At 39.1% G+C, this 144,179-nt stretch overlaps 1 protein-coding gene across 4 annotated transcripts; it reads left to right on the plus strand.

Moving 5' to 3' along the window:
- The first annotated feature begins 12,149 nt into the window (after positions 1 to 12,149).
- GABRG1 (gamma-aminobutyric acid type A receptor subunit gamma1) lies at positions 12,150 to 88,071 on the plus strand. 4 transcript variants are annotated; one of them, XM_068942998.1, is made up of 9 exons: positions 12,273 to 12,469; positions 40,596 to 40,744; positions 48,772 to 48,839; positions 64,218 to 64,438; positions 67,444 to 67,526; positions 69,899 to 70,036; positions 70,151 to 70,303; positions 73,347 to 73,558; positions 87,935 to 88,071. In XM_068942998.1, the coding sequence occupies exons 1-9, from the start codon at positions 12,375 to 12,377 to the stop codon at positions 87,983 to 87,985; spliced, it is 1,170 nt and encodes a 389-aa protein (XP_068799099.1). In that variant the 5' UTR covers positions 12,273 to 12,374; the 3' UTR covers positions 87,986 to 88,071. The 4 variants fall into 4 exon arrangements, with proteins under 4 accessions (XP_068799101.1, XP_068799099.1, XP_068799098.1 ...); XM_068942997.1 differs by lacking the exon at positions 87,935 to 88,071 and adding an exon at positions 79,013 to 79,393; XM_068942999.1 differs by lacking the exons at positions 12,273 to 12,469; positions 87,935 to 88,071 and adding exons at positions 57,276 to 57,391; positions 79,013 to 79,393 and having other exon boundaries at positions 40,729 to 40,744.
- Positions 88,072 to 144,179: the final 56,108 nt, after the last annotated feature.

The following is a 144,179-nucleotide window of genomic DNA, read 5'->3' on the forward strand; positions in this document are numbered from 1 at the left end:
CATTGTTATTACAAACAAGATTTAATTCTGTTTGCAAACTTAACATTTCTGTTTACAATCTACTTTGATTTTGCATAAACAATGATATCAGCTTAAACAAGTTTGTAACACAGAGCAAGGGCAGCCCAATATGCCTACTGCCATGTCTTTTCCCATCAAAGGGCAAACATTTTTACAATTACATATTCCATATGGTATACCTTACTGGAAACTGTAGACTGGCATCTTTAGGAAAAAGAGCAGGATTATAAAATAAAACTTTCCCGTTATCAGGAAAAATTCTGTGAGCAAGTAAAACTTGTTGCAGATAGGAGAACTGGGATGTAAACTCCTAAGAGTTTAATTAGTGGGAGCTCTTCAGAGGACAAGAGTTTGAACTGAGTTTAGAAAAGAATCTTTGAGTAAGTTGGGTAAGGAGCTGAGGAGGATTTAGTAAAGGACTTAATGGCATTAAAAGACATTAAAATTTACAGCATCTGATGGACAACTGTTTGAAGACCCTGTGGCTGAACATCCCACTAGTGTTTTGAGAATTCCACTCAAAAAAGCTGTCTCTTCTTTAAACCTTTACCACCAAACAACAGTTCTCTTAGTCCAGCAGCCAAAAATTCAGGGAGCTACTTAAACCTAAAATTCTGACTCAGAACATTAGTTTGGGGATCCGTTCACAATCTACCTTGTGTTCTACCTCCTATAGGTCTTTCTCTGTTCATCAGGTGCTAGCTGATCTTTGATTTCAACTTGAATAATATAATTAGCAACTGTATTTAACCTCTGCTTTGTTGGAATTTTTCAAACTTTATCAGATTGGGAGGAAGGAATGTACACGTGAAAGCTTGTCTGCTCTTTCCAACTATTTCAGCTGGTCTAATATGCTATACCACCTTTTGTTCCCCTAAGTAAAGACAGAAATCATCACAACAAAATGTATTTCTGGTATATTGGGAGCAATATGGAGGTGAGGATGGAGGCAGTGTAAGATTCTAAGCCCACAAGCCTGAGTAACATTTTGGGATCCTGTAAGCTGTCACAAATGCTGAGATAAGATCTGAAATATATAAGGCGACTGAGAGGTATTGGAAAGTCACTATTATTGGGAGAGATGAGGGCTACAAAAGCATGTGTAGCCAAGGACTAAAACTGTAAAAGGCAAGGGGAAGCTACATACTTAGCTAGCGAGTTCCTATCCCTGCTGTAGGAAACAAAGGTTGTGATTTACTGTCCATCTAGAGAGACTAGAGGGACAGTTTCTGACAAAGAAGGTCATCCTGCAATGAGTAATGAAATGTTCAGTCCAATGAAAGCAAAGAACTATCTAGGCACCTAATGACTGGGAGATAAGACCATCTGCACACCCAGTCTGGAAACCCCTTCCAGTCATATAGACCTAAGGATATCACACAAGAGAATAGAAGCTTCCTAGCTGAATATTTTGTTTTTGTTTATCTAAGAAGATAGCCATGGAGAGGTAACATGGTCTATGTTATTATGGTTGTTATCGTGTGAGTGATTTTATACATTGCTCCTGGAGGAGAAAAGTAGCCACAATCATGCATATGATGAAAGTGGGAAAAGCCTACCCACCTTCAGAGACACGACAGAATTGGGCACTTTCATCTGTGGCCACAAGATTTTCAGAGAGAAGTAATTCAAAAAGGTGTGGGCTTTCTTTTGGTCACCACTAATTGGAAAAGTTCTCAGTGATTGGTATAGGTAGCATTAGCTCCATGAAATCTGCCAGACCTTGTCAAGTAGTATTTCTTGCTTTTACCACCTCAAACTTCCAAATAGCTGCACTGTGGAGGGAACAGTGCAAGAGGCTGTGTGGTGGGCCATGAGGCAGAGGGGAAAGTCTGATCGTTACATTTCCAGAAATTAAATGGACTGCACTAATTTGTCAGAAATGGTAATTACGGTAGTGCCATCTGAAGGAATGGGAAGGAAAGACTAGTCACACAGATAGACCGTGTAGGCTCTCTATGCAGCTGAGAAAGTGTAACTGAATGCTCCAAAAGATAATTACCTACCTCTCATGGACTAGAGGGAGCCTTGGAAATAAGTCTGAGCACTTAACATTCCCTGCAACATCAGAAGTTAATTGCTTGTCATATATATCTAGTCACTTGCTAAACTGGCATCTAGCTGTTCACTTCCCAAGTTTTTAACTGTTACAGTATCTATGACACTTTACATATCCCTGTTTTCATGAACCCAAATACAGAAAAAGTTTTGAAATATTTCTATATTTGGAGGATCAATGCAGAATGGCATATCTGAGATTCAATGTACTTATATGCTGTACAGCTTTCTAGCTGTAATCACTTGTCCAGTTGCAGCCAGAATAAGAGTAACAGGAAGTCATTGCCATTGGTGTGAGATGGCCCAAGGATTTTATGAAGAATGACTCATAGCTAATGCTAGCTGATTTATTCATCAGAAGCAAAGAGCGTAAACGTCTAAGCCAGAAGAATGAAGCTAGGTTTTTACCTTCTCACACCCTAGAGGAAGGAAAATAGTGTGCAAGCATTGTGTATGCTGTATATACAAGATATATACAAGAATTAAGTCCACACGGCTGCTAATTCAGGATCTACCATGATCTCTATCTCTACATCAAAATCAAAGATACTGCAGCTATGTCTACAGCAGAAATCTAGTGCACACCCATTTTTTCTTGTCTTTTTTTTTCTAGTTTCTTTCTTAATTAAAATATCTGCAAAGGTAAATAAAAAAACAGTAGATTAACTGGTTAATCTTTGCACAATTGCATGAGGCTCAGCAGTGAGATTTTCCCTCACTCTGACAGGAAAATCACTATTAAAATCCACCATAACATTTTAAAATGTGGGAGGGGTGCTTATGTGTGTAAGAGCTACTTTTCTTTTTCTGACCTGTTCATCCCAGAGGCATTATAAAATTGCAGTCATAATGCCATACTTATGGTTGAGAGGACAGGACAACTGCAATACAGTACTCTTAAGGCATATGTGTTAATATAGAAATGTGGTAGCTTAAATAATTTTGCCCAGTAAATAGTTTAGTTTTAGCTTACTGCTTGGCTACGGACGTAATTTTGTCTATTCTCAGTAGCGTCTTTCCTCTTGTAGACGCTGGTATCAATGAGGTCAAGTTGTGCCTTTCTGAAGACAGGCGATAACTTAGACTTAATCACCTTATGTTCCAGATACATATTCCAGGAAAACAGGGGTGACTATTAAAAACTTTCAATTTTTTTCCTGTGGATAGATAAAAGAGGGAAGATATTTCAGTATAGAGAAATAAATTTTTTAAATCTAGATTACTTCTCCAAGGAAAATTTGACAATAGTTCAGGGAGCAGTCTTACGGGACAGAAGCATATCCTGCTATCTTGAAATGCCTCTAAATAAGAACAGAATGCAATCACAACAACATACATTAGGTAAGTTTACGTTACGTCCAGCTAGGCAGATTCCTCACTGCTCTGTATTGTCAAAACTCCTTTTTGCAATTTAGTCTATGGACTTATTTTCGACATTATTCATAATCATCAAGGATTCAGATAGCGCTCAAATCATCTGTCCTCAATAGATGTGGTGTGTTGGGTCACACGTTTGTCACAAGTCTTGAAGAATTTATGCTTGTGGGTAGGCAACTTAATCCAAGCCCATACAGTCACATAAGGCTTCAGCAAGGATGCTTTGTCTATCATCCCGAGAAAGCAAGTGGCTTTACATTTTAAAGACTGTGTTTAGTGTTTAGTCACCATGAAAAACACGTTTGGTGATATCTATTTGGCATGGAACCACACCACTGCTATTCAAAAGTTATTTTGCAATTGTAGTGTACTCCTGCAGTCCCTGCATAATTTGTGCAGTTATTACTCATTTTATCTGGGGCTTATACAGGGACTACTGCTCAGCGCAATGTAGCAGCATGACTCATGGCCAAGAGATAGTATGAATGTGTCTTTTCTGCTGGTGTTACAGTCACTCCAAGGGGCAGATCTCAGTCTACTATGGATCCAGTCTGTGGAGCTAGCTGGTGAAGTGACTAAAAGCAAATGATGGTGATGTTTTCAGACTAAGCAAAGAATCTGTTTTACATAGCTAATATAGCTTTGGTAACTGAGGTGAAGCTTCGCAAAAACACACAACACTTATAACAGCTATTAGGGAAATCAAAGACTATAACATCCAAAGTATCATTTGCAACAGAGCTGAAGCTGAAGATAATATGAATATCACCAGTCTATTGGGAATGGAATTATTTTAGGAGATACTTTCAAGAGAGTGCTTAAAATACCCCCAGGAAGGATCATCCTCAAGAATAATAGTCATCAATGATACAGACTGAAACAGCTGTTCTGTTCGTCTCCAATGAGAAGGGTGAATAGATATTGATAATCATAATTGATAATGACCTGCCTGAGAGCGTATGATAAACTGTAAGATAATACTTCCACATTTAAAAATAGTTATTTTCTACGTCATTCACTAGAATTATCTCTACGCAGCAAGAAATTTTTGTCATGCTAGAATGATGAATTTTCATCATATGCAGATGCTCAAATATGCAAGTTAGTGATTAAAGAGAACTGCACAAGCAAGACTTTGTCTAGTAGCAAAACCAAGGCACTTTTGTACTAATGATGCAAAGAAGTAGTTTTGAAAACTTACCACGAGGTATATATTTTCAAAGATTAGCAAACTTCTGCATTTTGCCACAATGAAATGATTAAAATAGCAGGATCATAATGTGCATCTGTATAGAAACATTGGTTAATGTTGACGTGTTTGAGATTATCAGCAAATGATTACTGATAATTGACAGTATTTATTTTATACAATCCAGTGAGGATCTGTCATGACACACTATTTTGGAAGGTATATATTTTTTTCTTTCAATAATTAAGGTTTGAAGTAATGCTGGTTTTATGTTATGGATTTTGATCTATTCCTGCCATTACAAATAAATCTATCCACCTGACAGTTGAGTTTACAGCAAGCTAAATTGTAGGACAGTTCTATTGGGTTATATAGTGAATAGTTAATTAAAATAATTGGAAGCTCAGTCAGATCTCTGCTTATTTCCCTGGTAAGCACAGGAGATACTGATGATCATAATATATTCAAAATGGAAATTAAACACAATTTAAAAGAAGCGTCCTATAGTGACAACATAGGACAACAATAATGGGAAGATGGAAAAAGAGTCTTAAGAAGAAAAACAGCAGTATAAAAGAAACGGGAAAACTTATTGCAACTGCCGGGAATGTATTCCCTCTGTAATAGGCAGGGAAATGCAATCCAATACACTAAAAAGCACCTTCCTAAATATCTCAAGCTTTTGTTAAAATGGAGAGGTCTAGAGGTCAGTTAATAACAATTATTGGAAAAGTTCAGCAAGTGACTTAATATATTGCAGAGAGTGCTAATGTTCTGGATAGCAATTATATTACCCTTTATTTAGATTTGCTATGGGGTTCTGTTACTAAGAGTTTAAATCAGCATTCCAGAGAGAATGTTTTTTCAATTGACGGACAGACCAATCCTATCAAGAGGATTCACCTTTTAATGTCTTCTGCTATGCAGAAGTTGAAAAACTTGTATTCTAAGGAAGACTGGTCAGGATAAGGTATACTGAAAAGCCACTTTAACTTTCAACAAAGGCTGAACCAAGTATTAACTGATTCTTTTTAAAACTTGAAAAAGTAAAGACCATAGCCTTTTACTTGCCCCATTATTTTTCATTTTCACATGTCTTTGTCCTTCCTGATCTGGCTGGAACAGTAAGTGCTCATAGTAGTCAGATAGAACAGCTGCCCTGTTAGCCTCTAACAAAATAAGACCAGACAGATAATCAAATATTATTCTCCTGAGAGCATCCTATAAGCCATGAAACGATTCTTATTCTTACCATTTTCAGGGAATTTTCATCCTGTCTGGAGACAAGAGAAATTAGCAAAAATAAGCTCTTTGCTACCTGATTTGATTCATGCCAGTGTCCTAGTCTTCTAATAGTTCACTGTGGCTTTGCCTACATTGGCAAATAGGGTGGTGCAATACAAGCAGATCCTCACAGAGAAACAGTTGGTAATGAGGACCCAACATCCAAAGCACATGTGTTGTGGGGGAGTTTTTTCTTTAGACTAGCACTAATCTGGTCCTATAGACTGAGCATCCACTAGTGCTTGGAGCACAGTAGATGTGCTCCTGGCATGTATCTTCTGGTTTAGTTACCTCCAAAAAGATGCTGAAAGCATCTTCATGTCCTCCAAAGCCTCTCTGTGATGACAATGAAGGTGCAGTAGGTGGGGAAGATTGGGATGTTCACTTTGAAAGTTCAGTCCCCACCTGAACTGAAGTGCTAGCGTAGATGTGCTGTGTGTATATTCGTACAACGGTGGTTCACTGGGATGAATTATGTCATTTCCTTGCCGGGGGAAATAGAACATAGAATGGAGAAGAGTCTGAACCAGTGTTCACCTCCTGTATATGATACTGAGGTACTCCAAGCTGGGCTTGCCTTTCTTTCAGATGTACTGTGCTACAGGCATGTGGGTGCCCCAGTCCACTGTAAGGCTCATTGCCTTGCCTCGACACTCACGTGCCTCACACTTGCAAGTGCCACACAGCCCTCTTCTTGTTGGTCACCATATTCCCTAGCAAAGAATGCCGTCTTGGAAGGTGGGTGTGCATCCCATCATGGAAGATGAGAAATATGGGGTCCTGAGAAATCCAGGACACTGGCTTCCGTTTTCTGTGATATGGCCTGAAAAGAGAGGGAGAGGTGGAGGACAATTTGTGCTCTTAGGGAGAAGAAGAGGGAGAGACTGTGGATTTACGTCTTGAAAAAGAGAATGGGGTAACAAAGTGTTTGCTTTCCATTTTCTGACTCACATTGAAAATAGTCTGAGATACAGTGAAAGGCAATGACAATAACCATAGGCCAAGGAAATTCTTGTGATTTGAAGTTATCTTTCGGTTCCTAAGCACTTTAGCCTACTTACCCTATATCTGCCTACACTTCAATTTGTTTTCATTTCGTCATAGTGTAAAAGGAGAAGGGTAATGTAGCTTTACAGATATAGAGAAATACTGTTTTACGTACTCTAACCTTTTCCCTCTCCCCTGGATGTGAAGATGGGTTTAGTTTTCTCCTTCCCGCATCCATCATTCCCTACTTGAGATTACTTCTCTCATTTAGTTTTTAAGTGCTGCTAAAGTCATACTGTTAGTAATCATTTTAATGAATAACATAAGTGAGTGAGCAGTTAAATCAATGTATCGGAGATGAAATCTTAATTAAAATGGTATTTAGCTATGGGAAGTGAGAGTTTTATAATTTATTTTCTATTAAGATGTTGACTGTTTCGCTGAACGTAATTATTTTGCAGTTTTAATCACAATATGAAAGCTGCACTGAAGTGATGTTTCTGCATCTTTCCGTTCCCCTTTCACGGAGATCCACCATCCTCATCTTTAAAGGTACATTTTTAAAGTCCCATCCCAAAATAGTTGTACTTATTTTCTTTCTTCTTTAGATATTCTGTATAGCTATTGCAAGAGTAGGCTACCGTGCTGTTTATAATATCTACCTTGAACTTTATTAAAGAGTAAACATTCAGGTAGGATAAAGCAGGAAATTTTTGTTGCATGTTTAAACCCACTTCCTTCTGAATTTGCTTAAGAACCTAACTCTTCATTTGTTCTATTTTTATCTATGGGCTGCAGTTTCAAAATACAATGCATGTGACAGTGCACTTGCATTTGTGCTTACCGATGTTTGAGAAACTGTACTTAGCTTGTACAAATCATATGTGTATACTCTTTGCTATCTAAGGGTACACATGGGAAATTGCTTTGTGCATTCACAATTAGGATTTGCATATGTCACTTCACCAGAAATGTGTTAAGTAAATTTAAATCTACCCTTCTGACATGGCTGCAACAGTCTTTGAGCTTTTACTATTGTGTATATATATATTTTGTGTGCGTGTGCGTGTGCGTGTGCGTGTGTGTGTGTGTGTAAGATGTAACACAGTATTCTTTTCTCTTCCTTCTCTTGGCACTGAAAGACTTTGGATAATTACTCCTTACATATACTGCAGGAATGAGGACCACTAACTTCCCTCAAGCACAGTGAATGAAGATGCCAGCCTATTAGGGCTAGATTTTCAAAGCTCTTTATCACTGAAAGTGGTACATAGTCACTCAAACCTGCCATCAAGTCTTGCATATTCCCATCAGGAAAGTCCCAGAGAAATACCACAGATGTGTGATGTCAGCTATGGAAGATTACATATGGGTGTTTTCAGGTTCCTCTGTGATCTTCAACAGTTAAATTTCAAAGGACCAAAATATTTTTCAGTTCAAGGGGTGAAGGCTCCCAGGTGCGAAATACAGTGGTGTTAATTATATATATTTTTAATTTTCCTCCTTCCTCCTTCTATTGAGCTACTTGAACTTTAAGCATGAAAAATCTTTCTCATATCATTTTAAAAGCACTACAGATTGTAGGTACCTAAAAGTTGAATAGCTGGCATCCAGACTGGAAACTGCAACTGCAAAATGTCTCTTCCCCTTTTACAATGCCAGAGGGTTAGGTGTCTTTGCATGGAATCCAAATCAATTCTCATTATTTTAAGAAGTTAGGAAAGGGGCCACTTACCCTTACTGTGGTTTTAAAGGACTTTTACATTGCATTGTGAGGAGCCTTATCCTACTGTATTGTACTCTTCAAAGACTGAGGATGGAGAAAGATCAGATGAGCTTAAGCAGGATCTATCTGCTGAGCTGCTCAGATGCATGGGCTCTACTGGATGCCCATAAAGGTGCTGCTCCACAGTCCTAGAGAATTTGAAGAGTTAAAAATACATGCTTCCTCTGGACCTTCTGGTATTAAGTAGCAGCAGAGCTGAGAGCTGGGTTGCAATTTTGTATTTAGGTACTTAAAATCTTTACCAAATTCAGCCCTACAGCTAGCTTTCTTTTTCTGGAAAAACAATAGACCACATGGTATTTGCCAAAATGCCATCATTTCCCATTTTACAGTTCATTTTCTTAACTCTGAGGAATTTATCAATATCTTTTATTTTTCATGTAATCTCAACCCAACTAAAACTTTCATCTGCAAATTTTGCTCTTTCTTGTCTCTAAAACCATTGCTTCAATGAGGAATCAATTAAATAAAATCATCCCAAGAGCAGATTTGTGACAACCCCCATTCACCTTTGTAACATGGAGCTGACAATTCTGACAGTAGTCTTAAGCAGTTTCTAAAAGATGGCATTACTGTCCTACTTGCCCTATAACTATACAGCTCCTTTAACAATTAACTGATAGACTTAAAAAGTTCTTGAAAGATCGTAAATTAGGCAGCCCTGTTCTAGTCACAGATTCGTTAAATATGACTGAAGGAATTAGATTAGAGAGACACTGGTTTTCCTTTGCAGAATCCGTTCTGGATGGTGTCTCTTTAATAATAATGTTCTGAATCCTACAATTTTACTTGTACATTAACATTATTCGGTCAACGTTTTGCTGTTTCTGAAGTACCTATTAGGCCTGAAATCCCACTGTTGACCCCTTTCTCCAACTCTGTTCTTTCTGTAAAGGTGCACTCTCAGCTGGAGATGGCGATTTTACTGAAAATTTAAATATTGTTTTTAGGTCAGCTGCTCCAATATCAAGTGGCTGATGAATACCAGTCAGCTTTGGTAACTCATTGTTCTTTAGTTTATTATTCTGCTTCAGCATCTTTCTCTTTTGACGCTTTTTTTGGGTTAAGGTAACTTCCCCAGCTTTCCTTCAGTATTCTCTCTCCCATTTTGCAATTTTCCTTTACTGCTTCTTTTGTTCCCTAGGTTTCAGAAAATCTGAGAAGAATTTTTTTTCTCAGGTTTCTTTTCCTGATAAAGTTTAAGAATTTTGGCATTATTATTTTTGCTTGCTCTTCAAAAGTTATTATGCCTAATTTTCATAAAATATTTTACTTATTCATAGAATATTCTCTTCTTCCAAGATGAATTTCTGCTGGTTAAATTAAAGTATGAGGAAAAAAATCAGAATTTGGAACCAGGTTGTCCTAGTGGCAGATAAAGAAGATATCATCTTTGGTTTTGTGTCATTGGTGTTAATTTTATGTTCAATTATTTTTTATGTCACCTTTATGCACCTTAGCATTGCAAGGTCAGAAATGGGATGAAAATGAAGCCTCTTACAAACCTATGTTCATTTCATGTTCTCATCGCTCATGCTATGTGCTATTTTAAGTGTAATCCTCCACCTTCTTCAGTGCTAGCAAGCTGCTGGACCTACGTAAGGGTGAAATTACTAGTGTTTTAAATTAATGTCCAGATTGCTGAGGTAGAAAGAAGTTGTCTTGCAATCCTGTAAGTAGCCTTGAACTTCTTATGTCAAACTTTCTCAACAGTCACATTAAGTATATGATATATTTTAATGACAGGGTAAAATTCCATGCAATAGCAAGAGTCTTAATGGTTCCATAAACATCAGAATGCGAAGGCATAAGATGACTTCCTTGCATATTTTGCAAATTGCAGTCAATTTGATAGAATGATCCGCAGTGATCCTAAGGAGCATGAGTATGTCCAGGGCAAAAGGACTTCCCAGAGAGAAAGGGACTTGGAGATGGGCTATTTGCTTCTTGCTGAGGAGAAGACCTGCCTGTTGGAGTCAGTGCTACCAGCTGCAGCAGCAGAGCTGCTTCAGTACTTATTCTATAATAAATGCATATTCTCTCCTCTGAGCTCATGCCTCTGTCATCACGCTAGAATGCTGCCTGCTGTGTTAATCCACCAATAAAGAGACCTCAGGTCATACAATAATATGTGCCTTTACCTTCTGCTAGTACCCCTAGGACTGGCTATTAATTTTCAAGTCATTGCATTTTCACTTCATGTACTGCAGCTCTCCGAAGCATGGTGAATCCTTTTAACCATTAAAGCTGCGGTAAGGTGTATACATTAAATAATAATCAAATGATGACCTGTAAAGAAGCAGGAGAACCCAAAACAATCTTTCATCAAAATAACCACAAAATGGGAGGGTGTTTACATTGCAATACAGTTCGGTCTGCCTCAAAGGATGATGATGGTGATAATAATAATAAAATGGTTTGCTCCTCACACTGAGAATCTAGCAGAGCAGGTTACTCCAGAAGTGCCCATAGAGAGCGGCCAGCTGGGCCATCCCCAGCGCCAGGGACCTGTTTTGGGATAGGTTCAGGTGTGTCCCACGGCCCGCTAACGGCAGCCTGGGGCCGCCGACCCTGAAGCCGTGCGAGGACATAACCTTTGCTTAAGCGTTAGCCCCGCCGGGACCGGGGCGCCGCGGCGGGCGCGGCCGCAGACGCGCAGACCGGCCACCGCAGTGGCTTTCTCCTGCCTCGGGTTTTGCTTTGGCTGCTTTTCCCCGCAGCTCTCCCGAGGGGGGAGGAAGCAGCAGGGGAAAAAAACGGGGTGGAGGGGGGGGGGCAACATTTTGTGGCAAGCCCCAGCGTACGGCCGCTCCTCGCTTGCGCGGTCGCGGAGCGCGCCGGCAGGGGGGCGGCAGCGGACGATGCAGGGCAGCGCCGCGCACCGCCCGCTCCTTCCCCGCGTAGAGTTGCCCGCGGCCGCCAGGCTTGCGCGGCTCTCGTCTCACGGGTGCGCGGAGTCCCCGCGGCGGCGCTTGCGCGCAAAGCAAGTAGCCTCCCTCCAGCACAGCTTTGGGGACTGCGGGGTGCAGGGTCTCCTCCCCGGGGCGGGGGGGGGGGGGGGGAGGGCGAGGGGCTAGTGCCGCCCTCCCCAAACCGGCTGCCTGCGCGGTGCTGCTGGGCGCAGGGCCGCGCAGCCCCCGCCGGTTTGCAAGCACGGCCCCCAGCGTTTCTCCTCCCCGCTAAGGGTCTCCGCAGGTAGGGCCGAGGTGCTCTTCTCAGACTGCAAGCTGCCTTCTGAGTCGCTTTAAAATAGATATATATTACACATATGAGTAGCTTTAAACATATATATTTTAACATATATTTTAATATATATAAGATCTATTTTATTCTCCTTTTTGGAGGAAAAAACCGCGACCAAATACCCCCTTTTCTCTTGAAGCGTGTTTCCCTTCTAGTAAGGGAGGCTCCTCCTCCGCTAGGGGTTGATTCGCCCGGCAGTTTTTAGGATAATTTATGGAGCAACCCGATGAGCCTATTGGCCGAGTTGCTCGGTCCTTGTAGAGTGGGTTCCTACCTGTTTGGGTGTCTTATTTATTTATTTTATTTTTTCCCCTTCCCCTCCCCTCCCTCTGCTTCTCGTGTGCCGGGGGGACGGTGGGATTGGCAGGGTCGCTGTTCCCCAGCCTCACCGGAGAAAACTCGGGGAAAAGAGAGGGCGACTTCCCGCCCATGGACGCGTGGGGGGGCCCCGCGCCCCTGTGGAGCCGCCGCCGCCGCGGGGCCCGGCTGCTGCTGCTGCTGCTGACCGTGCGCCTGGGCAGCGGGTGAGTACGGCGGGGCGGCCCCGCGACCCGCGCAGGCCGAGCTCGGGGGTCCCGGCCGGGGGAGGGGCAGGGGGCGTGCTGCGCGCTGGAAAACTTAAAAAACAAACAAACAAAAAAAAAACCGTCGCCGCTTTGGCGCTCCGCAGGCGCTGCCGGCCCCGGCGAAGTCCAACTTCGTGCCGCTGGCTTGCTCGCCGCAAGTCCCGCGGCGGTGGGGTGCTCGGGAACGCGCTCCCTTCCGCGCGCAACTTGCGCGGGGGCGGCTGGCTGGCGCGGCGCGGCGCGGCGGGGCTCGGCGGCCCCGTGTCGGGCTGCCGGCTGCGTGCGAGGCGCAACAAGCTCCTCTGCGTTTGCTGGCTGGGTTCCCTTTACGATATAAGCACATCTCCGCTTTCGGGCAAGCACCAGCCTGCTCTCCTGTTGCTGGAAGAAAAGACTCGGGTTTAAAAACAGCTGGTTTGGCAGCCGGTTTACAAGCTGACCGTTTGTTCGAGAGAAGTCTTCGGCTCCAAGAGTTGGTCTAAGCAGGTTGGCGCTGCTTGTTGTGTTTTTACTTTTTTCACCACGCTGGCTTGCCCTCCGTGTGCTGCTGGGGAGCCTGATCCTGCGCAGCTGGAGTCGGTGGCTCTGCTGCCCTCTGGAGCAGGATTGGGCCCACGTGAGAGAGAGAGCCAAAGAGCTGCTGAAGTCCATAAAAATGAAAATGTGCATTTTAAGGGAGTTACGAAATTGATCCTAAGGGCTCTGAATAAACAGTTTGGTACTGTCATGTAAGCATGTTTTTAGTATCCATAAACATTTAACAAAAAGCAATGTGATCGCTCATCTCCTTTAATAACTCGGAGGTAATATGCGTCATTCCACAGGTTATACTTTCGTAAAATTCACAAGACAGTGCTGAAAGGGTAACTGACTGTTGCCTAGTGTATCTTTCTTTCTAACAATAGACTAAATGATTATTCCAAAAGGATACAGCAGATGTGTGGTATGCAAAGTGGTAAAAAATCCATTAAGCATAAAAAGAAATCCATTTGAATGTAGGACCCCCCCAACACACACTGAATGATCATTTATCAGTCTATGTGAAGTGTGTTGATCTCAGCTCATCTCTCATCTTCAGAGGGCTGCTGTGTTATCCCAGTTAGAAACACTACTGATTATACTCGTCTTAATCTGTGTCTTTTAAAACCTTGGCATATTATGGTAATATTTTTCAAAAGCATTGATGGAAATTATACCAGTGCAGCTGTGCATCTTCAGAATGTTTCTTAATGAACATATTGTACCTCAGGTATGAAAGAAATTATCAAGTGTTTTCAGAGGAAAGAATATGCCTGCTGATTTATCAGTCAAAGACTTAGTTACAAGGGAGGAGAAGTAACTAAAAAGTTACAAATGAAATATTTTTTAATTTGTCAAAGTATGGTCATGATTGCAGGCGTAGGTATAGGTTTCTTTATTATGTATAGATGTTATTAATGGTAGCATTTATAAAAACGTTAATAAGAATTCTTCAGTGGGAGAAAGAGGTAACTTTTATTGCATTTTTTAATCTTATGCTTCAGAACATCTCAGATAAACTGTAGTGTAAATATCCATGTGTTTGAATCAACTATTTTCAGACTTGCTGAGACTATGTGGGAAAATGGTGGTTGTTGAGATATTTTTCTTTTTTTTTTCTTTCTTTTTTTTTTTTTGAGTGACCACAAATGGGCATGTTTTTAGATCCTGATTCTCCGGTGTGTAATTCATTACAACTTGGTGATGTTTGCAGAGAGCCCTGGAACTCTGGCGCTCTAGAGCCCTTTAGCAGCCTGCCGCCAAGTAGGAGAGAAACATTATTTTTCTGCCTCTTAGGATTCTTTTCTGTACTTTCAGCCAAAGTACTGGAAGATGAACTTTCCTTTGAAGTTTGTATTAAAACACATGGAAGTAATGCTTTTTTCAAGAACAGACCAGACTGCATGAATTCTAGTTGGCTTTCCAAGAATGTCCTTCAGGAGCCAACTCGCTTTACGACACGCACTTTTAAAAGGTTGCAAATCACACAGCTTCTAGTATGCGTTTACACAGAAACGGTTTTGTCCTGAGTATGAGTAAAAGGTACTTTGGCTATAAACAGTGGAACTGAAGCCCAATTAAGGAAATTAAAAGTTCATTCCAACCTAGAGCTCATTCCTTTTAGTGTGCTGCCCCAAAAGCTGTAGTGTAGCATTAGCCCCAAACTTCCTGCAGCAAAGGGAATTTGCTGCAGTTGAAAACTGCATAAAAGTCCCATAAAACACTTATTTTTCTCCCAGTTCTGCACACACACCACAAACAGACCAGAATTCTCTGTGTTCGTGATGGAACTTCACGAGTCTGTGTTTTGAAGGAGGATTTGTTTAATTGCTCACATTTCTTCTGTGACTGAATTAAGACTCTGAGCGTTTCCATAGGGTACGTGCTGACTCTGTAGGAAAAAAATAGTTACCCAGCAGTCACTGGAGCCCTAAATGTTCAGCAAACACATTATTCTTGTTAAGCTCAAATAAATAGATAATTCATAGGGAGACCATAGCAGTTGACAATGTAATGAATATTATTTTATCAGTAACCTAAAGGTTACAGGTGTAACACAACTGTAGTATATCTTTTATTTTATTCTACTTTTAAATGATACATGTTGGTCAGCCTCCAAAACAACATTGTAAGCTTAACTTAATTTTGCAGTATATTCTTGTTAGTTTTTAGCCTAATGTTTTAAAAAGCAGTTATAAATGTTCTATCAAAAAGTAACTGTCAGTGCATACAAATGTCAACTCACATTTTCTTTTCCATTTCAAAGTATCTCTTAGGAAAATAGTTATATAATATGGCCTACTTTTTCTCCTCTCACAAATTCCTGGACCAAAGTTAAGCCTGTCATAACAACATGGATTTCTTAATGCTTGATAATAGTGATTTAGTGTTTCTTGTAAACATCTGTGATGTTTTTTCATTCTTATCTTCACTCTCATGTCCTTTGTTCATGATGTGGCAGTGAAGAATCTTTGCTATCTTAACAGCCCTGATTGTTTTAAAACAAGTTTATTTTATTAACAGTTTATTAATATTTTGTATTGTTAGTATACAGTTTAGCTAGACACAGTTTAAATATTGAGAGATACTGCTATTGTTTTTCATGAGTCTCTTTTCTTAAAATGGATTTAAAGGAAATTTTCAAACTAGAGCAAACTTAAAGAAAAGGGGCTTATAGCAAATTATGCCACATTTTAAATTACTTCTAACTTCCTGCTTGTTAAATGTATCTCTTGTTAAATAAGCGTGCCCTTGCTACCAGTTCCAGTCTCTCTGAGCTAGACAGAAAAGGGTACAGGTAAGCACCCTCTGACTTTGGCCAAACTTTTCCATGGATGCACAAGTCTGGCCACAGTGTGAATTACCAGGGGGTGAGGGGGCCAGTGGTTTCTGTTTGATGCTAAAGAGGATGTGTAATATTCTGAATACAATACAGCACCCAGTTTCTATGTTCAGGACGTGAGACTTCTTAAATGGAGAGAATTGGGCACCTTGGCACCTGCATTGTTGCCTGGAAGGTGAGTTGCCCTAATTTGTGCTATTATATATATAGAAAAAGTGACGCGTGTTGAATTCATTGAAAAGCAAAGAAACAGCTCTCCCAAGATGAGCAAAGAGCCATTTCTGTGGCAAGACCTATGAAAGGAGTATGCGGGTTTTTTTTAGTTACCTGCATAGTCTTCTCTTGCACCGCATACTAAATTGAGCGGTACTTAGGTAAAATAATAATATCTTAAACTACTTAGTAAGGAGTGACAGAAAGAAGTGAAATTATAAATGGCAGTTTGTAGCACTGACAGGAACCTTTCAAAGAGTGGTGGATGACAGCAGCTCTGTTTTGTTTCTTAACAGTTTCAGTTAATGGTAATAATTTGTAAGGAGGAGTAATTCAAATGCAATTGAACTAATCTGGAGATGACACTGAAGTCTGGATTCTGCAGTTTTACACACAAATACTTTTAATAAGTCTGAAAATAGTGTCGTGAGTCCAGTGGCCTACTGGCCTTTGCAGGATCCTGATTCTATATGATCTAAGCCTCATCTAAATGAGCAAATCGTGTGACAACACTGAAGTAGTAGAGGACTGGAGAGCCTAGAAATGTCATCAGGAGATGACCAGAAGAGATCTTGCTTTAAAAAAGAGGGTAATATCAGTGATATGGCAAAGATGAAAAGAAATAGTTTCTAAAATGTGCCTTCACTTGTAGATCTTCCAGTCTGTAATATCTATTGTGATAATCCAGTCTGACATCAGAATAAATCAAAGCTACAGAACTTTGGGTTCATTCAGTGTAGCTGCTGTAAGTCCCTCCATAAAGACTTGATGAGGGGGACTCCAAAGCGGTTTCTACAGTTAACTATTTTATCCTATTTCTAGCCTGAATTTTTAGCTTCTAGTCATCAGAAGTGTTCTTTTGCTAGCTGAAGAAGCCAAAATTGTTCCCAGTACCACCTCTCTGGGTAGACATCAGCCTGCTGTAGCTCTTCCTTGTCCTGTATGCTTCTGCTGAGTTTTGTCTGGAATAAAACTCAGAGCACCTCAAATTAATCCTGAAAATTCTTAAAAGAAATCATCACTTCAGTCAGAAAGTGTCCTACTGTCTTTCTCTTTCCAATCTAGTCTTTTTATGATACGCTGTAGGTTAGCTCCTTACTCAGAGAAACCTCCTCACCTCCCAAAAAAGAGAAGCTGCCTTCAGTTATATGCCTAGGAGAATGGATGTTCTAGTGCAAAATGAAAGTTGTATACAAGTGTGTCACAATCCGAGATACTCTGTGCAGACTAGACTTTTCCATTGAGTTGCATTTTACTGTCATACCATCTACTGTTAGAAATATTTCCTTGGTACATGTAGTTTAAGAGGCAACTTGATCACTGCTTACATTTTCTCTTGGGAAAGTAAACTGAGCTACTTAAATTTCTTCAGCACATATTGAAATATTTGTTTAGCCATTTTGTAAACCCTTTCGAATTTTTCAATATTCTCTTTGAAGTCAGACCTCGAAAATGGACAGATTATACAAATATTAGCCTCACTAATGGCATATACACTCAGAGTATTACTTCCCTACTCTTGCTTAATACTGCTCAGATAATATATTCCAGGATTAGCTCCAGTACTGCTCCAGTGTACCGCATGTTCTTTTTGTATTCTGCTTTGATCCCAACTCCTTTTCAGTGTCACTGCATTCCTGATCTCTAGTAAGGTATGAATGGCTTTCTTTGTTCATAAATTTATATGCATTATTTTTTTCTTTTTTTCAGGGAGATAGATAAATATGCTGGTAAATAGATAACATGAGACACATCCACATTGAATTACATTATTTGAGGTCTAAAAAGCAGCTGATTGTTATTCCTTCGATATAATGTAGTTGTGCTCTTATTTAAGGTGCCATATCATGAAGGATTAAGTTGTCGTCTTATTAATTTAATATTGTGCTCCAACTTATCTTTCAGAATAAAATTCAGCTGAATGGAATTTATATTAGGAAAAAGTTTTAGTATTAACTATTAATTTAGATTGCTAACTCTGTGGTTATAAGTCATGAAAATTCTTTTTCTTAATTGTCCAGTGCCGTATTTACGTGGCAGAATAAATTATGTAGATATTTTTAAAAATAAATTACCCACAATGTTTTCCTTGGGGGAGAAGGATCCTTGATCTCACCAGCATACGACCATTGAATATGTAGAGGATTGTTTCCAGGGCTTCTTCAAGTAAGCTATGCAAGTAAGCTATATCTCAGGATCTTGCTTTTTCAATCGAAGCCATCCAACCAATGGCCTGCAGTTTACATCCAACAGGAGATAACTCTGTCTGCTGAAAATTTTTTTTAGCCTCTGACAAGAGATGGAAAAAGATACTTCTGTTATAGATGATCTATAAAAAGATACTTCCATTGTTAAAGATGCATATTTGCTGCACAGCAAATTATGGTGAAGGAGAGAGAATTTTGCTTGCAGAGAGAGAGGAGAGAGATTTTTATTACATGGTTTAGGTATTGGCATTAGCCCTTACAGAATACGTTTGCCTCTTGTAAAATTATGCATTAATGTCATTGGCTTTTGAATTGGTCCATAATTGTCGTATTGCAATTATGTTACAATTTTAGTAGAACCTATTCACCATGTTTCTCTTGGGACAGATTGTCATTGTCTAGTTATTGCAGTTGTATGGGTTTTTTTGTATGCGTTTGAGCTGGATTCACCTATATGCCACAACTGTGGTGCGCAGTGCAGTGGAAGTCTTAGATTCCATTGCTACATTTTGGTCTATATATATTTCTTTGCCTCCTGTGGGAGAACAATCTTAACCTGCTCAGGTGAGTACCTGAATTTGGAAGTATTTTAGAAAAAAGTGTTTTTGTTAAGGGCTGTAGTAGATTCCTAGTTATCTGGGGATTTTGCAGGAAATATGCAATGAGTGATGTTAGTAAAAAAGTTCACACAAGTATGTTGGAATACTAGCAGCTTGGCCCTTGTGGCCAAGAAGGCCAATGGTCTCCTGGGGTGCGTTAGGGGAGAGTGTTGCCAGCAGGTGGAGGGAGGTGATGCTGCCCCTCTCCTCAGCCCTGGGGAGGCCTCACCTGGAGTACTGTGTCCAGTTCTGGGCTCCCCAGTACAAGAGAGACATGGCACTCCTGGAGAGAGTCCAGCGGAGGGCTACGAAGATGATGAAGGGACTGGAGCATCTCTCCTATGAAGAAAGACTGCGAGAGCTGGGCCTGTTCAGCCTGGAGAAGAGAAGACTGAGAGGGGATCTCATCAACGTGTACAAGTATCTGAAGGGAGGGTGTCAAGAGGGTGGGGCCAGCCTCTTCTCCCTAGTGCCCAGCAACAGGACGAGAGGCAACAGGCACAAACTGAACCACAGGCAGTTCCATCTGAACAGGAGGAGAAACTTCTTTCCTGTGAGGGTGACAGAGCACTGGAAGAGGTTACCCAGAGAGGTAGTGGAGTCTTCTTCGCTGGAGCTACTCAAAACCTGCCTGAATGCGATCCTGTGCAATGTGCTCGAGAGGACCCTGCTTGATCAGGGTGGTTGTGCTAGATGATCTCCAGAGGTCCCTTCCAACCTAAATCATTCTGTGAATCTGTAAATAACTGAAAGCACCCCATAAAGGAGAGTTCATTTCATGTATTTCTTGAGGTCCTGGTGACATTTTAAAGTTGAAATCTAACAAAGTCAGTGTTACAATTTGATGAGTATTATAGTGACTCTGAGATGCATTTAGTTAGGGTAACTTTTTTATTGAGGTTATGAATCTCTTTGTATTTTTTTATGTTAGGTTTGTTTTAGGTCTAGTTCTACTCAGGAACGTGTTTCTTGATTCAAGGCACTTAACTCATCAACAGTGTATCAGTTCACTCTGAACTCAGAGACAATTAACCTTTCATCAGTCAAGCGTAGATACAAATCTGCAGTCTCTTGAACTAGGCACTGACATATATCACATGGATTTGTGTGTGTACCTCTTTGTGTGATGATCTTAGTCTGAAACTTCCAGGGTATCTGAAAGTGTTGTAGGTAGTACATGTTTCAGATACCCAAAGCGGTGATGGCTCTTCATCATCCTGTCATTAGTAGTTTGGGGATATTTTGTCCCTTATTTAATACCATTTGTCCCTCTTCAGTTATAGCTACTTAGACTCTCTAATTAGAATGGTGACCCTTTTTTCTTCCATTCTCTGAATCACAGAGATGAGCGGTAGAATGTGTCTGTCAACATTTTAATTACTTGATTGCAAGGCCTAGCCAAAGCCGAAAACCACGATAGGATTTCAGAAAGTGGTGTTATTTCTGTGTGGCTGATGAGAGCTTCAGAAGGAAGTTAAACTGTTAGACTTGCTAATCTGCATTGCTAGGTTTCACTCAAATCCATCTGAAATAAGTATCCCTAGGAATCTGAGCAGGCATACACTTCAGTTTCAGTCAAGGCAGTGCAGGTTACTTTAGTGTCTGCTTTATGTTCCTCATAAATTTTATTTTCTGTTGCATGTAATAGCTGGAAAGCCTTTCTTAGAAGACACTTTGTGAAGGAAAATCACTGTATGTTTTTCTGAAGAATTTCACAATTGCAAAATTCTCGGTCTTTAAGATTAAAATATAGTTGACACAAGGACCACTGCTGATTTTTCAACTAGCATTAGAAATGTTTGTACTAGAAGAAAGGAAGGTCCTACTTGCTGAAGGTAATGGGTACTTTCAAATATCTTTCTAGGCCAAGAACTGCTTTAAGATGCTGTAGTAATGATTTTCTCAGAACAAAGGAAGAGGTCTACTTGCATTGCAAACGTGGGTGTTATGATCAATAAGCTACACGGTTTTTGTTAGCCAAAACAAAATACACACAACGTTCTGCAAATCTGTAATCAGAACATGGAATAATTGTGAATGTGAATGAAGAGTAAAGTGAGAAATGTGTCCTATTTCCTTTGTTGCCTGATACAGAACAAGAGATGCATGTAGTCTCAAGAATAACGATAATAGCATGGCCTTTGCTGAAGACATTTTTCTTCCTTGCTTGAAGGTCTGTTTTTACCAAGCTGATAGGCTTGAGGGCAGGGCTGCCATTCAGAGGGACCTAGACAAACTGGGGAATGGACGGAGAGGAACATTATGAAATTCAGCAGTGTAAAGTCCTGCACCTGGGAAGGAAGAACCCCTGCAACTGTACAGGGTGGGAATGGGCTGGCTGGTGAGCAGCTCTGCTGAAAAGGGCCTGGAGTTTGGGGTGGGCAGCAAGCTGAGTGTGGGCCAAATGTGTTCCCTGGTGGCAAAGAGGGCCAACAGCCTCCTAGGCTGCATCAACAGGAGCACAGCCAGTACAAGGGAAGTGGTTTCTCTCCCTCTGCTCAGCACTCATTAGACGATATCTAGGCTGTTGCATCGAGTTTTGAGTCTACTGGAGTGAGCTTAGTGGAGGGTCACCAAGGTGATTGGGACTGGAGCGCTTGCTCCGAAGTCTGGCTGAGGGAGCTGGGCTTCTCCAGGCAGGAGAAGAGATGAATTTGGAGGGGGACCCAATTGCAGCTACCCAGTACCTATGGGGAGGTGATTGGGAAGACAGGGCCAGGCTCTTTACTGAGGTACAAGCTGGAAGAGTGAGAGAATGGTCATGAATGGAAACAAAGGAAGTCCCAGCTGGGTTTAAGGAAAAACGTTTCATTGTATTGGTAATTAAGCTTTGGAGCCGTGGAGTCCAGTGTGCTTGTGGGTTCTCTGTCCTTGCAGGTTACTAAGGCCCAACTGGACTAAGCTCTAAGCACCCCGGTCTGGTTTCAATATTGGCTCTGCTTTGAGTAGAAGTTGACCTTCCAAGATCCCTTGTACATGGTTCTGTGATTCTGTGAAAAAGGTGGGAGTTAACTCTATTTTTCAGTATGATTTGCTCTCTTATTCGTGCAGGATTCTTGCTCCCGATTGGACAGTGTAGAAGAGCTGGGTGCAGAATCAGGTAACTGTCCCTAGCAGATCAACAAAACTGGGAATAAACCACATGTGGTAGTAAAGAGCTATTTTTGTTAAGGCGGCCAAGGTGAGATCGCTCTATTAAGGAAGCTGAATATGTTTGAGAATTGAGCAGTTCTGAATAGACACAGAGAATTACCTGTACATGGATAGACAGATGTGAGGAAAATTTTCAATTGATTTCTGGACTTCTGGATTAAATTGCTAGGAGTAGAGGCAGCTATTAAACTGGTTTGAGCATATCCATAGTTGGATGAACTTTCAATGAGAGAAATGAACTATGTATTAAATGAGAGGATGGGTGGAAGTTGTTAAGCAATAGCTGCAATGCTTTGGGTCCAAATGATAATATTCTTGAGATCTTTCAAGCCATTTGAATTAATAAGAACAAACCTGACCTGGTGTCATTTCAAATAATGAATAGCATCATCTGAAAGGTGGCATGGGAGGAGAGCAATTTGTGTTGATCTCAGAATTCTTCTGTGACATATCTTAGCTTTCATAATACCTGTTGTTCTGAAGTTCAAAAATTCACATTTCTGTAACTATTCTTTACAGTCAGTTTGTGCTTTTGTTAAGTGTTCAGAGTTAAGTCTGGTTTTATTGTTCAGTAATTTCTGTTCAGATTCGTATTTGTTATATTAGTGTCACAGAGATATTGAAGATCAGTTTATAAGCAATGTGATAATGCTTTCAAGCGAAGGTCTTGCTGTGACTAAAATTAATTGTACTGAACTTATTGTGTGTGGGAGAAAATGTTTCATATCTTTTAGAGCTGTACTTCAAAGCTGTAATGACTCAAAAGAGCTTGTTCACCTGATGCTTGTGATATGCATTAAGATACCACAAGTCTGATAATCTAAACACTAAAATATGTAGGCAACACTTTCATTACAGGGAATGAATAGTTGAAATACCTGCCTTTGTTCTACTAGGGCTATGTGTTCATTTTTTAAACAAAGCTTTTACTTATTTAATACTAAATGAACTTATTTATGTAGCTTGTCCTAAAAACCTCATGTTTCTTTCTAAACAATAAGGATATCTCTGAATTTTTTCACATTTTTCCCTGAAAATTTTGCTGCTGACTTAAGGTCCCTATTCATCCCTTCAGTAGAAACTGAGAAAGGAGAGGGGAAAGGGGAAATAGGGCAGGCAATTATAAACAGCCAGAGAATTAAGAGATTAAATTAAGAGAATGAGAAGAGGACAAGACAATATGTATATCCGGAAAAAGAATCAGCCTAATGGTATGTGGTGGGTATATTGAAAAAAAAAGGGTGTAGAGGGTAAAAACAAACAGAAAGGTAGTGGGACAGAAAGATGTATTTTGGCACACAGAAGAACATGCCAAAGAGTCTGGCAAGGCAGAAGGAGTGAAAAATGGACTGGTGTAGAGACACAATAGTCAGTAAAACATCGCTCAAGTCAGGATGCCTCCAGCAGGTGCATTCAGCCAGGGGAGACAGCATGGGACATGGCTATGGAGGATCCTCTTGCACCTCTCCTGAGAAGTTTACATGCTTGACTGGCTCTCTGAAATGCCTGCACACCAATGCACGCAGCATGGGGAATAAGCAGGAAGAATTAGAGATCTGTGTGCGATCGCAGGGCCATGATCTCGTTGCAGTTACAGAGACATGACGGGATAGCTCACATGACTGGAATGCTGTCGTGGACGGCTACGTGCTTTTTGGGAAAGACAGGCCAGGAAGGCGAGGTGGTGGAGTTGCCCTTTATGTGAGGGAGCAACTAGAATGATGGAGCTGTGCCTAGGGGTGGATGAAGAGCAAGTTGAGAGCCTATGGGTAAGGATTAAAGGGTAGGGTAACATGGGTGACACTGTTGTGGGGGTTTACCACAGGCCACCTGATCAGGAAGAGGAAATTGATGAGGTCTTCTACCGACAGCTGGAAGTAGCCTCACGATCACAGGCCCTGGTTGTCATGGGGGACTTCAACCACCCTGACGTCTGCTGGGAAGAGAGCACAGCTAGGCACAAACAGTCAAAGAGGTTCCTGCAGAGCATTGAGGATAGCTTCTTGACCCAGGTGGTGAAGACCCCAACAAAGAGAGGTGCAATGCTAGACCTTGTACTACCAAACAAAGAAGGTCTAGTTGGAGATGTGAAGGTTGGGGGCAGCCTTGGCTGCAGTGACCATGAGATGGTGGAATTCAGGATCCTACGAGGAGGGAGCAGGGCAATGAGTAGGATCGCAACCCTGGACTTCAGGAGAGCAAACTTTGGCCTTTTCAGGGACCTACTTAGGGGAATCTCATGAGATTGGGCCCTAGAAGGAAGAGGGGTCCAAGGGAGCTGGTTAATATTCAAGCATCACCTCCTCCAGGCTCAAGATCAGTGCATCCCTCTGAGGAAGAAGTCCAGCAAAGCGGGCAGGAGACCTGCATGGATGAACAAGGAACTCCTGGCCAAACTCCAACAGAAGAAGGAAGTGTACAGAATGTGGAAAAGGGGACAGGCCGCTTGGGAGGAATACAGGGACGTTGTCAGAGTGTGCAGGGATGCGACAAGGAAGGCTAAGGCCCAGTTGGAATTAAATCTGGCAAGAGATGTCAAGGACAACAAGAAGGGGTTCTTCAAATACATCAGTAACAAAAGGAAGACTAGGAAAAATGTGGGCCCGCTACTGAACAGGGCAGGGGCCCTGGTGACAGAGGACACGGAGAAGGCAGGGTTACTGAATGCAGTCTTTGCTTCAGTCTTTACTGCTAAGGTCAGCCCTCAGGAATCCCAGACCCTGAAGACCAGGGAGAAAGTCTGGAGAAAGGAAGACTTTCCCTTAGTCAAGGAGGATTGGCTAAGAGATCATTTAGGCAGACTTGACACCCACAAATCCATGGGCCCTGATGGGATGCACCCATGAGTGCTGAGGGAGCTGGCGGATGTTGTCGCTAGGCCACTCTCCATCCTCTTGGAAAGGTCCTGGAGAACAGGAGAGGTGCCTGAGGACTGGAAGAAAGCCAGTGTCACCCCAGTCTTCAAAAAGGGGCGAGAAGGAGGAGCCAGGGAACTGCAGGCCTGTCAGCCTCACCTCCGTCCCTGGAAAGGTGATGGAACAATTCATCCTGGAGGCCGTTTCTAAGCATGTGGAGGATCAGGAGTAGTCAGCATGGATTCACCAAGGGGAAATCATGTTTAACCAACCCGGTAGCCTTCTATAATGGGACAACTGGCTGGGTAGATGAGGGCAGAGCAGTGGATGTTGTCTCCCTTGACTTCAGCAAGCAGCTTTAGATGCTGTAACATCCTCGTAGGCAAGCTCAGGAAGTGTGGGTTGGATGAGTGGAGAGTGAGGTGGATTGAGAACTAGCTGGATGGCAGAGCTCAGGTTTGTGATCAGTGGCGCAGAGTCTAGTTGGAGACCTGTAGCTAGCAGCATCACCCAGGGCTCAGTCCTGGGTCCAGTCTTGTTCAATGTATTCATCAATGACCTGGAGGAAGGGACAGAGTGCCTCCTCAGCAAGTTTGTTGATGGTACGAAACTGGGGGGAGTGGCTGACACGTCAGAAGACTGTGCTGCCATTCAGAGGGACCTGGACAGGCTGGAGAGGTGGGCGGAGAGGAACCTCCTGAAGTTCAACAAAGGCAAGTGCAGGGTCCTGCACCTAGGGAGGAATAACCCCATGCAGCAATACAGGCTGGGGGCTGACCTGCTGGAAAGCGGCTCTGCCGAGAAGGACTTGGGAGTGCTGGTGGACAACAAGCTGACCATAAGCCAGCAGCGTGCCCTTGTGGCCAAGAAGGCCAATGGTCTCCTGGGGTGCGTTAGGGGAGAGTGTTGCCAGCAGGTGGAGGGAGGTGATGCTGCCCCTCTCCTCAGCCCTGGGGAGGCCTCACCTGGAGTACTGTGTCCAGTTCTGGGCTCCCCAGTGCAAGAGAGACATGGCACTCCTGGAGAGAGTCCAGCGGAGGGCTACAAAGATGATGAGGGGACTGGAGCATCTCTCCTGTGAAGAAAGACTGCGAGAGCTGGGCCTGTTCAGCCTGGAGAAGAGAAGACTGAGAGGGGATCTCATCAACGTGTACAAGTATCTGAAGGGAGGGTGTCAAGAGGGTGGGGCCAGACTCTTCTCCCTAGTGCCCAGCAACAGGACGAGAGGCAACAGGCACAAACTGAAGCACAGGCAGTTCCATCTGAACAGGAGGAGAAACTTCTTTCCTGTGAGGGTGACAGAGCACTGGAAGAGGTTACCCAGAGAGGTAGTGGAGTCTTCTTCGCTGGAGCTACTCAAAACCTGCCTGAATGCGATCCTGTGCAATGTGCTCGAGAGGACCCTGCTTGATCAGGGTGGTTGTGCTAGATGATCTCCAGAGGTCCCTTCCAACCTAAATCATTCTGTGAATCTGTAAATAACTGAAAGCACCCCATAAAGGAGAGTTCATTTCATGTATTTCTTGAGGTCCTGGTGACATTTTAAAGTTGAAATCTAACAAAGTCAGTGTTGCAATTTGATGAGTATTATAGTGACTCTGAGATGCATTTAGTTAGGGTAACTTTTTTATTGAGGTTATGAATCTCTTTGTATTTTTTTATGTTAGGTTTGTTTTAGGTCTAGTTCTACTCAGGAACGTGTTTCTTGATTCAAGGCACTTAACTCATCAACAGTATATCAGTTCACTCTGAACTCAAAGACAATTAACCTTTCATCAGTCAAGCGTAGATACAAATCTGCAGTCTCTTGAACTAGGCACTGACATATATCACATGGATTTGTGTGTGTACCTCTTTGTGTGATGATCTTAGTCTGAAACTTCCAGGGTATCTGAAAGTGTTGTAGGTAGTACATGTTTCAGATACCCAAAGCGGTGATGGCTCTTCATCATCCTGTCATTAGTAGTTTGGGGATATTTTGTCCCTTATTTAATACCATTTGTCCCTCTTCAGTTATAGCTACTTAGACTCTCTAATTAGAATGGTGACCCTTTTTTCTTCCATTCTCTGAATCACAGAGATGAGCGGTAGAATGTTTCTGTCAACATTTTAATTACTTGATTGCAAGGCCTAGCCAAAGCCGAAAACCACGATAGGATTTCAGAAAGTGGTGTTATTTCTGTGTGGCTGATGAGAGCTTCAGAAGGAAGTTAAACTGTTAGACTTGCTAATCTGCATTGCTAGGTTTCACTCAAATCCATCTGAAATAAGTATCCCTAGGAATCTGAGCAGGCATACACTTCAGTTTCAGTCAAGGCAGTGCAGGTTACTTTAGTGTCTGCTTTATGTTCCTCATAAATTTTATTTTCTGTTGCATGTAATAGCTGGAAAGCCTTTCTTAGAAGACACTTTGTGAAGGAAAATCACTGTATGTTTTTCTGAAGAATTTCACAATTGCAAAATTCTCGGTCTTTAAGATTAAAATATAGTTGACACAAGGACCACTGCTGATTTTTCAACTAGCATTAGAAATGTTTGTACTAGAAGAAAGGAAGGTCCTACTTGCTGAAGATAATGGGTACTTTCAAATATCTTTCTAGGCCAAGAACTGCTTTAAGATGCTGTAGTAATGATTTTCTCAGAACAAAGGAAGAGGTCTACTTGCATTGCAAACGTGGGTGTTATGATCAATAAGCTACACGGTTTTTGTTAGCCAAAACAAAACACACTCAACGTTCCGCAAATCTGTAATCAGAACATGGAATAATTGTGAATGTGAATGAAGAGTAAAGTGAGAAATGTGTCCTATTTCCTTTGTTGCCTGATACAGAACAAGAGATGCATGTAGTCTCAAGAATAACGATAATAGCATGGCCTTTGCTGAAGACATTTTTCTTCCTTGCTTGAAGGTCTGTTTTTACCAAGCTGATAGGCTTGAGGGCAGGGCTGCCATTCAGAGGGACCTAGACAAACTGGGGAATGGGCGGAGAGGAACATTATGAAATTCAGCAGTGTAAAGTCCTGCACCTGGGAAGGAAGAACCCCTGCAACTGTACAGGGTGGGAATGGGCTGGCTGGTGAGCAGCTCTGCTGAAAAGGGCCTGGAGTTTGGGGTGGGCAGCAAGCTGAGTGTGGGCCAAATGTGTTCCCTGGTGGCAAAGAGGGCCAACAGCCTCCTAGGCTGCATCAACAGGAGCACAGCCAGTACAAGGGAAGTGGTTTCTCTCCCTCTGCTCAGCACTCATTAGACGATATCTAGGCTGTTGCATCGAGTTTTGAGTCTACTGGAGTGAGCTTAGTGGAGGGTCACCAAGGTGATTGGGACTGGAGCGCTTGCTCCGAAGTCTGGCTGAGGGAGCTGGGCTTCTCCAGGCAGGAGAAGAGATGAATTTGGAGGGGGACCCAATTGCAGCTACCCAGTACCTATGGGGAGGTGATTGGGAAGACAGGGCCAGGCTCTTTACTGAGGTACAAGCTGGAAGAGTGAGAGAATGATCATGAATGGAAACAAAGGAAGTCCCAGCTGGGTTTAAGGAAAAACGTTTCATTGTATTGGTAATTAAGCTTTGGAGCCGTGGAGTCCAGTGTGCTTGTGGGTTCTCTGTCCTTGCAGGTTACTAAGGCCCAACTGGACTAAGCTCTAAGCACCCCGGTCTGATTTCAATATTGGCTCTGCTTTGAGTAGAAGTTGACCTTCCAAGATCCCTTGTACATGGTTCTGTGATTCTGTGAAAAAGGTGGGAGTTAACTCTATTTTTCAGTATGATTTGCTCTCTTATTCGTGCAGGATTCTTGCTCCCGATTGGACAGTGTAGAAGAGCTGGGTGCAGAATCAGGTAACTGTCCCTAGCAGATCAACAAAACTGGGAATAAACCACATGTGGTAGTAAAGAGCTATTTTTGTTAAGGCGGCCAAGGTGAGATCGCTCTATTAAGGAAGCTGAATATGTTTGAGAATTGAGCAGTTCTGAATAGACACAGAGAATTACCTGTACATGGATAGACAGATGTGAGGAAAATTTTCAATTGATTTCTGGACTTCTGGATTAAATTGCTAGGAGTAGAGGCAGCTATTAAACTGGTTTGAGCATATCCATAGTTGGATGAACTTTCAATGAGAGAAATGAACTATGTATTAAATGAGAGGATGGGTGGAAGTTGTTAAGCAATAGCTGCAATGCTTTGGGTCCAAATGATAATATTCTTGAGATCTTTCAAGCCATTTGAATTAATAAGAACAAACCTGACCTGGTGTCATTTCAAATAATGAATAGCATCATCTGAAAGGTGGCATGGGAGGAGAGCAATTTGTGTTGATCTCAGAATTCTTCTGTGACATATCTTAGCTTTCATAATACCTGTTGTTCTGAAGTTCAAAAATTCACATTTCTGTAACTATTCTTTACAGTCAGTTTGTGCTTTTGTTAAGTGTTCAGAGTTAAGTCTGGTTTTATTGTTCAGTAATTTCTGTTCAGATTCGTATTTGTTATATTAGTGTCACAGAGATATTGAAGATCAGTTTATAAGCAATGTGATAATGCTTTCAAGCGAAGGTCTTGCTGTGACTAAAATTAATTGTACTGAACTTATTGTGTGTGGGAGAAAATGTTTCATATCTTTTAGAGCTGTACTTCAAAGCTGTAATGACTCAAAAGAGCTTGTTCACCTGATGCTTGTGATATGCATTAAGATACCACAAGTCTGATAATCTAAACACTAAAATATGTAGGCAACACTTTCATTACAGGGAATGAATAGTTGAAATACCTGCCTTTGTTCTACTAGGGCTATGTGTTCATTTTTTAAACAAAGCTTTTACTTATTTAATACTAAATGAACTTATTTATGTAGCTTGTCCTAAAAACCTCATGTTTCTTTCTAAACAATAAGGATATCTCTGAATTTTTTCACATTTTTCCCTGAAAATTTTGCTGCTGACTTAAGGTCCCTATTCATCCCTTCAGTAGAAACTGAGAAAGGAGAGGGGAAAGGGGAAATAGGGCAGGCAATTATAAACAGCCAGAGAATTAAGAGATTAAATTAAGAGAATGAGAAGAGGACAAGACAATATGTATATCCGGAAAAAGAATCAGCCTAATGGTATGTGGTGGGTATATTGAAAAAAAAAGGGTGTAGAGGGTAAAAACAAACAGAAAGGTAGTGGGACAGAAAGATGTATTTTGGCACACAGAAGAACATGCCAAAGAGTCTGGCAAGGCAGAAGGAGTGAAAAATGGACTGGTGTAGAGACACAATAGTCAGTAAAACATCGCTCAAGTCAGGATGCCTCCAGCAGGTGCATTCAGCCAGGGGAGACAGCATGGGACATGGCTATGGAGGATCCTCTTGCACCTCTCCTGAGAAGTTTACATGCTTGACTGGCTCTCTGAAATGCCTGCACACCAATGCACGCAGCATGGGGAATAAGCAGGAAGAATTAGAGATCTGTGTGCGATCGCAGGGCCATGATCTCGTTGCAGTTACAGAGACATGACGGGATAGCTCACATGACTGGAATGCTGTCGTGGACGGCTACGTGCTTTTTGGGAAAGACAGGCCAGGAAGGCGAGGTGGTGGAGTTGCCCTTTATGTGAGGGAGCAACTAGAATGATGGAGCTGTGCCTAGGGGTGGATGAAGAGCAAGTTGAGAGCCTATGGGTAAGGATTAAAGGGTAGGGTAACATGGGTGACACTGTTGTGGGGGTTTACCACAGGCCACCTGATCAGGAAGAGGAAATTGATGAGGTCTTCTACCGACAGCTGGAAGTAGCCTCACGATCACAGGCCCTGGTTGTCATGGGGGACTTCAACCACCCTGACGTCTGCTGGGAAGAGAGCACAGCTAGGCACAAACAGTCAAAGAGGTTCCTGCAGAGCATTGAGGATAGCTTCTTGACCCAGGTGGTGAAGACCCCAACAAAGAGAGGTGCAATGCTAGACCTTGTACTACCAAACAAAGAAGGTCTAGTTGGAGATGTGAAGGTTGGGGGCAGCCTTGGCTGCAGTGACCATGAGATGGTGGAATTCAGGATCCTACGAGGAGGGAGCAGGGCAATGAGTAGGATTGCAACGCTGGACTTCAGGAGAGCAAACTTTGGCCTTTTCAGGGACCTACTTAGGGGAATCTCATGAGATTGGGCCCTAGAAGGAAGAGGGGTCCAAGGGAGCTGGTTAATATTCAAGCATCACCTCCTCCAGGCTCAAGATCAGTGCATCCCTCTGAGGAAGAAGTCCAGCAAAGCGGGCAGGAGACCTGCATGGATGAACAAGGAACTCCTGGCCAAACTCCAACAGAAGAAGGAAGTGTACAGAATGTGGAAAAGGGGACAGGCCGCTTGGGAGGAATACAGGGACGTTGTCAGAGTGTGCAGGGATGCGACAAGGAAGGCTAAGGCCCAGTTGGAATTAAATCTGGCAAGAGATGTCAAGGACAACAAGAAGGGGTTCTTCAAATACATCAGTAACAAAAGGAAGACTAGGAAAAATGTGGGCCCGCTACTGAACAGGGCAGGGGCCCTGGTGACAGAGGACACGGAGAAGGCAGGGTTACTGAATGCAGTCTTTGCTTCAGTCTTTACTGCTAAGGTCAGCCCTCAGGAATCCCAGACCCTGAAGACCAGGGAGAAAGTCTGGAGAAAGGAAGACTTTCCCTTAGTCAAGGAGGATTGGCTAAGAGATCATTTAGGCAGACTTGACACCCACAAATCCATGGGCCCTGATGGGATGCACCCATGAGTGCTGAGGGAGCTGGCGGATGTTGTCGCTAGGCCACTCTCCATCCTCTTGGAAAGGTCCTGGAGAACAGGAGAGGTGCCTGAGGACTGGAAGAAAGCCAGTGTCACCCCAGTCTTCAAAAAGGGGCGAGAAGGAGGAGCCAGGGAACTGCAGGCCTGTCAGCCTCACCTCCGTCCCTGGAAAGGTGATGGAACAATTCATCCTGGAGGCCGTTTCTAAGCATGTGGAGGATCAGGAGTAGTCAGCATGGATTCACCAAGGGGAAATCATGTTTAACCAACCCGGTAGCCTTCTATAATGGGACAACTGGCTGGGTAGATGAGGGCAGAGCAGTGGATGTTGTCTCCCTTGACTTCAGCAAGCAGCTTTAGATGCTGTAACATCCTCGTAGGCAAGCTCAGGAAGTGTGGGTTGGATGAGTGGAGAGTGAGGTGGATTGAGAACTAGCTGGATGGCAGAGCTCAGGTTTGTGATCAGTGGCGCAGAGTCTAGTTGGAGACCTGTAGCTAGCAGCATCACCCAGGGCTCAGTCCTGGGTCCAGTCTTGTTCAATGTATTCATCAATGACCTGGAGGAAGGGACAGAGTGCCTCCTCAGCAAGTTTGTTGATGGTACGAAACTGGGGGGAGTGGCTGACACGTCAGAAGACTGTGCTGCCATTCAGAGGGACCTGGACAGGCTGGAGAGGTGGGCGGAGAGGAACCTCCTGAAGTTCAACAAAGGCAAGTGCAGGGTCCTGCACCTAGGGAGGAATAACCCCATGCAGCAATACAGGCTGGGGGCTGACCTGCTGGAAAGCGGCTCTGCCGAGAAGGACTTGGGAGTGCTGGTGGACAACAAGCTGACCATAAGCCAGCAGCGTGCCCTTGTGGCCAAGAAGGCCAATGGTCTCCTGGGGTGCGTTAGGGGAGAGTGTTGCCAGCAGGTGGAGGGAGGTGATGCTGCCCCTCTCCTCAGCCCTGGGGAGGCCTCACCTGGAGTACTGTGTCCAGTTCTGGGCTCCCCAGTGCAAGAGAGACATGGCACTCCTGGAGAGAGTCCAGCGGAGGGCTACAAAGATGATGAGGGGACTGGAGCATCTCTCCTGTGAAGAAAGACTGCGAGAGCTGGGCCTGTTCAGCCTGGAGAAGAGAAGACTGAGAGGGGATCTCATCAACGTGTACAAGTATCTGAAGGGAGGGTGTCAAGAGGGTGGGGCCAGCCTCTTCTCCCTAGTGCCCAGCAACAGGACGAGAGGCAACAGGCACAAACTGAAGCACAGGCAGTTCCATCTGAACAGGAGGAGAAACTTCTTTCCTGTGAGGGTGACAGAGCACTGGAAGAGGTTACCCAGAGAGGTAGTGGAGTCTTCTTCGCTGGAGCTACTCAAAACCTGCCTGAATGCGATCCTGTGCAATGTGCTCGAGAGGACCCTGCTTGATCAGGGTGGTTGTGCTAGATGATCTCCAGAGGTCCCTTCCAACCTAAATCATTTTGTGAATCTGGGAAAAGCACCAGAGGTGAAAAGGGAGTGGGAACTTTTTTTTTTTTTTTGGTTTTTGGATTTTTTGGTTTTGTCATGAGTGTCTAACCAGTTTGGGAAGGATGAAGATGAAGGACTACAATGTCAACAACTGTATATCTCACGTGATTAGAGAGGGCAAGTGACACCTCCTAGAGATGTATTTTCAGTAGCTGCATTTGAAGGTGAATTTTAAACTGAAGACAATTTTATACAGATTGGGGGCCAACAGATACCTGAGAAAATATTGACGGCAAAAGGTGGACACAACCAACTTTTTTTTAGCGTGGGTTTTTCTCATGAAATCTGATTCTGAACTAAGCAGAATGGAGACACTTGACTTGTGTCTTCTCAGCACTGTAAATGGAGATTATGGAGTAACAGAGTAGTGAGAGATTGTAATGAAAGCAACACAGAATATTACTAGAATCATTGGGATAACAGAATTCCTTTTAATTGGACACTCACTGTGTACTTTTTAAGCATCTCTTTTTAACCATTTTTTTCAAGTATTGGCCCTTTCTTTGCTTGCAGTTACAGTACTTTTCCAGAAATTTTCTGTGATGAATAAAGCTTACCAGTAAAGAAGCTGATGATGAAATGCAGAAGAGTTCACATCTTCAGAAATCCCGTAGAACTGATGTTAAAGGAAATAAGCATGAAGTCAGTAGTCAGTTTTGGAAGACAGTCTTGGAGAGATGTCTAAACAGTCCAGTATTGACAGTTAGCAGTGGCCTTCAAGAAAACCTTTGAAGAAAAATTTCATTCTGTGTCCTGTTCTAGCAGTCACGACTATGTGGACCTGCTGCTATTGCTATTTCTGAAAAGTAGTAGTGCTTGTGTATGTTCAGGACTTCGAATCCTTTTTCAAATCCTGAGGGATACTGCAAGTCTGTCTAGGGTCCTTGTTTTACCTCAGGGTGGTCCAATAAAATATTTAAATATGTATTTTAAATAGGTCGCATAAGAACAATTGCTCAATCCTATCATGCTGAAGTCACATTTTGCTCTTCCTGTAATGATCTCTTTTGTCTTGTGCGCTGCTTAAGCTTGTCATCCTTCTAGAGTTCAGAGTTTTATCTATACCTAGTTGTTTACGTGACATGTGCCTAAGAACTTCCTTTTTAGCTTCAGGATTAGAATTATCACCACCTTCTGTAAAAAAAAAAAAAAAAAAAAAAAAAAAAAAAATCTGATGCTGGATGTTGGGGCATTAGTGCCCGTATTTTGATTTTTCAGCAGTGCTTTTGGTCTTTTTTTTAATGTGTGGAGTTTGGCTAGGTCATCTGACATCTGAACTCTGACTTGCAGGCCACACACTTTTTTGATTGTGTACAATCATATCACATTCAATGTTCCAGAATAAGATAATGTCTAATTAGGTGCCTAAGTAGTTGGAAGCAGTTGCTTCCCTGAAAATGTTGTCTGGACTAAGTTATGAAGCGTTGTTGCATTAAATGCAGCAGTTGAGAAAACTTTTCAAGATGTATCATTACTAACAAAATATTCTTCCACGTTTACAATTTGAAAAATGTTCTCACTTTGTCCAAAATTTGAAAAGCTAATGCTTAAAAAAAAGTACCGGGAAAGAGATGTTAAATTGTGTTATACTACCTAAATATAGTATGCTGGGAAGCCCAGGCAATGAATAACCACTGTCCTAAGGCATGCTTCATGTTTCATTAGCTTCTTCTGTATCATGTGGCAAAAGCATATGGGCTGCTTGGATCTTAGGTATAAGAAGCAGGAGAGCGCAGTTATTGATTGTGGAGTCTTTTTTTTTAACCTTCTTCCGTGAACCTTGTTCTTGTAAAGATCGTGTCATGACCACTTTGAGGTTTGTGTAGTGCTCTGTTACTATGCAGTTGTCTGAAAGCCTGGAAGGCAGTCTTCTGGGAGCAGATGTGTCGGTTACACTTTCTCTCTCAGGTGCCATTCAGTATATCTAATGCCTGCCCTTGGTTGTTACATATGAAGAACTGATACCTTCCCCTTGTCCTCTCTTTTTCTTTTGACAGAGTCTGCATGTATTTTATCTGACAAACCAGTTCACTCGCAGAACAACAGAGCTGAGATTGGCCTTTTGGAAAGGGGGATATTCTCCTACCTACCCCTTAAGCAGTCATCTTTTGTCTTCCGCTTTGACCTCTGTTTGTCTCCTAACCCCTCTCAGAATGGTGCAATGAGAGAGATGCTCTATGTAAGGCTGTTGTTTCTGTAACTTGTCAACAGACAAAAAGGAGATTTAGCAGTATTTCTAGAGTAAAATAGGATTGTGCTGATTTTATTCAGATGTATCTGACCCATGGAATTCTTGGGAGCTGAGAGAATATGCCAGAGAAGTGTCACTATGCCCTTCCCATAGGCGAACGCCACTTGAAGGTCCTGGGCACACTAGGACATATTGGCTGGGAATAGGAGCCTGAGAGCGGGCAACTAAAGTGAGTCTTAGCTGTGTATAAATACACCTATTTACACTGAACGTGAAATTTGACATATAATATTTAATGATACGCATGCTGCTAATGGCACTAGGAGCACTCCCACTATATCCATTTTTTTCACTTCATTACATAACCTGGCAGATGTTAATTGCAACTTAAAGCTCATGTGATTTTTGTTTCCCTCATAATTAAAGTAGAACAAAGACCTATGATATTAATGTCTGAAGATGAACGTGTTGCCTGACGTTGAAGAAACTTTTTCAGACATTACTCACTTGGGCTCAGGGATTTATTAGTCATGGTAATGTCTCCAATTAGTTGAAGGACAGAGAGCATAGCTAGGGCACTTTGTGTCTAACTGCTGTTAACTGTATACTTGGAGTTATTATTGACGGAGGTTAGATGAAGCCTTATAACAACAACTGTGTTAAGAAGTGAGGTCTCTCTTTCTTGCTTGTAAAATCACTGAAATTAGGATTAACATCTACAACAGTAGCACTGTGCCCTGGAACATATTTTTTTAATATTTGATGTCATATTTTTGCTCTGAATCATTCTCTCTCCAAATATTGTGAAAAAGATCAACAGAGTGAATTGTGCTGAATTATCTGTTATATCTCGCAGAAAATGGAGAGAGAATCGAATATTATGTCCTGTGTATAGTGAAATAACTTTTAGATAAAGTTGGAAAGAGAAAGAATCCCCCCTTAAGTAAGTTTGCCTTTCTTCTTGGGCTGTGAGAGGGGCAAGTACTAATGTTAAAGAAAGTGAGGTTGGAGTTAATTGGAATTAATCTTCATAGGTTTGCAAGATTTGTACTTCTTTGCAGTTGAAATAAAGGAGTTCAGCCTGAGTTACTGCCTCTGCTGAACATTTGAAATGTAGACCTGAACTTAAAAAAATTCCATTCTGAGACAAAACATAAAATGTTGTCTTCTCTCTTTCCTTCTGTCCTGTTCCAAAGCCCTGGGGAAAAAGCTGGACTTTGCAACGTGACTTGAGGGGAACAGAGACTCAGGATAAAGGTGAACAATTCTGGACCATCTTGTTTTCCAAACTGAATGTTTCTTTAAATAATATAGGCTGGGAACCTCAGTTAGATCCTGGTAGCACCATATCAACTGATCCTGCTGATAGACTGTGTAATTCTAATGGAATTTCTGCCTTTGAAACAGTGTGGTTCAAACCTGTTCATGACAAAATGACAAAAATCAGCTCTGGATTTCTAGAAATGAATATGTATCCACTGTCTGTCCTGTTGCATTCATGTTTAGGTGCTCTGTGTTTGGTGAGTAACTTGCCCTACCTGATACAGTTGTGTCATGATTTCCTGTCACTATTAACCCTCCCAAAACTTCTGGATTAAGAATTCAAGTTGATGAGTGTTACGTGCACTGCTTCGTTGCAGGGCATATAGAAAGCGTTCTATATAATCTGCTCACTTCCTTTTTCCAGCCAGCATAATTTCTGTCTTATCTTGATTGTGTGTCTGAATGTGATTTGCCATGACTTACGAATAAAAAATGCAGAACTGGGTGCTGTCAGCATTGCAAAGACGTAATAATTTTTATTCCTTGTTCAGTGGTCTTGCGCACGTTTTAAGCAAGAGTTAAGATGATGGTACTCTAGGGTAGCAGGATGGGTTAATCACAGTCAGTCATTGCTGAAAAAGCCAGTAAGATAGGAACAGAAAGAAGTGAGAGTAGCCCCTTCCACAGTGAGAGTGCGATATTCCAGTTCCTTCAAATTTGGTTATATTGATTTCCAATTTGTATTGGTTCCTCTGCTAGTTTAACTGAAGGATGAGTGAGTCACAAGATCTTGTTAACCAAGTGTACTTGTATGGATTTAGATACTTCCTCTAAATTAGTGTAATTTCTCTGTATTTCTTTTTTTTAACAGCTGTCACTGCTTTTGGCATATAATATTTTCTAAATAAAATTGAGTAGTTCCTTCTTAGTAGTAGGAAAAATGTTTTCAACCCAGTCTCTTGTCAGATGCTTAAAAAAATGTGGTTTCCAAACAAAACAAAACAGAACAAAGTCCCATCACTGAATTTATTTAGAAGTGACTGGAAAAGCTGTAGGATGGAATTTTTCTCTGTACCCTTTCCCTGCCGCAGCCCCCCGTTACTGCATTATTAATAGATGAAGACATTAATAGCTTACAGAAAGCTGTGTACCTACCTGTAATTCAGAGTTTTGAAGCTAGATGAGTAGAGGTTTCCCATTAGGCAGGACAGGAAGTGAAAATCTGGAACTTTTTTTGGTTTAAATTTCAAGCATATTTAAATATTCTAATTAGTGGAAGAGAGAGAAGCATTATGGAGCAAAAAAAGTTTGGCATCAAAATATGGTGAATATTTGGAAAAAGGTGATCAGTAAAGATGTTGTTACCATGAGGACAGTGAAGCAGTGAAGTACGTTACGGAAAGAGGTTTTGCAGGCTCCATCCTTGGAGGTTTTCAGGACCCAGGTGGATAAAGAGCAGCTGGGTCTGATCTCACAGCTGCCCCTGCTTGAGCAGGAGGTTGGACAAGAGACCTCCTGAGGTCCCTTCCAACCAACCTGAATTATCCTGTGAATCTACTACAAATAAATTGATGAAGAACTGTTTAAGCTGGCAGGATATGCTAGTGACTGTGTGTGATGGTACTGTGGTTGTACCTCCTTTGGAGTTGGGGTGGATGTGGACCTTTGACGTGACCTCTTATCATTTTCATTGCTGGCTAGATCTAGACAGCTCTTAATAATGATATGAAAAGAGCACTGAAAGGGGACGTAATTGTGCGCTCCTCACTTTAAATTCTCTGCAAATAATTGTGCTGCTCCTGAGATTCAGGTGCCCTGGATCTGTGCAGCACTTTGGTGGTTTCAGCATACTTTCTGCTGTTTATAGCATGGAGGCCTAAAAGGAGAAGAAGAAGAGGTCAGTTTTGTTGCGGTCATGTCTCTTTTCTTAGAGGTTTGTTTATAAATTCAGTTTTACTCTTCATTATCTTAACCCCCCAGGGAAGGGTTGGGAGAGCCTCTGCATTCTTAATAAGCTAACTTCTATAATAATAAGGCGATATAATTACAAGCAGGCCAAAAAAAAAAGGCAGCGTAGTAACAGAACATGAAAGGGAGAGCAGTAGGTAGCTTTGAGGGAAAGAATGTGCATTTACAAAACTTCACTTCTTGCTTCTTTTAGTGCTTCCATTAGTTGAATCCTGCTAAATGGGAAATATTAAATACTTAGTGCCTGACATTTCTATAATGTCTGTGTAAGTGCTGTAGAGATACTAAGTCTTATACAGTGCATTTCCATTTAAAAGAATGAAAGCACTTTTCCAACTGTTACAGGGGAAGCTGTCAGTGAACCTTGTATTTAGACTGCATATTACTTTCAGCTATAATAGACTCCTGTGACTTGTTTGCAGCAAGCGAAGTATGAAAGTCCTGGTTTCCAAACAGTGCTCTTTGGAAACCTCTTGAACTGTGGGAAGTTCCCTATTAGGCTCCCAAATTAAGCTGGTGTATGAAAACCCCTGAACAGTCTCCGCAGCCATGATAGCCCTGAGTTTCAGTGAGACTTACTAGTGTTATTTGAAAAGTGATGCAAGGTTTTATGCCTACAGGCTGTTTGCACAAAGGACCAAAATAAAAATTAGGCATGCCTATTCCTTCTCTGTCATTTCTTGACATTTTTTGTCCTTTTCCCATGAAGGCATAACGTTGTCTGTGCGTGGAACTCCCTTGTGGTGTTTGTTCTTATAAGAAATTTGCTGAAAAATTCCCCTCTTAGTCTTGAGGACTGTGTAAGTCTGTGTAATTTAGAAGCTCTTCAAAATCTCTAACAATATAACAATAACATTTTTTGGTTTGGTATGCAATGTAAGTTGGAATAAGGATAGTAATTTTAGTTCCTTTCTTTTCCTGGAATGTCTACACTTATGCTAACATTGAAACTGATTTCCGTGAATTCCGTGTGCTCTATAGTAATTGCTGGGTAGTCTCCATTTGTGAAGATACGTCGTATGACTGTCAGAGTTACTGCTATCAGTTTGATGCACTTTGCTTGACTTGAAGCCCATAGCAGTTCCCTGAAATACGCTGGATGAGTAATATAGATTGCAAACTTTAGCACTGGAGGAATGTTTAAGTCCACACTCATTTGATTCAAATGGAGAGAAAACTATTGCTAGACATTCTTTGACCTTTAGGTGATCATGTGAGCGAATCCACAGACACAACCCACCTATTACCATTTTTCTAATGACTTAGTGTAAAAAAATAAAAAGTAGTAAATGAACTGTGTATTGCTGCTTATCGAATTAAAAGGCAATAAAGGAATGTAATTGCTTTCATTGTGCATTTATTCCATCTTGATAAAATAGGTAGGAAACAAATAATCATAACGGAAATGAGTGGTACAGCACTTTAATATACTGTATGCATGCAGATACATTATTGAAACACAACTTCATCTCCCAACTATGAATGCTTAATCTGAAAGTAATATTTGTTTTCTTAAAATTTCAATGGAATTAAGTGAGTAGGGGTGAGATATCTTTTATATAATAGTTTAAACAGAGGCTACAATCAGAGAAATTCTGTTGATGTTCTTGAAGCCAGGAGATGTCCATTACCATAATTAAACATCTCTTAGAAATACTCGTACCATGTTTTGAAAATGGATGAAAGGCCTGGGAATTGGTGTTTCAGAAAAAGGAAAAGGCTGACAGTACAAAGATCTGTGCTGTTGCTTTTAGTTTGACTCATGACTTGAGTTTTTCTGTACTTATAATGGGTTAATGCTTCTCCTTATGTATTTGTTAGCTTGCACTCTCTGCAGACATAAAAACAAAAGGTTGGTGTTTTAAATAAGGGGCTGCCTCTTTTGGTTGGCCCCAGGATACGTTTGGATATTTATGAAATGACTTAAATAGTGTTCAATATTTTATCAGTTACATCTTCACACATCTATTTCCCTATTTAATTCTAACCTTAATTTCTTTTATTTAACCACAATTAGAGCTGATAAAGCAGATGATGAAGATGATGAAGATCTAACTGTGAATAAAACATGGGTCCTTGCGCCAAAGATTCATGGTGGGGATGTGACTCATATACTGGACTCCTTACTTCAAGGATATGACAATAAACTTCGGCCAGATATTGGGGGTAAGTCCTTAAAATAATTCAGTAAATAGAAGACGTGAACCAGAGGTAACCTGAGTTTCGTCAAAAGTGGGGAAAATCTGTTTAGTAGCATTTTAAAAATGAGTGTATCAAGCTAGATTTAACAGAAATAAAATGCAACAGTTTTCTAGAACTAGTGAAAAATAATATTCTGTGCATGAATGTTCCTTATCTTGTACTTGCAATCTCCTAATGTTATGTAAAGTGTTGAATTTTTTGGAGTAGTGAGCAATATGTAGTAAGTCATTGAAAGCAATTATATTTTGCTTTGTTACTTTAAGATCTGACAGAAATAATTCTAGATATAAACCAATCAAGGTCAGTCAAAAATTTGATCCTGGATCTGTTGAAATTCATTAAAATATTACCACTAGACATTTTTGTTCTTGCTGTAGAAAATAAATTGTAAGTGCGTGTTATGATCCGATTTAGCTTCATCCAGCAATCTCCTTCCCTTACCTCAGATTTTGAAAAACTATGCAAGCAAACATTTAAAAAGATAACTGAGGACTGTATCTTTTCTAGAGGAATATAGCAAGGGTGTTACTGTAGATCAAAGTTTTCAGCCAGTTGGAAAGCAGTTTTGTCTTTCAATAGTGAAAGCATCAGTCTGAGTATAACTATTAAATGTATATATTATTTGTAAGAGTCTTGCTTTGAAAGCATGGAGTTCATGAAAACTTGGCCAACTGTTGAGTACCATATGCATTGTGGATCAAACTAGGAAAATAATTTATTCTCTCTATTTTCTGAACTGTGAAGGGAGAGGTGGAGGACATAATTGTTTCTTAAATACTTGACATTCTCTAGCAAAGAAAGGCAATGTAAGGCCATAAGCTGCTTATACGATAAACAATACTACAATCTACACTTGTCTTTCATCTATGTAGGAGAACAGAGAGATACAATCTCATACTAAGTATTTTTTTTACAAAGCTTCTGACAAATTGTTTTCTCCCCCAAATTTCTTAGTTCTGTTTTGCTGTTGACTGTTGCCTTGAAGATGTTGAATGGCAATTTTGCTCTCCCTGTCGTAACAGAGTCTCATGCAACTCCCATGAAGTTTGTCATGAGTCTTTGCCTTTAGATTCTGAATTATTGTGATCATATAGACAGCAAAAAGGGTCTTCCAGCATCTTTTCCCTTAAATTCTCCATACGTGACAGATGTATACCATTCCTCTTTTTCAGGCTACCTGATACAACAGACAGCTAAGGGATTATGAGGGAATAAACTGGCTCCACTAATGATTAGCTGCTAGGTGGGGATGAGAGAGAAGACAATTTTGTTTCTTCTCTCTCACTGTAAAGCTTAGAAATAAAGAAAGGGAAAACAGGGAAGAAGAGTTCCTTCTGACGTATAAAGTGGATTTAGAGGGGCACCGAACAATTTTACTTTAATTTTCTGGTTTTGTTGGAAATTCCTTCTGTGTTTTATGCACTGAGTCTTGATCATGCAAGAACTTTGCCTTTTTGTGAGTAACTCAGTCTACAGCTTTCTAGATTCTGCGGTTCAAGGATCAGTTTCTGAAAGTAGATGCTTTCCCCCCATCTCCCCTTCACTCCTCAATGCCTTACTTTTTTACTCATCTGGCCTTTGCTATCTGGTTCTGCCTCCATCCAACGTATTAGAACATAAGGTGTGTGCATATCATCCAGAACGATGAGAACAGGAGACGTTAGGGGATATTCACTTTGTGACCAGGAGAATAATTATTAAGACTGAGTCTCTGCTGGGTGGACAGGAAGTTGCAGACACGGGTTCCACAGGGCAGAAATTTCAGACCACATAAGAGTAACTCTCCAGCTTCAAATTCAGGTGTCACATTCAGTCCAGCTGCTCAGGAAATGCAGCAGGTACTTTATGAATGGAGAAACAATATCAGGCTGTAGTGCATTCATCTTGATCTGCTTGGATTATGTGGATAAAATCTGGTGTCATTTTCCATGTCCTCTCAGTATATGTCAGTACTTGTACAACAAGGTTATTAAACTAGGATTATAATTAGCTTTCAAAGTAATAGTATCCCATAGAATGTGTTTTTGCTGGTGAATTACAAAGCTCAGTTATAATAGCAACATTTTTGTTTTTGAACCTGGACTTCATGGATTTGAATACCAGAGCATAATTTGTTCTCTTCCCGATGTTGACACAGAGTTTCAGCATCTCAAAGTAAGAACACATGTGTCATTGTTAAACCTGCTGTTATTTGATGGAGATGATAAAGAAGTCTTCTTTCCTCTTTTTCTGGTAACTGGCCAAATGAAAGTTGAGAGGTCAGTGGCAATACTGAAATCTAATAGGAGAAAACCACATTGTGTCATTTTGTGTGTCTCGTTCAAATATTCATGAGTTTCACTGATTCCTTAATTGGTACCCCTTGCTATGTTCATTAAACTTATTAGTCTTTAACTCATTATATGTAATGTACTCTGAGATGCTTGGAGCATAAAGGCAGTATTATTAAAGTACATTCTGCTCCGTACAAAATATTACTAGTTACCATCTGGAGTCTCTTATCTGTAGTATAATCCTTTTAAATACAGATATAACCTTGTGGAGTGTTGATATATTGTTAAAATGGTATTATGGTCACTGTGAGGTTACCTTTTTGTTTCCTGAGTTTGTAAGGGCCACACTGTTTTAATTTCAGTCTTGAATCAAACAAATTGCCATTTCTAAATTTTACCTTTTAAAAGAAAGAATTCTGACTGTTTGTTATTCCATCCCTCACAACTTAGGATAGCTAATATAATTAATACCAGTCTATCTATTTACAGCACATGCTTTGTTCAGACATGGCTCATGTCCAATTTTATGTATTATATAGGTGAAAACACAACTGATTAATTAAAAAGTTTAATTAGAAATAGGGAATCATCATCACATATCCACACTTCTAATAGAGTATACAAGCAATTTCACAGTTTTTTTCAATCGACAATTTGAGGAAAGTCATCACTGATAGAATTTTTAAGAATTTGGAGGAGAGGATATTAAAGAATGAAGATGATACTCATGAACATAGAGAAATTTCTGCCTAGAGAAGTTTGGATAGTTGTAATTGCCATCTAAGCAGAGTATGGGTAGATAATTGCATCTCAGTGCACTAATGTGAAAAGTGATGTGCCCAGGGACATACAGGTGGTATTAATAAAGAGTGGACTTTAAAGAGATTGATAGAAGCTCTAACACTGAAAAGGAAGGATGTTAGATGATATTCTGTTGAACAGGTGCTCTTTGCATTGACAAAGGGCTGATTTGATTCCTAGGCAAACAGGAGAATATCAGGTAGATAGGTATATGTATTACTAAAGAATATTTCACATGAAATGAAGGAAATTAAAATACAAGAGCAACATATGTAAGAGCTTGTGTAGTGGATGTTAAAGGTAATGGGGTGTGTGCACTACACAGGAAAAGATAGAAATAGTAAGTAGTGGGGTTTGGAGTATTTGCTAAAGATTAATTTCCCTTAAATAAAAGAGTAGGAGAAGAAGAGTGGAGAGCACGGCATTTGTTTTCAGCAAAATGCTGAAAAAATTCTGTGGGGATGGAGCTGGAAGCTTGTAGACAGTTGAGGCTGAATTTTGATATTACTTTGATACCCGTATGTAGGTAATACTGTTAGATAACTGGTTGTGGGGATTGTATTCTTAGCTACTATTGCAAAGGTCTCTGTTATTTCTGCATGGGGTAGTTGCCTAATTTACTTGCTGAATACCTACTTTATCACTCAGGAGAAATACTCCTTTATGCTTCTTTTGGCAATTAATGAGGCAAGTAATGAGGATTTATAGAATATTTGCTCAAAGAAAATAAGCTTGGATTAAATTATCAGAAGTGGTTTCAGTTTAAATTAAACAGCATGATAAATAAAAAGAGATGTTATGTCTTAAACCTTCTATTCCAAAATGGACAATTTTGGTAAAGTAAGGGAACTAGTTAGTGGATTTAGATGGATTAACAAACTACTGGATAATTTGAGGATTGGAGTAGTGAAAATGGAACAATATTCATCCATAAAAAGTACAATGTTCTGCACTTTTGAACGAATAATAATAGTTTCTGTCAAGAGGTGGGTTCTTATAAATTGAAAACAAATAGATGAGGAGAGCTCTTCAACCTATCAGGCAGGGATATTTCAAAGATCAAAAGCTGAAAATTAGGCTCGGATAAATACAGGCTAAAAGGAGACACTTTGGGTAGCGACAGCAATTGCTAAAATAATTTGTCAGTGACAGCTGAATTTTTATCACTATGATTTTTCTAATCTAGAGTTAACTTTTTTCAAAATAAAGGTTTTGAACACGAAATAGGGATTCAAAATATGTCCAAAGTATGGGCAACTGGGGGTTACCCGGCATCGTTGCTACCCATCCACTCCTCATCCCTTGCTAGATGGATACCTGTCTATGCCTACCAGGAGAGACTTCTTTCTGCATCTTGGTCGTTGGTGGGAAGTTCAGCCTCGCTCTTGAATTCCAGGCACAAGGACTGCTAATTTGCAAGGCCTGTTTCTTGGGACTAGCTCCTCCTTATCTATGTGCTTGTGTTAGGTCATGCATTATACCAGCTGATTTTTTTAAAGATGAGCAGTTTAGTCTTAGCAAGAGACTAAAAGGAGGCAAAGCAGGAAACCAGAAAGTGCAAATGCTTTTATTTCTAGATTGCACTTAGCAATCTCTCACCTTCCCGATTTACTCTAGCCTTGCACATATTGTGTCTCAGTGTAAATATTAAGTGTCTATCTCTTTCTCTCCTTCTCTTTTAGAAGCTTCTGTAAGTTTATGGTACTGCTTTGTGCTTTACTCAGCTCATGTGTTAAATAGCCTTTCTCCTACTTAAAATGTTTTCATGGCTGTTACTACACTTTAAATATGAAATGAGAAGCATTAATTGTGGAAGCATCTTCTCAGACTGTCTTTCACTATTAGCTCTTTGTGGACAGTAAATGAGGAATAGTAATTATATGGATGACATATTAGTATCGAGAATATATTTCCTCCACCTTTTGTCATTTCCATGGACTCGAATCATTTCTAGTTGAAGAACACTAGTAGAATCAGTTCGTTCTTCTAATTCACACAAGTATTAGGGTCTGCACTATACAGAAGAACTAAGGTAAGACAGCAGCCCCTTCCAATCTTAAGATTTGTTTCTCATTTGGGTTAATTAAAATAACAATTTCAACAGAGCCATATTTTTCACACTCTTCACTGACTCTTAATAGCCCTAATAGTCTTACTCTTAACAGTATAAAAAAGGCAAATTGAAATCTGTGGCACATTAGAGGAGAGCCCTTGTGGCAGATCAAGTACTGTTCATTGCAAGCTGGAACTGTATAAAGCTGACACAGTCCACATTAGAAGTTGGCTCACTGACAGATCTCAAAATGTAGTTGTTAATAATGAAATGTCAGTGGTAGGGTGTCTTTAGTGGGATCTCACAGGAAATAGTCTTGATCAAGAATAATAGCATATTTAATGATTGCAGCAGTGATTTTCTGTAGTAAAATTGGCAGATGACTCAAAAGACTCTTGGAAAGGGAGAGGTCATCTTACCAGAGTAATATGTACCTTTGGTAAAGCTGGAGACACTTAAAAACAAGAGCTAATTGACAAAAAAAAAAAAAAAAGTGGGAAGAAAGCCTGTGGGTTGTATTTCAAGGTGGGAGATTCTGCACAGAAAAGCAGTGGTTTAGAGGAAGAGTTAGGTATTTTGTGTAGTACGAGTTCTTAGGCATTTTTCCCCCAGAGCATTATCCTAAGATAGATTCTGTACATTTGAAAAGGGACACGGCAAGTAGAAATCTGGAAGTATTCATGCAGCACCGATAAAACTGTTTCTAAAATGTCCAGTTCTGGTGTGCACATGTCAAGATGGATCTGGAAACAACAGAGTGAATTCAGAAGTTAATGCTGAACAGACTGTCTGTGGGTTCTGCTTGTAGTATGAGGTTTAAACTGAAGGCAAGTCTTAAAAGTGACCTTAAACCCTGTCCAAACCTCTTCATGCCCAAGGAAGAGGTTTGATAGGGGGCTAGGCAGTGCTGCAATTTGGTATTAAATAATTGACCTCAGAAAAAAACAGGATTCTTAGAACTAAGGAGGATTAAATGTTTGCTATTAACATAGGAGAAACACTGGATTCAGCATTGCTTGAGCAGAGGCAAGATAGCTTTAACCCACGCCCTTGTGTTCCAGTCTGGCACTGGTTAAGTTGTGGGGCTTTGCTGTTGCGTAGACACATAGGGTTGCAAAATCAAAGAAAGAAGGTATGTATGTGACACATCTAGCTATATGATATACAGATATATATCAAATATATAGATGTGTGTGAATATATATTTTTATATATTTATACACACACACGCACACATATTATATATTCTTTTTGTCTGGTATTTCAGTTTGTGGATCTTGTAGTCTTTCCTTTCCTTTCCCAGCCCTGCAGATGTTCAGAGCATTTGCAACTCAGGAAGTATTTATTTTTCCCCCCAGGAAATATATTAGTTTCCAGAGTCTTTTTAAACTGTGTGTGAAGCATGCTGAGGACAGAATGGTGAAAAAGCGCCTTGGTGCTCTAAGGTCGCACAGAAAGTCCTTTGCGCAGCCAGACTGGTGCATCTTGCTCTCAGGCTCAGGGTCAGCAGGGATTTGGAATTGGGAAGAATTTCCTCTCAAGAGAGAATGATGGAGAAAAGATTTCATAGGATATGCAAGAAATGTATCTTACCTGTTAATGTAGCTGGGAGGGATATTAATTATATGCCCCCACACTTTTTTTCCTGTATGTCTGTTTGTGGCACAGAGTTTAAGATTTCTGAGATTTGAAAAAGCCTGTGTTGCTTAAGACTTTAGGTTTGTTAAAGAGCACTTGGGTAATCTCCAGTTGTTTGTAGTATAAAGGCATCAGATCTGATGACCTGAGGTCCCTCTCCTATGAAATCCAAGTAGTGCCTTTTTGCTTGTATTTCCTCCCTTTTCCATCCACAGATGGACAGAGATGCTTCATTCTAGCATGTGAAGTCATGGGAGAAAGACTGGCAGATCTTTATACCACTGAGGACTAGATCATGATACATCTTCGTGTCCACACTTATTCCTATTTGTGCTCCTTTACAAGCTAAAAAAAAATTGCTTGGTAAATTGATGATTTTTAAATGCAGACCTTTCCTGCACCAAATGCTGACTTTTTTTTTTTTTCCCCTCACCTTTTTTCCCTAGAAACCAGTTAGGAGGAAGGAACTGAGTTATCCATGACACATGTATGTTGGATGTGACATTCATGAGAAGTCACTAATAATTAGTTTGTTTCTCTAAATGTACTGCATTATATGAAGTCTTTCAAATGGCTGACATAAATTAATTGTTTAGAGTGGTTTAATTTTTTTTTTTAAATGGAAATATTTAACTTTTAAATGATTTTAATTTGAACTTTTTGGTGTGTGAAGCAGTGTATTGATCAAGCTGATAAAAGGACATTAATAATCCTTAGGTGTGGTATAATTGCATGAATTGAAGAAATCTGTGACTGAAAGTTATTTTATTTTTGTTACACATCTTCAAATAGGAATCGACAGAAAGCACTGCATATTGATCCTTTGCAGTTGATAAATACTTTTGCTCCCAGGCCTCATAGTTTCTTATATAACCAACTTTTTTCCAAATACTTTATTTGTTCTACTTATAAATCATTTTTTATGTTGGAAGATACTTTTTTTTTTTGCATTTTTATGGCTTTGTGTTCACAAAACATAGATGGGAGTTTCATTAAGAAGTAAAAGATTTATCTTTATAATTGTAATTTAGTTTATATGGAATAAGAGAGCCAAGTTATATATGATTCTTTGCCAAATGAACAGACAACAGACCACAGACTTAATTTTTCTGAATATAATTAAAAAAAATTGGATTTATTTTTGTTTTTAATAGATAGGTTAAATAACCCTAACACTGTAAAGAGTTGATTAAAAATGTAATTATTATGGTTACTGTTTTGTTTAGTGAGAACTACGGTAATTGAAACAGATGTCTATGTTAACAGCATTGGCCCGGTTGACCCAATCAATATGGTAAGTTCTGATTATTGACTGAAAACATTGTCTAAAAGATGCTGTGGGTTAATGTTATGAGGAAATTCTACTCTTGCTCAAATAAGCTTCTTTAATAATTTGTTACTGCGTATACCTGTATGGTTGAATATAAGCATTACGGAAACATTTTAGACTCTGCTTGAAATTGTAATTTTTTTTCTTTGTATTTCTTCAGAAAAATTGCAGCACTGTGAGCGCACTGTATCAGGTCCTTATTTTGGTTCATGTTGAACATTGTCACTATGCTTGTTTACACTTGCTTTATCTCTGGCCCAGTATATAGTTTTTCCTAGACCTGCTCTTCAGAGATTAAGAAAAATAGCAATTGACCTCATGTTTGTGAAAAGAGCTATTTTCAGTGTAGTCATTCTTTTATTAGTTTGTAGGAAACAAAATTTGAAATTATCACTTTTGATCTCTTTTTTCCATCTCATATTTAGTCTTAGGGGGTCCACTTCTGAGAGTACGTGCATTCCTCAGCTGGTTTCTTCAGCAGTGAAGTAGTGCCCCTTCTGATCTCAAAGCAAGCATGTTAATATGCAGGAGTTTGGAATCGGACCCATCTATTTGGCACAAATATTGAAGTAACAGCACTTAAAATGAAGCTGAGTCTCCGACGTTTTCTTGAATTACTTAAATTATTTTCTGTAAAAAAAAGTGCAGTGTCTGAAACAGTGGTGTTGAAGGCTTTACAAAGTCTTTGTTGCATGACTTCTCCTGATGAGTGGTGCCTGGCATTGGCTGCAGCTCCTGCTGAGAGATCACGAGCTGAAGGACTGAGCCTGTGCCTGTGCCTGGGCCTTGAGCTCAGCTCCCTCCTGCCTTTTTCCTTTTCCACCTCCTTCCAGGGGTGCTCGCTTTTGCATGTGTGGCAACTGGGGATTTCTGTCAAATCAGATGCTGAAGTATGACAGAGTAGGTAGCTTCTAAGCATTTAGCAAAGCCACATTAATTCTAAGTGATTATTAAGGATCTTGTGATTTGCACATAATGTGTCATCAAGCTCATTGTGAATATAAACTTTCTGATGTGGAACCAAACAGAAAAGGCCTGTGGCACTTAGATACTAGGGATTATGGCACTGAAAGTAGATGATACTGATATGTGGCAAGGGATATTCAGTGTAACAGTCTAACGAGCCTGGGGTTATCATTAGCAGCGGCTGTGGCAGGGGAGCCCACAGGTCTGGCCAGCACACTATGTAAAGAACTGAAAGAAGGAGCAGAAGAGCAAAGCATTGGGGGAAACTTTTCCCTTGTCCCTATCCAGTATAAATGTTTTCTGCGGTTCCATCTGTCTTCCTGTTGCAGTCTTGCTCTTTCTGTCCATCCTCTCCTCTTCTGAAGGGATTTGTTGTGGGAACAAATTGCACAGACAGGCAGCGACTTATAAGGCATAGAAGGCTTCCTCTGCTGATGACCCATGTCAGTGGGTCAACCTAGCACCTGCTAGGTCCTGCATGCCCTGGGACTGAAAACGGGAAGTGCTTAGAGCTCTAGTTAGAGCTCCTGATTTCTGTGAAAATACATAGTAACAATGAAGCATGTCACCACAGGATAATAAGGTAAATCCCATTGACACATGGAACTTTAAGAAGTATTCTATGTTTTTTAAAAGTTGGTAGAGAACTACTTAGCAATCTAACTTATAGTCTCAGGGCACTGTGGCCTCTAAAAAGGAGCAATTGCTTTCACTGGGCTTGGACACCAGGAACGTGGATCGTATGAACATCTAATATCACCACAGAAATGATAATTCTGTGAAAATAAATAAAGCCATATATATGCAAATAATTTTATTAAAGCTTCCAACAGAGATGTTTTTAATCTAGGAAACAACATTCTCAGCAAAAAATAATTACAGATTTGACTCTGTAAGCTCTGCTTGTGTGAGCTGTCTCATTGTGCATACGTTTTCCCTGGAGTCAGTACTGTTTGAGGTTGCTAACCAAAATTCCAAAAATTACTTTCATCTTAAGGGCTGTCCTTAGCCTTTCACTTTGTCACTTTACTTGACAACACATATATGATTCCCCATTGGATTATTCATTTGGCACATATTTTAATTCATTCTGGCACAGGATGTCCTTTTATTGTTTAGTTTGTGCCAGTGGCATGATGTAGATTTTTTTTTTTTTTTTCTGGATACAATTTGCTGTTGAAGCTCAGGGAGGCTTTAGAAGACACTCATTATGAGAGAAAACTGATTTATTTTATAATTTCAGTCTATTTTCCTCCTGCTATCTGATGGAGTCTTTTATACTTTCATAAAAGGGAGGCTTGAAGTGTACGTGTGACATTCATTAGAATTTGCCTTTGAAGGCTGCTGGGTTTTGGCTTTCAGTATTTAATTTAACAAAGATCTACCTAATATTCTAAACGATATAGACATCTCATGCATAAAAGATGCTTTCCTACAGCATGTGATCTCTCTGTGTACCCACAATTACCAGGTGTCTGAGTAAACATTTTTAACAAGCGTCCGGATCAGCAAAGTATTTAGACTCCGAATACTCATTAAGCCTACAGATTTTTCAATCTGTCCTTTAGAGCTAGCCGTGTTAGGCATCATGCAGCAGCCATATAAACTATGGCTAAGTGTGTTTTTTATGGCCAAAGCCTTGATCCCCAAGAGCTCCGGAGTGGTGTGGGGTTCTCTTTGTGGAATTCAGACCTGCGATAAATATTAGAGCCGCATATTCATCTCTGTGAGACTTAATGTAGATGCGCAAGGCTACCATTCTCTTTCCTTCCAGCCTAGGATGGAGGTAAAAAAGGCACTCTATGTTTGATGGTATGAGTAGCACAGTCCGATGTCTCTCCCCGTGTAGAAACGTTGTATGTTGATCCATGTTGTCTGTGGGCCTAATTAGCTTTCTCTGCCTTGTATTTGTTTCTTCAAAGAATACTGTTTTGTGTTATCCGTGCCCCAAGGTGTCCAAGGGATGTAGATTTCCCCTGCTACTGCCACAGTAGAATTGTGTCAGTACCTCAGGTTTGTGGTTTGACGAGACCATGCAAATGTGTAATTCAGTGGGTTGAGAGAGGCATGACAGCCCGCCAAAACATTTATACTTTCCTTTAACTAAGACAATACCTGATCTTGTAAAACTGATAGAATACTAGATCTTGTAATCTCTATTTGCTCAAAAGTCTAATTACAATGAAAGACTGCTGTCCCAAATGGGAGAAATCTGTGCGGAAAGAATACTGGATCAGTTCCTTAAGTAAGAAATAGTAGTACATTATTTTGTCAAAAATGAAGAAGAGCAAAGAGAAAAGTTTATACTTTTCCTACCCTTAAAGTCTATTTAATCGAGTTTCATATAGTAAACAATGCAGAAATACTCAAATAACAGGGAATGAAGAAAGAGTTAAAGAGGCAGATCATTTCAATAAAGATATGTGGGCATCATGATTGGTAGATAGATAAATAGCCAAATGACAGTGCTCTATCTGTCTATCTATTTCTTTTTCTGTTTATATCTGTCTATCTATGTGTGTATGGGGGTGTGTGTGTGTATGTGTGTATATATATATATATATATATATATATATTTACAGAGAGAGGGAGAGGGGAAAAAAAGGTCTGTTTTAAAATTCCTTTGCTGATTTATGTATTTTTAAGTAATAATTTAACATTTTGGAACATTATGGTATCATTGCCATTTTAGTGTGTCTGGGGAGGGATACATGTGTTTTTATTCTCTGGATATGTATGTCAGTGATGCTTTTTACTTGGCTTTTGTATTTGTTAATGGAACTCCAGACTGAAATTTCTAGGAAAAATTCCTATGACTGCACTACACTGCAGCGGTTTGGTTCCCCTGTTATTTCCAACGTTTCTGTTTCTTCTGCAGATGCTGTAGCTTCTGCCATGTGATCTTTGCTAGTTCTCCATTGAAGGCTACTGTGACAGCAAGCTGAAGGCTATACTTTGAAGCCTAGCACTATTATTTTTAATAAGGTAGCCAAACCACTAAGTCAGACGTTCACAGAACGCACGACATGCTGCTTCAGTACGCATACTGCGTGACCTGGACACTGTTGGGGTACTATTTTTCCTGTTGTACTCTACCATTTATGACTTTGATGAATGGAATGTGCCATTCATAATGATCCCCAGAGTTGTATTATCTGAAGGTACTCTGAAATCCAGTGCTGAATGACGCAAGCTCTAGCGTTTTGTAAATCAACGTACGTATCGCTCTGTTTTTGAATGATATTGTGTCCTATTAATGAATAAATAGTAAGTGGGAGATGAGGCTTAGAAAGACACAGAAATAGATACTGGAATTAGCAAGGCGGCCATGATCCCGCACACGCTGAGGCGCGTACTTCAGTTTACGTGTGCGTTGTGTTCCACTGGTGTAAGGATTTAACAAACAAAAATCCAGAACAAGAAGTGCATAAAAGGAAAAACGAATATGCACAAAGGAAACTTTTCTGTTTTAGAGAGCTGTGTTTCTAAGGGAACACAGAATCTAGCTCTGTGTAAGACCCACAAACGTAAACCCGCACTGCTACCCAAGTGCTGCAGTATACAGTAGTATTTTGGGACTGGGAGCGCGCTGCTCGACAGGGATTGTCCTGGTTTGTGAACTGCATTTGAAGCTTTTCGTGGAGGCCGGAATTCCTTTCCTTTCTGAGGAGGAAAGTACTGTTGTCTGTATGAGCTTAATGATGACATAGGTGAGAGGAAGATCATGATGCCCTTCTGCTTGTGCTCGAGAATTTATGAGGTTTCCTAAGGTTATATGGGTCTCGCATGCAAGCACTGCACGTTTTTGGAGAGTCCAGTGTGTGTATTTTACGCAGACTGGTTCCAATCTTCTTCACACAGCGGGAATACTTGCTGGTAAATGAGGAAAGAAGAACCAACCAGTTCTTGTATATTACCTGTTTCTTAGTGTACAAAGTCTTTTTTGGATTGAGCTAGACTAAAATGTTCTTTTTTTCGAATTACTCTCTTATTTTTATTAGGAGAGATAGATACCAATTATTTTGGTGCCTGTCAGTACTGAGAGTAATCAGGGTAATTGATTAGTATCAGATGAGTATTTGAGATTGGTGGTCACAGTGTTCATTTACAGCAGCTGAGTAAATATTACTTTGGTAAGCTTGAGCATTGTTTTTTCTTAGTTATGAAATACATTTAAGTGTCAAAACCCGCATCTGTTAGCATTCTGCCAGCTCTATGAACTTGAATCATACTGCACAAATACAATTTCACAGGTGTTCTGTGTTTTTCCTGAAAAAAATAGCTTAAATAGACTAATCTACCTCTTGCAAGGCAGCTAGATTGCTTAATGCTGTTGCAAAGTAGCTCTGAACTCATCGTATGCAGTTACAGGGGAACCAGCCAAGTACGAGGAATGCTCTGCTCATATTGGCTCAGCACAGCAGTTGCTATGTCACTCCTAATTTCTGTTATGATTTTGAAGGGAATGGTGAGGGCTGAGGGAAAAGGCAGCCTTTGGACAGTAGGAGAATATTGCAGTAGCTTTCTGAAACCAAACCAAATCTTTTCAGCCCACTTTTTAAGCAGCACTCAGTATTTGTTGCATTTCAGCTGCAGTTTACCAGTTGTCTCTTAATAGAAATGAAGTCAGAACAGATAGTTAGGGTTCCACCTCTCCGGCAGCGGAACATCTATGCTCTTTGTTACAAAATATGCCCTAATTTGTGTGCACTATTTAGGAATGCTATGAGCTAAGGCAGCAGTCTTTTCTGATGGTTTGCATCTAGGCATATTTATGCTATGGTGTATTCTTAAATCTTGTACCATGTATACAGAATACTGTTTTTGTATAGTCCCATTGTGTCACCGAAAGCATAGTTGGCATGGTTTCAATATAAATAAATAAAGTATATGAAATTTACTTTGACTTACCTCCCCTGACTTCAGTACAGTGTGCCAGTATATACTCTTTGAAAATCCAGTTTGTATCGGCTCAGATTTTTTAGAGATTTTTAGATTTTCCACAGCAACAGCCAAACTATCTTTAAAGGGCTTAAGGCATCCAAGTGTTCTGTATTTACGTAAGATAATTTGTTAGAGGAAAAGGCAGAAGTACTGAGTTAGGGACATAGCTGGGGCTAGGAGACGTTGCTGAAAAGCTTCCTATTTTTTATTTATGGCGAGTCTGTCAGTGTGTTGGGAGCAAGTGCACTGATTCCTGTGTTTCCAATACTTTTATCTGTTTCAGTGTTGGTGTGAATGTACTACTTAAAGCTCTTTCTGTGGCAATTCTATGCCACAGAATGTGTTCTGTGGTCACTTTCTTTTTCCTGCTCTCACTTATTTCTTGGTAGTCTAATCTGCAAATTCAACTACCATTGCATGCCAGTGGCCCTCTGTGCATCTCCTTTTCTCCAGTCTAAAATATTGACTTGCCTCGCTGGTTATCTGCTCACAGGTGTTTAGTTACGTCAATGCGCCTAAGTCAGAGGTTTAAATCTTCGACTTTGGGCACCTTCCGCTCTCTCAGATGCTTTGGATAATCATTATTCTGTCTGTCATTCAGGCTTGAAACCTAAACGTTTTCTGATGTGCTGGATTATAGGACCAGGAGCAAGGTCTCGGGTTGGAGTCTTGCAGTTTCTTATTGCAAAGCAACTTTGAGATTTTTTTTAAAATTATTTTTATTTTTTTAATCTATCCGTCAAGCCAAATGTCTTGTCTAGACAAAACCATTGTTACAATAATATATTTTTTTGTAGCCTTTCCAACTGTAGTCTTGCTCCACTCAACATCATGTAGAGAATTCCTACAAAGAGAATTTTCAGCTGTTTCTACCAAATGTTTTGCTGCCCATGCGCCTCCTCTGGCTCCTCTTTAAAGGTGGACCTCATGCATGAACTGCTTCCTTTCACTTTCAAGGCACTTCAAAGCCTACCTCCAGCCATTTTTTTCGCAGTTGCTACCAAGAAGCTAGTTTCTGCTTCAGATCTCACTAGCTTCTGTTTCCTTTCTGTCAGCTTTTCAAACTAAGTATTTTCTCCCAAGCTTCCTCCTCGCCCTTAGAGACTAAGAAACTTTCTCTAAATGCCTACAAAGCTGCTTCATTGTTTCTCATCATGTTTCCATTCAAACTTTCTTTTTCTATGGAGGTTACTGCAAATGGCTAGGCTTTTGCAGTGCTAAAATCACGACCTGAAATTCTGACTGGTATTGGATTCTGTTTCCTATTACTTACCCCCCTCACTGTCTATTCAGAGCTTGTCTTTTATCTTAAATTTAAACTGCAGGTGCTTTGCAGAGGGCTTGTTTTCTATATGTGTATCACTGACTGCCTGCACAATTTGGTTGTGATCTGGGATTATCTAAACCAAGAATAATGCTCATATGAATACCAAGTCGATATACCACATAGCACTTCACTGTTGAGGGTAAAGATACTGACCAGTGCTGAAGCTAAACCAAATGATGCTTTGCTAGTACTTTTCTCCCAAACAAAACATACTTCTTGAGCACCTGGTAGTACAGGTTATTGTTACCTACGATGCCTTTATGTCTGCTCCAAATGCTTTCTCTGTGCTTCTGCTGAGGTTGTCTCTCTTGTGTCTGCAGCTGAAACAAGCTACTTTTAATTCTTTGTCTTGTAGCTCTTACCTGCCTGTGTGTCAAATAGTTGATAAATATTTTGGAGAACATTACATTCCTTGTTATTAATTCGTAGCCTGTCATCTGTAAACTTTGTGCTACTGTATTCCAGTTGTGGGAATAATTCTGCTGCTCTAGATTTGCCCTGCATTTACAGGAAGAAAGACAAGGGATATGCTCTGGGTGCTACAGTTGCATGAGCTCATCTAGGAATTGTGCTTGGCAATAGCCAGTGCAAGTCTCCCCTGGCTCCTGCACTGCTGCGCTCCAGGGGAGAGCTGCTGCCGTTCACTGACCCCTCAATGGCTGGTGCCAGGATCTGTGCTGCAAATCTCATCTTCTGACAAAGGCTGGGCAGCTAGAGAAACTGGCGTTTTTCCTCACAGTATATGCTATGGGAAGTTAGCTTAATGAAACAGGGCTAGGGTCTAGATTTCCTTTCCTACAGCTGCATCTCCATGTTGTTTGCTCAGGAAGCAGATCCAATTTTGGGAAGAGCGTTTGCCCTAATCCCCTGTTACTCGGAGTGAATGTGCTGACAAAATAGCTATCAAGAAATGCTATGTGCTTTTTCTAGTGAGTGATTGTAACTTCCTTGCCCATTGATTTTTGGCTTTCATTACTTTTATTCTGTTGTAGTGTGTTCTTAAATTTCATTAAATCTCATATATTCTTGCTGATTATTTCACCTGCAGTTGAAAATGCGTGCTGAGGCATTTTTTGACTAGTCTGGGGCTTGTCATTCACTGATATACAGTAATTGCTGCATGAGGTTTTAGTTTTTTGAAAAACAGTGTTTTTTCCCCACAGCATTTGGTGTGTAAAGCAGAAATTAACTATCAGTGGTCAATACTATGATGAACTCAACTGTCCGCAGCTTCTCCATTCAGAAAGCCGTGTATTCGTGCCTTCATTCATGTATTCAGGTACTTATACTGATATGCTGCAAAGTGTGATATTATGTCATCTTCTCTGTTCCTTCCTAGGGGCCGATAAATAAATAGAAGCTCTTTTAGGCAGTTCTTAAAAGCTGTCCCTGCTCTTATACCTTCAGTGTTGCACACTGACATGCACAGTTGTATGACTGCCTCAGCAATCAGAAAGCTAGACTGAGAAGAGAGCTATATTCCTCCTAGGAGTGCATATCTCACAGCAGTTGCAGAGTAGAAACCAAATCCAGATAAATCTCCTGGCCGTCAGTGTTAGGATTTTGCAGCATGGCAGGAAAATCATGGAAATAAAAGACCAAACAGTAACTGTGCATGTAATCTTACATTAAAAGCAGTTAAAAGCAATTGTGCCCTACTGAAAGGTGAAACATTGTATATGAGACCTCATAACTTATTTGTAAAAGAAAATTGTAGAAAACCATGTATGCTGGAGTGATGTACGGTTTTGTCTCTGAAGTTGTTCGTGGGACCAGTTTTGGCTCCTTGAGTATCTCTAGTTACATGAAGGTAGACGTAGCTACAGAATTTATAGCTAATGGAGTTTATAAATGACTGTTCTCAGCCTTAAAGAAACTGAACTCTCAAGCCTTATCAAAATTCACTCCTAAGTTTTTAATATGTATATATTTATTTTTTGGTCTGACTTATCTTCTCCAGTTCTTTCTTCAATTTAATGTTTGTTTAGGGATAACATTGACTGAAATATTCAAGCTTTAATTTAAAAAGTAAGACAAAACTTTTCTATTGTTTTCAGTGTGGGAATGAATATAGATTATATGTGTGCCATCTACTTTCTCTCCTCATGCTTATCTCCCTTCAGAAGGCCAACATCTAAGCTGATTAAATAAAAGCAGAGATTTTGCGGAAGTGCTTAGTTAGTTTTCTAGATAATCTTTTGACTGGTGGGCAAGATTTTTTTTATAGTTTCTAATCTACATAGCTTTTAAATAAATCTGACCTTTTATTCATATTGTTGTTTTCATCTGTCACTTTGCATGTTCAAAATAACGACTGGAAAAGCACAGATGCCAAATTGTGATGTGAAGAGAGGCAGATTTCTTCTATATTGTGACAAAGTCGGTGTCTCTGTACTGCCTCACCTTCTCCAGACAATTTGCTGTATTTCCTCTCATCCTGTGCATGTGTTCTCAGATGCTGCAGTGTGATTATCTGTACAATTATAACAATCTGACTGGTTAAAAGATACTGGGAGCAGATGCTGGGCACTTCTGTTCAGTGTATTTCCTGCAACCCCCACCTCTTTACAGCTGTGGTATCATTAGTCTAATATTAGATGTAGATGCCAGAGGCATTGTGATTTGTTGGATCTTTTAGATCTCACTCCTGGATCTGTGAGTGAGCAAACTAAATGGCTTGCTAAAACAAGAAATTTAACTTCTGCTTCAGTCCCAGCCACGGGAATTAACCCTGGGTGAAGCCATAGTGGAGCCTGGAGCAGCTCAAAAATCTTTTTTAAGGGCTTTGAAAGTAGCCCGCCGAGGAGAGCAACCACATTTTAGAAGTTTTATTAGAGCAGTTATACATCAAAGATTGCAGAGCATTTTAATACTTAAAAGCATTAATGTCCAGAGGTTTTGGGGAGGGAGAAGGAAGAGGTCATACTGGGAAGATGCTGATTAATCAGCTAGTGCATGTTGCTTTACTTTGTGCTTGCCTTTTGTGGGAGACCATGCTGTTATCAGTTTTGTCTATGACTGTCTTAATTGCCTAAACCTCTTAATCATCATAGTATGTAGAGTCTTTGAAATTAAGTCACATCTCTCCATATTGAAACATACATGTTGGTAGAGTATTTTGCTTAGTTTCCCCTAAAGAAGAAGAAAGAAGAGAGTGGTAGAAATGAAGCTTTCCCTGTCTTCAGTTATTTTTCTGAAAAACTCCCTCCCATTAAATTCCAGTTTAATGAATCGGAACAGAAAACTGAATAAACTGAAGAAACCTGGGGAAAATATTAAGGACCTCTGATGGCTAAATAAGATGAAATCATGTCACACTCAGCAGCTGAACCAAGGTCAGGGGCTTGCTAAGAAACAGATTTCTGGCTTAGCTTGTTGCATTAAAAAAGCACAAAAAAAAAAAAAAAAGCTAGGACAGATCTCTGAGCAGAGATGAAATGAGATGAGGGTGTTTTTTCTCCCCTTGTCTCTGAAACTCACTTGTAATCAACTGCATTGCAGGTCTGTAGTTGAGTAATGCAAACTTTCAGCTGTTATTTTGGATTTTGATTTTTAGGACCTGTCAGTGTATTCGTGTTTACCCTCAGAAAGCTATGCTGCTTCATCCTGTTGTCAGAGAAAATGTGTTGCAGTTAACGTGGTCCAGCCAGCAATTTAGTTACTCATTACTTGCCTTCTCCACACTTTTTACTGTGGAATATCAAATCAGTTGCAAGACTGCCCAGCAAAATATCCAAGAACAAATGGTTTTCTACTTTGTGTGACTTTTTTTCATCCCTATTGATGTTATGTTGCAATTGGCATGTTATAGTTGCACTGAGAAATAGTATTGTAGAATGGTATCTGCCTCCCCTTTTTTTCACGGCTTTGTAATAATAAAGTAATAATAAAGTCTGGTGGCCCATTTTCATGTCTGACACTGATTGAACTGTACTTGTCTTTTTTGACAATAAAACCAGTCTTGAGAATTCAGGTTATTCTTGTAGAGTGACTGTTCCTACTTTATTTGAAGTAATAGGTTTTATTTATTGAATGATTTTTTTGTGGGACTATACGTCTGCTTGTCAAAATTCATGTTTAGTTCACTGCCAGACCCTTTAATGGTAATCCAAGATTAGTCACTGTGTTCCCAGCCTTTGGCATTTGTTATGATCTTTTTGAGAGGAAGGAGATGGAGGAGGATTGCAGTTATCTGTAAATAATTAGGCAGGTGGGCTCTTTATGCCAGCTGTGCAAAAGAGTTCAGTGGTCTAATCAAATGCCAAGTATGAGCTAACGTGTGCAATGGTTGTTAAACCCTGTGAGGCTAAATATGAATAAGCTCGCCTTTTCCTATGGCTGTGACTAATGTGGCCATAGATTGATTCCATTTTATTCTGCATAGCTATTTTATCATTAGTTTCATTTGAAAGAGGGAGCAGTAAACCAATTTTTATGGTTACACAGTGACATTGAGTGAGTGAAACGTTTTATAAAAGACTGGAAGGTGATAAGATTGTTTAAATTTAATTTTTTGTAAGAAAACAAGGAGAATCAAAGTAGCTGCTCAGAAATTTGTTGCACTAAAAGAACATTTTATAAGTATGGTATGCTGCTGTGCTTGCTAATATGATTTTGAAAAGAAAATAGGGCTTTTACTTATCTAGTTTTGGAAATTAAGCACTTCTAGAAAAGGTACTTGACTGCTTCAGTATGATAATTTTCCACCTCATTTTCAGCAAATTTTAGAGACCTGGATTTCTTCTTCTTATTAGGACATAGGGATTCTTTTTCAGGAGCTGGAAATTTAGAGGAATTCAATATATTAATCATTGAAATCTGTGTAGATTTCAAGTCCATTTCGAACTAGATCTTCAGAATAGATCCATCTTTCTTGATAATCCTTTAGCATAGTTTCCCTTTCAGGTTGTTGCTCTCAGGTATCGATATTGTCACAGCTGTGTGCTAGCAGACTCTCACTTTTGAGTTTCAGTTGTTCGATCGTCCTGTGTGGTAATCTGTGTAGAGGTGAATGCTCGGGATCTGTTTGCACCTCTGCCACCTGGGCTGTTTTATGAGGGTGCCTCAGTTCGGAAAGGAAGCTGATACATGCTTGTGTCCCGTTTTCACATGTCCTACACCCCTACAGTGTGAACACAAAATGTATCTGCTTGGTTGTTGCATCACATTGCACATGAGAGTGAAAGACAGTATAGATGTAATGTGCTGAAAATGTGGTTCCGTGTGAGGTGCGTTATATGAAGAATATATGTGGTGGCCTAGGGATGTATGAGGGATCCTCAAAGAAAGCGAGGTCTCCGCGAGACGTATGACAAGGAAGAGTGCTGGAGAGATGGTAGTGTCCACTAAGGCAGATATTACAAGTGGAATAAGTCCTCTTGGGAGAGAGTAGAGATGTACTGACTCTGGGCCCCTGCTTAAGAGTGGGTGAACTGCTGCTGCCACCTACAAAGAGGCTGCAAGTCCACATGTTTGAGATGGGATGAATGAGTAGCATTGTGCCTTCGAAAGTTGGATGAATGAGGGAAGAGGGAGAGGTCCAAGTACTGAAATGTCAGCTCAGAAATGGAGGACCATCCTAAGCAGATGTACGAGAGGAGGCTGGCACTTGGATATCTTATTCCACATGTTCGACAAGAAGCTTGCAAACAAATTGTTATTAATTTTGTGATAGTGAATTATTATGCATATAGATTCTGCTTGAACAGTGGCAAGTCTTTCAAGAAGGATGTTAACAGTTTCCTATTTTTTTGCTCAAGAAGTTGTTTAAACAACTTCTGTAATATGGTCATAATAAGACCTTGCGCATTTAATACTGAAAGGTAAGAGAATACAAGCATCTGGGCCTGCTGAAGCTGTTGCCTTGCTCTTCGCCTTCTGAATCATCTGTGAGCAACTCTTCTTTTCTTATCTTAATTTGTTAGCATGGATGCGTTCTATGCAACCTGAGTTTTATTACCCTGGGTGGTTTTAACTGTAATGACACTTTAATAAATTTCTTTTTTTCATACAATGCAGAGCTACTGTGAAGCGGCTGCTTAGAGCACCTTCAAACTCGGACAGTCTGCTCTCTTCCTACCTTGTCATCTGTTGATTTCACTCACTGATTTCCTTTTTTCTCCTATTTGTACTGTAAAGGCAATCATTATTCTTTCTTTTCCATTTAAGCCATTAAAACATGTCTCCTTTGTGCTGTCTTGTCTACTCATTTACACTAGAGAAAAGCAAATTTCCTTTCTGGATGGAACTACTGTAAATGAGCACAGGAAGCAGTTTTTAAGGATAAAAAAGGCCCTGAGTTTTCACAGGTGTCTTGAAGGTTGTTTACAGAAATAGAATAATCAAGGACTTTTGACCTGAAGAACCTTCTTCTATTGATGACGCTGCCTTTCAAGGAATACAAGCAGAGTATTTAGAGGCAAGTCATCTCAAAAATGCAATTTTGATTAGTCCTTTTATTCCCTCTGTCCCCTCCACTGCTTGCTTCAGATACTAGTTATTCATAATCTTTAAGAGTCAAAAGGCAGAAGAGAACAGTCCCTGTGGTAATTCAGCTGTGATACAGGAGAGAAAAGGGGGAAGCCTGCCTCTTGCCTACCTATTTCCTGAACCTGTTCTCTTTCCACCTGAAGGAGTGGGAAAATTAAGGGAGATTTAGCCAGACCTGGAATATCTGTCTTTGCACTTCCAAAGTATCAAGTGCCAAATTTCACAAACTTTCCTGCAAGATGAGTAATATTAGTTGCAGACACGAGTGAGGAGTTTGCTGCTGTGCTTTTGTCAAACCCACTCTGACTGGCACATCCTTCCCTTTTCAGTATATTTAAAGGGGGAATTGATTATCTGCACTGTGTGTGGGTTTTTTTGTTTTTTGTTTTGTTTTGTTTTTAGCCAAGTAAACTAGTGGTGACCCCGTTGGCTCCAGGCAGGCAGCAGAAGTCTGAAACACTATCTCCCTCTCTTTCCCCATCATAAATGAGAGGTCAGCGGGCAACGTGAAGCAGCCTGAGTCTGATCTGCAGCGCTTTTTGCTACAGACTGAGCTGTGAGAAGGGTTGCCAGGTTGTTCGTACGAGCTTTCGTAGGACAGCCACATAGGAAAGATCTCATCTGCCGCCACACAGAAGGATCGTTGCTATGTTGATCACAGCCATGACCTGTAACTGTGACAAACGCAGCAGAGAAGCATGGGGTTGCATCGTTCCTCTGTTTGGAGCGCAAAAGTGACTGGTTGGGTTCTTTGCAAAACTGTATTCCAATGTATCCATAATGTTTCTCTCCCTCAAGTTTTACCTTCTGTAGCTATGGCAAGAATCCTGTCATTAAAAGGCTGCATTTTTTAGTTTTGTTTTGTCACCTTTCTTTTCTGGCCATAAAAGTCTACTGAAGAAATTGGCTTTCTATCAGAACAGGCACTTCCTTAAAGCTCTAATAAGTGAGGTGGGATTTCTTTAAGGAAATTTCTTTTCTAACTATGATTACGTACCCTTTTTTATGTATGTAGGTAAATATGCATGGCAGATGGGGACAGTTAATTCCACAGGCCGTGATGTTTACTTGATGCATACTCATGAATTTTTCAAAATACGAAATTTGGCCAGTGGATGAATTCCATTATTTTTGTCAAATACAGGTGGGAAATGTTGAAGATAATTGTAGCTTTTTTATTTTCTTAAAAAGATCTCAAATTACATGTTGTGAAGTTCTAAAAAAAATACAGAAAATTTTTTTGGTTTAGTTTTCAAGAATCATAGAACCTCTATCTTAACAAACTTAGTCTAGCCCAGAAAAAAATATTAAGGTTGCATTTAACTTCTGTCTAGGTCTCCTGGAGGTGGTTCTGCTGTGTAGTGACCTCCATGGTACAGGAAGGTCCTGTCGGGTCTCCTTTTCCTTAAATAATCAATTTATGTCAGAGAGGAAGAGGTAGGGGCAGAAGCATCTGTGTGCTATTCATCTCTTGGCCTGGGATTTCTGGCTGCTAAGTGCTATTCAAATGATAAAAAAGAGAAGTGGTGTCCCTGGATTTATATATAAATAAAAAATTCGTGGCTTGCAGGCTTTGGTAAATATATGCATAGATAAGGTTGTTTCTCTATTTTTAGGAATACACCATAGATATAATTTTTGCCCAGACTTGGTATGACAGTCGTCTAAAATTTAACAGCTCAATGAAAGTGCTTATGCTTAATAGCAATATGGTTGGAAAAATTTGGATTCCAGACACTTTCTTCCGGAACTCAAGAAAATCTGATGCTCACTGGATTACAACTCCAAATCGTTTGCTTCGAATCTGGAGTGATGGACGAGTATTATACACTTTGAGGTGGGTATTTATTAACTGGATAAATAACATTTTTATGCCCAGGAATATGAAAATAGTTAGGAGTATGAAGAAAATCCTGGGCCCTCTTATGTTGTGGATTACAGAAGTTTGCAAGGAACTTACTAGGGAGAAAAAAAAATGACGATTTGATCATGAAAAATGTGAAATGCATAATATTGAATTACATTGCCCAGTTAATAGGGTAAATAAATTGAAGAGGAAGCAGATCTGTGTCTCATTTAGACACTGCCTGCACCTAAAAGAAAGAAAAATAAATATTATGTAGCCAGTAGCATAGTGGTGATCCATCCCTAAAACATCACTGATCTAGCCATCGATTGCTTTTTCAGAGACTTCTATTCTCCTGAGTAGTATAGTATCTAATTTCCACCATGTTATGTTCATTAAGTAAAAGATGAAATGCTTCAAACAGTGAAAATCATAGGTAGTTTAACTAAGGATCAGGCTCCAGTTCTGCATATACTTCTTCATATGCTTACCTTTACAACCTTTACATTGTGCCATTAAATTCAACAAAGCTATTCTTTAACTCCAAGTTAGGCACAGGCAAACATATTTGCAAAAATTTACCTGGCAAATGTGGGATGCTTGGAATGGTTTTAAGGTCAACATCTAGGCTATCGGTACTGATGTCCAAGTTGCTTATCAAACAGTTCTTGAAAGGCTGCAGTCTATAGAAAGCATTTTAGTGCTCACATGTTCTCTGTCTCTCTCTCTGTCTCTCTCTCTGTCTCTCTCTCTGTCTCTCTCTCTGTCTCTCTCTCTGTCTCTCTCTCTGTCTACAAAATTGTGCTGTAAATTAGTAGTTGATTGCCAAGTAGTTTGGGCATCCATGCAGTAGAGGATAGTGACAGGCTTAGGAAGAGCTTCATTCAGCCACCTGTACAAAGTTTCTGCTCATCAGCCAGAGCCCTGTCAGCACGAGTGTGGTCAGTAAGATGATTCAGAGTACTAAAAAGTATACTAAATTATACTAAATTTTGTATTTTCTTAGCATTGGGAATGTGTTTAATATCCTTTCAAAAGGTATGGCCATATTATCCAATAAATCTGGTTCTATACTTACAGGATTAAGACTTGTTTTTAAAGGAGCATCTTTTAAAATTAATTATTTTCTTTTCAGTCATTTACGTTATTTTCATTTGTAGGCTAGTAGTGTTGTATGAGCAATTTATAAAAGCATTCTGTGTCAGAAGTAATAAGAATTAGAGCGTTTTAGAAGAATTCTATTCACTTAATTTTTTCTTACTTTGCCTCACTTTGAAGCATATAACTTTCTAAGAAGAGCATTTTTTAAACCGTTTATCCTTATGAAGTTTATAAAAATCTCTAGGTATTTTCTTCTGTTAACATGCTAATATGTATTTCCTTATTTATTTATTGTGCTGAGCACTTCCAGGGTCATGCTTGGACTTTACCCTTCCATTGTCTGTTCAGTTTCAAAGGTATACTTTTTTTCTAAACAGAGTCTAAATGAAAAACATTTATGTGAGCTCTCCCGGAGTGATAGGCTAGAATTACAGTGCTAATATCTGAGCGATGAAGTGCAATGGGCTGCTAATAGAACAATGGAATTGGGTATTCACCCAGCACTGCCGTGTGCAAACATCTGTCTAGAACAAGGAGATTGCCTGAATTTGGCCTAAGGTAGAATAACACAGAGAAGTTCCTATGCTGGTGATTGAAGGAATGCTGGTAGGACCTGACTGTGCTGCAGGTTCTCCAGCTCCCCTATGCCACCACTGGCCTAAAGCTGTTGGTCTCTCTGTTGGACCCACCAGTGATTCCAGATCTAGTTGTATTGCCTTAAGTCTGCACTTTTATTTTTTTTAAAAGGTTGAATTACCCAAAAAGTGAAAATAGAAACCAAAGGCAAAAAATGTGTATATCATGGCTGGCACATTTGAAAAGTCTCACCAGAGGAATGCGAGTCTTTCAGTTTGAAATATGGCATATTCTTTTCCAGAGTGTGTCAGGAAATTTCCTTTAATTTACTTTCCCATATAAACTACATCTGCCTCTCTCTTGGTCAGGTCAGATTTTCAGGAAGGTCCTAGTGACACTTTGCGTAAAGTAATCACTTTGTTCCCAGGCTTGCAGGACTTTCTGCCAGTGCATGGCAAAGTCCTTCTTTCTTCATCCCAGTGTAGTATGTAAGCATGATGTTATTTTTTCAGAACTGGATTTAGAAGAAATTCTGACTTTCTTCACCGTGCTGTCAACAGAGGAGGAGCTATTCTAAATATAAAGATGGCAGTTAAGTGTCCAGCCCCTTGTTGCAGCCTCCTAGTTAAAATTAGCAAGAACTGGATTTCTCTTTTGTTGCTTGAAAGATCTTTGGAATTCTTAGATTTTCAAAAGCAGCAAGTGATTCCAGTTGTCCAAATACCATTATGAGCCCTGAACTACTTCTGAAATGTACACTAGCTACTTGCATTATCTGAGTGCCTTAGACGTTGAGTGAGTGGAAATACCGAGCCTGCTGTTTCCCATCTCTGCTGCTGTCTTCATCAGAGCTACTTCCATGAGAGCAGGCCTGTGGCCCCACCTTCTCCGCACAGTATATTGCCATCAAATATAATGACACTGAATGCCATTTGACTTGACAAATGCATTCTTTGGTAGCTTCCTTTATTTGCTGTCGTGAACTCCCCTCCCTGCCCTGCCTTCAATCTCTCCCTTTTATACGTCCCTTTTACACCCTTTTGCTGGTGAAGAGTTGAGAGATCCTCTCCAAATCAATTGACACGCTTGGAATCGCTAGATATACCAATTTAAACCACACAGGTCCTCAGATTGCATTTGATGACAATTTTCATTCTTTAGAGGTGATGCTGAGTGTTTTTTGCAGATACAAAGTTGGCTATGCATAGTATGCTTTAAATGGCAAATTTGATTTCTGTGTATATTTCTTTACTATCTAGTCTGAAGTGTCTGGATGCTTGAATATAACCTTACTGCCTTTTTTTCCCCCCCCTAATTAGGCTGACAATTAATGCTGAATGTTATCTTCAGCTTCATAACTTTCCCATGGATGAACATTCCTGTCCACTGGAGTTTTCAAGCTGTAGGTGGTAAAATACTTTGGTTTGGTTGTTTTCTGTTTTTTGGTTTTTTTTCCCGCTTTCTCTTTTTATTCAAGCTTTTAATTTCTTTGAATTTTGCCTGCAAGAGAGCAAGTGATTACATTTTAAACTCTTATAGAGAAGGAAAAGAACTGACCAGTTTATATTTTACTTAGATTTATTGCATTATTTATTGCACTTTAAATACAGTAATGAAAGAATGGTATTACATGCGTTTATTTTAATTGCAACTTTAAAAATAATCATGTTGCTTAGAAGTTTGATGTAATGCCCATTCAAGTTAATGGGAATTTGTTGTTCTAACAGAAGAGGATTTTTTTTTAATGCCTGCTAGACTTGCTAGCTTTGAATTGGTTACATGCGGTATACTTAAGAGGAAAAATAAGAGCTACCTCTCAGCCTGTTCTTGCAGCTTTTTGATCATTGTAATGAGCCCTCCTCCTCCTTTCAATGAGACTTATTTATGTGAGCAAGAGACATGAATTTTCAGGTTTAGATTCTTCAATATAAACTATACATATATATATACATATATATATATATGTGTGTGTATATAAATTAATATTTTCCTGAGATCACTGTGCTGTTACAGGCAAAAAAAACCCCCCAACAACACCTGAACACAGCTAAACAATTTATTCCTAAACGTGAAGCGTAACAGGCAATGAAATCAAACTTTAGTGATTCTTCTTAAATAAATATTTTCGTTTAATGTTTGTTTCTTGAATGCTGCCAAATAAATGAGCTTTGGCAGCTCTATCCACTAAATGCAAGGGAACCTTCTTTAATGTCATTTCTGCCTTTGTGCAGGATCATGTGGGGCAACTCTGTGAAAACTGAGTATTGCACTCCCTTAGAATTGAAGTACTGGACAATGAATCAGGCCACAAAAATCCATTCTGGGAATAGTAGAGAAAAGACATTTTCAATAAACATCTATAGGACTTTTATCAAACTATGTGTTAAAATATATTATCTGTATTTGTAAGCCCTTTATATTCTTTTAAAGCTATGTTGTTGTACATTACATTTATAGATTAATATTTAGTGATGATTCTGAGCCAGTTGTTCATGTCTGAGTATAAAAATATTGCGTACATATTCCCTAGACATTTGTATTTACGTAGTTGTTGGTTGATCATACATTTAGCTAGGCTTAAAACTGAGGTTAGACATTTTTTGGTTAAATTTAAACAGCGTATCAGGTAGATTCTTGAGTAACTTGCTCTGTGATCCAGTTAATATCACAGAATCACAGAATGATTTAGGTTGGAAGGGACCTCTGGAGATCATCTAGCACAACCCTCCTGCTCAGGCTGGGTCACCTAGAGCACATTACCCAGGACTGTGTCCAGATGATTTTTGAATACCTCCAGTGAAGGAGACTCCACTACCTCTCTGGGTAACCTCTTCCAGTGCTCTGTCACCCTCACAGGAAAGAAGTTTCTCCTCCTGTTCAGATGGAACTGCCTGTGGTTCAGTTTGTGCCTGTTGCCTCTCGTCCTGTCTCTGGGCACCAGTGAGAAGAGGCTGGCCCCGCCCTCTTGACACCCTCCCTTCAGATACTCAGACACACTGATCAGATCGCCTCTCAGTTTTCTCTTCTCCAGGCTCAACAGGCCCAGCTCTCGCAGTCTTTCTTCACAGGAGAGATGTTCCAGTCCCTTCATCATCTTCGTAGCCCTCCGCTGGACTCTCTCCAGGAGTGCCATGTCTCTCTTGCACTGGGGAGCCCACAACTGTCCTCCCCAGGGCTGAGGAGAGGGGCAGCATCACCTCCCTCCACCTGCTGGCAACACTCTGCCTAATGCACCCCAGGATACCCTTGGCCTTCTTGGCCACAAGGGCACGCTGCTGGCTCGTGGTCAGCTTGTTGTCCACCAGGACTTCCAGGTCCTTCTCGGCAGAGCTGCTTTCCAGCAGGTCAGCCCCCAGCCTGTATTGCTGCATGGGGTTATTCCTCCCTAGGTGCAGGACCCTGCACTTGCCTTTGTTGAACTTCAGGAGGTTCCTCTCCGCCCAGCTCTCCAGCCTGTCCAGGTCCCTCTGAACGGCAACACAGTCTTCTGACGTGTCAGCCACTCCCCCCAGTTTCGTACCATCAACAAACTTGCTGAGGAGGCACTCTGTCCCTTCCTCCAGGTCATTGATGAATACATTGAACAAGACTGGACCCAGGACTGAGCCCTGGGTGATGCTGCTAGCTACAGGTCTCCAACTAGACTCTGTGCCACTGTTCACAACCCTATATATAGCCCTGATTTAGTTTATAAATAATTTCAGAGATCACAAGTGAAAGCATGCTTTGTTATTTACTGCAACTGAACGCTTGATTTGTTCTGCTTTATTTTAGATGGATATCCCAGAAATGAAATTGAATACAAATGGAAGAAAACCTCTGTTGAAGTGGCAGATCCAAAATACTGGAGATTGTATCAGTTTGCATTTGTAGGGTTACGAAATACAACTGAAATTTCTCATACCCTGTCCGGTAAGGCAAAATGTAGTTTTACTGCATGTAATAACAATGTAGAGCAACAGCAACAGATAAATATACAACTTAAAACTTTGCAATGCCTACTAAGATTTTTTTTTTAACTTATAGGTGATTACATTATTATGACAATCTTCTTTGATCTGAGCAGACGTATGGGATATTTTACTATCCAGACATACATTCCTTGTATACTGACAGTTGTTCTTTCATGGGTGTCATTTTGGATCAATAAAGATGCAGTTCCTGCAAGGACATCTCTGGGTATGTATGTCTATTCTCAGCCTTGAAGGGTCCAGTACTACTTGGGAATACAAATCTGCAGAAGGCAGTAAATTAACCAGTTTATTCCCCTTCAGACTGTGACCGCTGGTCACCCTTTCTCTTGAACTTCAAGATTAAGAGAAGGAGGATCCTGCTGTGGTTGCACGACAGGGCTTAAGGAGAGAGTGTTGTGAATGGAAATCTTCTGGAAATAGTGATTCAAGCCTTGTGGATCTGCTGCTGTTCTCATAAATACTTTTTTTTTTCCCCTTTATGTTCTTTTTGTCATCTCCAGGGACAGCAATATGGCAATGATTAGTCTGACAAGTTTGATTAAACTTCCCTTAGCGTCATGGAAGAAAGGATGTTATTACTACACAAGGGGAAATCCAGGAAGATCTAGATTTCTAAAAAGTAATGAAAATGATTCATTTGTTCTTTTAAGCCCAAGATAAGGAAAATTTGCAACCAAAGTTGCACTTCAAACTGCTGTGTTTAGCCCTTATAAAAACCTCACTCGCTGTCCTTAGGGATTTTGTTTTTACCACAGACATTACTGAAGTATTACAAGTTCTGCTACAGAGCTTATTCTTTGGCAGTGCCACCTGGGCCGAGCTGTTTGGCAAGGCATCAGTCTCCTAACTTTGACCACTAGGGATTTATGTTCTGCCTTGGAGAAGTGCCTCATACCCCAGAGACACACAATATGTAGGAGTGCCTGGAGCATGTGGCATGCACACTAGCAACTTTGAGCTTAACGCTGACAGATGCTTTTAGTAAAACTGGTGGTGGCACTATGATCTGTTTTGTGGAAAAAACCAAGGATAGAGAGTACATTTTAGGAAGTGAGAGAGATGAGTTAATTTCCCTCACCAGTTTATAGGATTGCGAACACACCACCTCCACATTGTAGGAGCAGTTCCTGCCAGAAGAGTGAGTCCAGGCTTTAACTCTCTGCCTTTCCCACTGAAACTGGACCACTTTGCTGTTGAACCTACAACATTAATGCATTAAGAAAGAAAGTAAGCAAAAATGAACATGGCTCCGTAGCATAATGAAAAGGTAAGGGAAAGAAAGTTTGAGTCTTGGACCTTAACTTTGTACTATTTCAAAGTTCTGCAAAAAAGCTTAGAGAAGAGAGCCTAAAAGCCTGCATAAATGAGTGGAAATGTCTGTAATATTTAGACGCTATAAAATTTCTTTGACTTACTAAACATTGCACATAAATCTCGTTGTGCGCATAGCCTGGAAAGACACCAGCTTTAACCAGAAAAGCTGTACTATCCTGCTCGTTCTGTATGCCGTTTGTTCTTTTTACAGAATAATCTTTCTGTGCCAATAACCTAGCAAATTCACCTTGGATCAAATGATGAAGCCAGAGTTTTCATGCTCCCACTTCAGCAATACTAACCTTCATCTACTTGAGATGTACTGCAAGCATTTGCAGTGTCATATTTACAGCTCCATCCAGTTAACTCTGAGTTAGCTTCGGTGACTTTTGCATGAGCTTGCAAAAGCCTGTTGGAGTGGCAAACTGTAGGATTATTTTTCTCATAGATAGGTATCCTGGTAAAGAAAAAAAGAGGTTACCAGTGGAATAAGCAACATTTTATAGAGAATGATGAAATTAAAACAATAACGCCCAAAGTAGGGTCCATTGTGGCTAGCAGCCGTGGTGCTGTGGAAGGTTTGCTCACCGAGACAGCTCTCTATATGCCTTGCACAGTGGAGAGGACTGAGAAAGTCTATGTCTCCTTTTGTCTTCTGAGCAGAAGTCAGTAGCAAGAATGGTGGGAATTGCTTTCCACCGCTGCGGCCTGGTACGCTAAAAAGGTTCAGGCCTTTTTCTTGCATCTATGTTGAAAGACCCTGACAGATTGTGGTTTCCCAAAGCAAAATGGTCCAGATTATTGAAGGTGTTTAGGCATTTAATTATGCAGAGAAGTGCCTAATTGATTTTCAAAAGCATCTAGTGGGAGCTAAGCACTTTTGAAAAACTCTGTGGTTACCTATATGCCATGTTAGGCATTTGATTCTTTTGAGAAATCTGTTGCAAAATTACCACTGTTTTCCTGCTGCAGGATCAGTCAATAGCAACCTCTGATTCCGTGCTTTGATTTAAAAGTCATAGCTAGTCTTAGATTGGTGTAACATGTTTTGTGTAATAAACTTGCTTATGTAAATAACAGAAATTCGTTATGTCTTCAAGTATTGCTATCCAAAGGAAAGGTCTCGTCTGAATTTTGGACTACTATCAAAAAAGCTTTGCATCTCCCTGAAGCATCAAATATAAGAAGAAAGTGTTAAACTACTGAACAGCGTTTTAGTTGAGATTGTAAACATACAGCTACTAGGGCCAGCTTGTTCATGTAATTAACTTTTGTATATAAGTGAGTTGAGTGAAACATTTTCTATTACCTAAGAGACAGCGTTGAGAAAATATCTAGTAACGTGGAGAATGAGATGAGAAAGGCCCTGTAGATCATCTGGTTTGACCTATTATACGTCAGAAGCAATTTAAGATATTATTCTTTTTTCTCATGTTTTCTGAAAGTTTTAAATCATTGCCATCCTCTGAAAATTTTTAAATCATTGACATATAATGCATCTTTTGCTTACTTAAAAATGATTATTTTGGATACTACAATCTTTCAAGAGCCAAAGGGCCTTTATCTGCTTATATAATGTCTGTTTATTTGTATCTGTTTATTTCTGTTTATTGTATTTGTTGTATTTTTTCTTTTTATCTTATAAACTTTCTTAGTGTTTTTGTGTCTTTAGTGTTTATTGAAAACAGGAGGGATTTAAAGTAAAGCTGAAATCTTCCTTCTGTGCGATCTGTGGCCACGGGATCCATATGGATGGCTTCTTGTGATAGCACTGGTGTGCATGGGTGCGTGTGGGTGTGATCTGAGGTGAACCCTGCTGCGGGTCAGTTATATGCCTCACCAGTGAACGAAGAGGTAATCTGAGGAATTTTTGTGACAATATGACTGGATTATTTATTTATACGCTTCCCTGTCTTTCTTTCTTCTGCAAACAGGTATTACGACAGTGTTGACCATGACAACGCTGAGTACAATTGCTAGGAAGTCACTCCCAAAGGTTTCTTATGTGACAGCAATGGACCTCTTTGTTTCAGTTTGCTTCATTTTTGTGTTTGCTGCCTTGATGGAATATGGCACTTTGCATTACTTTACCAGTAACAGAAAAGGGGACAAAGGAAAAGAAAAGAAGGCAAAATCCAAGCCATCAGTAAGTTCAGTCCAGCAATTCAGAAGAAAAAAGAATTACGGAATGCTGTTTATTGTAAAATTAATTCTGAGGGACTGGTTCCCAAGCAGAAGGGCTAATTTTCAAAGATAATTAACCCACTAATTTTTATACAGTTGAGGGCTTGTATTCATTTTCAGTAAATACTGTTGATGAATGAACAGAACTTTTGGATTATCTTAGTCATATGTGAGTGAGAACATATGAGGCTAAGCTAGAAAATAGTTTAATATAATTTTCCATGTGGTACACAGCCTCTCTGTGCTTTCAGAGCTGCCTGTGAAGTTGCCCCGACAGTTCTGTTTGGGCACAGTGCTTCTGATAGCAGCACCTGGCAAAGAACCGTAGATAAGAGTGTAGTGGTAGAGAATAATGTGAATGGACTGAAGATATGAGGTTTGTTTGGGTCTGCATCACTTAACCTCACTTGGGTCTAACTTCACTAACATTTTGAAGAAAAAAAATACCTATTTCTAGCCAGAATTCTAAATCTCTTCAACTTCATAAATTCTACTTCAAGTCTTTTTTAAATTCACTTGCTTGTTTCTTTCTAGCAAAATGAACCTCTTGCTGTGACAAGTTGAGATTGGTGTGCTGTGAATCCCCACATATCCTAGGAACAAATATTTCTCAGTTTTAAGAAACTTTCTGTTCCTTTAGCAGATATACTGGAATTTCTGAAGAATCTGTTTTTGGAAGCCAGTAAAATATTGGAAAGCTAATCTTTAAATTAATGAAACATTGGGGGAAAGGCATTAAGTGTTTTATTCTTTGAAACACTGGTCTTAATAGCTGAGGCTTGATCATCGCCTCCTTTGGGAGAGGATAATAGAGAGGACAGACACTTCCAGATCATTTCAGTAGAGCAAGCTAGAGCATAACTGAATCATAATGTGAGTTGTCTTTCCTGGGGGAAAGGCTAAATGCCACTTGTGTAAGATCAAACAGAAGTTGAATTGAAGTTAGGGAAGCCCAGACGTGGAAATGTAGAAACCCTGGCATGAACCGTATCTATTCTGTGACTCATGTTGGAAGAGCACTAGTTTTCACCTTCTCATAAGTGCCACAGGGATGGATGGTCTTACGTGGGTCGTTTGGGACCACTGTGGCTAAATACTAGGGAAATGACAGCCCTTAGACTTCATACGGACAGCTGGTAACGGGGAGCTGGTCTGACTGGATCAGCTGTGTCTTTAGGAGAAGACTAGAGCAGTGAAGGGCTAATACAGCTTTATCCTGCCTTGGGCATCCCCGAGATCCTCAGGGAGTCCAGCCCAACTGAGAGAACTGGAAGCTGCTGGGAAAATGGAAATCTCAACCCTCCTAGTGTAAGGGGCATATGTGGTCAGGAAACAGGCTTTGGCAAGGGGCACAGTTGAGCTATGGAGATAAAAGATACAGAGGCTGCAAAATTTGGGGGACCTTTCGGGGTTAGTAGCAGTTTCAGTTTTAGGTTATTGTTGCAATGAGGTATCAGCAACACTTTGCTGTGGCCTTGATGGTCAGACGGCACATGGAGCAGAAGTCGGTTTGCTCTCAGCACACATGACAAGGAAAAGGGAGACAATTTCTTCAGGCCAGGAAGAGATCAGTGGGTGGCAGATCAACAAAAGTTAAATGGAATGGAGCGCTTGGACTTCCCAGAACGTATCTTTCCGTATCAACCATTTATGCAATAATTTACTCTATGGCTTGAGATTTTTCAGTGCATGTAACAATGTAAAATGTGGAATAATGGTGGACTAGAAACTTGGGAACTTATTGACTAAATAGTTGGCAGTTAAACTAAGATTAAAATTAGCAATAAAATACCTGAAATGCTATTTAATTATGCTTTATTCTGTTCTTAAAGCATGCTTTTACTTCTAAGGATTTAGAAAAACCGACTTTCCCTTCACCCAGAATTCTTTAACATGTTTCAGCAAACTAAAAAATGGCTAGAAGAACATATTCAATAAGTGATTACTCTAAAAATAGTGTTCTTAATTTAATGTACTTAGATTGCAAAGGATTCTAATTCAATCAAAATGGTTTTTGTTTAGTGAAGTTTTATGAGATGCTGTTAAATTTCTTGTTCCAAATGGAACAATTAAACAAGCCATCTGATTAATTAAAGGGAAATTGTACAGTTACAAATACAGATTTTTTTTTTCTTTTTTTTATCATCTTTGTCAAAGACTTCATTCTTTTTCTCTTGTGGTTATGGATGTGTAATTCAAAAACCCCCGAATTAAATAGTCAGTTGAATTCTGCATGAAAAGATCTCATTCAGTTTTTTCTTTTTCTTGGAAAACTTACCTTGCATAGGTCCTCTATTTCTATTGCAAAATGCAATAAAAGCTTATTATTCCAGGAACTGATGCCAAGAAGGTGCTGTAAAAGATCTTGTGAAGAAATGGTGAGATTTTGTGAGTGATTACAGAAGTTTTATTTTACAAAAAGTGCACTAGCATCATTCAAGTAAGGCAGTATGAATTGGCTTATGCAAAGCCACCATTAGTAAGGGTAATGAGCTTGGGCTGGTAAGATTAAATTTAATTAGTTTTGGATCTTCTTTCGATCATCATTTCACCTGAAGTGAATGCATCACCTGTGTTATGAGCTCAAAAAGTGCGTGGATGATGGCTTTCTTTTATACATGTGTTGATGTTTTGTGTTAATGCAGAATAATTCGATTTTCATCTTACCAGAGTGTATTATAAATGCTTCTCACTGTATGTAGAGTTTCATCTACAATATGATCAACCATCTACATGTACAATCAACATGTATATACTGTATCATATTAAAAGATTATTTTTAAGTTGCTGCCAGTTGATCAGTTGATAGAAGGTCATGTTATTCTGAGGTATTGAGTTCTGCTTCGCTGTGCACTGTAAGCCCATTTTTATTCCAAAAAATGACTCTAAGAGTGCTGGAGAAAACTTTTTTTTTTTTTTTTAATAAAATGAGTTTGGAGGATTTTTAAGTTATCAGTTTTCATTTACAGTTGCCTCATGTTTTCTGGAGTAGGACCTTTCTGAAGACCTCAGTTCTTCTCAGTAGTCTCCTAGTTCATTGTTTAGGAATTCTAGATACAGTTTCGTTCTCTGATGCAGGTCCATGTTGGGCTAAGCAGCTAAGAATTTTTTTCTTTTGCCTCTATCCTTTCCTGACCGCTAGATTTACCTTTAGGGTTTCCCTTGATCTTCTTTTTTAAAACTTTATCTTCATAATTTTTCTAAATCTGTTCTCCCCTTTCCTTCAGATAGTCTCTTTCCTACATGCTCTTCATATATTTCCTGTAAGAAATTAGGCGTATAAGATAGCACTGTCTTTCTGCCTCTCAGGCCACTTCCAAAAGTTTTTAATTCGGTAGCCAGTTTCAATCTACTCTGGCATTTGTTAAACAGACTGTAGGGTAGGGGAGGGACACACTAGTAAAATGAATAATAAAAGAAACTCAAGAGCAAACAGTCCTTACTGGCTGCTAGAGAATGCTCTTGGTAATTCAGCCAAAAGGCACAAACCTCAGATTTCTTTGTCTCCGCTTATCATGGGACTGTTTTGTTGTCTGTCCTCCTCAGCTCTTCTGCTGTGGGATGCTGTCATTGCTTATTTCTCTTCTCTGAATTGGTTTTCTGGGATATGCTAGCAATTCTTTTCAGGAGTGGGCGACTACTGTAGTAATCCGAGTGGTAATTTAGGTCTTGTGACGTTCAGCAAATGTACCCTTGCAGCGTGAAGCGTCCTGCGCCTTTTCAGGGTGAAAGCAGACGGTGCCTGCATTGGTTATGAAGCCACGTTATGTTCTTTACTATGCATGGTCATCTTAATCTTGTATAATGCATAGTGAGCACTTTGATTGTTAAAAGACATTTTTATAAATTGTATCTACCCTGGGGATAGATATGATAGGTGCTTTCCAGATTAGGCACAGATTAGAATTAGCAATGAATTCTCAGGAAATTAGAGAATTATGGAGCTTTTATTTGACAAGTAGTGAAACGCAATACCTCTTTTCTTTCTCCTCTGTGTGTTGTTAATGAGTTTGGGGATTATCCAGGTAATTATTTGGAAGTGGGGCAATAGGCGTCTAAAACACAAGAATCTAAATGATGTGGCTTCCTGCTTTTTATATATTATCATTGCCTATCATGTGTAATTGCTTAGAGAGATTCTTCTGTATGCTTTGAGGTCCAGAGTTGTTAATTACTTTGCTGTAAACTCACTTCTTTAGTTCCTCTACTACATTCTTTCCTATCATTTATATTCCTTGCATTTAAAAAATATGGAGATAGTAAAAGAAATAGAAGAAAATATAAAAGCAGTATTAACGTAACAGTTATCTTCAGAATGAAATTTTTAGAAGAGGTGCCAAAACTGAAAGAAGAAAGAGTGAACAAGAGGACTATAGAGTAGTCTAGAAAGGCTATGAGATTTAGAAAAAGGAACAAGAACAGATGCGGAAAGGGAGAATGTCTTAAAAAATATGTGGGAAAAGAAGGATAAAAAGTTGAAGAACTGCATGGAAACAAAATAATAGAAGGAGGACAGATGGATTATAGTAGTGCAAGTGAAAGGAAATTAAAAACAAAAATCCGGGGAAAGGAACAGCAAATGGTCTATGTATAAGGCAATAAAGCACCTGTTTTTTTTTTCTTATATTAAAATAGTTTATGAACCTTAATAGCTTTTACACTGAATTTTTAACAAATTGCAAGAGGGTTGAGTTATGCCACTGAAGGTAGAAATAAGAATTAAGAGCTGCATCAGTTTACAGACTTGAATGGCATTCTCCACAGGAGCCTACGTCTTGGTTTCTAAGTGCTGGTTATTACCAGCTTGGTTATTACCTCTGATTAACATCAGAGGGATGTTGGATGACTTAGTCTGGCCTTATATGTGTCACAATTTCTTAAACCTCACCAGTGATGCTATACTAATCCCACTAGCTTGTTTTGGCTCAAATGAGGCTTTCAGAAACGCATCCAGTTTTCTTCTGAGGGCTGCAAATGATGGGAAACAATCATTCCCTTGATAGTGATACTTATCCTACTTGTGGACTTGTTTGTGACCCAGTTGCCAAACTGACTGACTTCAGAACGTTCTTGTGTGTTGCGTAGATGAGGTCAGCTAACCCTGTCTGTGTAACTAATTATTCAGTATTCCCAAATCCCAGCACAACCCAGATTTTACTGTGGCAGGTGAAAAGCATTCATGATCTTTTGCCTGCCTGAGCTGATTATATACAGCAGCTAATAATTCACCACGCTCCCCAACTGTTTTCTTTACCGTTTGAAATTCAGTATGTTGTACTGACTGTGCTTATACTGGCCTTTCCTGTGGGAAGTCCATGGAATGTTAGTAATCTGAGGGGAAAGAAAAACCTGTATTTTTCTTCCTTTCTTTCCTTTTTTTCTTTTCTTTTCTTTTTTCTTTTTTTTTTTTTTTAAGAAACCACCTGCAATTGCTGTTCGACCTGGATCAACACTAATTCCAATTAATAACATTAATCATCTACCTGAACGTGATGATGATTATGGATATGAGTGCCTAGAAGGGAAAGACTGTGCTAGCTTCTTTTGTTGTTTTGAAGACTGCCGCACAGGATCTTGGAGGGAAGGAAGGATACACATTCGTATTGCAAAAATTGACTCCTATTCTCGAATCTTCTTTCCAACTGCCTTTGCATTGTTCAATCTTGTTTATTGGATTGGCTATCTTTATCTATAAATTTCAGAGGTTTAACAAACTCAGAAAAAGGCTAACTCACCACTGATACTTACAACTTATTGAACAGTCAAAGATTAGAGCTGGTCCTGAGTCACTAAAATTGTCTAGATGCGTTAAAAATTTGAAATAAAGGGGGCCAATATGGTGATCCCTCTTGTTACCAATTTTAGAGCTGATTTTGTTTTTAGTTCTGAAGAGAAAATTTAAAAATAAGTACTTATAAGACTTAACTTGTCTGAACACTCCCATTTTTCTCCAGCTCTAACAAAATGCAGAGACAAGAGGCTACGTTTTTGAAATGGACAGTTCTACATAACCTTTCAATTTTAATCCTAAATGACAAAGCTGATAAATTTTGTAGCATCTCTAACACCACAAAGAAAGCCTTAATAAAATTGGATTAGTTATTCTCATCTGTTTCTTCTATAAGGTGATGATTTTTATGAATTCCTGACTTTAGAAAGTCGAAATGGAATGTTTCTTATTTTTCAGCTAGCCATTTGTCCTCTGCAGTATCTTAAAGTGTAATTAAGTCATAGTTAATGCCATTCAGATTTATACAAAGTCATAACATGAGCAGCAAGAAATGGATATATCACAAAAACACAAGGGCAATTCTGAGCTTGTCTCATGCTGACCATTTATGTAGGCTTTTTAGCTTCAACCTGAGATTACATTTATGTCTGTGCTTCATCTGCCATAACTTAACTGTTGTGAGTTCATCAGAGTTCTCCAATAGGGCTACGACTTTCCAAGGTTCCTGACGAGCTGCCGTCGCTTGGCGCAGCTCTGCTAATTTCATGGAAACCAGGCTGATGTCGACTAACTGAAGTTCCTAGCTATTGAGAGTAATGTTTTTTCATTTCCTCACCATTCTCCCTCTCCTTAGTCTGATTCATACTCCGGATCACAGAAAGCATTATCTTCAGTAACATTTCACTGGCATTTGGGAAAACTCTGGCAATGCTATAGTCATTATATTCAAACCTGGTAGGTTGGATCTCCGGTCCTCAGAGTAAAGTGTATAACCTGCTCCACTTTGCATACAGTATGATTTTTGTCGATTCTGCTTGTTTCTGCGTACGCCATTTACTGAGCCAAATCCAAGTTATATGAATGTACAGAGCCTGTATTATGGATTTATTTGTAGTAATTCCTTGATATTTGTTTGTTTTTTAATAGCAAATCCATGTTATGGGGGAAAAAAAATCCTTATGTATTGCAGATCATTATGCGAGATGGGATGTATCCCAAAAAATCATAGGACTGGCTCTCCAGCCTCTCTGTAGTCAGAGCTTCTGTTCATTTTGTTAGAAATTCTTCAGTAGTGGTCTTTCTGATTTGACTTCTCTATATGTTGACTGTTACTGGCTGCCAGCCAAGTAGTATCTCATTTCTATGTTTAAATCCATTGTCTTCATTATGAGAAAGTGCAGTCCCTCCTCCTTTCTCAGAAAGAAACTGGTCTCAAGTGAGCTTGCAAAAATCACTGTAAAATTAAGATATCCATTAAATAAAAGTCAGAACTACAGAGGGGACCTTACAGATCTTTAAAGGGGATTAATGGGATTAGCATTTGGCTCTAGGTAAGGATGCTCCGTGCTGGAGATGAAGACATGATTAATGGCTAATAACAGAAAATGATATGTGAAAGACTCGTCCCTCCCCCAGTGTTTCTACTGAATGTACTCCCTCCTCTGAATTTGTCTCAGAAGAGATTAATGTATCTTCATATGGTTGTTGGTACCAGACATGATTTGATAAGCAATACAAATTCAAGAGAAATGCTGCTGCGGTATTCAGCCCCAAAGTTTAATAAAGTATGCAAGACTGTATGAAGTGATTCTGGAAGACAGTGTGATGAAGAAGATCCCATTTTAATGCAAACTTTATTTCAGTATTTAACTGATAAAATATGAAAGTAGTTGAGAGAAATCTGAAAATCTGCTGTTGAGATTGACGGACTGTATCTGTTGTGTGACTTCTCTGAGCTGCGACTTCTGACTGTTGCATCCTTAAAGTGAGGGTAAAAGTGAGGCATCCTTAACAACACTGATGTACTATAATTTATTGTTTCTTTAGAGTCTCATTTTCAGAAAATATTCAGTACAATAGAAATGTGTCAGTTTTAATTCCATAGTGCGGTTTGATGGTTTTTGACAGCACACTAAACATATTTCTCAGTAGGAGGCATGAAGGTGGCTTCAGTAGTATATTGGGTGTACACTTGAAAAGCAAGCCTACTTGCTCTGCAGTACAAGCCCCAATTGTGTGAGCTTCTGAGCTTCATTAACTCACCTTTAAGCAAATGGAACTTGAAAGAACTTGGCCCTTCAGAAGGGGAAATACGAATTTCACAGCCCGCTCTCCTCTGGCATTTCTAGATAGCTTTTTCTATTCACTTGGTTGTCAGTTGCCAATCAGCCTCCAGTGATTGAACTGAAGAACAGAAAACGTCCTGAGTTGGCGAGGGGTGGATAAGAAATCTTTCATGTCTAATTTCTATGAAACAATGTAATGGAATATTAAAGCCAGTGAATTTTATGGCTGTTTGCCTTACGGATGCACTTGCTTCTGTCTGTTGACAAACTTTTCTGTGTACCTCATTTGGTTTTGATGGAATCATTTCAGCTTCCCATAGCACTGAGAGTGCAAATGCAAATGGGAATGCAGCAAACTGTAACTTAGCATGTAATAACTGTATTATTTTAGCCCTATCTGTTTTCTTCCTAATCTGCATGTGAACACTTGATTCTAAGAGATCTAATTGATATTCATAAAAAAAAATGGCAAGAAACAGAGACTCTGGTTACCTAGGCTTAGATGCTACAATTATTTTTCAAATGTATGTGGATAAAAGATTTCATTTATTGATAGCTGGGATCACAGTATTTGGAGTCATATTATTCTGGCCATTAGTACTTAAGCACATGCTTAAAACTATTCCTAATCAGTACTGTAATTAGGCCAGAATTCAGGAAAGCATGTGCTTATGTACTGTCATAAAAAGTGATGATATGCTGAAAAAGTGCCATTAACATATGCTTAGCTTGCACTGAGTTCAGTAATGAGTGTTCAGTAGCTCAAATGATTGAGCACTAAGGATGCGAGCCAAAGCCTATTCAGGAAAAAGTTTTTGCATTGAAAGAAAGGGACATAGGATGAGAATTTACCGTAGAGGTGGAGAGGTGAGAAACGGGTCTGAAAAAATTGCTTTAAACTACCTACCTTGGAGGTCTCCTGAAAAGTATTTTTCCAAAACAGACACCTTTTCCTGGATATTTCTGTGTTTGTGTTGACCATTTGTCTGTTTTAGTAGTGAGTACAGTTCAGTGTGCTATTTTTCAGTAAGGTGTTGTTTATGATTGTGCCTTACTAATCTTCAGTGCATGTTTTCTACATCTGTTTCGTATAATGTCAGTGCAACCATAGCATGAATTCTAAGTAATGTGTTTTTTTATGCGTGTATTGATGTGCTTCAAAGGCTTTAACCTTATCCAGTTTTCTGACGTTCAGAGACATAGGATTGTGTAAGATTTTGAAGGAGAATCACCTCCAAGAGGGTTTTTATAATTATCTGTTGCTTATTTGAGATGGTAGAAAAAGATTTGTTTAAACCTGATATTTGAAATGTTTCGTAATTTGTGAGCACCTTTGCTATTTTAGTTAAAAAGCCCAACAGAAGGAATCTGGGTGTTAAATCTGTGTATCTGCATAAAGTAAGATATATTCAGTTTAACTGTATCAATCATCATCTCAGTTTACTTTGTTTCCAAAAACCTGAGAATTAATGCAAATAAGTCTAATTTACATTTCTAAAATCATTGCTAATTTAATCCTTTTAACTATTCTTTCAGTACATTGTGATTCTCCTCAGCTTATACACTAAATGCAGTCTTTTGTTTTTGAAATATCCTTTAAAACTGTAATTTGTAATGATTATAATTGATATAGTAAATAAAATTAAAATTGAAATCTACAGCTAAAGTACAGTTTACTACAATACAAACCTAGAAATTAGAAAGGAATGATTTTCTTCTATTTCTGAAAAACCTCACTGTCCACATGCCCCAATGAATACGTCACAGGGGAGACTGGCTTGTGGGAAGAGGCAGAAGCTTCTCCAGGCCATAACAAAGGCCTCTGTACTGGTTCATACTATAGACTTGTTAGATGAGTGGTTTAGGCAAGGAAAGGTATGGTTCTGTCCTTCCCTTTTCAGCGGTCCCTTGCTGCTGCTTCACTTGCACCAGCTATAACAGTTCTGAGGCCATGTGGCCAGCTGAATCAAAGACTGAAAGTTTATCATTTATTATACTGTTTAATAAGTTAAGGTTTCAGCCAAATGAGTGGGCTAATCTGACTGACCGTGCAGCAGTATGACCATTAGTTCTGTTGCAAGACAGGTGATGGGAGCTTGCAGCTGGAGCCAGAAGGCTGGCTTCTTATGATGAGCATATTTCATTCAGTTGAGAATCTGCACCTAAAGCTAATATGGAGGAAAGGGAAAGATGGAGGGGAAAAAAGATCACCCGAGGAAGTGATCCCAGCATATGATTACACTGATCCCAATGACTTATACTTAGTAACTGAGTTTCTCAATGGTATTTGTGATAATTCTCTTGATTTCCCTGCAACATAACTGAATTAGTGTTAAAAAAAAAGAAAGAAAATACCAGACATTTCCTATTAATTACAGACTGAATGAGCGACAGGTCATTATCTTGAATGATCATTGTTCCGGTGAGATTTCCTCCTTCAAGGATATTACTGCTACTAAGGGTTTAAATCTGAATTAAATCAGAAAAAGTTCTCTTTTTTTCCTACTTTAATTATTGATGATAGAACCTTAAAAAATTATATTGGAGGATAAATTAGTAAAATAAACAGGAGGAAAGAGCTAGTATCCAGGTCTCTGTCTGTAGCACCCCATGAGTGCTACAACGTTTGGGAATGGCATCCGATCCATTCTGCATTTGTTCCCTGGTGCCCTCCCACCTTCACTCAGATGTGTGCTGTGTGGGGTATGCCTGGTTCAGAAAAGCCTAGTGCTAATGACTAGGGCAATCCTTAAGGGAGTAGGAAAGGTGGATATGGTCATTTCAGGCATGAACTTGGGTATCCAGCCTTCTCCAAGGATGTTGGTAACAGTTGCTAGTTAAAAGGAAGGGTGTTTTCTGCCTGCTGGACTGTGATTTGAAACAGTGTCCCTGCTTTCCTTCAGAAGATTGAGCTGAGACTTCCAGATGAAGGGAAAAGCATCTCTCTGCTGAATACTTATCTATGAATAGATGCAGGACCATTGAATTGGCTCTCCTCCTGTTAGGCACCTAAGTATTGCCCATATGAAACAGTGGGAGAGTTTTCATTGCACTCTTGGGCAGGGTGGCTGAGCTTATCCCGGTGCTCCGTGTTGTGGATTCTGAGTCCTGATTCAGGTCTGGTATGATCTTAATGAAAAGGTACTAGTATGTTGAAAGGCAGTGAATACTAAACTTTCCAGATGATTTACTAGTAAATCTCATAGAGAAAACCAGAGCACTGTGAAGGCTTTAGAAGAAACTTCAGATACCCATTTGGGGCAGAAGACTAGATAAAACTGTGATACACTAAAGGGATGCAGGCCTTTACCCATAGGCAGGTCTTGGGGCCAGCCAAAAAGTCAGCAATATCTTATTTCTAAAAACCCTAAGTCTTCATGGAATTTTAAGGAAAAAAAATCTATACGTATCAATTCCCAAAACAATCTCATTCCCTTTCACAGTGACAAATCTTGCTTTACCCAGTGAATCTCAGTTATGGTAGACCAACATAACGTGTGTTGTGATGCCACCACAAAGGATGTAAGACAGAAGACCTATAGACTGTTCCAGATCGTTTTTCCTTTCCTTCCCTTTTCTTAGTCAAGAGTTTCAGAAGTGTAAAAGGTGTATGGCAAGTGAAAACGAGGACAAGTTTCCTACCTGACAGCAGGGCCCAGATCCCAATAACTGACAGGATCAATAGAGACAGAAGTCTGCTTCCAGTAATAAGGCTTCTCTTTTGTAATTCCTTCTACAACGCCTTCTAGCAATTGCTTTTCTATTCATTTCTACATGCCTACCTGAAACTCTGAGATAATTCAGGTTGGAGGTAATTCTCTTGTATTTCTGCCTTCACAGAATGATCTTTATCATCATGCTTTGAGCCTTGATGCATTCAAAAGAAAAGGCTTCCTCTTCCAGTTTGCCTGGCCAGGCCTTGCATGTGTGTAATGTCTTACCACCAAAATTTGGAAAAGTGATTTTTAGTTGATCCAGTGGAGGAGGCAGACTGGCTCCACAGGGTAGTGTTAAGATTGCTTTGTGATTTGGCCTTGAAAAGGTTAAGGGCTGTTAAAGAAGTGATCGATGCCGCCCCTCTAGAGGGTGGATTACTTCTGTCAATTCAATATTTAAAAACAGAAAACAAAAGCAGCTGCTGTGAGTGGATTAGGTGTGGGAAGTGAAGACTGAGTCATTATTTCACTGAGGAAATATATTTCCCCTTTGGTTATTTTTTCTCATTAGGAAGAGGGTAAATAGGAGTCTCTGATTTGTGGAACCTACAGAAAGCAGGTCACAGTCATTTTAATTGAGTGAGGTGACATTTGTCCCTCTGCCCCACTGATTTTGTAAGAGCAGCAGCCGTGAAGGGACTGGCACCGTGGCTCAGATTTCCCACGTTAGGTAAATGCAGACATTTGCATATTCATAGGTCCAGTGTCAAAACACAACCTCTGTTCACTCATTAGTCATTGGCAAAATTATGATGGTTTGTGTACATGTCTGTCTTCACTGCATTGTTTGTTTTGTCATGTTGCCCACTGTGAATGCTTGGAATTTCTGTGCGAAGTTGAGGGCTGTGTTATGATACCTGTAATTATGGATTAAATTATTATAAGATGTAAATATTTCCTTAAATGAAAGTAAAGCATCAGAATCTGGTATAGGTAGATTGTGATTCCTACCCTGGAAAAAATTCTAGTGTCTACTATTTTTATCACCTTCAGTTCAGTGACCTCACAAAAAGGTTTCTCCATCCTTTATCGATGGATACTTTTATTGTCTAAACACATTAGACAATGGAATAATAGAGGGTTAGATGTGAACATAGCAGCTTTGGATGGGGGAAATGTTGGGAACTGATGCGTGTTCTATTTTGACCTATAATATCTGCTAGGGAGATCCGTTGTGTATCACTGGAGTGGCACTTTTTATACCTGCTGAAAATGTAGCCTGTTATACGAGATACATGTTGATTTGTCATTTTTTTAATATATAAAATACATAATTGATGCAAATATATTTTTCCTTTTTCAGTTTTCCTTCCAGAAGCCTCCTTAGCTGCACTAATCTTATTATAAGTGTGCTGATATTTACAGTTCTACTCAGTTATTTGGTACTTTTCCAATAGCCTTGGTATGCACTCATCCATTATTATATTCAATTACATAGAAATGTCAAGGTATCCTAGCAAGCTTTTAATATGATTAAGCCATGACTTCTTCAACTTCTCTTAAAAAATCATAATCTCTTGTATACAATGCCAAAACTAAAGCATTTGCAGGTATTAAATTGAATATTATCTGATTCTCCATTTTCATAAAGTATATTTGTCAGGTTAGAATGAAACACTGATATCATTCCATTTTAATATTGACAGCATTGTTAATGAGCATGACTGAGCTAGAAGACCTCAGAGCTGGTGAAATGGTGATGCTGTAAGCTAAATCGTAGACAGCTGAGACTTTGGGAGTGTGGTAGAAGGGAAATTGGCAATAGCAAAGACAAACGTATAGATTTAGATATGTAGACTGGACAGCAATATTTTAAAGGGATTACATACATGTTACATATATGTCAATCTCTGATTGTCATTTTAATATTCTTTAGAATGTTCTTTCTTACTTCACTGCGTGCTAGAATATTTTTTCCAGAGAATCTAAATTCTCTATGTGACAAGAAAGGTCAAGGAAGAACAGCAGTAGCATTTGCACTGTTAGAATGCAGAAGTGGTTCAGAGGCTTAAAATAATTGTGGCTTCATTTGATGGTTTTTGTGGATTCATTTTCATTTTCATTTCCTTTTTATTAAAGAAGAAAGAGAAAACACAAATGGTCTGGCTGAAGATAGGCGTTGGTATTACTGAAGGTAAACTTGAAAATTCACTCTTTGGTGAAAAGTTGATATATAGATAGTGAATTTCCTCAGTGCTGAGGAAATCGCTGTGATTGCTTTCACAGAGTGGATACATTCTTTATTGTCACAATTCTGTTGCTATTGTGGTAAAAGATTGACTCAGAGGTTTAAATTTTTAAGCATACCCTTATTTTTTGGATGCCTCACTTGCTGATGTTCAGTTTAAGACATCTGAGAAAGTCCTGTTTTTCAGAGGGTGTTTTTCAGAGGGTGTTTAGCCCTTTCTAAAAATCATCCCTTAAGCTTTCTGAGCTTAAAGCACTCCAAAACCAAACTAATTAACTAGGTATAATGCTAGGATAATGCTTTAATTAAATAGAAAATTTAGACTACTGTGGAATATTGTGGGAAGTTCAAATAAGGTTCAGGGCTAGAATTTTCTAGCCTTCTTTCTCTCTTTCTTGCCTTTTTTTTTTCTTTTTAGATCTGGGGAGAGATAAAGACAAACAGAGGGATTTCACCCTGTGTTTTCTGACAACAGTATACCTCATGCAGAATAGTACAGCATGTCCTAAAAGCTGATTTTAGTCAAATGCTCCTTTGAGACGGATAACGGGAATAATATGAACAAGCTCAGAACGGAGGTGCTTGTGGCTGTCATTATGTGAGGGTGCTGTGCTGCTCAAGGCTTTGAAAACAGAATTTCTAAAGTTTATGGGAGAAAGCTGGTTTATAAGGACTCTCACTTCTAGAAAAAACATAATCTCAGAAAACTCTTACCAAGAGCAGACTGACAATATTTTGAAGTCTCGATTTTACAGCTCATGACTGTACTGTGAATGTTAATGTCTGTTGAATTTTCTTGTAAATGTTGCACTGGTCCTTGTGAATCAAATGGAAATGTGCTTGCACCCTAGTGTATGGTTCATACAGATGTCTGAGATGTAGCCTGTAATTTCCTAAATGTAAAACTCTTTGAAAGCCATAGTCTTGAAAAAAAGAAAACCATATCTTCTGTGCAAAATGAACAGATTAGATGTTTGTGCTCTGATGTCTCTTAAACTGATAAGAATCAAGAGAGTTAAACACTGAACTTTGTAAAGCAGTTATAATGCATTCTGTTTTTACTGTATCTGCTGTGAAGTTGATTGGTTACACTGTGAAAAATTAAATAGTGCCTGGCTGTATACTTTCTGATGTTTTTTTATTTTCTGCATGGCACGCATTCTCTTATTTTTAGAACTGAATACAAAGTGTATCGTCCTGGTGAAAATGGTCTCGTACACTTACGCTGCTCTGACTAAGAAAGGGGGGGAAAAAAAAAAAGAGAAGTAGCCTGTACACGTTCACAGATACATTAAAGTTAATTTGGAGCTGCTTCATGTAGCTGTAGGAAGTACAAGGCAAGGCTGGAATCCTGCACTGAGCCATTTGCTTGTACAGCTCGGTGACAGGACGGACATGTTCTAGGTTTGCGATGAAGTGTTATTTCATATAATGCCCAGGAAGTGCTGTGCTCAGTGTCCTGAGCACCGCGTTCTTTGGTATCCCTCAGAACTAGCTTCTGTTTTGCCTTCTGGTTCTTTGGCCCCTGAGCCTGGGTGCTGGAAATCTCTACAGCTCTGCTTAATTTCCCACATTAGAAGGATCAAAATTTGCTCTGAGATGAGGACTTTGGCCTATAATGGCTAACTAACTAGCAGTAATTAAAAAAAAAAAAAGAGTAAGCAAGAAATTTTCCTTGAGTTTTTTTTTTTTTTTTTTTTGCTTTTTCTGCTTCTTAAAATAAACCAGCATGTGTTGGTCATCTGGCAGAAACAAAGCTCTGGAGGCAGAGTTCCCCCTTATCAAACATTTTGTTTGGGTGCAGCTTTGCAATACAGAGCTAATGAACAGATCTCCTGCTACTTACTGCCAAGAGGAGTGGTCCTGCTCTCTCCCCTTCACAACCCTGCGCTTCTGCCAGCTCTGGTACTTGGCTAACCGTGCTCTCGTTCCCCAAGATCCCTCATGGCCATAACGTGCAGCTCCCTCTTTGGCTTGCTTGCTGTTTTAGAAAAGATTGTAATTTTGGGGCAAGGAGCAAGGGTCACACTGAAAGGGAGTGTCTGGGAGAAATCACTCATTATTTTCCTCAAATTATTTTTTTCTCTTTTCAAGTCTTGATGGTCACTAACTTCCTCTTGTGGTCAGTCCCAGGGAAAATTTTTAACTCATTCTGGATAGAGTGTGGAAAGGTGATGAGAGAGAAGAAAACAAAAACTCTGGGAAAGGATTCAAAGGATGTTTTAAGCTGCTGTGGGCTCTGAGTTCTGGAAAACATCACAGATTTCTTCAGCCCTTTCTACATCCTTCTTGGATTAGAGACAGGGCATTCCATCAGTCCCAGCAATATCTCAATTCCCTTTAACATTCTGTGTTCTCTTTCCTCAGTAAGTACCCACACAGTATTATGTGTTGCAAGGTGTTACTTAACTTATTAAGGCTACTTAAGGTATAATAGAATCTATTTATCCTTTTCTTTTAGATTGCTGCTGTTCTTTTCGTTATATGAGCATTATAGTGAAGTGTGTTATTACGTAATACCATACCTCTGAGAGTGCTGTGTTTTGAATAGCCTTTTAGCTCAAAAGAGCTAAATCTCTAGCTTCCACACTATTGAAGTAGCTGATGAATGAGGTAATTAAACAAAGCCCTTATGTACCAACTTCAAAGTAAATCCTGCTGTCTATATTTTTAAGGTAAACATTTTTCATTTTTACTGTCACTAGGGTGAATTTCAACAATAGGTGCCTGGAAGGGGCTAAAATGAATTCACTTCTCGTTGACAGGCCGAAGTATATTATTTTCCACGAATTGAGGCTGCTAAGACTGCAGGTGGCCACGAGCCTTGCTGACTAAAGTTACTAAATGTCAGTGCAGAATCAGAATGAGACAGTAACTATTTGAGAGTTCCCAACTACTTTCTTTTAGTAGTATATACTATTAGATAGTAGTAATAAATAATTAATATCACAAATAAGTAATAATTAGTAATACAAATAAGAAATAAATAATTGTTATTCATATCCAATGTCTGATCTAAGATTATTTTCTTTTAATAATATCTACAGTAGAAATTGTTATACTGTTAAAGAGCTCTTAAAATGATACGAATTTGGAACAATAGATGCCCAAATGATGCCTGTGGATAGTTAAAAAGAAGCAGCAGCTGCTTTCCGAGGTACTAGGTAATACTGTCTCTGTGCTCCCTCTCTTGCCCTTACAGTGTTGCTTGTTGTGAGAGAGTGACTCAGTCTGCACGCCTTAAGCGGTAGCTGGGACTGCCAACTGAGTTGGCTTTGGTAAGGGTGATATTCCGTAATGCTCTCACCTTTCTGCTGGGAATGGGACCATGAACGCTGAACTCATTTCACACAGGCCAGTGAGCACCCAGCATATGGTAACAGCTTTCAGATGCGACTAGCTAACCTAAGATAGATATTAGTAATTGAGAGGTTGCATAATGCATTAGCAGTCCCTGATACACCGGTCAGTTGCAGCTCTTCGTTTCTCCTGTAAGACACACTACCTCACTTTTTTTTTCCCTCTACTCTCCTTGTTTATACCTATCAGCTACCATCTTCTCAAGTCTTCATATCGTGCACTTTCCTTTGCAAATCTGATACTTGGCTGTCTCTGCCACTTCTCTTCCTTGCATTAGAAATCAACCTGCCTTGCTCAATCTCCACTGTATTGTCTGTCTATTTACCTGCTTGTGCACCTTTATTTTCTCATTTTCTGTTCAGTTTTGGGTTAATTCACCAATTCACAAAAAAATGTTGTGGAAGATGAGAGACACAGCTATGAAAGTGAAGCAGACATGAGAAACGAGACCTTTCCTCCCCACATACCACCAGAAGTCTGAAGATGCTGTATGTCACCCTCCTGCTCTCTGAAGAATCGTGCTGGAGATTTCGGTCTGGTATGAGGACATCTGGTAAGAAATGGTAAAAAAGCAGCAGATCTTTCCTAGCACTTTCTTAAAGACTTCAAAAGGCAAAAGGGACAAAATGTCCTTGAGAATTATTTTTATTTGAGATCTTCTTAGATGGCAGTGCTGTTGAGATTAGCAAGCTCTCAACGGTAGATTCTTCAAAGCTGGCTGAGTTGTTGAATGCATCTTTTCACGTTAGAAAAGTATATTAAGAGGGATAATCAGACAAAAGCTCAGGTACTTTACTGAGCTTCCTGCCAGCAACTGATAAACGAGCAGGGACACTGATACCTCTAGTACTGACCATATTTCTCTGCTCCCAAATATTATCCACAGTAGACACCACTACTAGAAGCCTTATCTTAAGCCTGATGCTGGGGATTATGCTTGGATGATGAATCAGTGGTTAGATATGAGCCTAAGACTTTGGGTATTTAAGGTTTTCCTTCCTGTTTTACCTCTGAATCTATATGATTCAGTGTTTTCTCCATTTTAGATGAGATCAGTAGTTTCTCTGTGCCTCAGTTATTATCCATAAGATGTGAATAAGATGATAATTTTTCTCATGAAGCTGTTCAAATTAACACTGAATTAATGAACGGAAAGTACTCAGATTTTATGGTAATCAAAGGGCTGATAGATGGCTAGAACAAATGATGCCCTTGTCCTTCACTGCTGAAAAGGGAAGTGTATGCAAGTCTTTCGTGGAAACTATAGTGATTCATGAGACAGTGATAGGTGCCTGAAGCTGCAGGAGGCTGATTCTTCTCTATTGAGAGAAATACTTTTAACATAAGTATAAAAAAGTAAACAAAAGAGTCTTTAATGAAAATAGACCCTCAGAATAACTTAGCAATCAGGACTCACCTCGAGAAGTAATCAGGAGCAGAATTACCTGGCCAGTGTCCTCAGAATGTGAAAACTGTCTGGATAAAGGTGTGAAACTAGGTAAAGTGATATTTTTCTGCAGTTATTAATGATAATACATAGAAGCAATTTTATCCTACTTGTCTGTTGTCTGCTTCAGGTCTGCTGCTAATAACAAAGCACTATATCTTAGTACTGGCTTTATCTGTAGTTTATCCTACAGGCAGTAGTGCAGATTCTAAGACTTTCATAGTTACAGTGACTTGAGTTGTAGTCACAAATGCAGCTCAGCACTGCTTAAGGTCAGAAAGATCTAAAAAAATCATCTGTCGGAGAATAAATAAACTTAATAGTAAAATTTGGTCTATGAAGACCCAATTGCTGATCTAATTTTATTTAAAAGTTTGCAGGGCCAGAATCTCAGTAAAAGGCAGGTATTGCTCCACTGAAATCAATAGAATTACGCTGATCTACAGCTGCAGCTGCGTGACCAAAATAATTTTATCACTAAGAACCGCGTGTCCTGACATGGGTGAGAAGTAGCACAAGTGTTTTACATCAGAGAGGTATTGGGGTTGGAGTTAGAGCTTTCTCAGCATATAGCAAACCGGTTGTGAAATAACACAGTCATTGTTCAGACTGTCAATGAAGGTTCAGCACTCATCTCATCAGTGGCTGGTACTTAATCTGTGCAATCAGTTCCACTTAGTATGTATATTTGTGACTTAACAACAGAGTCATCTGAGAGCTAGGTATGATACAGGTATGTGCAGTAGAAGGGCTTTGAAATATTTTTTGCTAAAGTAGCTTCTTCATCCACACACCATTTGTTAGGTTAGATTTTTTTTTCTGCCTTCTGATGTCATAGAATACTTTTAAATCCTAAACTGATTATTTAAGTAAATGGGAAAATCTTGTTACAGACAACCTTCACATTTCCCAGCAGCAACAATGAAGATAAATGTGCTTGTGTTATCGATATGGAATTCCAAAAAACACATTAAATGAAGTTATAAATCAAAACTAATTTGTCTTCCAGACTACTTGGGATTAGTGGTTAATAACTGGGCAGCAGATTCAGAAGTGTGTAGACAAATATTAATGGTGCACTTGCTACCAGCCAGAGTGTCTGTGATAGAGGCAGCTCTCAGAAACTTGCAAAAACATTGATGGTGTTATGAAGATATGTAGAAATAAGTGATATTTAGAAGTATTTGACTATGTTGACCACCTACTACCTGATTCAATCAGTGTGAATTATTAATTCCTCAGTGTATGATTGATTGCCTCTAAAATCTATCAGCCTTCTGTACACTCTGCTGCCTTTGTGTCCTGAAGCATCTCAATTGTCTCTCCAGGATCAGACCTTTTAATATCTCTGTTAGCACAGAATCAGTACAGTGGCTCACAATACCTGCCTTAGGAAAGAGGGCAGGAACCATTTTACCAGACAGTATTCTGAGAACTTGATCAAAAACATCACTGTAAATTCCACTAAGATGGGAATTTTTGTCAATGTAATTGCACGCAACGATATCTTTAGCTATGTCCTTTAGAAATCAAGACAGGTTCGGTAATACTGAATGTATATTTGGCCATGAACTCTGCACTGGAGGCATATTAATACTGTTGCAAAACTGTTTTAGGTAATGATATTTTATACCGTTGTGTAGAACTAGCATGGATTGTCTTTGTCCTCTGAACCAACAGCCTTTTTCTAAACAAGCTTCAAAGTCAGCTAGGGAGTACTATTCTAAACAAGTAGAAGCCATGCAATAATTAATGAGTTTTAAAAAGATGTAAATGATCAAAAAATGCCACTATTGTAGACTAGCCTATATGGCTAAAACAGCACCTCAGAGATTAGTGGTACCTGTTGCAATTCAGCTGTTAAAACTGAGGAAAATCTCATCATTTTCTAAATTATTTTTGAGTGTTTTTTTCCATAGTTTGTGTTTTTGTAAATGTTTTTCTCACATCTCAACATTCCCTTCATATCCCTATCCCATCGAGGTCTAGCATCTGGTGATACCATGGCTTCCCATCTCTCACTTCCATTAGAGATTTTTATGAGTTTGTGTTTTCTTGTGTCCCCTCCCCCTTCCCCCTTGGGGAAATTAGCTCCTTCAGTGGAACTAATATTCCCCAAAGCCATCAAACTAAGAAGTGAAGCTTGCATGGAATTTGACTTATCAGTCAGGCAGATGAACAGCTTAACACTTCAGGCACAAAAATAAAGTTCAAAGGTAGAGGAACAGAGAGGACTGGAATGAGAAGTTATGACCTACTAGTAAAATCAAATTAAAATCTTTAAGTACTTGTTGTATAACAGACTGAAAAGACAGTTGCACAATTTCCTTTGATCCTTGCTTAGCAAAGCATGACAGTGAAGGACAGGAAGGCTGAGTTTAAAAGAGAGCATGGGAGGGGAGAGAGGACCCCTGGCCGTGGTAAAGATGCCAAGCCTCTGAGACTCTGCTTTCCTGCACTCAGTGGCAGCTGGTATTGCTGTGTTAATACTTTCTCTTTCTCAGAGCAGGGTGTAGCTGCAGCCTGACTCAGTGCTGGGACCAGGCAGGCAAGGGAGGCAGTGTAGGGACACAGATAAACCCCCTTTTCCCACAGTCACGCTGTGACTTCTGTGGGAAGGACACCCAGGAGCGTCAGTGTCCAAGGCTCAGTGGTGCGCTACTGACGCATCTGTCCGGCCTTAGGGATGTAGCCTTAGTGATCAACTGCTCTTACCTATCATTCATTTTTTTTAGCTTCTTTGCTTAACAGCAGGGAAACAGGAAGCTTAAAAATGCAACAGCCTGGCTTCACTGCAGTCACTTCTGAGAGAAAGGCAAAGGAGCCTTCTGGGCAAAGACTCTCCTGGCTTAGGGGAAGAAAGGAAGGAAACTGCCCTCTCTTTCCTCCTGCGTGCAAACCCAGCAGCCCCTGCTGGTATTTTTCCAGGGCAGGTTCACGACAGATGTCAGAGAGAAACCAGAAATAACTGACAGAATTTGGATAGCTGCTTTTCTTGGTGAAAAATAATACACTTACTTTGTTTCTAGAATGAGTTCTGCAGAATATCTCCTGACTAATGCTATCAGCTGCCTTCAAATTGTATATTTTACTGTCCTCTCTTCATCTGGGCAAGCTCTGTTCTTACCCATGACTTTACCTCAGTTTTACTTGCTCTGCTATTTCTCTTTTTTTCTGTTTTATCTGGCAAGGTACCATTTCACTTTCAGACTTCCCCACTTTACATACAAATCAGTCAGGTTTATAACTGTATATTTTAAATGGATTAAGGAAGAATGATAAATTAGAATCTCTTTATTTGAGGCCTTTCCAACCTCCTGAGTCTCTGGACTACTTAGAGAAGGGAGAAGGTTTGCGACAAGCCAAGATTAACCTTTGTTTGTTTCATATTCCTAAGCTCTTTGTGCTCTCAGTGAACAACAATCCCTTTTGAAGGCCCTCTCTCATGAAAGGGATTATTGCGTGCCCAAGAAATAATAATTAGCTAATAATTTAAACTGAAACTGAAGCACTGTTTCATGATTCATAGTCAGACAGAGAAATGACAGTTGCAGTATACCAAAGCTGCTAGCCATTATCTTCTTGGGAAGGGCCATATGAGGGCAACAGTTTACCTGGAGACACGCTCACTGGGAGATGGAGACAGAGGAGACCTTCTCGCTCCTTTTCAATGCCCAGATAAAGCCTTCAAAGAATAATCTCTACAGTGGCATTTCTGTAGAAGGAGGAAGTGATGGAAAGCAGAAAGTGCCAAGCAGTGAAGGAGTTGCATGAAATCTTGAAAAGTCAGTGCTAGACACTATAGCTTTCAATGCATTGCAAGATGTTTTGCTCTTCAAGGGATAAGACTTTGAAAGCAATAGGATCAGCTGGTGGGGAGTCTGTCTATGAAGGGACTATAGGGTTAGAGGAATTACTGGTTGAAGCTCATTCAAAATGTCTGGGGTAAACTGCATCTTGACAATATTAAATGTTATGGGAAAGGAGTTACAATCTATGACCTTTTTCCTTGTTTTGGGTTAGGATGAAACCCAAATCATATGAAATACTGAATTATCTCTAATGTGGAAACTCTGTTATCAGAAAACTGTGTTCTGAACATTGCACTCAGATTTTCATGTTGACCCCTTAATGATCTGTATGGCCCAGGTTTTTTGAGACTAAGCCAAGGAGGAGCAGAGTATAGAGAAATATGCTAAGAGTAAAATAAAGTAAGAATAGGTCAGAGGAGGATAGAATGAGTATTTCAGGATCCAAATGCTGGGACTAACGAAAAAAGTTTGCTATACTGTAAGGGACTGAGTAGTTGCTGTGCATTGTTGGATGAGCAATACAAGGTATAATCTAAGCCTGACAGCTGAATTATTCAGATTTTCTTTGAGGAGAGATGACGCATTTTGTGGAGAAAAGCTTTGATGGGAAAAGTTTCAAATATTTACTTTCAGCTATTGGGGAAGGAAAAGGAAGGAAGGAAGGAAGCCAAATTATCTTCAGAACTAACTAACTGATTAACAAATTTAATGGTCTTAAACATTTCATTGCTGATGAAGTCCTGATGTTTTGAAAATAGTTCTGCCTTTCAGTTTTGTTTACAAATTTCATATGAAATCAGAAAGCTCTGTCAAAAAGGACTTTTCATTGGCCAGTTTTGATCTCAGTGTTTAATAAGAATCTGACTAACTTCAACTATAGGTGGTGCTAGTATGCCTACGCAGCAAAGGAATCCCCAACCTACTGCTGACACAGCAAATGCTAGAACTAGAGGTAGGTTGCTCTGCATTACAGCTAATTATACTGTGTGTAGCACTGTGGCAATGTGATTGTGATGTTCCTGGGACCACAGCTTTTCACTTTGCTCTGCAGAGGAAAGGGGCACCAGCTTATGCAAAGTCAGCTGAGGGATCCCTGCTTCCACAGCCCCGGTGCACGACGTGAAGACACAAAGAGCCCCATGAGAAGGTTCACCTGAACAAAGTGACTGAGGGCCAAAAACTGGACTTGCTTGAAAATACCAGTTACAGTCTCTTGTGCTACTGGGAATACTTTCCTATCCAAGATATAAACTGAGGAGTCAGTCCTTTATTAATGAAGGAGAAGGATCTGCCAGTGACCATTGACCAAGCATAGATGTTACAGGCTGAATTCTCTTATTTCAGGCTGAGAGATTGAAGTTTCATGATAGTCTAAGAGAACAGTGTTTTATGGTATATGTGGAAGAATGGTCAAAAGATTCTAAATACAGATAAACGGCTGTCCGTGTTTGGTGTGTGTATGTGTGTGTGTGTTCAGAGCCTGTAATTAGAGTGTAAAATTGATACCAATTTTCTTAATAAAGAAAAAATACATTAGAATATGAACTCATAAATTTTGTTTAAAAAGTTATTAGGTTTTCCTCTATTCAAAAAATGTATTTATTTTATTGCATACAAAGTCCTGTTATCAAGAAACTTTGTAGTAGTCTCTTTCTGAAAGTTATGGTAGTAAAGGACTGCCAGATGACTGCCAAATCATAAACTCAGGCCTCAGGAAACAGGAGCTATATTAGGGGTACTCTACCTCAAAGCTGTGAAGAGTCTTGAAGAAATAAAGTTCTGGCTTGACCTGAAGCAGAGAGATATTTAAGGTGTAGTGCAAAGGGGTTTGCATATTTTTTTTCTGATTCCATTCAGAGGAAATTCAAGGAAAGACTAATTCATAACTTGTTTGTGAAATGGACTGCTTAACTTCCTTTGGAGAAAGACCATGGTACATTTCTTCCCAAAGACAGTCTGCATCCTCTATTTTTCTCTTTACAAAGAACTTTTTTTTTTTTTGGTAGCAGTGCCTTAAAGGTATACTCACTGTGTCGAGGACAGATGGACAAATCACTTCACTGATGAAGAAGGAAGTTGCTTAAGAAGGATGCACTGAGGAGATAAAGTCCATAATTGGCAAATAACCATGGGGAAGCAAGTGATGAGGAGCTTCATTTGATACTGAAATAACACCTGTTGTTAGGTGTTATTGTTTTAGGTGCTTTTTCCAGAATATATACATGTTGTTCTTATTGTAGTCTGAGGATCTTGAGGAGACTCCAATAGCTTATCTGGTGTAATCTACTGTATATTGTAAAGCGGTACATTTCATATAGTTCATATAGGCAACTAAATGAAAGTCAAAAACGTAAGTCTGCCTTCATCAGGTTTTCAAAAAAATTGTTTCTGGTTCATTTGAAAACTCGGAAAAATAGGGATGCCACCATTTATCTTGATAATGTAGTCAAGGGGTCAGTTATCCTTTTTTCTTTTTCATTGTTTCTTGTTTCCTCTGGGAATGCATACAGTACAACGTACTAGTTATTCAGTATAAGTGTTATGTTTGTGACTAAAGAATTAATGAACCTTTGTATAACCAATATGTTCCACCTGGGAGGGAGCTTGACATTTTACTCCATTACATACTCCAGTCCTCTTTATGATAAAACTAAAGAAATCTCTCCTTTTCAGAGACAACTTTATGTAGGCACTGAACGCATTTGGAAGTCTTCCTGATCTCTGAGAGCTCTTCAGTGCTGAGGGTGAGCACAATATTCTTTTACTGGTATAACCAGTGGTGTTCGTGAGAGAAAACCTCTATTCCCAGTATTTTAATGAACCTTGTATATTAACATGGGTCCAATTGTTTCTTTCTAAATTGCCTCCCACTCCTTTTAAAAATCCTGTTTGTGTTACACTTTCATCTTCAAATGTCTTAAGTTGCACTTGAGCTCTTACTAAAACTTAGAACGAGGTAAGAAAGCCTTTTTTAGGGATATGGACAAGGGGCAGTCTACTTTGGTTTATGATACCAGAATGTTTATTAACTGCACATCCTTCAACATGCCTACAAACACTTCCTCAAAGCAGTGAACAGTGGGCATCTGGCTCCCTTGCTTTTGTACGTCCAAAAGCAGTTGCAGTTTTCCCCTAAATATAGATTATTTTGAATTCTGTGTGTCATGTTTCTCATTTGTTGTGCTAGCCATTTGAATTGCAGACAGAAGTATAGCACAGAGTGGGTTTTTGTGAGGAAAACTACAGAATAGCTGAATTCTAGGGGAATATTTTCCACTTTTGCCAACTTTCCAAAGAAATCCTTGATATGCCAACAATTTTTTCTTGTTTTATTGGAAAAAAAAGCAGTTAATTTTGCAGGAACCTGAAGTTAGAATTATGCTCCTTATGAGGCAGAAAGAACATTCTGTACATCTGGAAACTGAAACTTCAGAGAATTGCTGTAATCCTATTATGCAGACGTTGCAGATTGTTCCTACATCTCAGTCAGGAATTTTTTGTAAGACTGAAGCAAGGAAACAAAACACAACACACAAATTTAGGCCTAGCTGGTGACATTTACACAAGTGAATCAAGCTGTGAAGATATTGCTTTAGCATATCTTATGATTGCAGCATGACCAGGCTCTGTTATTGATCTTCAGAACAGACTTCTTGACATGATATTTCTGGTCATGGGTTGTGGAAATGCTAGTAAGTAAATCCTTTTGAAGTCTTTTTCTATGACTATACTGAAGTAGCTGGTTATTTCTTTGACGGAAGGACAATGCCCACATCTGTTTCTGTTGCCTCTGCAAAATGGTTGTGTGTCTACCATTTCAAGGATCTATTGTAATAAACTTACTTCTTTCTTTTGAAGGCAAATATTAATTTGTATTCTTGGTATACAATTTTTTTCTTACTATTATTATCTTGCTGTCTAAACAATGAAAGAGCTTGCCCTTTGAATGTAGTGGTAGAACTCATCAGACCAGTTATACTTTTTCCAGGGGAAATGGGCAGTCTTGCATGAATTTCCAGCTATGCCTGAGATTGACTTTGGGAAATGTGTGAAAGTGTTTTGAAACTTTAACTGTTTCATCTTGTAATATGAAGCAGCAGTGGGAGGGATATAATATGGCATGGCTACATAGGGAAGAACATCTTCCGAAGACAACATTCCTCGATCTTAAAGTACGCCAGGAAACAAGACAGATCTTTTGATTGCAAAAGCCATCCATTGCTTTTGACAGGAGATTTAAATTCAGTCATTCATCTTCATGAACAAGAGTTGCAATCTAAAAACTTGGTTGTGCCTATTTTCCTCAAGTGAGCTGTCCCACAAGTCAATTGATCACAGTATAGTTCATCTTCAGTGAGTCTCAATGTGCTACCATTGATTTCAATCCGCAACGAGTTACAGATTCTGCAAGTAAACCTTAAAGTTTAGAGGCAGATTCTAACAGTCAGCGAGCTACATCCCTCTGGTCAATTTATCTGTTATTCATACTATTAAATTATGCTAACTGCTTGAGTGAGGTTAAGAACGGCCATGATAAAGTAAATCTACTGACAAAACATTGCAATAGAATCCAGTTACTACCTTTTTTTTTTTTTTCTGACAAGGAAGAATACTGTTTATACCACCAAGTAATTTTTCAGACAACATTGTTTTGATTTGTCATTGCAGATGCCTGGTAGTTGTTCTCTTTTTATCTGAGGATAACTTCTTTCATGAGGCTGATTATTCACCATTTCAAAGTCACAACCCCCTTGATAATGTTTGCTAGTATTATTAAAAAGTGAAGGCAAAATTGCTACAATTCAGAATATACTAGAAGGGAAAAGCCAGACTGTTGATCAGCCTGATGCTGACAGCAGAATATTGTTTACCGTTTCTAATTCCTAGGCTACCGTAAAAAGTGTCATTTGTTTTTACCGGTGATTCAAGCTGACATTTACATCACATCACATTACATTAAGCAGTGTTATGATCTGGAGGGAAATGAAGCTATGTAGGTAGACTAGACAGTTTAAAATAGGAGCTCCAAGGGGGAGAGATGGCTTAGAAAAGGCCTTTGAGATTTAGCACAGCTGCTGCAGGAAGGATGAAGGGAATTCAGTCTATAAAGACTGAAACACACCGTTTCAGAAAGATTAGTGGTCTCGTCAATGTAACCAGGGCCCAGAGCTACTTCCTGATGTGTTAAGTTGATTAAATCTGCCTGAGAGCTTTTTGCATGCGTGTAAAATGGTCATTTCATAAAACATTCTGTCACTGCAGTTCTAAGAAAAAGTCTTAAATGATTCAGCACCCTTTTTTATAGTTTTTTATGTTTATGGCTTTTTCTCAGCCATAAAACTGATCTAAAACAAAAGTACCACCAACAGAGCTCCCCACTGAGCCACTGTCCAGACTTTTCTATTCTGATTTCCTTTATTCTCAACAATCTACTGGAGGATGAAAATCTATTTTTTCCTCCAATGTCTTATTCTTTTCTGTCTAGGGATACTTGTCACTTTCCAGCTGTCTTTCTAATGGGACAGGTCACCTTGTTTATTTGTCCCTCTATTCACTCCTGGAAAGATCTTTAAGAAACTCTGTCGTGAGATATGTGGAATACAATGTAATGCTATGAGATGGTAGAAATATGGTTAGATGCTCAGTATATTGTGATAGTTAACAAAAATACAGCTCATCCTGACAGAGAAAAGTTAAAATTCAGCAGTAGTTTAAATATGGACTGTTTGTCCATTTGGACAAACTGTATTGAGGATTCTGTCAGATATGCAAGAGGAATTACTGGAAATAAATGTATGAGAAGTTTTATAGCAAATAGATGAATAAAACAATAGGCTTTCTAACTTCTATAGTCCTTTACTTGTTGGGGGTGCTACAGGAAGGCACCTGTGAATGAAGAAAGTGAATGTTGCCTTCATAGCTGCCACTCTCACCATCTCTGATCGTTGCAGCACCTCTGGACCTTCCTCAGCCTCATTCTGAGAGATGTCCTGACAAACATAAGTCAAAGAGGAATTTCGGCAGTTGGCTTTAACAACATTATTGTCAAATGTGCAACGTGGATTCCTTCATTCCCCTTCCCCTCTTGTATCTGCTTTTCCTTCTCTGGCCACATTTATTTCCTGTCTTTATCTTCTTTTGTATCCAGCTGACTGTCTGGTTGGCAGACTAAGATGGTCTTTCTTTCACAGAAAATGCTTTGATCTTTCTCATTAGAAAGGTGGCTAAAAGAACTGTCTCAGCCTTACAGTCGTAGTAGGATCATAGGCCAGACCTTGCAAAGAATTACGATTCCTGAAGCTGGACTCATGCAGATGCCTGATGCTGAAATCCAAAACTGTGATCCCAAATTATATTATTTCCTTAATCACCAAGACTTAATTTTTCTCAGTACAAAATCAGTTCTTAGACTGATGATGTACGTATGTTGCTCCACAAATCTTGCTCCTAGGTGTCAAAACCGTAATAGCAGAAGACCATGGTATTTCAGCACAGCAGAGAGGTGTCTTTTCTGTTTTTCACCTGTGGTACTCTTGGTCTGACTAGTTTGAGAGATGCCACTGGCTAAGACATGCCACTGCTACTGAATAAAGGGGCACCAGGGGAGACTTGACAACATTGTAGACTCCCTAAACTACCCCTCTTTCAGGAGGTATTATTTATGGTGATCAGAGAGTCTTAGGGATTAACGAGAGCAAGAAAGTCGGGACTCTGAAAAATAATGATGAAAGTGTTCTTCTCAGCCCATTGAAGTAACCTGATTGAGGTCAGCATAGTGGGCTTAAAGCCTGGGCTATTTGTTCTTGTTTTTTCGCTCCAGTTATTTCTGTCATCCGTGTAGTGGCTGCTGTGTTGCTGACTGGGGGACTGAATAGCAAGTCTTCAGTATGCAGCTGGAATAACTGAACTTTTATTCTGGGCTAAAGTCACCTGAGACTTACTGGTCTGAGGACGTTCAGACCATTGTAGAAGCTCAGTCAGGCAATTTAGGGGAGAGTATTTCTGACTAAGCCAGTAAGAACTGTATTTAGCTTCTCTCAGGTGTGAATTTGCTTTGCTTGTCCCAAGTTTAGGAACACAAAAGCATTTTTTTTCTCTTTTTTATTATGCAGGCCTGTATCTGAGCAGAACTGGTCAAAGACCATTTGCTTCCACACAAACTCATTTATAGGCTTCTATGTACCAGCATACAGATAAAGACAGCTTTTTTAAAAAAAGAAGAAAACAGGCACCATTTAAAGGCACATTTCTGTGTGCCTACCTGTTTCCAATGATTAGAAATAATGAAGATGATAATTTCTGAAATAACAGTGATATTGGTAAATGATACTATCAGTAATCTTATGGCAGTAAAGTGCCTCTTCATGCTGATTAGGTAGAAATGAAGAGATGGAAAAGAAGAATATTCAATAACATGGTACAAGTAAAATAATTCCTTCCTAGCCATCATTAGCTCACAGGAAATAAAGCATGAGTCATGAGCAAAAAAAAAATTGATTTGGTAAATCACAATAGAAAATAACTAATTGTCATTAAAACAAGAGACTGCAGACAAAACTTGGCTCTTGATTTCAAATAATCTGGCAAACTATTGCCAGCAGTTCCATATAGAAGTAGAAAGTGGTAAAGTGCGAATTAAAACATTTAAACTTCCTAAGAATTCCAAAATTTGGAAGAATAGAGAAAAGATGTAAATCCTGTACAGTTTAAAGTTCAGATTAAAGAAAATAGATTGAACTTTTAAAAATAGACTTGTGTTTCCTGCAGAGAAACTCATTCTCTAAGCGAACCATGTCATGAGTGAAAGCGCATTTTCACCAGCAGGGCCATTCATGATTTCAGACCCTTAACAAAATGATGAGGTTAGAATCCGTGACTGGGTGGTAAATGTTGCCTGTTCACTGTGCCTGATAATGTAGGACCAGACTATGTTCCAAAGTGAACAGGGATTTGGCAAGCTGACTCTGTCCTGTAGTGAATAATGTGATTTATCATTGTTTCATGTGAATGTCGGCAGTTTGTTTTGGAATGACTTCCTCAGAGAGGTCTGGGCTTTGACTTTGACACTACAGCTTTCACTTCTTTCTAATAAGTGCTTCTGTACTGATACTTATTTAGATCTCTTCCTCTGTATGTTGTACATGCATAACCTGAGAAAAAAGGGGTCCATAAAAAAACCCCAAATGTAAAATTGTGTACACCTCATTGGTATCTGTAGAATGAAGAAATAAACCTGTAAGATGAATTTGGAGTTTTTACTAAATACTATTTGGTACAGAAAGATGTCTTTAACATTTACTTTAAAATGAGAATAAGGATTTTGCTTTCTAGTAAGGTGGCCTTTGACTGCAAATGTTCCTAAGTTCAGTACTTTAATTTTTTTTCCCCATGACATTTGCAAGAGCAGGTGGTAGACTTAGTAATAAGCTCTAATAATTCAAGATAGTTGAAATTACATGATTTAACACTTTTGACACTAAGAAAGCTAGCAAAACTGTGGTGCTAGGAAAGCTTTTCAGTATTGTTATAACGTCCTACTGAAGAAATAGTTTAAAAAAAAAAGGAATGATCAAGATGCACTTGGTATATGGCAAGTATTAGGCTATAGTACTTATATTGTGAAATTAAATCAGGTCTTACTCTCCTACATCATGTTACTTGACATTCAGATACTTAGCAAGATTATGAGGAGAAATGCAGTAGCACAGGCTAATATCTGTCATTCCATGCATGTTCTATAAACCGTAAACAGTGGTTATTCGGCAGCGGAGTGAGCTGTAGAGTAAAACTATGTCCTTCAGAAATACCACTGTATAGCATGCATTTAAGCTCTATATGTTTTACTGACAGATTAGTGAAATTGAAAGCTGTCTTAAAATGTTCTTACAGCATTTCATAAAGTAGACTATTGAATGGAAGACACTCCCCATCTGCAACGGTAAACTGGTGTCATGGGTGACAACTGGTGTAAATATACAAATATTGGGAACAGAGAGAATGATTACCCTGATGAGTCTGTAGAACAGGCTCATTAGCCCATACAGCAAAGATAATCCCTGTCAGGATGCATCAGTTGGAATTCAACAGGGAAGTTCAAGAGGAAAATTTCATGTTCTTTCCAAAATAATTATCGTTATTGCACAATGTCCTTTTACAGTGAGTATACTCACATTTTGAGATAGTGGAGGGAAAAAGTCAAATAGCTGATAAAAGGAAGGGGTTTTAAAATTCCTGTCACACATTTTAATTTGCTCCCTGCACAATCAGCTCTGTTCCTTTTGATGACTTACGTCTGCATCAGTGGCTTATATCAACTAAGCTTTTGTTGTCAAGGTCATTCCAGAATGCTACTGCCCATGAAATTACTGATGCATTGCTTGAACAAAGTGATGTGGATCTGGGAGGGAGCAGGTCAATTGCTGAAGTCCTTCTTGGAGGAAGGTGAATGAAGAGTATCTGTTCTCTCTGGTCCTTTTCAAAATTCATATACAGCCACTACCTGAGAAGGGCTGACTGCAGCCTTTGAGAAGCCAGTCATCAGCTGGTGGTCAGCGCACCAGGTGGTGCGCTGTAACTCTTAGCCTTCACCATGTGTGACTCCACAGTTGCTAACAAAATGGCTTAGAGCATGGATGAACGATAGCTAGCTAGAGCTAAACCCAGATGAGCTTGAATCTATTGTGAATTCATGCCCTAGTTTTGTTTTTTATTTGGACTCTTCATCAGTGCTAAGCTTTCCCAAAGTAAATTCTTGAGTAATGATCAAGTTTCTTTCAGCTCACTAGGAAAGAAATCCTCAACTGTTTACACCTTTGACTCTTACTGGTTAGACTGCAGCAATGAGCCATACCTGAAGCCTTTTCTACTCACAAAACTCACAGAACACTGAAATGAGTATTCTCAGAAATGAAAGACCTAGACTATTTTTCTACTTCCTCTGCTTCTCATCAATTGACAAGACATTTTCTCATTTGCAAAGACCAATATCAAATCTAGTTTCTATGCAAGGAGTCAGACTCTTCCTCTTGGAGATGGCAGAACAGAAAAGAAAGAAAGGAGCCTTCCTTTACTGGAAGGCTCTTTAGAAGGGAGTGGACAACTGCAGAGAGCATGAAAATACAGGATTTTGATTCCAGGATAAGTTTTGAGATCAAAACAAAGTCGCAAACAGGCAAATCTCATTTGGTTTATAGTCTGCTGATATTCATTAAGAATCAACATTTTTGGTGTGACTAATCTTTACATCTACTTTTTCTAAAAAGTCACTTAAAGAAACATGGAAGTTCATAAAATTAGAAGAAGTAATTCTCTGAAGTTTAGAAGAATGCATGAATCATCAATAGCAAGATGATAAAAAAAAAACTTTTTCAGGAACTAAGGAGAAAAACAATATAGCAAACCTTTTACTTGTCCACAGTTGAAGACAAATGGAAATAATGCTTTTCATTAGTCTTCTGGAACACATAAGAATATCCAAACATTGAATACCTCATTATCCAGCACAGAGGTTATTAAAAAGACTGCACACCAGAAACAGACACTGGATTTTTTTTAACCTCTGCTGTTCTTTTCTGTCTCCTCTTGGGTATTTTTGTCTTGTTTCATCTTTAGGAAAAGAGGATTAAACTCCACTAGCAAAGCTCAAAAAGTGCTCTAGTCATTCCTAGGACAAGTGTTCTGAAGAGAAAACTCTGCAGATAAAAGTAATGTTCAACTTATCTGTTTTTTTTTTCCCTTTCTGTTGCATCTGTAATAAAGATTTTAAACATATTAATTGTTGATAGTGATAGTTTGCTAGCAGTCAACTGCATTAAAGTGACTATAAGTGATATGCCCAACCTTGCTTACTACTGAATTCTACATACACTTGTTAATTATTTGGGTCTCTTTTTCATTAAAATGTTCATCTGTAACTTGTTGCATTTTCTATCTAGAATTCCATGTTTTCCACTCCAGTTCTCCTATAGCCGTTTTTAGCTTGAACAAATGTGTCGTAGTGAGAGTTGAGTCAGAGTTTGAAGAGCCTTAAAGATTGTAACTTGCCTTTATTTTATATGTATATATATGTATATATTATTATATGAAGTTCATAACCTAATGTTCGAAAGTTCTCAGGAATTAAAAATGTGTTGTGGAATACTGAAAAATATGGGCTACTATTATGTAACTATGTGTATGTGTGTGTGTGTGTCTGTGTATTATATATACACACACACACGTGCGCACACACACACGCACACGTAGTTACATAATTATTATACTATTAATATATAGTTAAATATACATAATAGCTTCATACACATCTGTGTAAATGTATATATGTATATGAAACAAAGAAAAAGCTATGGCTTCAACCTTTTCTTTTCAAACTCTTTTCAATGTAGTTCTTCATATTGAGCAACCATACTCCCATGGAGTGCGAAACACTCCTGACTTCCAATTTCTGCCTGTCAGATGACTATGAGCTATATAGTCAGTTTGGCAATACAGAGAAATAGCCTTCCCTTGGGACAATGTGGCAAATCGGACTGGGGTGTGACTGTTGATTATTCTGCAAACCGGTTAAGTGTTGAGCTCTAGTTAGCCCTACACAGCTGTATTCATACTTCTGTTTGCCCAATTGCAAATGAATTGTTGCAGTCAGGTGTGTTCTGTCATCTTATATTAATCTGTGCTCGTTATCTAAAATGCTGGGGCTATAGCCTTGTGACACACGCTGTCCTCTACTTTGCCTTGGCAGATCCAGTTCATTAAAACAATGTTATCATGATAACCTATTCAAGTCAATAAGCCTTGGTACCAGTAAAACACGGTATTCGGCTATTACCCTCAGCAGTACCGCACTGCTTATTTATGACTAATCAGGCTGCTCAGCAGACGATATATTCATGCCAATTACATGCTGCACATTGCATGAAATGCCTAATTAAAGTTTTTTCTATAAATATTAGCCTCATTGAAGTCAACTTACTAGCAGCCACGTAGTCAGAGACATGCCAAGACCTGTATAAGGCCCGGGAGGGTACTGAAACACATTTGTGTCCGACTTGGGTTGCGTTAAGCGATTCTGTGTGCCGTGAATTCAGAGAGAGAAAATAAATTTTAAATCCCTCAAATATAGTACTTGTAGGTACTTGTATGTAGTGCTGCATAATCTCTGGCTTTCTTCATACTTCTCAATTCTCCTATGTTTCCCCATAATTCAGGAATTCCATTTTTTATTATTGTGAATATTACAATGTTTCTTGTTTTGGCTGATATAAAAGCTATTGGCAATTAGCTTTCAACTACACTAACAATTATTATAATCAAATGTAAGTATGGTTAGTCTCTTAGCTATGAAAAGGTCAGGAATGACCCAGTGAAAATGAAATCAGATTTCTGTTGTAATGGAGTCTGGGAGTAGTGGGCAGCACTTCTGAAGGTGGAAAAATCCAGTTGACCGGATTGTACAGTAGAGATCATTTCTTCAGCAGCTCTCTAGAAATGGGCCCTTGAAGTGGAATGGCTGCCTTATAAGTGGCATCCTCCCTTATTCACCACAGTTTTAAATTAAATGAGAATGTATGTGCACCTTTTAAAATTCCTTTTTGTACATCTTTTAAAATTCATTTTGTACATGAGATTAGAACAGTCCAGTGGATAGGTTATTAGCTTGAAAATTTGATGTCTACCTTCAACTTACCCGCATTTTTATTGTTTTCCTATGTAGATTTTGGATAGATTACATTTGATTTTTCTTTTTCTGTCTTCATTCCCCGTTCCAGCAATACTGGTATGAATGCTTTTTCTTAGAGCTCTTACGAAGACTGATACTGATTTAGGTACTTCTGGGTGCTTGGATACGTCTAACAGTCATTGGAACCCTTTAGGTAGCTGATTTTACCAGTCCTAGCTATGATCCTTTAAATGCCCATGAGGCAATGTTAGTCTCACTGAATCTGTATGAGAAGCCAGCATCAGTAAGTGCACGTCGTATACAGACCAATAGGCCTTTTCTCCTGAGTTTTAACATTTCATTAAGGTTACCCTAAGTGATAAATTGAGGAAAGTTTTTATTTTTCTGTATTTTTTAAGGATAAAAAGCCATTTAAAAGAAAAAGGTAATGTTTTGATCTTCAATATTGTCGTCTTAAGTATAGCTCACAGAGCTGTCCACAGGTGTAGTTCAGCCTGATAGGGCAAGAAGAATTTCAAGTGAGACAATTTGCCTTTGTTAAGTCAGCATTTCCCATTGATTGCACACTAACAGTTATGTAACACAAGCAAGGACAATTAAACTAGGTAGGTTAAAACTATTTCATTATATTGATCCAGGAAAAAATGGCCATAAGTGTTAAAATTATGTCTGTGCCAGAGAGCACTTCACAGGCTGTGATAAGATTGACTGAGTGCAGCTTTAAACCATTCTTAATGTAGGCCTTGATAGCCCTATGTGCCTTTTCAAAATATTGGAGGAGTTGTTTCCTGCTGCTCTCTCTTCAAGGCTTGTAAAGGATGGGAGATGTCCCATTAATAAATTCAGGCCTCTTTTGATCCTACCATAGGGAGAAACCAAGAACTTCTCAATTCTTACTGTTTGGTACCTGCAGAGACACTGAACTGTGTTGTCCAGGTTATTCTAGCAAGAGCATGGATTGTCATAATATACAAAATATGAAGCACTTTTTCATTCTTATCCTCTCCCTTCACAAATATATATATGCTTAAACATTATGCATTCACAGAATATTTTGAATAGATGTTGTCTTGAAAAGAATGGAAAACACAGATAAAGCAAAACCTCTTTGTAAATGGGAATGCAAATTTTTCTTCATAATACTTGAGAATGTTCTTCTCTTGTTGAAAGATATGAGGCCTGTGACTACAAAATGACCTTTTCTTTTTGAGCTTCTGCAATGGGGAATGGAAACCTAAGATAAAAATGATTCATTCAGATTCTTCATGTTAGAGCTAATCTTCATAGAGCTATAGTATACTTTTCACTTGTGAGGTAGAAGCTGTACACTTTCCCCTGCAGAAAAATTATAGCAGCTACTTAATAGTTTCTGCTTATTTCACTCTAGAAATGTAGATCTTTCCCAAACAATCAATATTTTGCCTAAAAGCAACCAAGGTATGGGCTATTCTAGGTAAAAATACATATTATCTTGTTCTATTCATTATGAAGGAAAAAACACGCCATATTCCTTATTCCTTCCCACAGTAATATTGTCTATCTAATTTGTGAGAAAGCAGCTGTCCCCAGAAAACCTGATCCAGTTCGTTTCTCAGATAACCTGATGTTACAGCGGCCATATGCTCTTCTCTCAGGAGGAATAATTCATTGGAGTCCAGGATTCAAAATGGCACCAAGATGAGGAATGGCTGAAAAATGAAATGAAGAAAAATCATCAATCATTCTGGTAAGAAGGAAGCAGTGCTGTTTTTAAAAAATATCTGAAAACCGGTTGGTCATCTATTAATTGCTGATTATTGCAGTCAGTGTAGCTGAGCATCTTTATGACTACCCAATGTGGTACTGATACGGAAGCCTATGTTTATGTCTATGCATATGTTATTTAGCCTCTTTACAATTAAAAAGTAGTTATACATTTTAATCGTTAGCTTTTAATACTGTTAGAACATCCACGCTGATATACAATAATTACACCAGTTTATTATATGATAGATCCAGTTATCTGAATTTCATTAGAGTCTTCTTATTGTATTGTCCAGAATACCATAAAAATGGAATGGACAGTGAATGTGAATTTTTTTAAATATATGTGTCTCTATACCTATTCCTATAAAGAAATAGTGCAGGAAAGAAAATAATAGAAAGAAAGAAAAAAATTATTTTCAGTTGTGACTTCAAAGAAGATGCACTAGTACTTTTTTCTTTAATATTTTTTAATTTTTGCTGAGTGAAAGCATATTCTATGATGAAGGTAGATATTCCCATTTTACTCTTTTGATACGAAGTTTCAAAAATAGTTTTGAGGCTGTGCTAGTTCCTTCAGAAGAAACAGGACAATGGAATAGCATAGTTTTGTATCTAGCAGATAATGATTAGAATTCAGCTTGCAAAAGTTTTAGATGCATCTTTGCCTAAATTTGTACTTATTGATAAAATGAAGAAACAGTTGCAAAGCCAGCTAAACAAGCATCCATGCCAATGAGATTTTTGTTTGCAGGTTTTTACAGGCTATCATAGTATCGGAGACACTGTTACTAAGGTCTGAAAAGTGCTTTAATAGCTGCTGTAGATCTTAATATCAGGCAGGACAGGTGACAGTTCAGTTCAAAGAAGTGATGAGAGTAAGAGATGTCTGCCTAGGATAAAAAAACATATATAGGGAAAAAGACAGGTTCTATAAGGTTATGTCTCCATTAGCAGGTCGTGCAGCTTAATAGAAGTGGTCTGTAGAGAGAAACAGTTGGCCTCGGGGACCTAACAGCAATGTTGTAATCATCTGAGGGGGTTTACTGTGGAATAGCTCTAGTCTGATGTGATCTCAGACTGCATCTCCCAGTTTAGTTTCATATAAAAGCAGTTAGGGCACTTTCAGACCAGTCCGCAGTGCTAACCAAAGTACAGTAGGTGGTGATGAGTAGGAGGTTTGCTACAGAAGTGCAGTTCTGATCGTCACTGAAATGCCAAGATAGATACATCTCTGTTTCAGTTTGTAGAATATGCTGGCTGGATGCCTTACTGATGCTCTAAATTGGAACACATGGCTGTTAATTTACCAGAAGAAGCTGCTAATCCTCTTATGATTTTATGAGAAGGTCTAAAAAGACAAAGAAAACCCAATAAAGTTTAAGGCTGAATTTTTTTCATTAGCAAAGGTGACTTTGTTGGATAAATGCCAAATAAAATAAACTGAAGAAATGAATAATCCTGAACTTTGACTATCTTTAGTTTTATTTATTTAATTTCAGTATTTAGTCATTCAGGGCTTTGCCTATCTCTGTGGATCTAATTAGGGTCTAAGGGCCCAGAGAAAAGGATGTGAATGAATCCTACGCTCAGATTATGATACTAATATCTTTCAGAATAGATGCTCTTGCTGTTCAACACACAAGACTGTATTTAAGAATTCACCTTCTTTCAGCATATTTTCTGCATGGCATCTCACATGGGCCTCATAAAGTCAGTGGGTCAAGTTTTCACACTTCGTATACACAGCAAAATAACAAAAGCAATAGGTATTGCAGGTGTGGCTGTACCGTGGTGTCATCTTGCAGTGTCTCACTTTGTTCGGCTAGCATGTTTAATATGGATATTGAAACATACCACCGATAATAACAGATACTGACCATGTCACTGTAAGGTATGGCCACATACATGCACACCAACCAGTAATGCATAAAGAGATTTCTTCCTGCTATGATACAAATTAAAAAGGATTGATCAAACCCCAGAGCATTTCTTCTATATCCAGATGTGGCCTTTAAGTTAAAATCTACAGGAGATACACTAGCTTTGTTAGCTTGGAATTCACTGAAATGTAAATTTAGATATGTGTAGGCCTCTGAACTCTCAGCATATAATAGAGCTCATAAAGGTCTTCTGTGGATAACAGACAGACCCCTTCATTTCCAAGGCTGAATTTAGCTTGCATATGTTTTCTCCTATTATATAAATTTGCATAATATACAAATATATATATTCCTGAATTTTATACTTGGCTCTAGGCAAAGCAGAATGCCTTCTTAAAGCCTTAGGCCAATGCCGTAACTTGCTTTTTAGATGTAGGATTATGAACAAAGACATTTAAAAAATGAAAGTCTTCAGATTTTTTTGGAAAGAGCTAGGTCTTTCCAGATTTAATATAAAACTTGGACTCAGCATGCTTGAGTCAGTGCCAGTCTCACTTACAGTGGTGTCTCCAGAGGCCTCATCTATACCCGGAAAGGTCGGCTAGCAATTAAGACCAACCAAACAAAAAAACAACCCAAACTAGAAATATGCACTTTCTGATACTCAGAGAATGACAGTGTTTATATATAAACTCAACTTTCTACTTGGAAACTTTTTTAAACTTTCTTTTTTCACAAAGGCTGTCTTGTCAAGTGGACTCAGTCACATATTTGTTAATAAGCTATATTCAGTGATTTCAAGCACTGGGCCACAGATGTATAGTACTGTATCTACTAAAAGTGATATGGTTTTCCTGTTACCAGTTAATAAGTTGCTTACGTATTCTCCAGAAATATCAAATAAAAACTTCATAAATATTTACGTGGAATCTTAGTGCGGTATTGCAATAGAAATAGCAATATTAGTATGTGCTCTTTTTATTGTTTTCCACAGACAAAATTAATACCAAGACTACTAAATGTGTTAAAAGTTAGGCTTAATGTAGTTTTGATGAACCTGGCATTTCTTCAGAAGAAAACTAGATTAGGTGTATTTCCAATTTACACTAAATTCCATCAAGCGAGCTAACCTGGCTTGATTGCTTTGTATGATGTGGAAACTGTGAGACTTACGTTATCTTCACTCTCCTGTGCATGAATATGTATATTAGGGTATGTAACAACTACAGATTGGTATCAAATATAGTTTAGGTAAATTTATTATTTCCCCTGGTAACTACTGGGAGGCACTCTAATTTTCTGAGAAAAACATAGTAGTATGATAATGATAACTGCATGATTATGTGAAAAGTGGAAAGTCTCATTTTGGTTAAAAAGAAGGAGGATGTAAAAGAATGCTATAACTGTAAAAAGCTGCAAGGAGGAGGTGATGGGGCTGAAGGCCCCTTTGCACAAAGCCTCTTGGATGTCACTGATTGTGATGTGGCCAAATTTCCCGTGCGCTGAGGCAGGGGCAGCTCACAGACAGGCCATGAAAATGACAGCACTGAGAAACACTGCTCTCTGAAGGGCAAAACTCTACTTTTACCACATCAAGACACCTGCAATCATGAACATCCTAAACACTCTGCTGTCTCTGCTGTTTGCCCTGTTGGCTGGAATGATTCTCGTTTTTGGCTTAATTGTACTATTCTGCATCCTGCTCTTCAGCACCAGGCTTACTCTTACTCTTGGTGAAACCAAGATGGTGACCATGTTTGATAGAGCAGGGATGGTGACTGAATATTACATCTATAATCAGGTCACTAAGCCAGATGCAGCTCAGGTAGACATTGAATTTGATAAAGCTGATTTACTAGCCAAGCTGGCCAAGGAGATTGCTCCTAATTACAGTGTGGTGGGTACCAGAAAATTATTGTTGTTATTATTATCTTTAACACTGTTATCATTATTGTTGTTATTCCATGGTCAACTTAAAATGGAATTTAACTCCTTTTTAATACATCTTGGTAGGTACGACAAACAAAGGGGTAGCGATACTGAATGCAATAGAAATTCAGAATATCACTTAATATGAGTGATTTGTAACAATTATAAGATGAGGTCTAGAAGTATTTAAAATATCAAACATCGATTAAAGATCAAGCAAATGCAACTAGTTCACTGGCTTTACGAAGAAAGAGAATCCAAAGATTTCAGTTATCTGAACAGGGCATTAGTCAACTCAGTTGTAAGTTATAAAGAAGCTGTTTTATGGCAACCTGGCAGTGTTAAGGGATGGTAAAATAAGAAAAATATTTTGTTATCAGAGTGGTGTAAAATATTGTTTACATCAATAGAATATTTTATGACTCTATAATTACAAATAAAATAGGAGGTCGGAGGTGTTCTGCAAGGATTTGCTGAGCTGAAAACTATACACCTTCATAGGAATGGCTCATTTCATTTTCAGTATTTCTGCCTTTGCTGAAGTTTAGAAAGGAATTCCTTTTACAAACAAACAAGACAATATTGTTTTGTTTATGAGCTATGACTGAGTTCCAGTTACTCCTACTGCAATCAAGAGAAGCTGAGGGCTCTCCTGCACATTGCAGAGGATTTTTGGAATGGTGGAATTTGAATTTAAACTTGGTATTTCTATGTTTCTGAATATGGAGGAGGCCCTGAAAAAGTGGTCAGTTTGTATATTGAAAGGTAAAATGTACTTTTAATGGATAAAATGACCATATGCTAATCTTGTATCATGTATTTAGATATGTATTTGTGTGTGTGTGTGTGTGCATAAGTGTATATATGTCTTGGAACAGGGCTTTTTTAGATGATAGGCTCATCTGTCCTCTTCAATTTGACTCTAGAATTATTTGTTCTATTTCAGTTCTTACCAAAAAAAATGTTTTTATGCTCCATCTAACCATCCTCCTACAAGTCTGCTGTAGCTTTCTTCCTTTTGTTTTTGTTGTTCTCTGTATTTTACTAGTTTCTGTACCGTCAACAGTTTTGTTTATGTTCACTGAAAAGATAAAAGGAGGCCTCCAGCTCTTGTGTAGTATAAATTTAGTTTGACTTGATCCATCTGGCCTACGGTTAGGTCATTTTAATTCTTCTGATCATCTGGGTCCTCCTTGCTCAGAGTTTCAGATTGGGAAAGAATGTAAATATGTATACATATAAAGAAGAATTTTAACTTTTAGGTTCAATCTCTTTTAGTAGTGTATTTAGGCTGGTAAAACTCAATAACAAAACTCATCTTGAGAGAGTTCCAGAAAATTTAGAACAAGTTTGTACAGTTTCTTCATTAGCATCTGTAATATGAAACTACTGCCTCTGTCCAATGTGATCTAATAGTGACTAAAACTTTAGTAAGGTTGTGTACAAGAGAAAGAGTTAACAGATAATCTTTTTCATCTAATGATGCCAGAGCATTCAACTCAAACACAGTGAGCAAACCCAAGCACAGAATGTTTCTCACCAAACTTGCTAATATCTCAGCAACTGTCAATAAACCTGATTCTTGTTTACCGGAAGGAGAAAATAGTAGACTATTTCTTCCACTGGGAAACCTGTAAAATCTGATTTTGTCCTTGTAATGTATCTGTACATATCCACTTGTACTTCCTTCTTGCCCCTATTTCATACTGGGTTCCAGAGATGGTAGTTGCACTCTGCATGCATGACAAAACTAACTGTCTTATCTCAAAGGCCTTGCAGTATGCAAATTTTGAATAGCTATCATCTGTAGGTGTTGATTATTTCTATAATAATTCATATAAATATATTGATGAAGTTAACTTTCTTCACTTTTAGAACCATTAGCGGTGATACAAGTCTCTCACACAAATAATAGAAATAATTTTTCTAGTCCATTTAAAACTGCTCAGTATATTAGGAAAATGAATAGGAGAGAATAAATCTGCAATACTAGGTGGAAACTTTGCAAAGTAATCTGACTTTTTCTTGTTGCTTCCATTGCAGAGAACTGAGAAGATAAAAGGAAAAAGGGGAAAATAACTTGGCATAGTAGAATGAAGTAGGAGTAGATCATGAAGTGTTTTTGTTTGTTTGCCCATTACAACCTTCTAAATTGTAGGCTGAGAACTCTGCAGAGCCTGCAAGAGCTCCTTCCGGCCTTTATGTTGTTTGTATGTGCGAAACCAGATATGATAAAAGCCTAACTGTGAACTTAATTTTGAGGTGCTAGCACAGTAATAATTGCAGTTAATAGGAGATATATGAACTAGTGATCAGCCTGACATTCTTTACGTGAAATTATTTGTAACAAGGAATATAAATACTATTGTACCAGGCAGCTGTACAGAGTTTGTTACTAATGTTTCCTTTTGATTAGAACTGTAAACGTAGCTATATGGTGTAAGTGAATATTGAATTACACTAGCACATGTAAATGCTCTTCTCCTGGGTCATCATAAACAGAATAGTATTACCTAAGGGCTAGCTGTTTTTGATTAAGATCATGGACTTTATTAACTTACGTTCACTTGTTTTCATTTATAAAGTACATGAAGATCTCTCGGAAAAACCAGACATTGACTGGCATCTCACTGAAAGTGGATCCTAATGGCAATGCATGGCAAGCCAATGCAAAAGCTCAGGTCAAGGATGATTCCCTGGAAGACCTCAGTCCAGATGAGCAAAGTTATGTTTTCACTTGTAAACAGCTGAATGGCAGCTGCATCTTAATGTCATACAACAACCAAAACAAACCGACTGTCCAGAACTTGCAGCTGAACGATGTCATACGGCTCCTCCTGCAGACACTTTCTGACATGTCCCAAAAGCCAGATGATGTGGGATCCACTGACACCAGTGAGAATAGCCAGACTGAGGAGAAGGCAGAGGCCCACCCAAGTCATGAAGAATGATCTTGCACTATTTCCATCTGGAAAAATTGCCCTTCTACAACAGACAGCACAAAGAACCTGCTCTTCATTGTCTCCTAAGCAGGACACAAGGACTAAGCTTGCTGGTGTGTTTCTCTCTCTTTGTGAAAAATTCACTGTGTTGTGCACTCTTAAACCATGTCTGATTTTCTTTATAGGACTTAAAGTTTAAATGTATTTCACTTACTTTGTTGGTGTAAATGACATCCAAATCTAACATTTTAGCTACAATTAGGAAAAAATATGGGTAACAAAGGAAGATATGGGAAATGAGTGCTTTTATTTTATATTTCCCATTGAAAACTAGAAATACTGACGAAAAAAGGTTTTTTTTAATGTTCACAGGTTTGATTTTTGTTCACCTAATTCATGCCTGGACAAACTTCTTCCCACTGTCACCTGTCAAAATGAAGAAAATGAAACAACAAGTGTCTTGGGAAAAAGGCTGACAGTTAATTTTAAGCCTAACAATAAGGTAGACTGCACCTTTTAGTATCTATTGGGTGCATTACTTCTGTGTTTGAGTGCAAGCTTAATTTTCGTATATTTTATGTTAGCTATGGAGAAGCTTAAGAGACACAGTGGCAAATATTCCAGTTCATATTCTGGAAGAGCAGAGGTGCAGGGTCTGAACTGCATTCCTCTGAGCAAATGACTTGGCCTGATTTCTATTCTTGCTGATTGTCCAAAGCCTGGGTTGTAAGTGCGAGCGTATAAATTTTATTTACTCGCATCTTTATATAGAACATTTCAGTGATACAGTGAATCATGGGCCAGATCTGCAGCTGGTATAAGTGGACAGAGCTCCCTAACTTCAGTGAAGATATGTTTGTTCATACTGTCTGAAGCTCTTTTATTCTGCATTTATTAGCACAAATAAGACAAAGTGAAATGAAGTCAAAGGAAAAAAAAGAAAATTTCTGTCGCCCTATTTTTGACCTATGTATATGAAATTGTCATTCAAATAACCGTGTTAAGTGATTGAATACGAATTTGAAACTCTAAATTTCTGGGTAATTGAATAAATATGGATTTTATCTTCTAACTTCATAAACTGGGGCTTCTATCACATTTTTCATTCCAGCAGTGTGCAGAATGAAATTGGAATAGTGAAGCATAAGCTGAATGTCTGTGGTGAACTAGAGACAGGTAACAAGAATTTTAGATCTACATTAGAGGGTGTACTTTCACACAGACTTTTGTGGAGGAGTTAGTGTCTGATTCCCTCAGACATGTGCACTTGCAGTTTCAACAGGTAAGCTTGAATTATTCACACTTCATTGCCTTAGTCAAAGTTAAGACTTTTCCTGCCAACCCTTTCCCCCCCGCCCATTTCTTTCTTTGAATCCTATGGAAAACAAAGGTTCCGCAGTGAAGCTCAGAGCAGTGGGCTTTTGGTGTAGCAGTTTTGCCATCTAACCAATTTAGAAATACTCTGATAGTGCCATGGGAATTTCAGGAGTAGTCTACAGTCTGTGAAATGACACTTTGCTATTTGCGTAACTTTAAAACTACTTTTGATAATGCAAAACGCCTCCCATTAGCTCAAACATTGATTGTGAAGAGGAAGCCTTTCAGCACAGGGAGTCTGGCATTAGGTGAGACATGATCAATGTTTGTCGTCTTCCTGTCTCCGATGTTAGTTGCTAAGTACCTTCTGAGTAATCCCCTCTTCAGAAGCCAGGGCTACACATACACTCTGGAGTTAAGAAATCAGTGTTAGACAATATGAGATGCTCCTGTGGTACAGAAATATGGCCATGTTTTGGCACATATTTGATACAGTAGAACCGCATTGATGCATGCAATGTAATATGTGGAAATTGAGTAATATCAACTGGAAGCTTTGCTGCTACCTGAGCTCTTGAAATTCCTGCAGATTTGAAACATGCTTGGGCTGTTCCGCATTCTTACAGGTCATGGCATGGCATGCTGATAAAAGAATACAAGTTTCCTTTTTGAGTAGTTCCTTCATCAGGTCTTTCACCCTAAGTATCTTTGCATGGGAGTGTATGTTGTCTTTAAAATTTCTTTATAACCAGGACCTGGCAAAATAATATTAAAAATATCTTTCAATTTATCTAAAAATATTGAATTTTAAATTGCTGTGTATCTTTTCTTGGCCTTTTAAGAGTCACTGAGGATTTTTTTTCATTATTTAAAACACTCTTATTGTAGTAGTTGTCAAATTTCTTCTCTTCTGAAAAGACAAATGGGCACCAGGAAAAGAAAAGATTTCTGGATAAAAATCTTATTTTAATGATAAAAGTCTTCTCAAACTTGTAGGAAAAACATTATTTCAGCTGTTCCTATTTGTTTTGCTTTCTTTAACAGTTTGGAAAATGGTAGTTCGATTTATTGTCATGCACTAGGTTAAGTTCCTGAGCTATGAAATTAGTGCTGAGCAGGTACCACTCTGCTACTATATTAACATTTACTTGCATTTAATTCTAAAGCATTTATAAATTTAAGATGAATTAGTTCGATCCTTTACAAATACACAACACAGATTGTATATGCAAAATGTTAACTAGTATTTACAACTGTTGAAGATCAGCATAGTCCAAATTTTGTGATATTTTGTTTCACTCTCAGAGAGAAATTAGATGAGGAATCACACTTTGTAGTCTTTCACAGTTACAGTTAAACTAATCTATTAAGCCTTCCTGGATCAACAGTAAGTACTTTATCACTACCTCACCTTTCTGTAGCTGGAGTGTGACTGCTTTGCTTGTCCTCTTCTTCTTTTTTTTCCTTTCTTTCTTTCTTTTTTTTTTTTAACCTGCTTGCCCTACTTGCACAGTCGTTCACGTTTCTTCCAGTGGACTTTAAATTCCTGCCAGGAGTATCGATATCTCATTATTTTTAGATTCCTTCTGTTACAATTTGTCCTCAGACTTGGTCTTCAATCACTTCTGACAGAGCGTCAATGATCTTTGTGAACAAAAAAACCTCCCCTTCCCACCAATTTTGAATGTTGTCAGTTTCGTTTGTACTTGCAGGTCTCTGCACAGAAGTCAGCAAAAGTAACATGGCAGCAGTGCATTCATGACATCTATGCATTCAGCATGCTGCAAGAATTCATTTGTTATTTTGTCATAAAATACCTTTTCTTAGAAGAGAATGCAAAAATGATTCTTCTGAAACTTCCTCAGCTGGTGGATAGACTTCTGTACAATGTTCAGGTCTGAGAAATACACAACGTAGTAGGCATAATAGCTTCTTACAGCTTTTAATGTGAAGAACTGAATCCCATGCTGACTCCATAATTGCTTCGTGTGCTTAACTGTTTTAATAGGGGAGGTTGGAGGGTCGGGGTGCATGTGGAATGATGAGAGATGATTGTCAGCACTGGCAAGATTGTTCATCTGCTTGCTCTTAATTAAGATTATAAATGATCAAAACTTCTGTTCCACTGAAAGATAAGGAAAAGATGATATACTTGATCCTCCAGTGTGCTATCTGGTTTGCAACCTGGTTTGCTCCTGACTGATATTTACTGCAGAAGCAGAAAGTTAATCTAGTTAGAGTTGAATATCACGCTCGTTCATCAGTATGTGGTATGCTGGGATAACCATTCTCTGGACTGTTCACTATAATAGACATAATATTAATATCTTAGAAAAAATGAGTAGCTAGCTTACTTTTACTTCAATAACAGTATTATTTCCCACTATTAAAAAACAAAACAAAACAAAGGACATATATCAGTGAGCAACACTTGGAAGTGGCCCAGGGAAGGTGAAGGCTAGTTCTTAAAGACTTTTCCTCTTTCAAGAAGAAAGAATTGCTCTTTCTTCAGGCAGACTGCAACATCTGCTTTCCTCTGGTAGAATAATTGTCAATTCCCTTTAGTGACTTCAGGCTCTATTTTGCTTTCCTCCTCTTTCATTCAAGGCAGGCAGGCATGAACCCATAATTTATATAATAAAACACCTTTCATAAAAATCTGAAAAGGCCATGATGTGGGTAATTTTGATAATTTTATGAAAGTTATATCTCTTTCCTGACTATCTGAGTGATCCTTTTGCTTGTTAAGGTAGATTAGAGGAATGAAGAGGTAAATTAGGAAAAAGCTTGCTTTTTGAGAGAGTAATTGAAATCCAGAAGGAATCTGATACTTCCTTTAAATAACAAAGGACTAATTCATAATATCTAAGACCAACACTCTAGGAGCAGAATCAGCAAGCACTGAATAATTAGACCTAATCTGTGGTAAATCCACAAAAATATGACTACTGCTTTACCTTCTTGTCAGGACTGGCACATCCAAATTTAAGCTCATTTACTGTATCTGATCTACAGAAGCGGATTCTTATTTCCTACCTACTGTTTCATTAGAATCAAATAGGTTTCAAATGGGTGCTCAGTTTTGCCATTTTGCAGTGTCTGAGGCTTAAACTTTTGCTGATATCATTGAATAACAACAACCCTTATCTAAACTGGCTGAGTCATGTTCAGTGAAAAACCTACCCATTCCCTTATTGGCCCTTCCTCACTGCCCTCCCTCTCCCCAGCCTCAGGCTCCACAGTTGACAGTTTGTCAAGATCCTGAGAATCAGTGCCTCTCTAAAAGGGGGATTATTTCTTGCCTAAATGGCAGGCTTCAGATGGACAAAGCCGCTATTACAGCTGTTAGGACTTCTCCACTTTTGTTCATCTAAGAAGTGTATCTCATACTGTTACGGAAGGGCTTTCTGCTTATCTTGCTATGACGAATATTTTCTCTAATTCTCAAAGAATGTCAATAATGGAGCAAGATTTTTAAAAATCTTTATTCTCTTCCATTACAATTTTTTAGTCTTGTTTCTTGGAAAAAAATAAATCTTATAACAGATATACTTTGACCGTTATCATTTTTTTCTCAGGGTTTAGAGATGGCAAAGAAAGCTGTATATTAGGCAAATTAAGCCGTGGTACAATGCATTATCTCTTCTATTAGACAGCTAAAGGATAATCTGAATGAATTCAGCTTCAGGCAAATTGCAGCGTCACCATTTTGGCAGCTTAAGCATTTTAGGAGGGTCACTTCACAGCCCTTTTCTCATAATGCATCTGTATTTTTGCACACTACATGAAATATTGCATAATTTTACTCTTTGATGGACAAACCATTAGACTTGAATGTTCATTTATTAATATGTTGCCTGTCAACTCAGCTGAAAAGGTGTATAATCTTATTGTGTAATCGCTGGCATTAGTAAATCTCTAATAGATATTAAAGGTGCTAATGAACACTCTTACAATTCAGTAGCATTACTGAATTTACTTTTATCATCTTTTCTTTGTTCTGCCAGTGAACATTATTCCATTTCTCTACATCTTTGAGTCTGAAAGGGGAAAATGGTAAGAGGTGTAAAAGCTCTCTCCATCCCTTCTCTGACACATTCAGCCAGCTAATCTTGTCTCCCATCATGTCTCGTCTGGAATAGACCGGGTGATTTTATGGCTTATTCTCTATTAGTTTCCTTTACTTTAGGCTCATTTGGTAGATTTTGTGAAAAAAAAGTTTTGGATGAAAAGTATTCAATAGCTCTCCCCATGGAAATGCTTTTGGCCAATGGCTTCTCCTTTTCGATTACATAGCAGACTCTGCCTCAGGGTTTGAGTATTGTTGACTTACAGCAGTCTGCAAGGTGAAAAGAAGTTTCCTTCACTTACTGAGCCTAATGAAAACTTATTGCCCCAGAGTTATAGTACTTGTTCTTAAAATGTCTTTTCTTCTGTAGAATTTTAATTCTTTATGACCACAACCAACATCTTAGGCTAAAAGACCTGGATTGTGCAGCAAGGTGCCAGTATTTAGTTATAGGGTTCTCTACAGAAGTATTTTTAAATTATAATTTAAACTAAGAGAAAAGGTTTATTCAAAATGTCTCCTTCCAGTATGTCACACTATTATAAATGGCATATTAATATTCAAACTAAGGAACTCCATTGAATTTTAATAAAGGAATAAGTAATCATAAAGTTCTTTAAGGATATGGAGGCAGTTCAAAAGGATTGCCACTCGTGCTGCTCAGTTCTACCACCAGTGTGTTTCCAAGTATATGGCTATGCAGCGACCCACATATCTTTGCATGTGTTTACAGGGCTTCCAGTCAGGGGAAATTATGTCTACACTGCAATTGAGAAAATTGAGCTGGAAGGCACTGTGAGATGATGAATATGGAACAGCAGAATGTCATTTTGAAAGCCATTTTGAACTTGTTGCATTCACATTCAATTAAAAAAATAGGAGCTGTCCTCAGCATAATATGACAAACAGACTGTGAACACTATCAGTCACCTCAGGAAATGATTTGAAGTAGCTAGTTTGATAAGATAATGGAACTGTGCGCTGCTTCTGCCGTTAAAGCTAAAAGTAGTTTTGGGCTACAGTCTCATCCAGGTTTGATTTTGAATATGTCTTGAAGAGAAAGGAAAGGTTATTTGTTAAGCTTAGCAGCGCTCATTGAGCTTAAGTGTGCCTGTTGGCTGATCCGAGGAAAAGGATAATTTGTAGGCGTGGAATATCATTAGGAATGACAGTGAATCAGTATGTAAACTCTGGCTACTGGCAGCTTAAGATTTAAGGCAGAAATGTAAAAACTCCCAGAAACCATAATTTATCATCATTAGCATTTGTTGCACCAAAATAAATACAAACAAACATTTTAATGTTAGGGGCATGTCAGTTCAGAACTTGGAATTTTTAAAACCAGAAGGACTGTGTGATAAAAACCAGTTAAATTAAGCAGAAAATGCCTCTAATAATCAGGGGTCATGTACACTTTACAAAATGGAATAAAGCTGAAATAATCTGAAAGTCTTTAGATTCTGAGCAGAAGCTTCATTTTCTCCCTGAGAAACTAGCATTTCCTTTAAATGCAATTATTTGTATCAGGTCCCTGTTGGTTTCAGTGCCATTACACCACTAATAACATTGACTTGTGAACATCCGGAACAGTTATTCTTTCATCTTGACTGAGTGGTAGGTAGCACAAATCTTGGGGAAATATTACTAAAGATACCAAATGATATTGACTTTATACTCTTCACATAGGATTCCAGAAGCATGGGGGAGGACTTGCTTGCCATAGTGCTCCAAAATAGAATAAGCAAACAGAATTTAAATTTCATTGCTGGTAAGGTAATGAGCTGCAAGTTTAAAACCTACTGGGCTCTAAACTGGCTACTAGTACTCTGAAATGAAATCTTGGGCTTTCAAGGAAAATATGGTTCAGGGCACAACAGCGCTCGAAAAAGCAAACAATGTTAAGAATTATTAGGAAAGGAAGAAGATAGAGAATACCTTATGCCGCCTTGTAAATCCAGGGTACTCCTATATAAGGTGATATGCATGTGGATGATGTACATAGTTCCGAGCTCCTCTCCTCCCCTCACCCTCCTGCTTCTCAGGAGGTAAAGCAGGTACTCTTTTCTCTATGGTAAAGCTAGAAAAAGTTCAGAGAAGGGCAACCAAGATGATCAAAGATGTGGAAGCTAGTTCACTGTTTTTTCTAGTACAAGAACAGGGGGCCAGATGACACTATCAAGAGGCTTATGCAAAAGAAACAGAAGGAGGTATGGCTTCTCATGATACTTAGCTGAGCTGTGGCCCTCCATATCATTACATGTGATTGCTAAAAGTTTACATGGGTTCAAAAAGTCATTAGGCAAATCAGTAGAAGGTAAATCCACGAAGACTGTTAAATATAAGCATATCAATTCTAGCAGGAGAAGTCCTTGAGCTAAAATATTAGAGGCTTCGAGAGTACTCTGGGACAGGGTTGCCGTGTGATTGTCCTGATCTAGTATTCTTCCCTTAGCATCTGCTCTTCACCACCACTGGTGACAAGACAAGTTAAGTAAAGTAACTTTTGTTCTGACAGAGGACAGCCATTCTTCTGTAAAGAGATTATTCCTGTTGTGAGACAACTTTTTGGGAAAAGAAATCTAAAAAATCTAGGATAATAGGACTCTTGGGAACATTGCCTCAGTATCCCTGCAAGGACACCAAGTTATTCCATGCTTCATTGGCTACTGACAGAGACATTTGCACTTGCGAAAGGAAGCAGAGAATAGGCCAGCTGACTAGAAATGCTAATCCAACAGCTCTCTTATGTTCCTAACTACAATTGAGGAGCAATTATTGATAATTTACTGCTTCAGGTAAATTATAGGACTTGTCAATTGAGTCAGTGTCACACAGTTCCTGGTGGCTTTTTGGTCGTGAGGAATGTGTTTTAATCAAATGTATAAGGCTAAAAATACAGCATTGCTCTCTGAGATGTCAGCTCAGGAACATCACTGGAAAAAATACTGGTGATGAAATTTCTCTTTTCATTATTGTTAAAGAACTAAATCCTCCATTTCATGTAGCAGCCAGATACTTTTCTTGCACCTCTTCCGGATACAACCACTGAGAGTTTAAAAGACAAATTTCCTTTTCAGAAGGTCAGTGCCTACTGAATGCTCTCGGAATCAGAGGTGGCCTGCTAGGGGATTTAAGCAGCCTGAATAGTATTCTGAAAGAAGTTTTTCCTTTGAAAGCTTCAGAGCATCCTGGGTCGTAGAGCATGATTCATTCTACACCCTGCAAATTTCAGTTAGAGTCTGCTGCTAATGCTGAGTTTTGCCCTTCTTACCACAGTTCATCACTCCTCCATGCTGATGTCTTCCCTTCGCAGATACCTATTATTCTGGATTGGTGCCTTTCTATCAGGTTGACATCTGGTTATCTTAGAACACCAAGAACACAATTCACTTTGAGTATTTTTCCAAATTCTGAAAATCTGGACCCATCTAGAGCTAGTGTCTTTTCAAATAATAGCACGCAGATCAGCACCTCCCTATAGTAAAAAGATCTCTTACTGAGAATGTGAAGCCAATTTCCAAAATGAATATTTTGGCAGAAAGAGAAAGCTATTCAGTTCAGGCTGACTACAACACATCAGTTCAGGATGGAGATTTATTACTTACCTTTGGAAATAGAAGATACTTTCCTTTATGTTTATTTTTCTTTTATTTATTTTTCCTTTATATTTATTTTTATAAAGACTGGGCTCATGCTCCTGAAGACACACAGCAGCAAAAAACAATCTCTCCCCCCCCAAACAAAAGGAGTTTAAAGCTGGCTGAAGGCAAACGCTGATCACTCTTGGGATCCTTGCCTGATTTTGAGTGATACCTTGTTTCCCATCCTCTTGCAGCCCAGCACATCTTCTGGGATGAGGTAGGCAGAGTGCAGAGTGTGCCAATCGTTCTGGCTGACACAGCAGCTTTATGGAACTTACTCTTATCTTCATGGCAGGTACCTCAAAAAGCAACAGAAAATTATCCAGGCACAATGTAAATGAGAGTATCAGAGAAAACTGTGATTCTAGTTCACTGTGAGCTTTGTGTGCATTTCCACTAAGAAATAGATTTTCCACTAAGAAATTTACATTCAAGGGTGGAGTCACTAGGGAAAGGAAATAGTTATCAATATTAAGGGACATCTAAACAAATTGCAGAAAGGTTCTAGTAAACTAAAATAAAGAGCAAAAGGTAACTGTCATGCACTGCTATAGATAGCATATAGAGAAATAGGATTACATTGGTTACTTCTGAATAACTGGAGATATAAACTAAAGAATGCTGTCATGTGAGTCCTATTGCTGGGAAAGGCAGCAAATACTAATGTACCTAACTTATGAGCTGAAGTAATTTGTGGGAAATAATAGTGAAAATTCTGCCTAGCTTTTCAGTGTGCGTGTGTACAAAAGTAGAGGCTGCTGGAATGGGTGGAAGCTATATTGGCTTCACTCTCCAAATAAGGACATTCACTGGAATTTTCAGTATTGATTGTGGATCACTTTTAAATAAAATATTTAGATCTATTATAATAGGATGCTAAATTTTTAATACAATGCATCAACCACCAAAGATTTTATATCATTTCAGTGGTGATGGAACATTACCTATCTGAGTGGAAAATCCCTCGCTGAGAAACAGATATGAAGTAAAAATTTCTGTATTCTTTCCATTTTTTATAAATTACTGAAGAGGAGGAAGCACTGTTGTTTTGTAAAATAGAAACGTTGCTGCAATCTTAACTAACTTAACATTAATAATGTTGCTATGGTAATGGTTTAATAATTGCATTTCCTTTTATCTTACACACACTAACTCACTATCTCTAGGCTTATGAAGTGTTCTAAGCATTAGACCTGGAGATGTGAGTTTGACAAAATTAAACTACCTGCCACATACTAAATCTGATTGTGAGCCACCTTATTTTCTTCTACCTTCTCCCTCCTCTACCCTATTACGAATCATCAGCTTTCATGAAAAGTTTTTATAGGGCCGGTGCACACACAGTTATCCCATTACATAGCTGTAATCTGTATACACTAGCCTGAATACCAGCTATATAATTCAGATAAAGTAGGTCTGTGCTCTTCTCCATGAAGAGTCTGTATTTAGACTAGAAGCCTTATGTATAAACTATTAGAATAGATTCACTTTTGTTTTAGACTGGAGAGCAATTCTGAAACAATATTAAAAATAAAATGCTAGAGTTTACTGATTTTGGTAACATATGTTATTACACATGCAATTTCTTCTTTATAAAAATTTCTAAAAATAAGTAGTATTTTAAATAGGTTGTAAAGTTTAAATAAGTTGTAAAAATCTGGAGGCTAAGATTCAGAACTCATAACAAAAAAATGTTGTACCTTAACATTCCCAGAAGGAAACCATATCCTGTATGAAACGCTTAGCTGGATGATAGTCCCCAGTGTATGTTAGTTCCAAGAGAGGATAAAACTTACAGTTTTCTTATTTCTTATTCTATAGAAGGAAGCACGCTTATTTAAAAAATTCACTATTATCTAATATCTTTTTCTTCAGTAAAGTTCTACTAGAGTTGGTAAAACACTGCACATTTTTAGGGGAAAAAAAAATTGAAGATCAAATCTTCACCTGGCAATGCTTTCAATGAGAGGAAGTAGAACTATCTACCTATATCAGGGTATCCTGGGAGTCAACATCAGCTCTGTCAAGTATCTGGTAGATGCCCACTTTGCCTACTATACATAGCACCCTGTAAAGTCCTCTTTGCTCACATATATCAGAACAGAAACAACTTACATACATGTATTTAAACCCAGGAACCTTGCTTATCCACATTTAGGTGGATGGTAAAAATGTCTGGTATTATGTAATAATGTCTAGCATTGTAACAATATCCTATCTATCTGGTATCTTTTTGTGATTACTACCTCTGTAGCTAGTGCTGAAAATCAGCTAGGAACCTACAGAGGTTTCTAAAAAGCTAAGCTGTTTGCTGCAAAACCTGATTTTCTGCCCTTGAATTTGAGCAACTGCTTCTTCTTAGGCCCTGGTCAAGGTCAAGTCTTTGACTGTTATGTGTGAGTATGATGATAAAGCAGTTGTTCTGTGAAACTAAAGGTGTGACTATAAATTCCAAAGGTTTCCAAGTGACTTAAGGTTTGTCTTCACAGACCCGTTAATGCAGAGTAAACGAGGGACTTCTTTTGTAGCACTGCTTTCTTCCTGGACAGCTACTAAATTATATACTAAATTATATCTATCATACTGGATAGATATATTACTCAGAAGAATATATACACATTTTGTAATACACGTGTTCCATGCCCACATAAACCCTTGTTCAGACTAGAGAACGTTTCATTCTGGACTAATGCTAGAAGAAAGATATGCAGGGCCAATTTCTGCTTCTGTTACAGCCACGTAAGGTACAGGTCTGTAAGAAATGGGCTTCTCCCTCCCCCCCTCCCCTGTGAAGTCAAGTGGTGATCTCTGCATCTAAAACAGTGATCATCTAGGTAAATGCAATAGCTTTTCCCTAATTGTCAGCTTTTTCAATCTGGATGTTATCATCTTCTCCCTGTCAAGCACAAGAACATTATAGCTTGCTACCATTTGAAATACAGTGATGGGCAGCAGAAGTTCACTGAGGAAAATTCCTTGCAAGATCTTGGGGCCAACTAAACCGCCAAAGGAAAAAAGAGCAGTGAAGAAGCAAGCACTTGTGAAGGGTCCGTAAGAGTGCTTTGCCAATCTCCCAAATTAGAGATGTATTTAGGGACGTAGGATGTCTAAGTCTGGAAAGGATCAGTAATTGAATCCGCAGCCAGCCTCCAGTTATCCCTTTCTTGAGCCCATTAACTGAGTTTGCCTGAAGCTTAACTTGCAGAAAGCCACCCAAATCTTGATAGGAAGAAATCAAGAGAGAAAGAAAATCTATCACTTCCTTTGATAATTGTTTTTCCACACATTAATCAGTATTAAAACTGTGTGCCTTTTCATATTGGATTTGTCTGGCTTCAGCTTCGAGACATTGGTTTTTGCTTTTCTTTTCCCTTAATGCTTACCAAGTGCTTTAATAACAAAAATTGTCTCCCTAGGACAATGTGAAGCCACTATCATTAACTTTCTTTTGCATAAACTCTAGTGATTGAATTCTTTAAATCTCTTACAGGAAGGCATTTTCTCTAGCTTTTGAATACTTTTCTAGACCCTTTGTGATTTCTCAGTAAAGTCTTGGTGTAACACAGACTCCCATTGCTACTCATTATGCTTGTGTTCATCTCATCAAGCCATAGGAGAAGTGAAAATCATTTCCCTGTTTTTACTCAGTAATCCCATTTTATTCTGACTTTCAAAAGCATTTTAAAATATTTCAAAAATGTATTTCACATTGCATATGTGTAGTTTTGTCTGTGGCTAAAAAAAAGCACTCTGTGTGAATGAGCCCTATTTATAACACTGCTGTATTACCCAGTCTTTTGCATTGTTTCTATTATTTACTTTGCTGCTACCCTTTGTGTTACCTACACAGTTTATCTTTATTAACTGTTCAGTTCATTCACTGAAGTGTTGAATAGCCTTCAAACATTGTATCAATCCCTGTAGAATACCTTTGGGTTATGCACTTCTACCTCATTTTTAATGAATACTTCTCAACAGCTGTCAGGTATACATTTCTCAGCCATCATCAGATGTGCTCTCTCAGTAGTGTGCAGCACTGATATTTTAGTTGATACACTAAGTGATAAAATGTTTTAAAGAATGTGGACTATTCATAGCAGGAAAGAAATTTCAAGAATTTGTTTTTGAGGTGTTTGTGTTCTCACGACCAGCCTTTCCCTCTTCCCATTGACCTAACTCTCTGAGCCAGCCCTTTCCTCTTCCACCTTTTCCATCTTTCACTGACCCTGCCAACAAAAGCTTCCATGGCCATACTTCCATGGTAATAACAACAGCTTCATAAGAGCCATCCCACTACTGTTAGATACAGGTGCTCTTCCATCCTACTAGTCAGGCTTATTTTATACCTAATGACCTAAAGAAAAGAGGCTTTGTTTTCTATTAGTAAGCCTGTGCTAATCACACCTGCTTTCTTGTAAGATGGGGTTGAGAGAGAGAGATGGGCTCTGTGGCACCTGTGTCATACATGTCCTTTGCTCCTTCTCTGGCCTGAGGCTGTCCCCAACAGACTTCTGTCCTTCTTTTCATGAGCTTCAAAGGCTGCTGCTCTCTTCCTCCTTAAGCTACTTCCTCTGAAGTCTAAATATTCTCTTTTCAACAGCTCTCTGATCATCTTCCTTCTTCCAGTGTCTCCCATTATCCCTCTTCTATTTTCTTTGACTCTCTAGTAGGTTTGACTTAAATGCCTTCTCTAGTAGGATCTGTGGTAGGTTTTGCCCCCTGTCCCCATACATTTACTGTTCCTCACAATGATTCTGTCTCGAATTTCTCACCCAGGAAAAAAATCCTCAGTAATGCCCTTCCTCCACCAACCTCCAATAATTAAATTAGAATTTCGTTTTAGTGAGACCGAAGAGATAGGATACAGCCCTGTGATCAATGTAATCAATGACTGCACTATTGCTACCAAGCTCCAAGGTGCTTCTTAAATTCTCTTGCTTACTAATGTGAGATGGACTAGTTTACTGTAGTGGTCTTGGAGTGTTCCAGTAGAGGAAAAACATAACTTTTGCTATCCTGGCATGCCTGGCTGCGTAAGTGCTGAAAAAAGATGGATTCTAACATGTAACCACTCTCCTTCCTTCTTGGCTGCCCTTTCGTTCAGCTAATTTTTTCCCTTTTCAGCTTGGAAAAGCTAGAGTGGGAAGAGAAGGAGGGAGCAGAGTGTTTGGTAAGTCTTAGATCAGCATATGCAGGACTGATTGAAGTTAGAGGTAGAAAAGAAAGGGAAAACAGATCTAGACAAATTCAGAAATTCTTATTGTTGGTGGTGGGGTTTATTCAATGCTTATTTTATCAGCCTTCACACAGCGATCTTTTCTGCTATATTTCCACTTAAGCTAAAAAATTAAACTCAAACTAGAAAACCTAAAAAGTATGCTTTTTTCTTGGCACAGGGAATGCTCCCCACTTCTTTTCTCTTCATCTCTGTTTCTGAGACGTGCCTCCTTTGAAAAATTCTTTTTATTTTAGAAGGAAGCACACATATGAAAGTGTTTTCTGCATCTACTGTTCATTGCATGTCTTTCTCCCCATTTCTCTCTGAAGTGCTTTCTTTCACTTACTTGAGACAGTCAGGGACTTCAGCCTTAACTTGGTACAGAGCTTGATTCTGATCTCACTCTGGCTGAGGCAAACAAGAATGGCACTTCATGGTATTAAATTAGAGAAAGATTTGTGCAACTGACATTAGAATCCAGCTTATACTGGATATCTAAACTTCTGAATTCCCTTAATCCTGTTAGAGAAATTTCCTCTGAATTTCTTTAATCCTGCAGGGCTGTGCAGTTGCTTTAGAATCATACATTTATTTATGATTTTCATTAGTATGTTTGATGCCGTAGTATTGTTAAGACAGCATTTTTATTTCATGTGAATTCTCTGTGACCTTACCCCAGGGCACCACGAAACTAGTTAACTTTAATTTAATTAATAAACATATCATTCAAACAAACAACTGTGGCAGAAATTGGTTTTTCTTTTTCTAATCAGTAAGGTTAGAAAGTCTTTCTCTGGATCAAATAAAGATTCCTATTGTCAGGCACGAGAAATTCTGGTAGTTTTGCTTATTTGGAAATATAAGATGCATTTAAGCTAATCTCCAGCTGTCTAGGAATCATTTGAGTCATTTGAACATACATACAAAAATTAATTTAAAGACAATGTTGGCTTTTACAGTCCATCATAATTAAAAGCAGTAGTTCTATCAATAGGGATTAGGTGCTTAATAGGAAACTTAGATTGAATTTTTGTGATTTCATCCGCAGGTACAATCCTGAAGCCTCAGGCACTTGCCACAAAACCCCGGAAGTGCCTTTCCATACCCTTTACCTGCACAGGCTTTACCTTGATGCCTGAGAGTTCTTCCTGCATTCCCAGAAGTCCTCAGTTTTGACAGAGGACTGACTCTCATCCTCTTGACTTTCTCTGAGAAATAAGTGACCATTTCTGTCTTCTGGAAAAAGATAAAACAACATGAACATAATTGACAGTGAGTTCTTTCTGAATCACAGTTTGAGTAAGTGCTTAGCGTATCATCTATTTTTCTTCCAACAATAGATTTGCCTCAAATACTGAATTCAATTATCTTGTTTCAGTTTATCATTTAAAATGTTATTTCTTAGTAGCTTTAATGTCTTTTAGTTTTTAGAAAGTAAATATATAATGCGTACATTGTAAAAGAAAATAATCTTCGTCTGAAGCTTTGCTTTAGCAGAATCAATATTTAGCAATCTGTCTACTGCTGTTCAAACAAAGAAATATTCTTTATGCTACTGCATTTGAGGTAGTATTGGACCTAATATATTCCAGATGTTTAAGACATTTGAGAAACCCAAGTCTTAAGATACTATTAAACTACTAATATAGAATTCTTTGAGCATGCACCATTTTAATAAAACTCTTTGTGTACAATATTCTTCATATAAAAGAATCCATATTCAGCCTTTTGTCAAGTTTCAAGCCTTAAAATTTCTTGAAAAGTCAATTTTCTTGTCAAAGTCCGTGGCTGAATCTGGTGTAAGTAATTTTGGTTCCTGAAATCAAAATACTAAGTCAGGTATCTGAGAGCTAATATACATCACTGAAAGAAATCCCTTCTGATTTTTTTCCACTTCATGACAATTCATTTTAAGATGATATGACCAGAGAATGTCTCTTGATTTCCAAGGTATAAATTGCCATTTTATGAATGAACCAACCTGATAGCATTCTATGATGGGACAACAGCTGGGTAGATGAGGGGAGAGCAGTGGATGTTGTCTCCCTTGACTTCAGCAAGGCTTTTGACAGTGTAACATCCTCATAGGCAAGCTCAGGAAGCATGCGCTGGATGAGTGGACAGTGAGGTGGATTGGGAACTGGCTGGATGGCAGAGCTCAGAGGATTGTGATCAGTGGCACGGAGTGTGGTTGGAGGCCTGTAGCTACCGGTCAATACTGGAAACAGTATCGCTCAACTTACACTTTAATGACCTGGATGAAGGGACAGAGTGCCTCCTCAGCAAGTTTGCTGATGATACGAAACTGGGGGGAGTGGCAGATACACCAGAGGGCTGTGCTGCCATCCAGAAGGACCCTGACAGGCTGGAGAGATGGGTGGAGAGGAACCTCTTGAAGTTCAACAAAGGCAAGTGCAGGTTCCTGCACCTGGGGAGGAATAACCCCATGCAGCAATACAGGCTGGGGGCTGACCTGCTGGAAAGCGGCTCTGCAGAGAAGGACTTGGGAGTGCTAGTGGACAACAAGCTGACCATGAGCCAGCATGCCCTTGTGGCCAAGAAGGCCAAGGGTCTCCTGGGGTGCATTAGGCAGAGTGTTGCCAGCAGGTGGAGGGAGGTGATGCGGCCCCTCTCCTCAGCCCTGGGGAGGCCTCCCCTGGAGTACTGTGTCCAGTTCTGAGCTCCCCAATACAAGAGAGAAATGTAGCTCCTGAAGCGCGTCCAGTGGAGGACTACAAAGATGATGAAGGGACTGGAGCATGTCTCCTAGGAAGAACGGCTGCGAGAGCTGGGCCTGTTTAGCCTGGAGAAGAGAAGATTCCAGGGGGGGATCTGATCAATGTGTTTAAGTATCTGAAGGGAGGATGTCAAGAGGGTGGGGCCAGATTCTTCTCCCCAGTGCCCAGCAACAGGACAAGAGGAAACAGGCACAAAGTGAAACACAGGCAGTTCCATCTGAACAGGAGGAGAAACTTCTTTCCTGTGAGGGTGACAGAGCATTGGAACAGGTTGCCTGGAGAGGTAGTGGAGTCTCCTTTGCTGGAGATAGTCAAAACTCACCTGGACGCGATCCTGGGCAATGTGCTCTAGAGGACCCTGCTTGAGCAGGGGGGTTGGACTAGGTGATCTCCAGAAGTCCCTTGCAACCTCAACCATTCTGTGGTTCTATAATTCTGTGAATGCATTCTTGTCCTAAATTTCATAATGAAAAAGATCAGATTGTCGTAATTATGAGACTGTGTCATAAAAAAATACTTGCTTTCAGAAACTGAAAGTCTCTTTCTCTCTCTCTCTCATACTCACCTTTCCTAAAAAAAAATTGCAATATTCTAAGGGGACTCACTTAATGCTCAAAGTGATTTCTGATAACTGGAAAACATTTAATATCCTTTAATTACAGAGTGTTAGCAAGCCAGACTGTCCATTCCAGGTTGGAAAAAATGAAATATTTCCTGGAATTTTGAAAGATGAGTAAGAAAAAGTGATTGGGTAACAAAAGATTCAATCTTCAAGGGCAGATGAAAAATTATATATAATACACTTTGCTATCTTAAGCAGATCATTAGATGGGCAATTAGCTAGAAACAAATTCATCCTCCTGTGGCATTAATTTGTAGATAGAAGAGCATGTCTGCCTCATTTGCAATCAATGACACTTTGCCAAAATTCAAGCCATTTGTTTTTAATACACATTTTCATTTTATTAATATGACTGTTACTTTGCTGTTTTTAACATAATCAACTAGCCACTATATTATTATTCTTTCAGTTGTATTTTAAATAACACACCTTGGAAATATTTTAATATAAGCCTTAAGACAGCAACCACAAGAAATGCATTTTGTAACTTATTTTTAACTGTTTTCTCAACTGAGAAGGGAGATGAATAAATGAATAAATTAAAGTTTGTCTTGATATATTGTAATATTTTAGAAGATATTTTAGAAAATAGCTTTTAATTTGCAGTCACAATCAAATGGTGTGTATGAATGTCTATGGATAACACTGGGGTAACTTTCTGTTTCTTCTGCAACAGCCATCTTAGCATTTTCTAAATTCTCATGTTATATATGAACAACAACAAAAAAAAAACTTCAGGGTTTTTTTTTCTCTAAAGCTCTTCCAGTTTGTTTTTGTGATCTGCTCAATTTTATATGTTGATAAGCTGGAAATGTTGTAGCAATGATTTCTATTTTTGCTGAACCTGTGTAAAATCATTTTTCCTCTCACTGAAGAAAGGGGACGTTTCTTTACTTCTTGACTGATTGCCATTGTTGTTACAATCACAGTCCAAGCAATGGTTAATCTACCAGCTGGCTTTTGCTTTCCCTGTTCTGCTCTCTCCAGTACTGTCCTGTGTATCCAGCACTGAACCTGTGATAAATATGTGAGAAGTACAGCTCTCTCAGAGGATGTTGGTAGCTCAGCACAACAGGGCCACTTAAGCAATCCTCTTCTGTTTATAAGCTGCTGAGCCTGACAGAACATCTTCAGTGTACTCTGTCCATAACTTTCAAGCCTTCCCTTAATGATCTGGGCTGTGACTATGTTTCCAAATCTTACCCTGAAATCTATGCCAACAGTAAATCTTGTTGAACAGTTCCGTTACTTAACAGTAGATGAATGAAGTGTGGAATGGCCCCATAAAATAAATTTGGAATAGCTGCTCTAGGTCTTCAGTAAGATTAAAATATGACGAAAACAATTAAAGATGACTGCTTTAAAAATATGGGGTGAGAAGGTTCCCTTTGTATAATATTTTAGTGGTTAGAACCCTTACTAACAGTGTTTCTTCTGCTTGCAGGTGTTCAAAATCACATCAGCGAGCTACTCTCAGAAACCTGAATTGCTAGGCCACAGTTTTGTCCAAGTGGGCTCATTTTCTATCTTTCCTGCTTAAGCTGTGCAGCTCTGCAGAAAAGGATTCACGATTCGTTACGGACTATGAAGGGGTGTGATTCTTAAACTCTGCTGAAGTGAAGTACTCATCAAGCTTTCCTATTTTTGCATAAGACAGGTTGTTTTAGGATTGCAACTTCTACTATATGCTGGAAATAAAAGTGAAAAAGTTTTATAATGCTTCCTTGGTTCTGATGCAGTTTGTAGGCACCTAGAAATGCTGAATTGGTTTAATAGCCTGAATAACTATTTGAGATAGAAACTTTATTATTTCAGTAGAGATCAGTGGATTCTCTTGGCCTGTCATAAAGGTCAAGAGTCCTTTTAGGAATGGAGATATTTTATTGTTCTGAGTAGAGATGATGTGATTGCATTCAAGTCTGGAATGATTTTTAGGTAAAAGTTAGAGGGAGGGGTGGGAAAATCTTTTCTGCAGAAGTTTTGACATTCTGAAAAATAAATCTGTATGCCAGACACTCAACATTCCCTTTTGGAAGAGCAGTTTCAAAGTATAAAGCTAAAAACCAGGAATTTTCAGGTATTGAAGGAAAAAAATATCTGATCCTCTGTTTTATACCAAACAGGAGCCAAATTGCCGGTAGCACAGAAGCTCTGGTTTTGTGTGTTCTGTGATAACCCACAAAATTACATCAGAAAAGGCTCAATATTCATGCAACAGTCCTAGTTTCTGGTAGAAGTTTCACTGAAATTGCAATTTTCCCATCAAAGATGTCAGATTTAGTAAACATTTTTAATGGAAAAACTGTCTGTTGAAATATTTCTGATCAGCCTTCCAAATGGATTTGAAAGCCTGGAAGAGCTGTTTCATCGCTGCTAAACATGTTGTTAATCATACTCCTTTTTGGGCCGGTGGGGCCTGGAGTTAGTTAATTCTTTCTTTTCAAGCTTCTTCTGGGAATTGCTCAGAAATACTATGCATAGATTTTTCACTAAAACATAGAGAAAAAACATTGGCAAGCACCTGCTAATATTTTAAGGATACAGAGAACATGGTGTTTCTAGGGCTGTTGATTCTCAGGCAGCGTGTAGTCCTCATTAATTTAAACTACACAGAGTGATATTTCAAACGAGACTGTACTGTAAGTTCTCATCCCAAAAATCTGCCAGGTACAAATTCTGCTTGGAGGAGATATTATAGATGAATAAACTGATTGTACTTTTCACTGGTTAAGGGCCTCCCCTCAAAAGACAGATGGTCTCTGCTCCAATTAGAATTTTGTTGATCATACCAAGAGAAATGGTTTCAGCTGGAAGAAACCGTCATGCTCACTGAAAAGTGGGAGTAGTTATACTCCCTTGGGAAGCAGGTTTGTGTTCAGGCTACAGTTTGAAATGAGTGTTCACAAATGGCTTTCCTCTCTGCGAGTGCTCTTTTCATTGTTAATTAACACAATGTTACACATGCACGTACATGAGAAATTAATGTTTATTACCTTGAACTATCATATGTGCAAGACTCAGTTATGTAAGCAAGCCTACAGCAAGCAGAATTTTGAGGATTTCAGTAGTGTCCAATTAATTCCTAAATTTTGAGTAGATACCCAAGTCACTTTATCCCTGTAGACGCTTCCCTTTTTTGTTGACATTTTTACTATTTTTAGTGTCTTCACTAGCAATCATCCATTTAATCCAGTTAATCAGAGATACACTTTTTGGAAAGATTTTGTACTAATAAAAAGTTTCCAATTAGGCACACTGATGGTTTCTGGAGGAGAGCACTTCCTAAAGGAACTCTTCTGTTAATAAGGAGGAGGATGGAAGTGACTTTGAATCAGTATTACCATCAATACTTTTCTGCTGGTTGAAAGTTGTATTGCGGCTCATGGTTACTAGTGCTATTCGGACTTTTTCTTAATACTGAAAGTAGCTTGAGCATCATCTCACTTTAATTTCTTCACGGAATTGCTTTGTAGAAGACCAAGACTTCCCAAAGCACTATATTTTGGGTAATTGTTTTCAGTGGTGCAAAAGAGAATATTCTTGAATAGTTTCCACTCCTACTTTTGGCCTCAGGGCAGAACCAGGTCCATTTTTTTTAACAGGCTCCATAACATTATCATTTGAATCACAGACACTGTTGCCATATCTCCTATGGAAACTGGACTATGATTCATTGCAGAACCTAAAGACTTTTGAAAGCAATTTTCTGGAGCACATTTGTTTTTCCCAGATTATTCTGCTCAATACAGGTTAAAGAATTAGAAAAATTTACAGTGGTGTATTTATCCCCATGACTAATATTTGTTTCATAGCATTTTTAATTCATTTTGCTCATCTTCTCTAGAAGAGAGGAAATAGTATGTGCAGAGAATTGTTTCTTGGGGGGTTGATTTTTACTGTTATTCTTAATTATCTGTTTTCTGTTTCTTGTGTCTTCATTATTGGAGACAAGATCAAAGCAGTGTGCTTCAGTGTTTGAATGAAAAATGGCAAAGCTGTGGTTCATTTCATATGGGAGCTTGTTCTACAGTCTTGGAAAATCTTGCATGAGAGAAAGCCTCCATACTTATAGATGAATTTTTTTCAAAACCTCATAACTTTGCTGACCTAAGCAATCCCAGAGCTTTAGTTAATCCTGGATCCTTGCGTTAAAAATCATCTTTTAGATTTTGTGGGCTCAGACCATTCAATACTTTGAATATAATTCATGTTGGCTAGTTGATTTGTTTCATATAAATTATCAGAGCCAGGGCCAATTTGACATAGAGGAAAAGGGATAAAGATTTCACACCATGTGTGTGCTCTGTTTTAAATATTAGGGTAGGCTCTTGAAGCACATTCAGCATTTTCCTTAATTCCACTAATACTGCAGCTGTTGATATTTTTCTGAAACCTGAATTTACCAGTGTATTTACTGCATGCCTTTGTCACACAACATAAATCAGACTCCAGAGTTAATAGAGGATACTTGCAGCATTTGCTGGTACTTCTTATCTTTAAATTCCTGTCATCACTAAATTAGATATGACTTGCAATCAACGAAATTCGAACATTAAAATTTTTTAAAGACAGCAATAGCAGCTTATTGGGGAATCTAAGATAAAGTGTGGATTAAAAAAAAAAGATAGCTGTCCATGCGCTCCCCATCCGTTGACTCTTGCCTTCTTTTTCCCAACAAAACACAATCAAAACCTGCCTAAAAATCTTAACTTTTAAAGTATTGATCTTTGTGAGTTTCTGCTCTTCTTAAATTTAGGTGAGATCATATGTGGGAACTTTAAGAAAGTACTTTAACACTCTTTTTACTTGACTGGAAGTCTCACAAGGAGTTGTGTTCTCAGCTGATTTATGACACAATGTTTCACATAGCTCAATTAGCCAAACTCTGCTTAAAATTCAGGTCCAAGCACTGCGTGTCCTTGCACTGGCAAACTCCATTATGATTAACACTTCAAGGTAGTAAGCCTGTGAATATCCAAGTCCTGGATATTCAGGAAGGATGCAATGCCTCTAGGGATTAAACTGCTGGAGAAATATGTTACTATGCCAAATCCTGTGCCAAATGATTTGTCTGCAAGACAATATCCAAAAGATGTCTGAAAGAAACATCAAGTCCAAATGGAACTCAAACACCAGGACCTTGTGTATCTTTAAAAGGCGATTGTATATTAGTGACACTCTTATGAAATCTGAAGAAAACAATTCAGAATCTATTGGGAGCTATTCAACTCATTAAAATACATTACAACTTTAATACCAAAGTCGTCTTCCTGATGGTGGATTGATCGGGAACAGATAAAGTTTCCCTCAGATTAAAATCATTATAATTGTATAAAGTCTTTTACGTTGTTTCCTTTTTAGAAAAAATATCAGAAAAGAACTTTTCAATTTAACAGATAAAACTTCAGATATATCATTCCATTCCAAAATTGGAAAGAAGTCGTTCCTATTTCTCCAACATTACTGTATTCTTAATAGTTATATTATCGTATCTATTCAGAATGGCTTTCCATCCAGTCTTTGCCTCTGTACAGAATTATTTTTACCCTTTTCTTAGTTAGCTTTTATCTTTGTTTTCTACAAAGCAGTTTTTCCACAGCCGGAATTAGGTTAAACCCCATTTATAGCCATGTATCTAGAACAGTTAGACAGTTAGAATGAGTTCAGTTTTGGACCACTCTATATTTTAAAATCATTAAGATTTGGCGTGCAAGCGAATATTCTCCATGGAACTGAATGTCTCTTGGCAGCTTGCCTAGCTGCCTCAGAAGCTCACTGCAGAAAAAACATCCAAGCCTGATACTGTCCATGGATGCTGCCCGTGCACACGAAGGGCACGCATGCACTGCACGGAGCAATACTGTGCAGGGGTATCCGAGACAGATTTCAGTGAGATGCTTCTGAAATAGAAAACAGTATAGCTGTGCTATTCCCTTGTCCCACACAGCACTTTCTCTGGCTCAGGTAACTGTGCAGTGTTGACTTGCACCATGCAAATATAACTTCAGTATGTACTAGGAGCATCCACAAAGGAACTTAGTTCAAAGTGGCAAGCATATCATAACTTTACACTGTAGCTCAGAGCATGCTCACCTCTGTGTGCAGCCAAGCCCTTAGATTAAGATAACAGCTGTGCTGAGGATAGAAAATGCTAATTGCTATATGTTTTGTATTTTGCATGAATGGCTGGGGAGGGGAGTGAAGAGAAAAAAGAGAGTGAACGTTTCCAAACCTTTGTTATATACAGAAATGTGCCAAGCTACGCTGTCTGGAGAGTGAACTACTCTAAAATAGGTGAAGTAGCTTTAGACTTGCGTCTGAGAAAAGGTGTAAGTTCCCATAAAATAAGTAGGGCAGAAAACAGACTTCATGCTGAGCTAGTCCGTAAGGCACTTCAACCATGTACATTTTTAGGTGCTATATGCTGAGTTACAGATGTGGATTCAGGACCAAAGCCAGAAACTTCCTTAAAGAGACACCCTCCACCTGTTTTTTGAAAGAACTGAGCAGGCAGCTCTGCTTTGCTTTCAAATTCAGCCAGAGGAAGAACAATAGCAATGAATGCCATGAAACCAAGATTAGGACACACAGCTGGGAGAGATTAGACCTGGGATATCTATTTTAAGTTTGGGCATTTTACTCAATAGTTTTTGTATGTAAAGCACAAAGAGAGTTGTGTCAGGAGGCATTGCAGCCCAGGGCTCCTTTTCCTTGCCCACGTAAGAGCTCTGACAGATCGGTTACAGAGACGGTCACCTTCTTCATGCTCTCTGCCTCATCCTGTGCATCTTGTGCTGTTAGTCAGTAGCACGCACAATTTTCACAGAGAGGTGGAAAATCTCTGCAGCCAACTCCAGCAAAGACTGAATTATGGATTTGAACAGAATATGTTCATACAGAATTATGGATTTGAACTCTCTTGGACGAGGAGGGTGCTGAACCTAGATCTCTTATTTCTTATGTGAATATCCTCAGTGCTAAGCTATTGTTATGAAAGACCAACACTGCTTTCCTCTCTAGATGTCAAGGCCTTGAGTGCACTAACAGGCCTTAACAGCTCTGACTAGCCTCATCCAGAGCCTCCCCCTGACCCTTGCCCAGGCCCAGGAGCCCATTTCGTCTCAGCCTGGGCCTGAGCCATGCTGTAGAAGTGCTGATCTCCAGCTTGGCTACAGCTGTGCCCCTGGCTGGCCACAGGTCCTGCTGATCCAGACCCGCGGACCAATTTCCTGGTTTGGCCTCAGTCCTACCTTGTCACCACAGTGGTGCCTGATGATCTGGGCTTCTGGCTGGACCCAGCTCCCCACCCCTGGGCCTGCCCTGCTCCCTTGCTCAGCAGCGGCACAGTACAGATATTTCCAGAATTAGGCAGCAGCTGAGTAGGGGTGAATAACTTAGGACTTTGGTAGCTTTTTCCATCTCTATCCCTCATCTTTTATGTGTATTTTAAAATAAACACAATCCGTAATATTTCCGTCTCTGAAGAAGGGAGAGGAAGGGGTGAAGCTGTCTGAGTCATAATGAGTTGGCTACTCTGCTCTTAAGGGTGTTGCAGCTATGTCTCTTTCATTCTCTCTTTGATGTTCCATTAACTAAATATTGGAACATATGACAAGGTTTGTTTGCAGTCATATTGAATTCTTTAATTTGATTAGTATAGCAGTAATTTATCATTCAACATTTTCATTGCTCACAGAGGTCTGAACAAAAGCAGGCTGGAGCTAGTCCAGACATAACTGGAACCCAGTGGAGTTATAGACATTTATCTGATGTTAAATGGTGTATTATCTTCTCCCTCCCTTTTCAAGTGCACTCTTAAGATTATCAGTTGTAACCTTATTCTTTAACTGGGAAAACACAACTATCTCTTAAGACCCTTTCATCAATGTATATATGAAAAAAGATTGTTCATGCTTCAGCTGTTCTAGGCTTTTTTTAAATACATAGTATTAGCTACTTAGAGCAACTCTATGAATTTTTGCCTAGCAAACATTTACAAATATATTGGCTACTTTCACTTTGGACTTTAAATTCCATGAAGGGAAAGGCATTTTTCCCCAACTCCTAAAAAGGTTTAATATTTCAAAAACTTTTCCCAGTGAAAAAGTGTGGTGAAACTAAGACCTTCTGAAAATTTCTACAAACACAAATTTCCCTGGAACACACACTGATAACGAATCAGGCTTGTTTGAGAAAGTCTGGTGTATTTATTAGGTGCAATGTTAGCAAGGAGAAAAATGTGATGCTCGCAGTTGAGGTTCTGCCAAGTTTTCCATGATTTCTGCTGATTAGCAGTTTGGGTTTGTTTGTCTTCAGTGGCTTAAGATGAGTGAAAATAAAGGCACAGCAGCAGGAACGGCTAACTGGGATTGAGCACTGAAGCTCTAAGAGTGGAGATGGTCTCCACCTGTAGTAGTACCAAGCCTGGTATTGGCTGTGTGCAGGCTTTTGTGAAACTCTCCAGCAGTGTGTCTCTGCCTTATCCAGGGAAGAGGCTGCAAGTGAGCCAAGAGCCTGGATTTCCTGGCTAATATAATACCTTTTCTTTCTGGAGCTGTAGGAGCCACTGATTGCAGGGAGTGGGGAAGCCCCAGCTGCAGGTAGGATTTGTATCCCACTCCTCTTCAGGGCCTTAATCCTTCAGGACTGAGCATTCTGGTGACCTCCTGACAGCTGAGTTTAACTGTCCTTTCCCCAGTATCTTTCTGGAATAGAGAAAGCTTTCCCAGTTACCAGTAGAAGTACAGAATACCTCCCTTCTTTTCCTGAATGCATGGCTGTCAGCTGCTTATTCAATGCCTGGAGTTCACAGTCTGTTTTCCTCTGGGCTCTTTACAAACTGTGTTTGGGTTGGTTTTTTTTTTTTTTTTAAAGATTTTTGTAGTGTACTAACATATTGATTTATCTTTCCCGCCCCAGGAGAGGAATGCTTTTGCTATTATTCAGTTACTTTGAAATCATTCTTAACTGAAGCTGATTTGAGGTGAAATGCATCTAAAAGCACTTGCTCACAATAGTGGAATAGATAGACTTGCAACAAGTGTTTATAAAAGTCAGAGGTGATGAAATGAAAGCAAAACCGCAGCTCAATCTGCTTTTAAGGTTACATTAGAAAATTCTCACCCCTTTATCCACATGACTTCCTAAAGAGTCTTCTGACATCCATTTCATCAGGAATTCAGTCTTTCTGCAAACTTTAGGTCTTGGTCTGCGTCCATTAAAGGACATCCCTGAAGCACGCCAGCTCTCATTTTTGAAATTTG

The sequence above is a fragment of the Struthio camelus genome, chromosome 4, assembly GCF_040807025.1.
Source record: "Struthio camelus isolate bStrCam1 chromosome 4, bStrCam1.hap1, whole genome shotgun sequence".
NCBI lineage: Eukaryota > Metazoa > Chordata > Aves > Struthioniformes > Struthionidae > Struthio > Struthio camelus.

What these genes read in the sequence shown, in the direction of transcription:
- GABRG1 (XM_068942997.1), top strand. Translation starts at nt 12,375, where the DNA reads ATGGACGCGTGGGGGGGCCCCGCGCCCCTGTGGAGCCGCCGCCGCCGC. An exon ending in TCCACTGGAGTTTTCAAGCT is followed by an intron (nt 67,527 to 69,898) that starts GTAGGTGGTAAA and finishes GCTTTATTTTAG; the next exon opens with ATGGATATCCCAGAAATGAA. An exon ending in AGGCAAAATCCAAGCCATCA is followed by an intron (nt 73,559 to 79,012) that starts GTAAGTTCAGTC and finishes TTTTTTTTTAAG; the next exon opens with AAACCACCTGCAATTGCTGT.